Source organism: Euleptes europaea, chromosome 6 (assembly GCF_029931775.1).
Source record: "Euleptes europaea isolate rEulEur1 chromosome 6, rEulEur1.hap1, whole genome shotgun sequence".
NCBI classification, from domain to species: Eukaryota; Metazoa; Chordata; class Lepidosauria; order Squamata; family Sphaerodactylidae; genus Euleptes; species Euleptes europaea.
This window is the reverse complement of record NC_079317.1, coordinates 75,926,279-76,070,457: the sequence shown is the minus strand read 5'-3', so window position 1 is coordinate 76,070,457 and position 144,179 is coordinate 75,926,279. Positions and strand designations below refer to the sequence as shown.

The 144,179-nt window shown below is 44.2% G+C and overlaps 1 protein-coding gene and 1 non-coding gene across 2 annotated transcripts; one reads left to right on the top strand and one right to left on the bottom strand.

Moving 5' to 3' along the window:
• Positions 1–40,293: 40,293 nt before the first annotated feature.
• On the top strand, positions 40,294–119,359 carry BDNF (brain derived neurotrophic factor). Its single transcript, XM_056851666.1, has 2 exons — positions 40,294–40,448; positions 118,065–119,359. The coding sequence occupies exons 1-2, from the start codon at positions 40,446–40,448 to the stop codon at positions 118,824–118,826; spliced, it is 765 nt and encodes a 254-aa protein (XP_056707644.1). The 5' UTR covers positions 40,294–40,445; the 3' UTR covers positions 118,827–119,359.
• Positions 96,075–96,146, bottom strand: TRNAS-AGA (transfer RNA serine (anticodon AGA)). The gene has a single exon. It is a non-coding gene; the product is annotated as a tRNA-Ser (tRNA).
• Positions 119,360–144,179: the final 24,820 nt, after the last annotated feature.

Here is a 144,179-nt window from a genome sequence, read left to right as displayed (position 1 = left end):
AGTTTGGAGCGTAAGCTGAGGGTCTTCTCTTAATAGGAGCTTCTTTGCCGAAACGGACTCAACTGACTCTTCAGGGAATTTACCAAGTAGGGGGGAAATAAGCTTTGATCTAATTTCGAGGTAGAATGGGCAACATTTATCAGTGCTGAATATAACCCACAAAACATAATGGACAAAAGCTCAGTCTCCAATAAAAATACATTTGCCATTAACAGCATTTGATGCTTAAATATACTTGCAAGAAAGCTCCTAGCTATGTATGAACATAGTGAGATGAAACTCTTCACTGAATAAAACTGCTAAAATTACCTTATGCACAATAATGTGGAATTTCTTTGATTACAATACTAAAATTCCTAGATCTAATTCTAAAGAGTTATTTTCAAACTCTATTAGTTCTGTAAGACAGCGGCTAGATCTGGATACCTTTATACATGGTCTAAAATCATATAAACTGAACACGTGAAAGGAGAACAGAATTGTGTATACTCTCCCTGCTCTACATATTCCACATCTTCAGGTTCACAGACATCAGATGGAGATTGGGAGCAGGAACAAGGGATATGGGCCTGTTCCCCATTCACGCATTCAGCCTACACAATTTATAAATCTGGGGAAAGAGATAGATTTTTCTGTATGAAAACTTGCTCGTTTCTTCAGGGAGAAAAGGTTCAACTAACAGAGTTATCTTCTGATACACACTTCGTTTGAAATTGACAAAGATCCCCCACCCCCGGGCAGGTTGCCTGGTGACAGTGAATGCTTTTTTAAAAAAATATATAATTTTTATTCATTTTTATAAGGGGTACATTAAGGGAGAAAAAAATAAGGGAAAATGAGGGAAGGGGCAGATAGGGAAAAGTTGTACAATTTGTTTCGTGTCCATGCCCATCAAAACTCATCTATGTTTTTGCTTTTATTGTCATTGCCATTATTAGAGTTGGTCTTTTTGGGGACACAGGAGGGTGAAAGGGAGGGGTTGGGCATGGGGAGTAGGGGGATGGTACTTGTGGTGTGGCTCTTCTACCCCCGTCTAGTTGTCCACTTGGTAGTGCTTCATGTAAACCTACGCAACCCATCACTAAATTTTTGTTCTGGGGTGTCGTCTCTCAATAATAGATATTTGGTCCGTCTCATAGAGAGGGCCGCAGATTCTTCCTGCTGTGCCCTGGGTGAGATCCTGGGTGCCCTGTCCTTGCAGTCTGCTTGTGGCCTAGACCGGTTCTCATCCATATTTGTCGTAGAATGATCGCCATTTTTGTTGATGCTCCTCCAGTTGTGTGCTGTGGATTAAGTTTGTTAGTCTTGCCATTGTTATGCACTCCATCATTTTTATAATCCATTCAGATATTTTTGGGATTTCCTTGTTTTTCCAGCTCCTTGCGTACAGAACTCTCGTCGCAGTCACCGCATATTGGAAAACTACCTTTTGCTCGGTCTGTATCTGGGTCGGTGCTATTCCTAAAAGCATGGATTTCGGGTTTAATTCAAAGTCCACCAGGACAATTTCTCTTATCTCTTTGTGTATATGCTCCCAGAATCCCTGGGCCTGTTTACAGGTCCACCATAGGTGGTAAAAGGTTCCTTCTGCATCCGAGCACTTCCAGCAATTTGCTTGGTCAGATTTGTACATTATTTGTAGGTCTGTGGGTGCCAGATACCATCAGTAGAACATTTTGTACCAATTTTCTTGGATGTCTTGGGACTTAGAGAATTCGATTTCAGAGTTCCACAACTTCTCCCAGTCGTGCATTGGGATTGTTTCCCCAAAGTCCTGCATCCATTTTATCATACATGTTTTGACTTGCTCCTCTGCAGTTTCCATGGCCAACAGCATTTTGTAGATTTTGGAGAGCAGGTGATCTTGGGATTTGGTTATCAGAAATTCACTTGAAGCATGACTTTTTCCACAGGGGCTGTGTGCCCCAGGTTTGCTTTTGCTGGGAAGCAGGGTTTTTTCCCCCTGGTTCCCCACAGCATCGTGGTACATTCGTTCACCTCCAGGGGTTTCCCCAGCTCTTCTCCAATCTTTCCCCAGACTGTTTTGCTGAGAATTTTTCAGAAAGATTGCAGCAAAGCCTGGGTGACTGCCAAGTGGGTGGGAAAGTTCAAGTTTTCCTGGTCTCACCCACACTGCAGCCATTTCCCCTGCTTTCTTATGAGCCGTAAGGTCTCACAAACACCACTGGTGCTCTCTGCCCCATTCCAGGAATCTCTTTAGCACTAAAATATAACATAGCATAAAGTACAGTACCGGACTGACAATGCAACAAAAAAAGAGAGCAGCAGGTGGAAGTGAAGGGCAGCAAAAAGTAAACAACCCAGCAAAACCCACATTTAACTTTCATCAGGACAGTAAAAATCATTCTCATAGTAGTAATCACAATTTTTAAAGAAATATTAATACCAACAGACCTCCATAAGTAATGCAGACTAAATCATAAATGAAGAAGAAGAGCTGGTTTTTATATGCTGACATTCTCTACCACTTAAGAGCCAGCGTGGTGTAGTGGTTAAGAGCAGTGTAGTGGTTAAGAATGGTGGTTTGGAGAGGTGGACTCTGATCTGGAGAACTGGGTTTGATTCCCCACTCCTCCACATGAGTGGCGGAGGCTAATCTGGTGAACTGGATTTGTTTCCCCTCTCCTACACACGAAGTCAGCTGTGTGACCTTGGGCCAGTCACAGTTCTCTTAGAGCGCTCTCAGCCCCACCTACCTCACAGGGTGTCTGTTGTGGGGAGGGGAAGGGAAGGTGATTGTAAGCCGGTTTGAGTCTCCCTTAAGTGGTAGAGAAAGTTGGCATATAAAAACCAACTCTTCTTCTTCTTAAGGCAGAATCAAACCAGCTTATAATCACCTTCCATTCTCCTCCCCACAACAGACACCCTGTGAAGTAGGTGGGGCTGAGACAGCTCTAAGAGAACTGTGACTAGCCCAAGGTCACACAGCTGGCTTCATATGGAGGAGTGGGGAAACCAACCGGTTCACCAGATTAGCCTCCGCCGCTCATGTGGAGGAGTGGGGAATCAAACCCAGTTCTCCAGATCAGAGTCCACCATTCCAAACCACCACTCTTAACCACTACACCACGCTGAGAGAAAACAGACATCAGATTCCATCATCATTAAGTAAAATTAGATAAATACTGCCAATATCAACACAATTGATAAAAACTAAACTACTCAACACAAACTGAAACAAAGTGTCTTTGCCAGGCAAAGAAAAGACAGTAAAAATGGCTCCAGGTGAGCCCCTCAGCAGAACAGCTGGGTGCTGCTATAGAAAAGGCCCTGTCCGGCCACTTTATCAGTGGGAGCATCCGAAGAAAAGCCTGAATATGAAATATGAATATGAAATCTGAGCCAGGATAACATAGAAGCAGGCAATTATTTAAATTGTAAAGTGTTTTGACTTCTAAGTCCAAACCAGGATCTTGAATTATTAGGGTTGCCAACTTCCAGGTACTAGCTGGGGATCTGCTATTACAACTGATCTCCAGCCGATAGAGATCAGTTCCCCTGGAGAAAATGGCCACTTTTGCCATTGGACTCTATGGCATTGAAGTCCCTCCCCAAATCCCGCCCTCTTCAGACTCTGCCCCAAAAACCTCCTGCTGGTTGTGAAGAGGGAATTGGCAACCCTGTGGATTATGCTAATAAACATACTGGCAACCAAGGGAGAGATTTCAAAATAGGCATAATATGAGTGTGCATATCAACATCCTGTATGCCGCATCTGGAACAGATGAAGTTTCTGAGAGGTCTTCAACAGCAGCTTTGCCACGAGCATGTTACAGAAATCTAACTAAGTTATTCAAATCATGGATAACTGTAGCCAGATAATTTCTGTCCAGGAAAAGAGCAGCACTGGCATATAAACCAAACTTGGCAAGAAGCATTATATGTGATGGATGCCAGCTGAGTATCTAAAAACAAAGCTGGATCTAGGAGCACCCCTAAGCTGATCCTTCAAATGATATGAAACCTGTGCTGGATTGGCAAAGGTCCTACCCCTCTTCTATACACAACCCCCATTGTACCTGGATGGAGTAACAGATAACAGCCAAGCCGGGCCCGCGACACTTTGAAGGAACTATATAGGTGAGGGTATGACGGTAAAAATCTGTTAAATTGCCATTTTCAGTCAGACAGGGATTAACACTCAGAGGTGCTGGTTTAGGAAATCTGAAGTCTGAGAGACTGGCTTCTGAGGAGACAGGCTAATGAAGTGCGTCTGCTGGGACAGGTGTCATGCTGTGCAAACCAGCAAGGAACTCAGAAGGACCTCTATGCTATGGATCTATGGATGGTGAAAAACAAACAGAGGAGTCTTAGAGAAGCTAATCACAAAAGAAGAAGTGGTTGCTGGATCTAGAGACTAGCCCTGACAGGAAATTCTGCCACTTAAATTTATTTATTTACAAATATGTATCTCGGCTTTCTGCCCTTACAACGGCCACCAAGGAGGCTAACAATCTGAGACACACTTGATAAAATCACATTTATGGCTTTCATTATCCAGCGTCATAACCCAACAATCCCAAGGCAACAAGGCTCAAAAAGTAACCATGCCTATCGGAGTTAACCACCTAATTATTTGCTTGTAACCTACCTCACAGGGTTGCTGGGAGGATAAAAAAGAGGAGAGGAGAATGATATCAACCGCTTTGGGTCCTCATTGGGGAGAAAGGTGGGGTATAAATGAAACAAATAAAATAAAGTAGTTCATTCTCCTTAAAAAAGGTAAAGGTAAAGGTCCCCTGTGCAAGCACTGGGTCATTCCTGACCCATAGAGTGACGTCACATCCCGATGTTTACTAGGCAGACTTTGTCTGTGGGGTGGTTTGCCAGTGCCTTCCCCAGTCATCTCTCCTTTACCCCCAGCAAGCTGGGTACTCATTTTACTGACCTCGGAAGGATGGAAGGCTGAGTCAACCTTGAGTCGGCTACCTGAAACCGACTTCCTTTGGGATCGAACTCAGGTCGTGAGCAGAGCTTGGACTGCAGTACTGCAGCTTACCACTCTGCACCACTGGGCTCCTCCACAGTCCCTTACTCGTCTTTATTTCTTACCCTCGCCACCCTAAGTGCTCTTTGCAAAAAACAAACATTTGCAGAACTCCTGCTACTTAATTTGGATCATTTGGATCCAGAGCATGAACAAACCTAATTATTAGGATGCAATAGAAGGCAGTTCTGAAAATTAATGGAAAGATGAATGATTCAAAATCATTTTAATCCTCTACAGACATTGTCTGCAAAAGGCATCATTTTATTCTGAATGATACATCACCTTCCTTTAAAAAAAATCACATTTGCTTTGACAGGTGTAAGTGAAACCGAGTCATAGGCTGAAGAATGGAATCGTGTTTGAGGTAAGGATGCATAAGATGGAAACGAACGGAAAAAACACCCATGCTTCTGTGCCATCCTAGTATTTAACCTTGGAAAAACAAAAGCCCCAGTTCTATAATCTTTTTAAAAGAAACTGAAGTGAAGGAATTACTGATTCACTGATTGCTTCTCTATGGTGGATTTGGCTAATATGTACTTTTCTGACCTAATATTTACAGTCTATCTGGGAACACAAAGAGAGGGATGCTGGAAGAGCATGTGGGCAGGAATCTGAACAAAAACGGCCTTAAAAGCAAAAGGAGAATGAAAGGGACAGAGTTGGCACTGATGTTTGTACCAATTGACTTATATTTAGCAGCTGATGTTTCATGCAAATATAATCAAAGAAATCATAGATGTACCTGAAGCAAAATCCTCAGTACGAACAGATTTGAATATTAGGGATATAAGAAATCTGAGTCTGGTGCCAGCCTTCCAGCAGCTGTTTCAGTAGCAGTAGGGGGGAAAAGTTTATGACTGCTGGCTGGACGACAGTTGGTGTCCGGAGCTGCTTTTTCTGACCTCCTGGGTGTACGTTGAACCTGTCTACTTGCTCCTCCGTTCCCTTTTCCTTTGGTTGTATTAACCAAATTAAATTGGCACGTTAGTCTTTCCCTCTTCCCAGGGAACTCTAGGAACTGTAGTTTCATGAAAGCCTAGGGATCTCCAACAGGAAAACCTTGGTACTGTCACTAAACTAAAACTTTAGGAGTCTTGAGGAGAGGTGTTGGAAGCCATGACAGTTTAATGGGTATAAAACTAATATAAATGTGTTGTGCCTTACTCTGGCCTCTTTCTTTCCACTGAGTCCATTTTACCTAATACCTGGCTCATCTATTTGCTCTTTGCCCAGAGTTTTCTGGATATTTCTCAAATTTACTTTGTCCCACGTACACGCACGGATCTATCTCTGTCACTCATGGCCTTGTATACTTCATGATAGCATGCTTACTGGCTCCACCAGGTTCAGGGTTGTCAGTTCTGAGTTGGGAAATACCTGGAGATTTTGGGGGTGGAGCCTGACGAGGACAGGTTTGGAGAGAGGGAGGGACTTCAATGCCATAGAGTCCAATTTCCAAAGCAGCCATTTTCTCCAGGGGAACTGATCTCTGTCACCTGGAGATCAGTTGTAATAGCAGGAGATCTCCAGCCACCACCTGTGGGCTATATAGTAAACTTAAGTTAGCGTGCTGTAGAATAGTTAATAAATCAAAGACAGTCACAAAACTGCACAAACACTTAGTTTTTAAATAATAAAGCATAGAAAACGCCAAAGATACATCCAGTATCTATATGACCATAAACAATTTTTCAAAATGGCATAAATGTTAAACGAAAGTTTATACAATCCTGGCGTAGTCACTAGGAACTCATCCTTCTCATAAGGAGGTTCAACTTGACGACCATACAAGAGGTAAGATGAAATGCAACAGACTTCCGGTTGTTTTTCTGTTTCGGCTTAGATATAGCCTTCCTCAGGGGCCACTATATTGATAACATAAATAAAAAAATGCAGTACAACGGCATAAACATATGATATAGAATATAAAAAATATATATATATGCTATATACTGTAAAGACAATTACTTACACGCTTGCTGTTAATAACAAAGCTTCCGCGTTGGCAAAGTAGCCATGTCACCGCCCCAATTAAATACAAAATATCCACGTGATACACTGATTCAGTAATAGACATATTCTTAAAGGTACAATGACCCAATGTTACAAGGCATGAAAGAACATATGCAGAATTACAATTATAAATAGCAAGACAAATCTAATGTGGTATTTAAACCTTTAGGATGTACAGTGTCAAAGAGCTGGATGTATTTAGACTCTTGTCGCTTCAACAACAATTCCAGATCAACCCTGTCATGGTTGTGTGAGCTTTCAAAGCGCCATAATACAAAAAAAGATAAGTCTTCATCACTATGATTTTTATTAAGAAAGTGCGCCGTTAAAGGTGCCTCAGCTACCTGGTTCCTTATTCTAGATCTATGCTCGCTGATGCGATATTTGATGGGTCTAGACGTTTTGCCAATGTACCACTGCCGGCAGGAACAAATTACGCAATACACAAGATTGCGTGAGTCACAATTGTTAAAGCTGCATATCTTGAAGGTTTTCTTAGTAATGGGATGTGTAATTTCCTTCACAGTAAGCATGTACTTGCAACTTAAACAAGAGCCACATTTATAATTACCATGAGGAAGATTTGAAATGTTGCTCTTGTGTGTGTGCTGTGTAAGCATATCTTTAAGAGAACGTGTGCGTTTATATGCTACACGGGGTGGCAATAAACATCCTGGCAAGTGCTGCACTAAATGCCAATGGCGATAGAGAACTTGCCGGATAAGTGGAGACATGGATGTGTATTGCAATACACAGGTGAGACGATCTTCTTTTGTATTGCATGTGTCTGTAAGTAGTTCAGCCCTAGGTTTCTGTTGGGCTTTAAATCTAGCTCGTTCAATAACCCGTGATGGATAACCTCGCTGTCTCAAGTTTTGTGTGAACTGTTGCATAGACTCTTTGTAGTCAATTTCTTCTGTAGAGTTTCTTTTTAATCTTAAAAGCTGACTAAAGGGTAAATTATCTCTAAGGTGAAGCGGGTGAAAGGAATTGTAGTGTAGTAGGCTATTACGTGTCATGGGTTTGGTGTATGAGCGCACGCCCAATTTACCGTCAATCTTCTTATAGACGGTAACGTCTAAAAAAGGGATCTCTACACTATTGCATTCACCACTAAGGGTGATATGTGGATTTTGTAAATTAATCCAATCACTGAATGCGTGGAAGCTCTGCTCATCAGACATGACTAGGAACAGATCATCCACGTACCTAACATAGAGAACGATATTGTTCCTGAATGAATTGTTGTGTAGGATGTGTGCATGTTCAAAAGCTACCATATAAATGTTAGCAATCGATGGGGCGCATGCGCTGCCCATCGCTACCCCGTGTGTTTGCATATAAAATGTATCATCATGCACAAAGTAGTTTTTTTCGGTCACAATGTCAAATAAGTTCAACAAGAACTGGGTAGATGGTTGTAGATTGGAACGAGTGTTGAGAAGTCTCTCAATTATAGCTCGTACTTCATCAGTCGGTACATTAGTATAGAGGGCATTAACATCTAGAGTGCCCAATACTGAGCTTAAAGGAACCTTGACTTGTTCAATTATGCTAATAAAGTGCCTAGTGTCTTTAATATAAGCGCTGGTAGCTTTACTGAAAATATTCAAAAATGACTCAAGATATTTAGCTAATGGTTCTAATATGGAAGAAATGCCAGCCACTATTGGTCTACCTAAAGGTGGTCGTGTAGGTTTGTGAATTTTAGGAAGGATATAGAATCTAGGTATTTTGGGAAATTTATTGTAAAGAAACTCAGCTGTTTGTGTTGTAATCTGGTCATCTGCTAATGCCTCATTAATAACCGTGCGAATGATGAGTTGTATCTCATCCGTCGGGTCATGAGATAATTTGCAATAAAATCTACTGTTGTTAAGCTGTCTGTAAATCTCATTGTTATAATCTGCCTTAGACAAAATAACTATGGCCCCGCCCTTATCAGCAGGTTTCACTATGATGTTAGAGAGGCTGGCCAAATTATTAAGAATTTCCAAATCTTTTTTTGGTAAGTTGTGCCTCCTATGCATTTTGTGCTGTTCTAATTTGGTAATATCACGATTGACTACATCATAAAAGGTCGCAATATGAGGATCATAAGATGGGGGGATATATCTTGATTTAGGTCTAAATGTATTAGAAACTTCCGTGGTATCATTTCCAAATTTCTCTTTAAGTTTCAATAATCGTATGAATTTGAATATATCTATTTTAATCTGTAATGGTGAATAAGCTGGAGTAGGCACAAAGCCTAATCCATACTCTAAAACTCGAATTTCATCTGCAGAAAAATGTTGTTGAGATAAATTAACCACTATCTGTTGTTCCTCCCTCCTCTGCGCCTTTGAAAAGGACGTGAGTTGCCACGTCCTCTAACATAACGGGACCGTAAATTATATTCCCTGTCGGAACCACGACTGGACAGACTAGAGGATTCACTGTCATAATCATATAATCGGTTACGGTTGGTCCTATGTGTGGCAGATGTTACAACTGTAGTTTCATTATACCAGGGATATACAACATCTTGGCTGTAATCATTAGAATCCCTTTCGTATTTCTTGGTCTTATATGCTCTTATATTTTCTTTAAAATTATTCAAGTCTAGTTCTAATTGTTTCATCTTATTCGCAAAGCTAGTTGGAGTCATGGCTGGCTTCAATTCTTCCTTAAGTTTATCAATATCATCTTTAAGAGTCTCAATTTCCTCATTGGCTTGCCCAATAATCAAAGTCATCAAATCATAAGCGCACTTATTCAAAATAGCAATCCATTTGTTCTTAAAATTAACATTATCTTTGAATAAAGTTGGAGCCTTTTGCATGCGTAATCCTCGTGGTATCATTCTATTTTTGACATACTGTGCCAAAGAGGAGGCATGCATAGAATATTTAATCTGTTTCTTACATACATTCAACAATTTGCTAAAATCAGGGGTCGGTTCAGTATCTGACATAGAGAAAGGGAGAGCAATATCTAATATCTTATCTCTCTCTTCCGTAGAAAATGCAAAAGATTCTTTCCATTTTGCCATGCTAAGAGGAAGTATAGTAAACTTAAGTTAGCGTGCTGTAGAATAGTTAATAAATCAAAGACAGTCACAAAACTGCACAAACACTTAGTTTTTAAATAATAAAGCATAGAAAACGCCAAAGATACATCCAGTATCTATATGACCATAAACAATTTTTCAAAATGGCATAAATGTTAAACGAAAGTTTATACAATCCTGGCGTAGTCACTAGGAACTCATCCTTCTCATAAGGAGGTTCAACTTGACGACCATACAAGAGGTAAGATGAAATGCAACAGACTTCCGGTTGTTTTTCTGTTTCGGCTTAGATATAGCCTTCCTCAGGGGCCACTATATTGATAACATAAATAAAAAAATGCAGTACAACGGCATAAACATATGATATAGAATATAAAAAATATATATATATGCTATATACTGTAAAGACAATTACTTACACGCTTGCTGTTAATAACAAAGCTTCCGCGTTGGCAAAGTAGCCATGTCACCGCCCCAATTAAATACAAAATATCCACGTGATACACTGATTCAGTAATAGACATATTCTTAAAGGTACAATGACCCAATGTTACAAGGCATGAAAGAACATATGCAGAATTACAATTATAAATAGCAAGACAAATCTAATGTGGTATTTAAACCTTTAGGATGTACAGTGTCAAAGAGCTGGATGTATTTAGACTCTTGTCGCTTCAACAACAATTCCAGATCAACCCTGTCATGGTTGTGTGAGCTTTCAAAGCGCCATAATACAAAAAAAGATAAGTCTTCATCACTATGATTTTTATTAAGAAAGTGCGCCGTTAAAGGTGCCTCAGCTACCTGGTTCCTTATTCTAGATCTATGCTCGCTGATGCGATATTTGATGGGTCTAGACGTTTTGCCAATGTACCACTGCCGGCAGGAACAAATTACGCAATACACAAGATTGCGTGAGTCACAATTGTTAAAGCTGCATATCTTGAAGGTTTTCTTAGTAATGGGATGTGTAATTTCCTTCACAGTAAGCATGTACTTGCAACTTAAACAAGAGCCACATTTATAATTACCATGAGGAAGATTTGAAATGTTGCTCTTGTGTGTGTGCTGTGTAAGCATATCTTTAAGAGAACGTGTGCGTTTATATGCTACACGGGGTGGCAATAAACATCCTGGCAAGTGCTGCACTAAATGCCAATGGCGATAGAGAACTTGCCGGATAAGTGGAGACATGGATGTGTATTGCAATACACAGGTGAGACGATCTTCTTTTGTATTGCATGTGTCTGTAAGTAGTTCAGCCCTAGGTTTCTGTTGGGCTTTAATTTTAAGAACAAATGGATTGCTATTTTGAATAAGTGCGCTTATGATTTGATGACTTTGATTATTGGGCAAGCCAATGAGGAAATTGAGACTCTTAAAGATGATATTGATAAACTTAAGGAAGAATTGAAGCCAGCCATGACTCCAACTAGCTTTGCGAATAAGATGAAACAATTAGAACTAGACTTGAATAATTTTAAAGAAAATATAAGAGCATATAAGACCAAGAAATACGAAAGGGATTCTAATGATTACAGCCAAGATGTTGTATATCCCTGGTATAATGAAACTACAGTTGTAACATCTGCCACACATAGGACCAACCGTAACCGATTATATGATTATGACAGTGAATCCTCTAGTCTGTCCAGTCGTGGTTCCGACAGGGAATATAATTTACGGTCCCGTTATGTTAGAGGACGTGGCAACTCACGTCCTTTTCAAAGGCGCAGAGGAGGGAGGAACAACAGATAGTGGTTAATTTATCTCAACAACATTTTTCTGCAGATGAAATTCGAGTTTTAGAGTATGGATTAGGCTTTGTGCCTACTCCAGCTTATTCACCATTACAGATTAAAATAGATATATTCAAATTCATACGATTATTGAAACTTAAAGAGAAATTTGGAAATGATACCACGGAAGTTTCTAATACATTTAGACCTAAATCAAGATATATCCCCCCATCTTATGATCCTCATATTGCGACCTTTTATGATGTAGTCAATCGTGATATTACCAAATTAGAACAGCACAAAATGCATAGGAGGCACAACTTACCAAAAAAAGATTTGGAAATTCTTAATAATTTGGCCAGCCTCTCTAACATCATAGTGAAACCTGCTGATAAGGGCGGGGCCATAGTTATTTTGTCTAAGGCAGATTATAACAATGAGATTTACAGACAGCTTAACAACAGTAGATTTTATTGCAAATTATCTCATGACCCGACGGATGAGATACAACTCATCATTCGCACGGTTATTAATGAGGCATTAGCAGATGACCAGATTACAACACAAACAGCTGAGTTTCTTTACAATAAATTTCCCAAAATACCTAGATTCTATATCCTTCCTAAAATTCACAAACCTACACGACCACCTTTAGGTAGACCAATAGTGGCTGGCATTTCTTCCATATTAGAACCATTAGCTAAATATCTTGAGTCATTTTTGAATATTTTCAGTAAAGCTACCAGCGCTTATATTAAAGACACTAGGCACTTTATTAGCATAATTGAACAAGTCAAGGTTCCTTTAAGCTCAGTATTGGGCACTCTAGATGTTAATGCCCTCTATACTAATGTACCGACTGATGAAGTACGAGCTATAATTGAGAGACTTCTCAACACTCGTTCCAATCTACAACCATCTACCCAGTTCTTGTTGAACTTATTTGACATTGTGACCGAAAAAAACTACTTTGTGCATGATGATACATTTTATATGCAAACACACGGGGTAGCGATGGGCAGCGCATGCGCCCCATCGATTGCTAACATTTATATGGTAGCTTTTGAACATGCACACATCCTACACAACAATTCATTCAGGAACAATATCGTTCTCTATGTTAGGTACGTGGATGATCTGTTCCTAGTCATGTCTGATGAGCAGAGCTTCCACGCATTCAGTGATTGGATTAATTTACAAAATCCACATATCACCCTTAGTGGTGAATGCAATAGTGTAGAGATCCCTTTTTTAGACGTTACCGTCTATAAGAAGATTGACGGTAAATTGGGCGTGCGCTCATACACCAAACCCATGACACGTAATAGCCTACTACACTACAATTCCTTTCACCCGCTTCACCTTAGAGATAATTTACCCTTTAGTCAGCTTTTAAGATTAAAAAGAAACTCTACAGAAGAAATTGACTACAAAGAGTCTATGCAACAGTTCACACAAAACTTGAGACAGCGAGGTTATCCATCACGGGTTATTGAACGAGCTAGATTTAAAGCCCAACAGAAACCTAGGGCTGAACTACTTACAGACACATGCAATACAAAAGAAGATCGTCTCACCTGTGTATTGCAATACACATCCATGTCTCCACTTATCCGGCAAGTTCTCTATCGCCATTGGCATTTAGTGCAGCACTTGCCAGGATGTTTATTGCCACCCCGTGTAGCATATAAACGCACACGTTCTCTTAAAGATATGCTTACACAGCACACACACAAGAGCAACATTTCAAATCTTCCTCATGGTAATTATAAATGTGGCTCTTGTTTAAGTTGCAAGTACATGCTTACTGTGAAGGAAATTACACATCCCATTACTAAGAAAACCTTCAAGATATGCAGCTTTAACAATTGTGACTCACGCAATCTTGTGTATTGCGTAATTTGTTCCTGCCGGCAGTGGTACATTGGCAAAACGTCTAGACCCATCAAATATCGCATCAGCGAGCATAGATCTAGAATAAGGAACCAGGTAGCTGAGGCACCTTTAACGGCGCACTTTCTTAATAAAAATCATAGTGATGAAGACTTATCTTTTTTTGTATTATGGCGCTTTGAAAGCTCACACAACCATGACAGGGTTGATCTGGAATTGTTGTTGAAGCGACAAGAGTCTAAATACATCCAGCTCTTTGACACTGTACATCCTAAAGGTTTAAATACCACATTAGATTTGTCTTGCTATTTATAATTGTAATTCTGCATATGTTCTTTCATGCCTTGTAACATTGGGTCATTGTACCTTTAAGAATATGTCTATTACTGAATCAGTGTATCACGTGGATATTTTGTATTTAATTGGGGCGGTGACATGGCTACTTTGCCAACGCGGAAGCTTTGTTATTAACAGCAAGCGTGTAAGTAATTGTCTTTACAGTATATAGCATATATATATATATTTTATATTCTATATCATATGTTTATGCCGTTGTACTGCATTTTTTTATTTATGTTATCAATATAGTGGCCCCTGAGGAAGGCTATATCTAAGCCGAAACAGAAAAACAACCGGAAGTCTGTTGCATTTCATCTTACCTCTTGTATGGTCGTCAAGTTGAACCTCCTTATGAGAAGGATGAGTTCCTAGTGACTACGCCAGGATTGTATAAACTTTCGTTTAACATTTATGCCATTTTGAAAAATTGTTTATGGTCATATAGATACTGGATGTATCTTTGGCGTTTTCTATGCTTTATTATTTAAAAACTAAGTGTTTGTGCAGTTTTGTGACTGTCTTTGATTTATTAACCACCTGTGGGCTGGCAACCCTAACCGGGCTCCCAAACTCTATTACTGAACCTACAGTCTGCAACCCTGCCCTGCCTGTTTTGGGCATGTCCTGGCATGGCTGCTGCAGCTGCCAGTCATTAAAGGCTACTCTCGACCAAGGTAAGCTGACCTTGCAAGTCTGCGGCAAGTACCATCACTGGACAAAGACCCTGCTTCAGGTGCCCCAGCCTTCAGAGATTAGTGGGTGGCAACCTAGGAGAGGGCCTTCTTGGCATGTCACCAAAACTCTGGAACTCTCTCCCTGGGGAAGATTCATCTGTCCCCTTCTGTTGCTGCCTTCTGCCAGCAGGTGATATGCTTTTTGTTTCATTTGGCATTCCTTCAATGGTCCATCTTTCCTAACCAACATTTTAATTGGCGTTTTTATGATTTAGCTCTATTTTATGTTGTTAGCTCTATTTTAAATTATTTTAATGATGTGTGTTGGGTTGATTTTAATGGTTCTAAGATGTGATTTTAGCGTCTATGTTTCAAATTGTTAGCTACCTTGGTGGCCCTTGTAGGGCAGAAAGGTGGGAATACGGATTTTGTACATAAAGTACATAAAATTCCACATTCTATAAGAACATCAGAACCCCTGCATGTGCATCGGATGGGTTCTGAGCATTCCCTTCACAGCAGCTGCCCATTAAACATGCAATTGGCTTTGAAATTCCCAGGTTTGAAAAGCAGGTAGAAGGTTGCTGTAAGGGCAGCAGAAAAGAAATATCACAGAAAATCGCTTTCCACTTAAGTCGCTCACACCAACCGTCTCCTTTTAAAACTTGGGAGGGGGTTATTGAGGGAAACAATTCCAGTGTACGTGCTAGCTGCACCTCTCTGGACTGTAGTCATAGAGATGAATGATCTAAATTATCTGGCATATATAAGCACCAAGGGCTGCAAGCTTTAATGAGCTTAATAGGTAGATTAATCAACTAAGGCTTTAGCTGATTAATTGGTGGGTCCCAGTTTTAATCAGCGATGCTGGCAGTTAAGGGTTTTATTTGTTTTATTTTTTGAGGCTATTTTTGTTCTGGCGTGCTGCTATAATAGGAAACGAAAAAGGAAAGACTAAAGACGGTCTTTCGTTCTAACAGTGATGCTAGCTTTTTAAAAAATCAAATTATCAGCTATGACATACTTCCTTCAATAGATCAAAAAAGTGTCTCTGCTGATAGCATTACCAATGTCCAATTAATTAATTGGTTAAGAGGCAGAGGACTAATCAGTGAGTGAAAAAGTGAGACTCAGCCCTACTTTGCACTGAGTCATGCAAGTAACTTGGGGCAGATAGATTGTTCCATTAGGATTGTACTTTTACCTACCAAAATGGATCCAGGGAAAACTTCGGAGGAAGGGCGAAATGTTGCCTTCTTCTTCTTAGCTGCACAGGATTAAGCAGTGATGACTTGAGTGAAAGAACACAAACTGTGCAACTGGGTAAAAAAATAACGCTGCCGCATTCTGGTAGAACGTTTTATCCACATTCGTCACTGACCTTATGGCAGAACTACACTCTCAACTGGCTATGAATATGCTGCTGAAAGCAGCACTCCCATCTCATTTCAGATTCTTCTCTCTCCCCATGACGTACAGCATCCTTGTGAAGTCAGGGCATTGTGCATTTTTCTGGATCACAGAGTGACGATATGAGACCAGTGACATTCTCCTGGCTTTATTGAGAAGCTGGGGGTGAAGAAGTGGTCGGGGCAGATGGTTAAAGCACAAGCGGAGGAAAGCTCAAAGGGAATGTGACTGAACACAAGCAAGTGTGCGTTATCATGCCTACTCTGGGGCAGTTGGATTCTGTTGCAGCAATGTTGGCAAAGCATGCCACCATTTTGCCCGTGCTAAGCCATCCAGCGGAGCTTTTCCAGGCCGTGAGAGGGCTGTTATGCCAGGCTTCTGAAGAGATTGACCCAGAAAGCATGCAGGCCTGCTGGGATACTTTTGTGATACATTTTGTGTGTTCAATAGCTTGCATCCACTGCAACTTGGATGTCACAACTGGTTTAGTGAAATCTCACAATGCTATTGGAGAGTAATTTGGCCCTAGTTACATGGATGAATTTCAGTTGGTGAGGCCAAATGGAGGGGACAAGCTGCTTAAAAGGGTGCAATCCACCTCATATAGACTCAACCCTTGCCCTTCGGGGCTGTTGGTATTAGGGGCAAAGCCCTGGTGGTCCCTTCCAACTCTATGATTTTTTCAGGGTTGTTGTTTTTTTCTCACGAAAAAATGGCAGCAGTTTAAATGGACCCAGAAACTGGAACTGAAATCATGCCAATTTTTTGTGTGTGCATGATTTGGGCCATTGTGACCCCCTTGCCATTAAAAATAAATACTGGGGGGGGATCCCCTCTCCCACTCCCCTCACTTACCTGGTAGCCTGCCAGGCCGGCACAGAGCTCCATCGCCACTGCCTCTAGGCTCCCCACGGGACTCGGAAGTGTTGTTTGGCGCAGAGCTGCAAGTCGGGCTTAGGGTGCTGCCCTGCGCCAGCCACTGCCACCATCACCACCTCCCAGCTCCATGTGGGGCTTGGAGGCAGCCACTGCCACCACCACTGCATTCCTGGGCTTGAGGTAAGTGACGAGAGGGGGAGGGTGGAGGAGTGGTAACATTTGGATTTGGGTCTAATGGACCTGAATTTTTTTCAGGAATCCTGGATATTTCCAATATGGGGGTTTGATATCCAGGATTCCCCAAAAAATTCAGGTCCATTAAACCCAAATCTGAATTTTACCAGTTTGTTTGTTGTTGTTTTTGCACACCCCTAGTTGGTATTAAGCTGTTTGGTTGAGTGGACCTGAGAGGTAATAAACACAACCCTGCTAGAGGGTATAGTTCTGGCAGCCTTGAAAAAGGTCATTGTGAGATTTCTCTTAAGGAAGGCATCTCTGAAGACAATGACCTAAACAACTATTACCTGGTGATTGTCTTGCCAGACCCTTGCTGGAGGGTGGGGATCCCCCATTGTGGCACTTCCTCACCACCACTCGGCTGGCTGGGTGGGGGGGTGGCAGCATCCCAACGTGGTGATGCCACTCCTGTGTGCCTGGAAGTGATGTCTGTGCGTTGCCAGGTGATGCTGGGGACACTCTGGCATTTGGGGCAAAACTCTATAATTTAACCATAGAGTTTTGCCCAAATGCCAGAGTGCCCCCAGGGTCGCCTGGCAATGTGCTGACATCACTTCCAGGCACATGGAATTGATGTCAGCGCATCGCCAGTGATGTCATTACATTGCTGATGAGACCCCCTGCTACCAGTAAGTTCTGTCCCCCCGCAGTGGTCAGCATCCCTTTTTGGGAACAAGGTGCTTGAGTGGGTTGTGGCTACACAGCTCCAGACTGTCTTGGAGGAAATGCATTATCTAGACCCACTCCAATCCAGATGCAGGCATAGACTTGGGACAGAAACAGCCTTAGTCATCCTGACCGATGATATTCACCAGGAGAGTGACAGGAGGAGCACACCCCTGCTGATTCTCCTAGATCTGTCAGTGGCTTTCAATACCATTAACTGTGGTATCCTTCTGGACAGGATGACTCTGCTGAGAGTAAGGTGAGTCATGCTTCAGTGGTTTCACTCTCACTTGGCTCACCAATTCCAGAATATTGTGCCTGGGGTGGGGGTGCTTGGCCCTGTGGTACTTATGCTATGGGGTCCTGCAGGGATTTATCTTGTCCCTGTGCTATTTAACATCTACATGAAACCACTAGAACAGATTGGGAATTTTGAGTGTGGTGCCACCAATATGCAGATGACACCCAGCTCTACTTTTCTTGCCAGCTGAGCCAGATGGATTTGTGCAGGTCCTGAACACATACCCAGAGAAGATAGTGGGATGGAGTGGGGGCCAGTAAATTGAATCTTAATCCAAAGAAGAAGGAGGAGGAGGAGGAGGTTTTTATATGCCAACTTTCTCTACCACTTAAGGAAGAATCAAACCAGAATCAAACCATGCATTCTGCATGGGGTTGCCTTTGATAAGTGCTCAGAAACTCCAGGGGGTCCTGAATATGGCAGCGAAGTTATTGACAAGGGCTGCATAAGGGATAATGTAACTGCTCTGTTGAAATGTCCTCACTGGCTGCCAACTTGTTTCTGGGCACAATTCAAAATACTCGTTCTTATCTTTAAAGCCCTAAATGGCTTGGGACCAGGGCAAGTGAAGAACTGCCTCAACCCATATTGTCCAGCCCACTAATTAAGATTCTTTTCCCAAACCCTGCTCTCTGTGCCCCTATCTTCAGAGGTAAGACAGGTGGCAATCAGAGACAGGGTTTTTTCAACAGTGGCACTTCGCTTTTGGAATGCCCTCCTCCTTGAAGCTCACCTGACACCTTCTATTCTCTTCTTTAGATGTAAGGCTGAAACATTCTCCTTAGCCAGGTTTTTAACTGTTTAGATATTTTAAGGTTTGCTTCTAGCCTAAGGACTGTTTTATCAATTTCATTTTAGTTTGTTCTGTTTTAAATATGGTTATCCTATGGATTGCTTGGATTGGCTTTTTATTAGCATGGTTTTTATTGATTTAGATTAGGGTTGCCAGGTCCCTCTTCCCAATCGGCGGGAGGTTTTTGGGGCAGAGCTTGAGAAGGGTGGGGTTGGGGAGGGCATTTGACGTCAATGCCATAGAGTCCGTTGGCCAAAGCGGCCATTTTCTCCAGGTGAACTGATCTCTATCGGCTGGAGATCGGTTGTAATAGCAGGAGATCTCCTGCTAGTACCTGGAGGTTGGCAACCCTAATTTAGATTGATGTATTTGTGCTTTTGTTGGGATGGCTTGTTTTATTGTTTTTACTGTGCTTTGTTTTGTTTTATTGTTGTGAGCTATCTTAGAAAGTTCTGGAGAGGTGACATACAGATTTTCTAAATAAATAATATATAAACATGGAGAGAGAGGAAGAACTTGACACAGCCATATGAAGTTCTGAATTTCATGCCACGTGCCATTCTATCACCGATATTAAGACATTATGGACATTACAGAAAAGTATGCAGTCCACTTTCATTATTGGGGCAGATTGTGATAAAAGGTTTCCTTATTTTCATCTTGAAAGCTCATATAAGGAATGGCATCAAAATGGGTAAAAAAATCTGCAATTGGCAGACTTGCTCTATGGAGTTTTGACATAAACATCATAACAAACTTTTATCCCAGCAACACCCCCCCTTTCTTATGACTTTCTTATGACTTCCTGCATCTAGATTCTGGCACTTCCTATTTCTGCTCCTACTTCTGATGGGAAGACTTATACACCAGCTCTCTTACAACACTTGTATGTTCTTGACTGGTAAAGATGGATAACCTGGTTCTCGGATATATTACTTTGTTTACAAAATGCCTTCTGTAAGCCGTGGTAGATTTTATTCATACAAAACCTTTGGTCAGACCACAGCATGAAGAGTTCAAAAAGCTGTAATTAATCATGTGACTGGCTTCTTTTTATCTTTTAGTGAAAATTTGTTGGGGGGGGGCGGGGAAGGGAGCATAGCTAGAAACTGTCAGGGCAACAAGATTTCAAAGCACTTTCCCAGCGTAAGCTCTGTTTGCTTCAGCAATCAGGCAAAGTGACACTGATCAGGTGAGACCCAAGCAAAACTACCCGAGAGATTAAAAATACAAAAAGAAAGTGGGCTTGGACACACATGACAGCAGGTAGTTAAGAAAAACAAATTCTAATGTTTCCCATACAAAAATGAAGGGGGAGGCTACCAGTTGTATCCACAAATGCCATAAACCTGTTCTGTTCATTTCCACTGAACTCATTGACTCAGGTCAGACATCCCATGAAACCATGGTTTATTTTAACTATGGTTAGTTTGTGAAACTGAAATTTGATTTCAGACAAATTCTGGTTTTCCTTGACAAATGCTGGTTTCATTGGTCAGGGAGACAGTTCGCGAGAAGCAGAGAGAGGTGAGAGAACTTTCTATTTTGAATCAGTCTGGTCCGACAACTTTGGAACCTGGGTGGACTAAGCATTATACCCACTGGGAAATTTCCTAGTGGGCCAATGGCCTGTCCCCCCAACTCCACTTTCTACATTGGTTGGCCCTATAAGCCAATCCAGAAATTGCAACTGTTTTAGGACACAGCAGCCTGGTTATTGTCAGGAATTAGGCTTGTCAACTCCAGGTTGGGGGATTCCTCAGCAGAGCATAATGCCATAGAATCCACCTTCCAAAGCAGCCATTTTTTCCTGATCTCTGTAGCCAGGAGTTGTAATATTGGGAGTTCTTCAAGCCCCACCTGGGGGCTGGCAACCTTATCAGGAGCTAGTCAATGGGAACAGGTTGCTCCTTATTACCTTTAGAGCCCTGTAAAGCCTAGGATCATATATCTAAAGGACCATCTCTCCCCATCAGTCTTGGTGGGTCCTCTACAGTCCTCAAGTTACTATCTACTGGCTTCCTTTCTTAAGGTAGCCCACCTGGCACTGATGAGAGACCAGGTTTTTTTTTTTATCATACATCCCACTATATGGAATGGGTTCCCTAAGAAAATGAGAGAGGCACCATCACTAGACATTTTTAGGAGGTGCTGCAATGTCGTTTTATTTGCTAGGGATTTTAATGGGGTGTGAGCTGCAGGCATTGGGGGGTTAGCTGGAATTTTATTGTCCTTTGTATGTTTAAAATATGGACGTTTAAGTCACCTTGAGTCACAAAGGAAAGGCGGGATATATTTATTTTAATCAATAAAATATTTAGTTTGGGGGTGTGAGCCCTTCAGGAGGTAGAAACGCATTGTAAATTGAGCAGTCCATCTTGGTCTGAAGGCCTATGTAACTGTTTTATTCAAACTGAACTTTATAGCAACTCCACTCCAACCTCAACAGTGGGTTTTCCAGTACATCTCCAAGTCTTTTCCTATTATATGGCCCAGGCCAGGCTGCTCGGCAAGGTCGCCATTCATATCCTCTTCCTCCATTAGTTCCCTCTCTCCCATCTGCCTCTTTCTTATGCCATTCCATTATCTCTTTTCAGACTCTCTCCATTTTCCTTTGAGCCAGGACTATGTCACTTTCCCATCCCATACTCACTTAGGGTTGCCAGGTCCCTCTTCACCACCAGCAGGAGGTTTTGGGGACAAAAGCTGAGGAGGGTGGGGTTTGGGGAGGGGAGGGACTTCAATCCCATAGAGTCCAATTGCCAAAGCATCCATTTTCTCCAGGTGAACTGATCTCTATCAACTGGAGATCAGTTGTAATAGCAGGAGATCTCCAGCCACCACCTGGAGGTTGGCAACCCTGTATTCACTTCAGAAGAGCCAGTGGACAGTCTCTTCCCTCTCTATCCATTAATCAAAGCCCCTTCCTCCTTCTTTGCCACTGGCGCCCAGTAGTCCTGAACTAAAGAGTGAACCAAGGAGTTAACTTCCCAACTGGGCATGGGTCAAATGAGGTGGTAGCCCACAGCCAATGGGTCCCTCTCCTCACAGACAGAGCCTAAAAACTCATCTGAATACTAGCCTCCCCAGACTCAAATTTGCCACAGCCCATTTGCCATATCAGGGAACCTTCAGCAGAGAGGTAAGTAAGACTCTCACCCTGAGAGCCAGTACAAGGGCAGGCCAAGACCCAACTCATAGATTAAAAATAAATAATCTGAACTATAAAATAGGCAAATTTTGTTGGGATTTTTTTTTTTTGAAGCAGTCTATTAGAAATGTCCTATCTACTCTACAGAAAGGCTGTACTACTATCCAAAGAAACCAGTTGTCAAGTTGCAAATAGCAGAGGCAGATCTACTGTGAAACTAATGAAGTTTAAGCTTCAGGGCCCCTAATCCCAGAGGGGCCTCCTGAAGCAACTTTTTTTTAATGAGTGGATTTCTCAGCAAAATCGATGGAGATTTTTAGTGACAGAATCATAAGCCAATGGGTTGAAGTACTTAATATTGACTTTAGAATATGCTCTAATACCCATTTCATATGGCCTCAAAATGTCCCTGTAATTGGTCGAATTTCAAAATTTTCTTGGGGGCTTGCAGAGCCTGAACCCCCAGCTGTAAGAGCTCTCTGAGCTTGCCAGAATCTATTCGTAGCCTACATTTTGGCAGCTGGATCCTCAAATCCTTCGCTGGTGCAGGGCTTAATAGTTCTATAGTTTAATTTCATCACTGTATGGCCCATTTTCAAGGACTCCACCCCACCACCCTGTTCTCCACCATTTGGGCCTCAAGGTCCTTGCAAGGGCAGCAAGGTCCTTTGGACCTTGTTGGATGTTGCCCTATTGTTGCTGGTTGCGAAGGGCCCCCCATAACAGTTCAAGCTTCAGGGCCCCAAAAATGTAGGTCCGCCACTGGCAAATAATATCAAATTACTACAGTCATGTTTCCCTTTTCCTCAGGTTCTGATTTCTCTCCCTATCTCTAGTTTTGTTCTAGTAAGCTATTGCTGGGGTCACCTAGGAGAACTTTCACAGACAAATAGTTTCCATTACATTTTTCACATCTTCTCTCCATTCATTCATTCATTCATTCATTCATTCATTCATTCATTCATTCTATTTCTAACCCGCCCTTACATGACCAAGTCAGGCTCAGGGCTGCTTACAACAGATTCCAACAATTTAAACATAGCAAGTAGGATTAAAACTTATCACTGTCTATTAAAAAATTCTAATGGCACCCTTAAAACCATAAAATGCAATGCCCGGGGACAGGAAGTACTACCTGCAAACAGTCACATGGTTCTTCAGTCTGTGGCAAATTTGAGCTGGAATCTGGGAAGTCACTTCAGCCTCAGATTGATTTATTCTGTAAAGGTTACAACTCAAATAGTACGGTGTGTTTCATCAAAGGAAATAAAAATATATGGTTTAGGGATGTTTTCTTCCAAGCGGGACTTGAGTATCCTCCGGAATTAGAGCTGCCGACTACAGAGATCGGTTCCTCTGGAGAAAATGGATGCTTTAGAGGGTGGACTATATATATGTACCCCACTGAGATCCCTGTCCTCCCCAGGCTCCACCCCTCTCCCAAATCTCCAAGAGTTTCCCAACCTAAAGCTGGTGACCCTCCCACCCCCACCCCCTGCCAGTGGCCAGCAGGAGGGACCTGGCAATCCTAATACAGTTCCATCTAAGATAGGGATATACAACTGGAGACCAGGTGGACTAATTCAGCCTGCCAGAGCCTTTCCATCTGGTTCTCACCATAACCCCCAGTCACAACGACCTGCTTCTGGCCTAGCATGTGGGAGGTACAGAAGGTGGATCTAAAGCACAACATCCTCAGGCCAACAGAATTATCCCTTAGAAACTATTTCATCCTTTCTCAATAAGAGCAGCCCTAATCCTACTCTGGCCTGATGTATGGACTGGTGTGGCTTTTGTCCAAAGTGAGAACAGAGAGAGCTGGAGAATTATCTTTAAATTATCTTTATTCATTTCCTTCCTGTTACCTCAACTCCAATCCTCCTTTCTGCTTATGCAAGGTACTAACGTGATCTTGGCATCGCTAAGGAGTCAAACTGCAATTGCGTGATTCCATAAAACGCACCGCAATTACACGTACATCTTTGGTAGAACTTCCAATCTACCTCTGAGATCCTTGTTGTAACAAGCAAACTAAAATTGATGCCAAATCAGGTTCTCTTCTTGCATTGCTTTTATTACAATAATAACTCCCATTTATTGGAGGGGGGGAGTTTCTTTGGGGCTGGAACTTCATTTGAAGAAGAAGTACAAGAACAAGCACCAAAGTCTAGCATTTATGTTGTCTGTCTAGTAGCTGTACAGGTGAATTGTGTCTTTGAGTGGTAACAAGTAATATGAGAGAACCCACCTTTTCCTCCAATTCTCATTTAAATGTGATTCTGTAGAAAGTTGTTCCCTACGTGCCCCCAAGGTGTCAATGTAACAAGTGCAGTGCCTGAGGCTTGTTTAAATCAGAATATTTCCTGCTATCTCAAGAAAGAGGCTGAAAGAAAAGAGGAGTGGAGGGTTGGGGGAGAGATTCTGATGCTGTGCAGATGTACTAGGCAGTGGTGGGAGGGGTGTTTATTATCTGAGTGGCATTGTGACTCAGTGGTTTTCATCTGCATGCTACAGGATGGAAGGAATATACATAATTAGGAATGGCTTTTAGGCACAGAAAACTGATCCAGAAAGGGAAATGGCATCAGAGGGGGGAAAAAACCCAGCTCAGATTGCAAACTATTTATATGCTAGATAGGAAAAAGATTAACATTGTGGGTAGGGAGATTCTGTGGGAAAGATGTAGGCAGTTCAATTAATAACCCAGGCAAGTCAAAGTGTTTGCTTGTAGGATGGTTTAGCCTCCGCTTGCTTAGCTAAGGACAGCAATGGGTGCACTCTTCCTAGGGCTCCACATAAGGGCCCCCCAAACCAGTCTTATTGCAAGATAGGAAGCAATAGCCAGCTGTCTTTCCATCATGCTTCTAACAACACCAGTTGAGTTAGGGGTTCCCAACCTCCAGATAATAGAAGAAGATCTCCTGCTATTACAACTGATCTCCAGCTGATAGAGATCAGTTCCCCTGGTGAAAATGGCCACTTTGGCAATTGGACTCTATGACATTGAAGTCCCTCCCCTCCCCAAACCACACCCTCCTCAGGCTCCCCACACAAACCTCCTGCTGGTGGCAAAGAGGGACCTGGCAAACTTAAGTGAGGTGCCCTTTCATCTAACAAACTTCACTTCTGAAACTCTTGTGGTTTATTTCATTTCTTTGTTTACAATATTTTTGTCCCACTCTCTCAGTTTAAAGAACTCCCAAGGTTGCTTACAAAAGTTCAACATAGGAACAATAAAATATAGCCTTAAAACCCTTGGGGCGATATAACATTTGTAATAAAAGTAATAGCATGAGTCAGGGCAGTAAAGCCATCAGCAATTCAAAGGAGTATTAAAAAAGAAACATAAAGAGTTCCAATGAAACAGCACAGGGTAAGGCAACCGGTTCAAATATTTGCCTGCAATGCTGATGTTTCTTCAGTGCAGAGATCATGCTATGGTCTGTAATTTTTGGAAAGCATGGTACTGAGTACATCCAGGTAGAAGCTCTTAATTGCTGCTGGCAAAGCAAGTTAAGACTCTCCAAGGTCGTTCACACAAGAAGAAGAGTTGATTTTTTTATACCCCACTTTTCTCTTCTGTAAGGAGTCTCAATTCAAACCTTTATTGGCATAGCGAGTTATTCAGGACATTCCATGGTTAATCAGATAATAAAATATCAATAGACATAGATAAAATGAAGTATGCCAAAATAAGATGAATTTGGAATACATATAAAACAGGTATCTAAAATAGACAAATGATGATATCAGCTATTGTATTTTTGATTTGATCTTAATCATTGAGGCGTACTTCAAAAACATGGCTACTGTTTCTGTAATTTCTGAATCGTAACCATTCATTAGGAATCTAAAAAGGGAATGAGGAGAAGAGTTCCTGTTTACAATTAACGGCATTAAAAGTTTGCTGCATAAATCGACTAACATTTCACACTCCAATAAAATATGATGAATGGAATCTATCTGATTCATGCCGCAACAGCAAAATCTCCCGAATAAGACCTCCAACGGGAAAGCATTTAGTCTTGCTAGCGTAAAGGCCCTACGAAGGGAGGGATCACTTAAAGAGTAGAAATAACCCTGGAGCAAACCAAAATTGGAAGATAGCCCTAATTTGGATGGAGAACAAGATGGAGCTGTAAGGAGTCTCAATGCAGTTTACAATCACCTCCCCACCCACACAACAGGCACCTTGCGAGATAGGTGGGGCTGAGAGAGTTATGAGACAATGGTGACTAGCCCAAGGTCACCCAGCAAGCCTCATGTGGAGGAGTGGGAAATCAAACCTGGTTCTCCAGATTAGAGTCCACTGCTCTTAACCAATAGATCACACTGGCTCTTGAGCACGTTTGGAGATCTCAAGACGTAATGAAAAATTGCACGTGTGAAAAAACCATCACGGGACACATACCACAAAGCTTTCCAAACACCTTGAAGATAAGTTTTACCTGAGGTTTGTTGCTCGCTGGACCCACACTTTCCTGTTGGGAATCTCTGCACCAGCAGTCTCCAAACTCAAATCAAGCCCCCGCCCCTTAAAATGCTGCTTTGTAATTGGCTTACTTCGCAGTGCTTACTGTGAAAGAACCCCCCAAACCCAATTGCCGCATAAAAAAGCATTTTAAGAACAAAAAAAAAACAAAAAAACTGAACAATCTGAAAGGAGGGGGAAGAGAAATCCAAGCCTCAGATTTAAAAAGGCTTTCTTCTGCTCAGAAAGAGCTCTGATGAAGCAGGAAGGATTGGAATTCCTGCATCTTTACACGCTGCTTGGTAATTGGCTGTGAGAGAAACCAAGCCTGTGTGCTTCGTGCTTTGCCTTATGCACGGGGATTTCACATGGGCTGAGCTCAGGGGAGAGGGGAGAGTCAGGTTAACAGAGGAACCAACAGTTTACTGTTTATTAAAAATATTTTATGATGTCCTTCCACCCAATTTAAGGGAATGAATGATCAAAAACATCAAAATCTATCTATCTGTCTGTCGGTCGGTCTGTCTATATCTATCTACCTATCTACCTATCTACCTACCTACCTACCTACCTATCTATCTATCTATCTATCTATCTATCTATCTATCTATCTATCTATCTATCTATCTATCTATCTCTATAATCTTATATCTTTATCTCTGTCTGTCTATCTCTATAATATTTCTCTATCTCTGTCTATGTCTCTGTCTGTCTATCTGTCTATCTGTCTATCTGTCTATCTGTCTGTCTGTCTATCTATCTATCTATCTATCTATCTATCTATCTGATAAACAGAGATAAAGATATAGATAGATATCTCTATAATCTATCTATATCTTTATCTCTGTCTATCTGTCTATCTCTGTCTATCTGTCTATCGCTGTCTATCTGTCTATCTATCTATCTATCTATCTATCTATCTATCAATCATCTATCTGTCTATCTATCTATCTATCTATCTATCTATCTATCTATCTATCTAATATTTCTCTATCTCTATCTGTCTGTCTGTCTGTCTCTATCTCTCTATCTATCTCTCTATCTCTATCTCTCTATCTCTATCTCTTTCTATCTCTCTATCTATGTATATCTCGCTCTCAAAGCAAAAACACATAAACAGCAAGGAAGGTCAGTGAGGGAACACAAAATAAAATGGAAAAGTCTTCACCCAGTGGCGGAAGACAATATTAAAGGGGACATATGGATCTCTCTGGGAACAGAATCCCACAGTTTTGGCACCATGTCCAAGAAGCCCTTTCTTGAGTTGCCACCTGTCTTGCCTCAGAATACCTGTGATATCTGAAAACAGCCCTGGATCTACTAATGCTGGGAATACTGCATAAAAGAAGAAATTCTACTGCGCTGTCTAAAGGATACCGTGTTAGAATCAAGCAATGAAACAAAGTTTCAAATGAAGGTAGCATTGACATTGTGCATGTTTAATGGGTACTAGTTTGTTTGTCATGGCAAGACCCAAGACATACTAGGTTCTCTCAGATAGCCAAACCTCTGTAGAATAGAAATACTAGGTAATTTATTTATTTAGATTATTTAATTCCTGCCTCTCGGTATACATATTTACAAGGTGGCTTTCAATAATAACGATAAAATGTAAAATAATGTCTAATAAAAAGGTCTTCCAGAATAACATTAAACACTGGCCAGCAGCAAACCTAATGAAAGCAAAATTAAAAGCAAGGTAATGAACTGATGTGATGGGATCCATGCTGGACTAGTAGTGGAATCCTAAACAGAGTTATGCCTTTCTAAATCTATTGATGCTGATGGGCTTAGAAGGGTGTAACCCTGTTTAAGATGGCCCTGTAGGATTAGGTAATATTGTACATTCTCGCCTAAAAAGGTCCATCTCCTCTGACAAATGTTTAACATTGGTGGGAAAGGAAAGGAGCATGTCAGAACAATTTGCAAAAAAGAGATCCATGGTAGAATTAATTTGTAGTTAATTTTTCTGGTTGAGGTTGAAAAGGTAGGGAAATCCAGATCAGAAAGTTTCCGTCTGTTTGCAAAAACAAGATTTGTTGTATGAAGAACTGTAATCTTATGTACCATATTGTAAAGATCTAACAGCAATTTACTGAAGCCAGGATTATGTATGATGTAGTATTTATTGGTCATACCTATCAATAATATTTTTATTATTTAAAAAATTTGGTAAAGTTATGGGGGAAAGTTGAATATGGAACTATTTATTTAATTATGAATTATTGCTTCTGCTAATTCATCCTTGTACTGTGGCCAGTAATACACATGTAGTTGTAAGGAAATCTACACCATTCCCTAATCCATCAATTTGAATTGCCTCAATTACCAACAATGGTCTCTTGTCACTTTGATCATGTTTCCTTTCCTCTCCTCTTAAGTCTCTCTGTCTTTCTCTGTTTTTTTTGTTTTTTTTTAAATGAGTGCTTTTATCTCTGGCACTTTTCTACTCTGACCCAGCCACATTTCTTCCTTCGGTTTAAGCTATTATCCTCCTTTATCTCCTATACCCTCCTCAGATTTGTCTCTGTCTCCTCTTTGTCTCCTCTTGATTTTTAACACTTCCTTTTTCACGACCTTTTTTTCTACTGTCTTCTTATCCGTGGGAAAATCTGCCCCTTATTGTCCATCGGATCTCCACCCCTACAGTCTGCTTTTGAACAGATCAAGTGGGGAGAGAACAGCATTGATGGGATATTTATTTTTCTGCATTGATTGTGAATCAATGAGTTAAAGACCAGAGCCATGCACAACTATAAGATTAGTTACCACCAATAGGATAGAGTTCACAGCAATGAGAGTTACTGGTCATAAACACAATGTGAGGGGCTGCTCCATTATCCGCATGATACCATTACCACCTATGGAACCTGACTCTTCAATAGTCCACCAGATTGACATCAGTTACTCTGATGATTGATGAAGTTGTACGTTCCAGTGGGAGAACAACAGTGATGGTATGTTACTAGTAATATGATCTGTCATGGAAATAAATTTTTTTAGCATATGACTCCTAAAGCACCCTTCTAGACAACCAAAAATCATGAGTAGGATTAGTTGCTATTTTCAGCCCATTTCCAACCAGGTTTCCTGACATTTCTATTGGTTGGGGGTGTTTCATCTGCACTGCTTGGGCTTATGAAGAGGTTTCTCAGTTGCAGAATGCACTTTATACCACTTGTTAAACTAAAATATTGGTGGCTAAGGGATTAACTGCCCTGACCTGGATGGCCCAGGCTAGCCTGATCTTGTCAGATCTCAGAAGCTAAGCAGGGTCAGCCCTGGTTAGGAATACCAGGGTTGCTGTGCAGAAGAAGGCACTGGCAAACCACCTCTGTTAGTCTCTTGCCATGAAAACCCCAAAAAGGGGTCGCCATAAGTCAGCTGTGACTTGACGGCACTTTACACACACACAAGGGATTATTAATCATTACACTGTTGTCATTCCACAAACTATGGGAAGCAGAATTGTTCAGGAGGGCATTTTTACAAAGGGAATGGGGCTATAAAATGGAATGGGTCAGGTAGGTGCTTCTATAAAAGGAATCTGTCAGCTATAACACCCTTTGTGGTATGCATTATCTGTTAATTGTATGTATTATGTTATCTTACTGCATTGCTTTCTAATTCTGGAAATCCATTCCCTGCATTGTTTAACATATCATGTCTAAGAATTTTTGCATCGCTTGCAATTTTCGTGATCCTAGTCATATTGCACTGTATATTGGATGTCTCCTGCTATCCTGCTATTTGATTGCATCATTTTACAACATGTAATCCACCTTGGTTGTCAGTGAGAAAAGTGTGCTATAAGTAAAAATAAGCAAACAAACAAATGTATTCAACTCCTAATGATTGCTTTTAATGTGGAAAAGCAGTTAATCAAGGTTGTTGAGCAGAGAAGAAGGAGCGAAGAATCCTTTCCCTGACAGATGTTTTTCAGCTCTAAACTTCCTGTCCAATCCCTTTCTCCTCATTAAGAGGAAATCTCCCAGAGGGGAATGATTTAGACTTGAGAAATGGTGAGTTGGGCAATTCCTCCTCTCTATAAAACAAGATAACTTATAGCCTTCTGAAACTTTCCCCTGTTGAAAGCAACCATCAAGGTTGAAATGCATATATACGTAGGAAGCTTCTAACTAAGATGCGAGTGTGGGGACTAGGAAGCTCTGAATTCAGATTTCCGTGGACATGTGATACTTAGGTGTCCCCGCCCCCCATGCACACACATTTGTTGAGGGGTACAAATGCCAGTGAGCTCCTATGCAGAGCTGGAAACAAATGTAGCAATTAAATACATGTGAATAGAAGCTGGACCAAACATGCTAACCCATATGCATTTAATAAGTCTCCTTCTCCTGATCTCAATGGCCACTACCTACAATGGCAGAAACGGGACAGAGGCATTAGCCTGTAATGCTCACTGAACTGCCTCAGCTCCCAGTTACAGTTCTTAACATTCCCAGTCAGTCTCCCTGATTCCAATTTAGGTAAAAATGCAGAAGAAAAACGTTGTTGAGCAAAAGGTGATTATTCTTAGTACAAAGGGTTAGTTAACTAATATCCTGCTTTTGTGGTAAATCAGCTTTTTCTGCTGTTTTTTTCTGTTTCTATAGTAAGTCAGGGAATGTTCAGGCCATGTTCATTTTCAAAAGTAAAATACAAGGTCACTTGTTTATGTTTGTTTGTTTGTTTGTTTTTAAAGAATGAATGCCCTATCATCTTTCATGTTCGAAAGCTGTGCAGTGGAGTCTGATCTGGAGAACCGGGTTTGATTCCCCACTCCTCCACATGAGTGGCGGAGGCTAATCTGGTGAACCGGAATGGTTTCCCCACTCCTACACACGAAGCCAGCTGGGTGACCTTGGGCTAGACACAGTTCTCTCTCAGCCCCATCTACCTCACAGGGTGTCCGTTGTGGGGAGGGGAAGGGAAGGTGATTGTAAGCCGGTTTGAGTCCCCCTTAAGTGGTAGAGAAAGTCGGCATATAAAAACCAACTCTTCTTCTTCTGTATAAGCTAGCCAAATAGAATAGATTCTGGATCTGCATATATGTCAGTTGTGAAAACAGAACTAATTCAGGTGGCCATAACCAGAAACAGTTGGATTCAGTTATGAGGAACTACTGTTGAATGTAAAAATAACAGACTTGCAGCACTTAAAAGACTAATGGATTTATTGTGGCATGATCTTTCATGAGCCAGTCCACTACTTTCAGCTCCCCTTAATGGAGTCAAAGAGAAACTACCAAAAGTAGTTTTTATCTGATCACAGTTAAATAAATATAGTGCTGTATCCTTCCTGCCAGATGAGACCAGGACAACTACCAAACATAGTACTGGCTTGAGATCCCAACTAGAGAATTTGGCGCACAAATCTGTAGACTTAGGCAAATGTTCCCAGTTGGCCCTTGCATACCTGAACAACAACGTCAATGCAAATGCTTTTATTCAGCTGTAGAAATAGAATAATAAGGTTCAAACTGACTTGTTTTGTTAAGCACAGTGATATGATTTCTGTTAACTTCCCCTAGTTATTCAGGTAGAATTGTGTTGCTTTGATTTCTTCATCCTACTCACTATTTCTTGCAGGTGTACAGCTGGACAAAATACCCAGTGTCTTCTTTTCATTGCAGGGAGAGTAGTGCCTTTGGAGGTCAGAATAACAGTTTAGGGGTGTATGGATTTTTCCTCAGATATAAATTGGTGACCTGCAGGCTAGTCACCCCAGCAAGAACGGGGAAGGGCCATTGCTCAGTGGTAGAGCATCACTTGGCATGCAAAATGTCTTAGGTTCAGTTCCCAGCATTTCCAGTAGGAAATGCTATGAAAGACCTGAGACTGTGGACAGCTGCTGCCAGTCAGAGTAGTCAATACTGACCTTGATAGACCAAGGCCCTGACTCCATATAAGGCAGCTTCATGTATTAAGTGATTTCTGCAAGAACCAAACAAACGGGGACCCACACTGTATTTAGATAGCACGTCACTTCCTTGACAAGATTTCAACCCACACAACAAAGATGTCAGGTGTCTCATGAAGAAAACTCCTTCAGTTCTATATCTTCAGTAGCTTTATATCCAGTAGGCTGTTCAGAAGCCAACAGGGCTTGGTTATGTAAGCCTCTGAATAAAATAACCCTCAGTGCTCTCTTAACGTAATGGGAATTCCCAGTAATTATAACAACATCAAAGCTAGGGTGAGTAATGTCAGCACACTATGTCCTCACTGTCATCCTTTGACAGCTGAAACAAGAGTAATAGGGTTTCACCATATCTGTTCTTAGGCTATTAATCTACATCTTCAACTGATTTTGTAAATGACACCTGCTATGGAGAAAGCAAAAGTCAGATAATGATTTACTAATAGATCCATGGTAGATCTCTGAAAGCTCCTGACCCAGAAGCTGCAGTGAGTTCTCATTGTCTATTGCTAACTATGTTGAATGTATCTCTCAGGATAAGCCAAGTATTCTCCCCCACTTCCTAATTTCCAGGAAACTCTTACCTCCTCAAGGGTTCCCCCATCTTATTGCTAAGGCAAACAATCTAATATTCATATTCTCTCTCTCTCTCTCTCTCTCTCTCTCTCTCTCTTTCTCTCTCTCTCTCTCTCTCTCTCTCTCTCCTTGACTGCATTACAGCTGTTTTTGTCAATGCTGACATAGATAAAAATGATTTAAAAATTATCTCTTAGACTCTAAGTTCCCCATCTGTATTACTGCTGAATGCTACCAGATCTTTGTGTATGGTGTTATGTTAATCTCTGATCTGTAGTAATTCAGATGGGAATTTTCACTTGTACAGGTAGATTCTCCAATCTCTGTCTCAAGCAATATATATATATATATATATATATATATATATATATATATATATATATATATATATATATATATATATATATATATATATATATATATATATATATTGCCATCAAGTCAATCTGAGTTATGGGTTTTCAAGACAAGAGACATTCAGAGGTGGTTTGCCATTGCCTGCCTCCACGTCACAACCCCGGTATTCTTTGGAGGTGTCCCATCCAAATACTTGCCAGGATCGACCCTGCTTAGCTTCTGAGATCTGACAAGATCAGGCTAGCCTGGGCTATCCAGGTCAAGGCATCTCAAGCAATACTGTAGGGAATTGTGACAGCATTGGCCTCTTTGGGAGATGTTTTGCTGGTGGACCTCCAGAGAAGGTTCTGGCAAACAAAACCAGATCCATCAAGCCTGAATCTTGCCCACTCCTGAGGACCTTATGTTCAGCTAGGCAGGTATTTGTTTGCCTTATACTGCTAGACCACTGCTCCTTCTATCCCTTTCTTGTCTACTCTGACCAGCAGTGGCACTCCAAAGCACTCATCTTCCCTGACGAGAACAAACAAGTATTCTTACTCTTGGCACTCTGCACAAAACAACTGCACGAAAGCTCCCCTCAGGCATTCAGTGCCTTCAAAACCCATTGAGATGCACCAGAAGATGGAGAAATGATGGGCTTCCTCTTTCAAGAATGAACAACCCACCTTGCCTCAGGCTTCCACCCTCCGTGAACTACACAATGTCCAGTTATACTGCATCAAAAGATCAACTTGAAATACGCACAGTTGCTGCTTATCAGACCAGGCTTGGATGTAGGAAACTGAAGTTCAAATCTCCACTGATCTATTAGTTCATTGGGAAGTCTTGCTCTTGGGCAAGTTTATATCTCTTCACCTGGCCATACAGCACTGTTGTGAGAATAAAGCTCTTCATTGAGTTTCTTTGATGAAGAGGAAGATGTAAATAAGTAGTCGTCTAAAATGTATGTAGCCTGTGACAATCAAAGCCACAGCAGTGCACAGTAGAGTTGATCTTTGGCCTTCATTGAAGGATACAGATATAACTAAAGAAATAAGCAAAAAAAAATGTTTGGGAGAAAATCTTGACCTTTCTTCTTCAGTAGTCACCAGGAGGGTGACCTGAATGGGAAAAGTTTCTATGTTTTTTTAAATCAGAAAAAAAGTAAAGGCTGTGATCAACTATGGGGCAAGATGGGTGTGTTGCTGGACTTCTAATGTGCATTCTTCTTTGACAGAAGAAAGGCCACCTAAGCTAGACATCCATTCTGACCAAGAGATTTTACCAATCAATAAGCTTCTAGATATGATTGGGATATATATGGCTCAGGGAGAGAAGGTTGCTGGTATAGCCTGATCTCATCAGATTTTGGAAGCTTAGCAGGGTTGGTACTTGGAAGGGAGACCACCAAGGAAAACTCTGCAGAAGAAGGCAATGGTAAACCACTTCACTTGCCCTGAAAGCCCCTTACCCGGGTCGCCATAAGTCAGCTGCAACTTGATGGCCCTTTACAGACCCACATAAATGGCTCAACATGCATTAATTAAAGAAGAAGAAGAAGAGTTGGTTTTTATATGCCGACTTTCTCTACCACTTAAGGCAGAATCAAACTGGCTTACAATCGCCTTCCCTTCCCCTCCCCACAACAGACACCCTGTGAGGTAGGTGAGGCAGAGAGAGCATGACTTGCCCAAGGTCACCCAGCTGGCTTCGTGTGTAGGAGTGGGGAAACAAATCAATTTCACCAGATTAGCCTCCTCCACTCATGTGGAGGAGTGGGGAATCAAACCCAGTTCTCCAGATCAGACTCCACTGCTCCAAACCACTGCTTGCTCTTAACCACTATGCCATGCTGGCCCTATGCACAGATAGCTGTGCCTTAATTAAGATCCTCATCCAAGGGGACTGAATGCAGAGACACCATCTCTAGTGCCCAGTGTATCATCTAGAGGAAACATTTCTCACTCACTGGAATGGATTTTTGCCTCTGCACCAGCATTATTAGCCAACTAGTCAGAGAGAGTAACTGACCGTCAAAGTTATAACTGTCGCAGAAGCAGTTGTGTAGTACTAACAAAAAAGGGTTCCATTGGCTGTAATGAAGACCGATTCCAGTTTGTGCTACTGGAACAACCTACCTTAAGTAAAGTCATGACCTGTTACTGGTCTCAGTCCATTAGTTGAAGCCCCATTCATTCATAGATTAGTCTTTCCAGTTTTAAGAAACAAAATCTTAACCCCTACTAGCACTATTGATTTCTGAAATATAGTTTGTATTTTTTCTGTAAAGTGAACATTGGGGGGAAATTTCCAAGCCACTTTTTAAACAAGTTTACGAGTTATTTATTTTCAGCTCCAGAATCTTTGAAGAGTACCACCGTCTAGTTCAATGGTGATGCAAACATGCCATTTAATAAGGTGATTTGGGGAACCAAAGAATAAGCAGCTTTACTGGTGAGTTACCAGCTTGTTTCTGAGGGAGCATTTTTACACAGTACTTTCCAGTGCAAGAAGACTATGCCATCCACAAGGTACCAGTCTTAGGGCAACATCTACTGGTGGTTTCTCCATGGCTTTATACAAGCATTTTTTTCTTGGAAATGTGTCATGTTTGCTTTGTCTTCCAAATAAAGATCTTTCTTGCATCAGCTGCTCCAGAGATTTGTGTGGGGTCAGCACACTCACAATGTGAACCAATGCAGACCTACACTGGTCTATATCAATTGACTTCAGTGGACTGGAGTAACTCTCCTTGGATTGCACTGTAAAACTTGTACGCACAGGTGCAGGGACCTACATATGCTTTTAAATGCATGGGATTATCCCTAAAAAGTGTGTGTTTGATCCTTAAAGGAACACCTTTGGGTAGCTTGATGCCAAGTTTTTCAAAAGCAGTTTTACTGGACTGTAGGCCTAGATAGGTCTTGTCTCTTGATTAGGAATTTTCAGTTTGACCACAATGAATTTATTCCTACCTTCAATCTTGTTTTTTTTTTCTAATACTACTAAATCCCTTTAAAATAAAATGATATTTGATCAAGTTTCCTTTTCCTCAGCAAGTTTTTGAGATCTACTATGAAAACACTAAATAAGGAAATGAGCTGCTATTGCAATTAAACTTTAAAACTAGTGAGTCTTCCCTATAAATTATAGTGGGATTGGCAATTCATTCTCTCTCTCAGTCTAGGCCTCTTGGTGAGAAACGGCAGTTTGATCAAGCTGCTAGGGAATGATTCATAGCTTGATATTTTGTTATGATCAAATACGTAACAAGGTTTTCTGTGCCTAATATAAATAAATATTTGTGCTATCTTCATTGAAAGGGTTTAATGCAACAGGTTTAATATTTGGTTTGTGCCTCTCTGTCCACTGATGTGAATGTATGACCAAGTAAAGAATAATCAGATTTTTTTTTCCACCAAACTGGAGGGATGACAACTGGCATGAACAGTGGGCACTGATGTGACATACCAAACACCCAGTCCTTCTCGACAGAAGCAGCAGCTGTGAGAATCAAAATGACCAAGAGCATCAAGGCAGATGTTTCAGTAGGAGCCAAAAAATAATGCTGCTATCAAACAGAATAAATAGTAGAGGAGGAGAGCTAGACCAGAGAAACTGTCTTTAAGGCATGGGTTGACTGCAACTGTCTTCTAAGCTCTGTGACCCTAGAAACCGCCATGTCATGTCAACCTGGAATCATCCAGAAGACAACCTCCCCATCATCTCAACCCATGCTTCCTGCTTTGACATGATACTCCATGGCAACTTTGTCAAAGTTGTCTTGACTGACTGACATGATGCAAAATAATAACAGGAAGGGACTGATAGTCCACCCCCCTCCCCATCCCCATTGAGATCTCCATGCCAATCAGTCACTCCAGATATGTTGGTTCTGCAATTGTTTTCTGTTGCCTTGGATCCAAATGTGAATGTGAGGGTGTTCCCACCCAAATCCCTGCTGTTCTCTCTCCCACCCAAATCCTACTTCACATGAACTCAGGGGCTGCAACCCAGAACATTTCTGAAAGAGCTAAAGTATCATTGCTTTCAATGAGACTTAAAAGTGCTTAATTAGGATGCACCGGATTGAGTCCTTGGTCCCTTGTCACAGATCAGGCTCCCACAGCTCAGTTGTTAAGACCCCCTGAGTATGGAGAGCTCCCCCCCCCCAGGGAACCCTGTGCTGAGCAACTCACTGGGGCTCAGTCATCTGCCGATTCAAATCATCTTCATAATTGGATCTCATAACTGGATTAACTCAATTGCTGCTAATCAATTTACTGGAAGAGAAGAGACTGGGAGTGATGGAAAAACGCTCCTCTGGGTAATTCGACAGAGCTAGCACAGGCACTCCCTTCCTGCAGCCCCAGACGCCAAGCTGGCTACACCAAGCGCCGTTACTCACGGCTAAGAGGCAGCGAAGCCATTAGAGCATCCTGGAGGCAACTTCATGCAAACTTCAGACTGAGCCTCCCAATGGCTCTCTTGGTTTTAATTGCATTGCACCCAGAGTGTCTCTTGGGATTAAGAGGAATGCCAAAGGAAAGGCAGTAGTTCCTGTCTCATCAGTGGGGTGGGGACCATTCCCATCAACTCTTTTTTGCGATAAGGGGTTTCCAATCTTGGTCCCACCACAGCATAGCCCAAGTGGTTGGGAAATTGCAACCAGTTTCCTTCTAGAAATGCCACTGTATAATGCATGAAGAGAAGGAGAACTGAAAACCAAACGGTAATCGTTGGCTGCCTGGATTGCTAGCCAGACAGAGGAAAGATAATATTCCAAATGTCCATAACTTTCCAAGGTGTATACTACTTTGCAGTGACCTGCCTGGTCGGTCATTGAAATATCCATTCACAGGATGGGCAGTTGAGGCCAGTTGAGACTTTCCCAGGGCCACCCACGGATTGCAAAGCACAGCCAGGACCACAATCCAGGGCTTTCATAACCAGATCCAGCACTATCCACCTTCAGGTGGAAAACGAACTCATAAAAGGAAGGGTGGGTGGTTGGTCATGACAGGTAGATCAATATAAACAGATAATGGATACACACGGGGGAAAGATGGATAGGGAAGAATAATATGTAATACAGAAATGAATGACTGGAGTCGGACAATGGGTTCAGTCATATGCATGCTTCCTAGGGAGTCCCATTAAACTCATGAGGATTTACTTCCAAGTAAACATGCCTAGCTTGCTGGGGGTAAAGGGAAGATGACTGGGGAAGGCACTGGCAAACCACCCTGTAAATAAAGTCTGCCTAGGAAACGTTGGGATGTGACATCACCCCATGGGTCAGCCAGTGCTTGCACAGGGGACCTTTACCTTTACTTAAACATGCCTAGATTCGGACTGAAAGACTGAAATGGCAAGAACACTCACTTGGGGGGAAAGTCTTTTGGGGGGAGGGAGCGAGACTTGCTTCCAGGTTAAAGACCCATGGGATCGAGGGTGCCAGGTCCCGATCCTATGAACTTCTACTTGGAAGCAGACTCCCTTGAAGTCATGAGCATCCAGGTCTAGAGCGGAAGCCTGCGGACAGGTAAGGCGCACACGTGTTTGTTCGCCCACCCAATTGCCCTGTGTCAATAGCCATTTATGCACGAGAGGTTTGCCTTGGATTTGCCACTCTTGAGATGCATATTTTCCCTAGCCATATTCTCAATACCCAACAATAAACCCCCAGGCAGAGTTTTGAGAATTCGGATGGGGAAAATCTCTCCAGGATCAGAGGAGCATGCCTATTATCTTAGGTGCTGTGGAACACAGGCAGGATGGTGCTGCTACACTCGTCTTGTTTGGGGGCTTCCTAGAGGCACCTGGTTAGCCACTGGGTGAACAGACTGCTGGACTTGATGGGCCTGGGTCTGTTCCAGTAGGGCTTTTCTTATGTTCTAAAATGTGCATCCAGAGAGCGGCAAACCCAAGGCAAAACCTCCCGTGCGTAAATGGCCCATGAAATCCTGCGCCCGGATTCCCTGTCAATGAAATCCTGCGCCCAGATCCTAAACTCAGGTGTGGTGTAAGGAAGAAGGCGGTTTTCTTTTCTCTGGGTACCCCCGGGCGATCCTTTCCGGGACAGTCACGGAAACGCGTGTGCAGGTGCATCCAAACACGCCGCCCATTGTGTGTGTGTGCGCGCGCGTGTGCGCGCACATAAGGCATCTGTCTCTCTGTCTCCGTCCACCATCTGCCTGTCTCTCTCCCTCCCCATCTCCCTCCTTGCGCCCTGTTACCTGCCCAGCTCCGCCTGCTCGCCTCGGATGCAACAGGTCCCCGGAGCGCCGCCGGCGCGTTCAGCCAAGTGAAAGTGGCATGGGGGGGGGGGGGAGGGAAGCCGGCTGCCTCCTTACCTGCAGCCGCCCCCCAGCCGAGGCCCCCGACGGCTCGGCTCGCTCGCAAGCAGCCCCCCAAGAGGCTTAGGGAGAGGCAGATCGTGCTAAGAGAGGGTGCGCGGAGAGGGCTGTCCTGAAAAGACTTTGGCGGAGAACTTTTCCTAGCCCACTCCCAACGTGCCGGGAGGGAGGCGGGGAGCCAGAGAGAGAGAGAGAGAGGCACGTTTTCCCTCCTGGATCGGGCTCCACGGGTCTGGTTGCCAACCTCCCCCCCCTCCCCGTTCATTAAGATCACGTAAGAAGAAGAACCCAAAGGGGGTGAAAAAAACCCACAACGTGTCCGTGTGAGCTAAGAGCGTGTGCGTAAATCTAGAGAAGGGCTTTAAAGAACTCCCCGCCAGCCCCGCTCGCTTTCCGCCCGCCCGCCGCCGACCAAGGTGGTTGGAGAGTCGGGAGGCTTTGCGGATATTGCACGGGGTGGTTATTAGATTCATAAGTCACACCGAAAGTGGTGGGCGATCCACTGAGCCGAGCCGAACTTCTCACATGATGACTTCAAACGAGACACATTACCTCCCGGCATCTGTTGGAGAGACCGGATTTTAAGGCGCTTCGGTCTCCAGGACAGCGGAGAAACAATGGTGAGTACCCGGAGCAGGTATCTTGGGGCGGCGAGGGGGGGGGGCTTTTCCTCCCGGCGCTTTAAAAGAAGGTATTTCTTCCCCCCCCCTTTAAAAAATACCACTTAAAGCTTGGAGAAAAGCTTGAGGCTGTTGCCTGACAACAGTAGTTCAGAGCTCGGGTTTTCCCTTTTCCCCTGCCTCTCTTCTTCTCCCCCCCCCACTCCCCCCACCTCCTTTTCCCGGTAGCACTTTAATTTCCCCCAGCATAATACGAGCCTCGGGGGCCGGATGAAATGCGTGTACGGGCGATTAAAAAAGAAGAAGAAGGAGACAGAAAGAAAGAAAGAAGATTCTCCAACTTTAATTGCGAGGCGCGTTTGATTTATGGCTGCTCGTCGGAAACTTGGAGCGGGGCTGCTGCTCCTATCCAGGGAAGCTCTCCGGATGAGGTGTCGCTTTAGACTTCCACCTTGCGGGGTGATGAAGATTGATGACGGTCCTTGGTGATGGATGATGGTCCTTCTGGTCGTTGCTGATGTTGGAGACGGACCTTTCCCTAACACCTGGTTTGGGGGGGGGGGGTTGGATCGGGATGCTTGGGGGCAGAAAGGGGGAGGAGAGAGTTAGGGGGAGGAGGGGGAGGGTGGGGAGAGGGAGAGACTTGAAAGTCCATCAGCCCTCCTCAAGGCAACGGGCGATCCCCCTGGCTGAGGGAAGGGGTCCCCTCGACATGTGACCGTCGATTTCCAGGGCCCTTTTGGCCAAGCCGTCCTCACGTGACGGCAGCCCGGGGCCAAGAGCGGGATAGGCGCGACCCGTATCGCGTGTCACTTCATTAAAGTCTCAATGCCCCCCTCCCCACCTTTCCTGGAGCGCTGAGAAGGGGAGGGCGAAGGAGGGCTGGGTAGCGAGGGGGGGGCAGTCGATCAGTACCTTGGATAGAGGCAATGGGTCTTGGCTGAGGTGGAGGCGCCCCAGGTCTCCGTCTCCCCTCCGGAGTGATTCCCGCAGCCCTTAAAAGGCAGCTCGCTCAGCCCTGGCCTCAGACGGATAACCATCGGGCTGGGCAGAGGCGGGAGGGAAGGACCGACAGACCCCCCCCCCCCCGACGGACAGACGGGCTCTCCCCTGGCCGTTGTAACTGCGTCCCGGTGGCGGTGGAGAGCCGGGCCGGAGCGACACTGAACCCCTGCAAGCGGGCAGGAGGCGGCCAAGAGCGCCGCCGCGGTCCGGGCATCGACGGGGCGGGCGAACTTCGGGCGATGCGAGCACCCCTCGGCCGGATCTAGCCGCCGCTCGCGGGCCAGCCGGGGCGGAGGTAAGGCGAGAGGGAGGCCCGGCTCGCCCCCTTCTCCTCCCCGGGGTGCGTGTCGTCGGTGCGCGCGTTGCCTTCGCCGTCTTTAGGGAAGGAGGGAGGGGGACTCCGTCGGCTGCCCTTCGCCGAGTTTGGGTGATCTCGGCGGCGGATCAGCGCGCTCCCGGGAGTCGAGGAAAAGGTAGGATGGAGAGGCGCGGAGTTGGGCGAACTCTGGGGTCGGGTCTCCCCCCCCCCTCCAACTGCCTCCTGTTTGTGGGTGCCCTGGGGGAAACACGGGGATCGGTTTGGGGCGCGTGCCTGTCGCGTCCACACGAAAGAGTTAAGTCTCCTGCGGTTGCGAATGACAGGGAGATGGAAGTGATACGTAGGTAGCCCCGGCTCCAGTCACCGCGATGGAGCGAGTAAGGCTCCCGCCGAGCATTAATTTCTTCAATGGTCTCCTCTTTCGGTGTTTACGTGGCTCGTATTCGGGGGCTGCGTTCACGTGTCGCGCTTTGTTCAAACGAATGATCTCCCTTGCTTCCGAGGTGTTTTCGGTTTTTTGTGTGTGTGTGTGTTTAATTGCGGGGTGTTTTTAATCCCCCAAACCTCCAAGCCCCTTGGAAACTCCATCCTTTCCGCTCCAGTCTCCCTGCTTCTGCTCCCCCCCCCTCCTCCCCTTTCCTCTTTCGATCCTTCCTACGTAGAAATGTAGCTAATAATATTTAGTCTCCGGGCTAAAAATAAGCTCTGGAAAGTCAGCAGTTTGGAGCAGCGGGAGCCGCTGCTCGCAGGTAGAGAGGCGCTGTTTTTTGTTGTTGTTTTCTATTATATTTTTGGTGCGGGGTCCCCCCTCCAGGTCCTCCTCGATTCCTACCTTCCCCATCTCATCTCCCATCCCCTCGGAGCACCCTGGCAAGGATCCGGTCCAGTCCCAAAGCCTTGATCCCGGAGCCAATGTGCCTTCCCGCGGGCGCGGAAACCGAGGAGGGGGACCCGCGGAGCCCCCACCACCACCACCACCACCACCGGCGGAGGAGGGAGGCTGGCTGGCGGGCTGGAGGCCACCCCGGCGCGGCTCCCCCCTCCTCGCCCACCCCCGGCTTGGCCGGGCTGAGCGAGCAGGGGAGGCAGGAGGCGTTGCGAAGCGAGGAGGCGGGTAACGGCCGGGGAGGGGGGAGCGCCTGGGGGCCTGCGGGCGGAGCCCGGAGCGGCTCTGCTTCCTCCCCACACGCCGCAGCTGCCGGGATCGGCAAGTAGCCCCCTGCCCTGCCGTGCCCGCTGCCTGGGCCGGTCCCTTCCCCTCCCAGCCACGCTCCTGGAGAGAGGGAGGAGAGGCCACTGATGCACGGGAGGTTTTGCCTTGGATGTGGACGCCCCCTTTCCCCATCTGAATTTTCAAAACACTCTGCATGGGGGGGGGGGCTTCTTTCTTTGCCATTTATACCTGGGAGGTTTTGCCTCGGGTTTGCCCCTGGGGCGCGGGTTCGCCCCCCCCAGGCGCAGCAGCCTTGGGTTCGCCGCTCTGTGGGAGCCCATTCCCCCCCCCACCCGAATCCCCCCAACGCGACAGAGAGCCCCCACCCCCCATGCGGAGTTTTGAGAATTCGGGATGGGGGGAAAGGGGGCGTCTAGAGAGCGGCGCCCCCAAGGCGAAACCTCCCGGCCGTAAATGGCCTTTTGGAGGGGGCGAAATGGGCCTCTAGAGAGGGGCACATCCAAGGCGCAACCTCCCGTGCGTAAAGAGAGGAGGGGGGGGAGGCCTCCTCCTCGCCGGCCCCGCTCTTTGTTCCCGGCTCAACTCCGGCTCTGCAAGGCGAGATCCCTCTCCCCTTCCTCCTCCTCCTCCTCTCTTTCCTGCTTTCCTTCCTTCCTTCCCTCTCTCTCCCCCCCTTCCCCCTCCCGCCCCGTTACCGCCGCCGCTCCTCGGGCCGTGGGAAGCGCCTCCCACGGAGATCGCGATCACGTCGCTCAGGGAAGCGGGGAGACTCCCGAGCAGGCCGGCTCGCCGGGGGAAGGCGGGGGGGGGGAGAGAGAGAGAGGTTTCGCAGCAGGGTGTGGCCGGGCAGGCGAAAGCGAGCGCCTACGCACCGGGCGGGAGGCGGCGGGGGATGGGGCGGGATGCCGGAGGGGAGGCTTGGGCAGCGGCTGCGGGGAGCCGGGAGGACCGGCGCGCCTGCTCAGGATGGGGGGGGGAAGGAGGAGGGAGGAGAAGGAGCCGGAGGGGGGGATTTCTGCTGGGTCTGATGCAATCCCCAACGTGCTGCGAAGGAACTCCGTGGCGGCGGCGGCGGCGGCGGCATCACCAGCGCCTCCCACCTGCCCAGATGGCGCGCCTGGGAAGACGGGGCCGCTGCAAGCTTGAAGCGGAAGGTTCGCGGCGCGCCGGGAGACAGCCAGGGGCGGAGGGGCGGGGAGCGATTAAAGGCGCCGCGCGCGACTTCTCTCTCCCCCCCCCACCACCTTTTACCCTCTTTGACCATTTACGCACGGGAGTTTTTTTTTTAAAAAATATTTTTTATTATTTTTCCAAAATTATTCATCACATAGTTCAACAATGGCATAAACAATAAACGATAAAAAAACAACAACCAATAGGTCACATTGTTAACAAATTTCTATATCCTAAAGAACTGTTGACTTCCCCTACTCCTCCCTTCGTCTTGCGACGAATTAGTAACCTCCTTTGCACAATCTAATCCTCATACTATTGTTAATATTTATTGATCTCTTTGACGTTGATATTTTTTCAAGAGGAAAAAAAAGATTAATAGTTGATAATATCAGATAAAGGAAAGGAAAGGAAGGTTTTGCCTCGGGTTTGCCGCTCTCCGGATGCACCTCCCCCCCCCCCAATCCGAATTCTCCAAACTATGCATTGTTGAGTTTGGAGAATTCGGATGGGGAAAAGGTGCAGCTAGAGAGTGGCAATTCCTACTAATTCGTAGGTTAAATTTAATATTTAGTGCAGACTGTTGAGTTGTGTAAGAGGGAGGTGGGTGGCATGGGACACACACACAAAGATTTTTCCTTAATACCCCTTTTCCCTTCCGTATCCCAAAAAATTAATAAAAAATATTTTTTTAAAAAAAATAGAGAGCGGCAATTCCAAGGCTTTAAAACCTCCTGTGCGTAAATGGCCTTTCTTCTTCTTCTCCCCCTCCGGTTTATAATTCGCGGCTGTAGGAAAAGTAAATATTGTGACGTTGGCGGCTGGCTTGACTGATGGGGCGCGGGAGGCGGGGAGGCGGGGGTGCAGGGGGGGGGAGAAACCCCTCCTCCAGCCTTCCTTGCTGAATCCGCTGCGCTTCCGCTCCTGGGATGCGAACCCGCGCCTCGGTGGCTAAGCTGCCGGTAGTTAGAGCGGTTCCTCAGTGGAACAGGCTTCCTCGGGAGGTGGTAAGCACTGCTTCCCTGGAGGTTTTTAAGCAGAGGCTAGATGGCCATCTGTCAGCAATGCTGATTCTGTGACCTTAGGCAGATGATGAGAGGGAGGGCATCTGGGCCATCTTCTGGTCTCTGGGTGTGTGTGTGGGAAGGGGAAGTTGTTGTGAAATTCCTGCATTGTGCAGGGGGTTGGACTAGATGATCCTGGTGATCCCTTCCAACTCTATGATTCTGTGACTGCGCCAGGGAGGGAGATCTCATCGTTTTCGTGGAGTTCCCCGTTTAGCTGACAGCTGAACCGGGACCATTGCAGGGCTGTGGAGCTCTGAAAAAGGATTCCCCTCCTTCCTCTAACAGGAAACACAAGTTCAGGCGGGGGCGATCTCACTACAGGCCAGGCACGGGGTCTCTAGCGGAGGGCCCTCCCATTCAGCAGGTCCTTTTGGTCTGGAAAGAAATGGGCTTTGTAAACAAGTGGTCCAGAAAAGCAGCTCTGTCGAAAAACAGGGGCCGGGTGAAACTTGGAGAGGGTTATGGCTAGAAGCCATTCAGAGCCGCAGAGCAAAAACCTGGCTCATGAATCGTTGTATTCTCTTTCACTATCATACCCATTGTACAGATGGGAAAGTGAGGCTGCAAGAAAGTGACTTGTCCAAAGCCCCAATCAGCCCTCCTTTTCTAAAAGGGGTGTGTGTAGAATGAGGGGTGCTGATATTTAAACATTCGGGGAGGACTCCTCTGGAAATCTTTAATGCTAATTCAAAACGTATGGAGATTGGAAGTAATGACAGAGATCATTCTGCACATGCTCAGAGGCGTGTTGTCGTCGTTGCTTCACATGTTGCATGGTAGAAATTATCCCGTGTATGTTACGTGGCTTAACTGTCCTAAGCCCCAATATGCTGTGGCCAACCGAAGTGTATCATTGGTTGAGAACATGGTTGTGCATAGATGAGAACAGAGGTTTCTTAGTTACTCTAGTCAAATGCGCTCATTTGTTACTGTGCCATATATGAGAACTTCAAGAAAAATGTGTTGCCTATCTGCTATTAATGACTCTTGTATGCACATTCTGTATTCTGTTGATTTTCTATAGATACAGCATTCACATTCAGCATTATTTTTGTTGCTTTCTGTTAATATCATCAGCCCGTTCTACTCAGCATGAGTGCCAACAGTGAGAAGTAAATTTAAGGCCCGCCTGAGCCTTTTGTCACTTAGGACAAATTCTTGCATTGGGAGCTGAAGGTGCTACAAGGCCTCTCTTCCCTGTCTGAACAATCCCACCACCTGGTTCCTTGGGTCTGTCCGTTCACAGCTCCCCTCAACTTGTCCCACCCCAGTTGCGCCAATGAAAACTCCTCCTCTCAATCAACAATGGAAACTCCAAGCTCAAAGGCAGTATGTCCCTGAATACTAGATACTGGGAAGAAACAACTATGGAAGACACTCAAGCCGTGTATGTAAGCTTCCCAAAGGGATGGGGTGAGTCACCGTTAGAAGCTGAATGCTGGAATCAATGTGAATGAGAGACACTCCCAACTAAAAAGAAAGTAGATGGGATCTGAGCCCCAAACTCCACAAATAATATCCCCCTTCCAGTCATTTGACCAAGTATTTACTGTCATAACATTTGAATCCACCTTTTTCACCAAAGAGCTTTAGGAGAATCTCCCATCCAGACATTGACTAGACCCAGATTTGCTTAGCTTCAAGGGGATCATACCATACCAGCCTATGGTTTGCTTGCATTCATTTCCCCTTCTCCCCCCTCCCTTTGCCTCAACTTCCCATATATGCAAAGTCAAAGGGGGAAGCGAAACCAGGCAGCCTTGCCAAGCAATGTCCAAACAAAACCTCATTAATGTCAAGGATTCACTACCAGTGCCTTAGATGGATTTTTAAAAAGAATTAGGCAAAGTCAAGGAACATCAATTTGTTGACAGTTATTAGCCATGACAACCAAATAAAACTTCCATGTTCAGAGGCATACTGGATGGTTTGGGAGATAAACAATGGGGGGAAGGTAAATCTAGTGCCATGCTCTATTGGTGTAAGCTTCTGTTGGTGTGTACTGAACTAGGCAGGCCTTTGGTTTGACTGTCCCAGCGCACTTAAGTTCTCTTCTTTCTCCAAGGAGCTCAGCCGATATAATTCTCTCCTTCTCTGTGTTGCCCTCTTAACAACCCTGTGAGGTAGGTTAGGCTAAGAGACAATAACTGGCCAAAGGTTACTCACTGAGTGGGTGTGACCTTCATAGGTGTGGGTGGATTTGAACCCATGTTTCCTAGATCCCACACTGTGTCCGCTACACCACTTTCTTCTATTCCAGTACAACAGCTAAGCACTGTGTGATTAAAATATTGTCGAAGGCTTTCACGGTCAGAGTTCATTGGTTCTTGTAGGTTATCCGGGCTGTGTAACCGTGGTCTTGGTCTGTGTGATTACTTCAGTGCTCTCAGATGTACTGGTAACATTTCTTCCACTTCGCACATTCATTTTTCACCTGGACCCCATGCCAATTAATTTCCTGCCTCCACCCCCAATTTATTTTCCCTTCAATTAATTTTCTCAAGAAAGTGAATGTCTAGTCCCCATACATTAGAAAGTTGGCATGCTTTCCCCCGTGAAGAAAGAATAAAGCTACCCAACTTGGGGACACACAAATGGGCAGAGGTTGTCTTACTCATGGGCTTCCCAGAGACATTTGGCTGGAAAGAGTGAGAAGCAGGATGCTGGACTAAATGAGTTCTTGGTCAATTCCGGCAATTCTAATGTTCTTAATAGAAGTCTGTGGGAGATTTACAGTTGTATTTGCTTCGGTGATGATTTCAGTCTAAATCTGTTTGTGAATGAATGCATGAAAAATTCAGTGACTGTAACCTGAAGCAAATATGTGTACAATCCCATTGGACTGAGTGGCACATACACACATTTCTGTACTTTTTGTGGTATCCTGGGGTACATTGGATTAACAACCAGGTTTGATTAGGTTCATAGGTGTGATAATTGGTACCTGCATATTACTTAAGGGCACCTGCAAAAGATCATTCATACTATCTACTGTATATGACTCTTCTCTTCAAATTATAATCCAAATAGTACATTATTACTAAGAGCAACCATGGTGAAAAAAAATTAAAGATTTGTGAAGTGTTAGGTTCTTTTACTCTACATTTAAATTGTACTAACTTTATTTCCCCTGAATTCTAAATTATTCCTTTATTTCTATGTTATCCTTTAATGGAATAGTACCCTTCACAGTTGGGCATAGAATCTGCACAGTATTGTATAATAATCTTCTTCCTGACATTGTTGCTTTTTTTTTTTAGTGCCTTTTACAGAAGAGATGCTCATGTATACAATTTGAATTTACAACAAAGATACTTGAATTGGCCACATATCAATGAGTGAGGCAAGGCTTTCCATGTTTGACTTAAAACTAAGTTGAAGTCATGAAGGTGGCACATTTTATAGCCAAAATGATATCAGATATTTGCATGTACTTGTCCCATCGGCTCCCTTTGAACAGGGATGTCCAGCTTACCATTCTTGGGAGCCACTCTGTTTTCAAGAGCAGTAGCTCTTCTATTTCCTATTTTGTCTACTGAGTAATTGTTCTGGGACCCCTGTGAAGACTGTCCCATTGCTTGGGATGTTGGCTACATGTGTTAGATATAACTATTGCCAGGCATAAACCTGTTCTTTAGCTTGGGCACTAGAAGTAGAATCATAGAATTGGAAGGGACCACCAAAGTCATCTAGTCCAATCCCCTGTACAATGCAGGAAATTCACAACTACCTCCCCCCACACCCCCAGTGACCCCTATTCCATGCCCCGAAGATGGCCATGATGCCCTCCCTCTCATGATCTGCCTAAGGTCACAGAATCAGCATTGCTGACAGATGGCCATCTAGCCTCTGCTTAAAAACCTCCAGGGAAGGAGAGCTTACCACCTCCCGAGGAAGCCTGTTCCACTGAGCAACTGCTCTAATTGTTAGAAAATTGTTCCTAATATCTATGGAAACCTTTTTCATTTAATTGCAACCCGTTGGTTCTGGTCTGACCTTCTGGGGCAACAGAAAACAACTCGGCGCCCTCCTCTATATGACAGCCCTTCAAGTACTTAAAGATGGTTATCATATCCCCTCTCAGTCTTCTCCTCTTCAGGCTAAACAGACCCAGCTCCTTCAACCTTTCCTCATAGGACTTGGTCTCCAGACCCCTCACCATCTTTGTTGCCCTCCTCTGGACGCGTTCCAGCTTGTCTACATCCTCCATAAATTGCAGTGCCCAAAACTGTACACAATATTTTTTTTTGTCATTCACAAACTGACCCCCTCGTCAGTGGTCAGGTTCCATCTAGTATTAAGTACTTCATAGCTATGGTTTAGGCATAGTATTGCATATGTATACTGCACACATGTTATATACAGACTCCAAAAGATAGATACAATTAAAGTATTTCCCTACGTGTGAAACTCCAGGCAACCTTTCTTTCTATAGCTTGATTAAGAATTAGTAGTGTTGCCAGGGAACAGATAAAAGTAGCATCATGGAGCAGATCCTTCTTGAGGGCTTCCAAATGACCATCTGTGTCTTGAAATAAGATATTCAGGATATGACGCTAGTAAAAATGGACTAAACTTGTCTTTGGTATGGAAATATGCTTGCTACAACTAAATATTATCAACAATATAATAATGGAGCTGTATCTTTTATTCTCTTTTTATGTCCCATGGGAAAATATGCTGCTATCCTTCGCAACACTTGACTTATGCCTTCTATGAAAGTTACTTTTTAATAACCATGATCATGTGTAAAGCTTTGGATTGTCATCCTGAAACAATTTATGTTCATGTCATCCTATGGACCTCTCCATAGATCTCCAGACTACAGAGATCTGGTCCCCTGGAGGAAATGGCTGTTTTAGAGGTGGATTCTATGGCATTATACCCCAGCCTTCAGGCTCCAGGAATTTCCTGTCCCAGAGTTAGCAATCCTAAATTTGAGCAGTACAGGAACATTGCTTCAATGCTGTAGGCAGAAATGCAGACAAAATTGTTTAGGTTTGGGCTTCAGTGACAACAGTTTATGAGAAGATCCATTTACCAAATGGTAATTTACCACATTATGCCCTTGAGCAGCCAGTCATTCCCAATATCTTGCCAACTATTGGGAATTTTCACCACACTTCCACATAGGGTTGCCAGGTCTCTCTTCACCACCAGCAGGAGGTTTTTGGGGCAGAGCCCGAGGAGGGCAGAGTTTGGGGAGGGGAGGGACTTCAATGCCATAGAGTCCAATTGCCAAAGCAGCCATTTTCTCCAGGTGAACTGATCTCTATCGGCTGGAGATCAGTTGTAATAGCAGGAGATCGCCAGCTAGTACCTGGAGGTTGGCAACCCTACTTCCACACCCCAAAATCTAGAATTCTGAGAAAGTCAAAGAGTAGAAAAACTTTCCATTACTTTATTGAATATACAACTAGTTTACTGAGTGGTTATGTACGCACCATACTAAATGAAACGCTCCTGGGCACAGGGCCCAGCAGTTCCCACCCACATACTGTAAAATGAAGATTGGATGGATCACATCACTTGATTTCTCAATAGTTGTGTACAGAAATTATTATAAACAGGAGACACTGTGGTTTCCTCCTGGCTGCAAATTGAACTTGGATCCTTTCTAGTTTAACTCTTTAAATGGTACATGTACTTGCTCCAAATCTAAGGCTGATTACTTCTTTCCTTCTACAGCTCATCTCCTTCATGCAGGCTACCTTTTTTCAAGTGCTTGTTATGCTTTTCTGCCTGAATATTTGTTTGTAACTTAAAAAAAATTGTAATCTTTTTGGTTACACATAAGGAGAATATGTTTCACTTTAGCTCACTCTGTGAGAAGATTATACATTTGGGTGAATGTGAGTATGAACATAAGAAAATAAGAAAAGCCATGCTGGATCAGACCAAGGTCCATCAAGTCCAGCAGTCTGTTCACACAGTGGCCAACCAGGGGCCTCCAGGCAGCCCACAAACAAAGACAACTGCAGCAGCATTATCCTGCCTGTGTTCATTTACAGCATGATTCCACAGCTCACCAAATTTTGATCATTTGGATACCCCCTTGATTACTGCCACATAAGCCTGATTCACATAAGTCTGCTCATTACAAGGTCTGCAACATCAGTTGATGATCTGAATGTGTGCACAGGCCTTCCCAGATGGACCATACATTTTGATGCCTTAAACACAATGCTTTTCGACAAAGTTAATACATTCATCATTCTATCCTCAAAGCCCTTTTGGACAATCAAAAAAACTGGACATGAATGTTTGGGGGAAAGGGAATGGAATCACAGTAGTAGGTCCTTCTTGTGACTGATGCTTGGTTAGCAGACTCCAGCCATGTTCACATTTTACAGTAAATGCACATACAATCCCTGTATGGTGACCACTTGAGTTTTTTTAATACACGTGCTGAGTAATTCTCATGTTATGTTCAACACATGTACAGCTGAATGTGTGATACAAATAGGGTTACCAGGTTCCTCTTCGCCACTGGTGGGGCGAAGCCTGAGGAGGGCGGGGTTTGGGGAGGGGAGGGACTTTAATGCCATAGCAGCTATTTTCTCCAAGGGAACTGCTCTCTATCAGCTGGAGATCAGTTGTAATAGCAGGAGATCTCCAGCTAGTACCTGGAGGTTGGCAACTCTAGATACAAAGCCCACATTTATCCAGGTACTGGTCCCTGGTTTCAATTGAAAAGTGAAAGTTTGCTTGGTTCTTTTTTGCAAGCAGATGTACACCCATACATACAGGATGTATGTACATTTGCTATAATATGGGAGCAGGGCTAGTATGAGCAACTGAACATACATGCAAACGGTGTACATTTCTGGTGACCCTGCTTTATGTAGGAACTCTGTGCATATAGAACTAGGTTCATAGAGTTAACATGTGCTTAGGATCTGTTTGCTGTCTATTCAGCACAACTGCTATTGCAATCTTCCTGCCTTCCCCTCTGTAACTATGTTCAGTAACCATACATTTATTGTCTGAAAAGGACCTAAGTGTACATTAGTCAAACGATGAGCATGCAAGCATGAACTAACCCTTAATTAATTGCCGCTGGTTAAATTGGCTCCCCGTTGGGGAGAAAGCCAGATGATAAACGAAGTAAATAAAACTGATCCTACTGAAAAGCTTAAGCGTGGATCAACAAAAAACTGCTTGGATCCATCAAAAGCCCCCACAGTTTTCCGACATTTTTTTTTTGAACAGCTGAACTTCATGCCATATTAGCTCCCACTTCTGAAAGTTTGAAACTCCTCTCTGTTTCAAAGACAGTTTGCCATGTGGTTAGGAGGAATCCCGTTGAAAGCACAAATCTAAAGCCTTCAGTTCGGGGTGAGGGACTGTGGCTGGGGGTGAGGGACTGTGGCTCAGTTTGTAGAGCCTCTGCTTGGCATGCAGAAGGTCCCAGGTTCAATCCCTGGCATCTCCAGTTAAAGGGACTAGGCAAGTAGGTGATGTGAATAGACCTCTGCCTGAGACCCTGGAGAGCTGCTGCTGGTCTGAGTAGGCAATACTGACTTTGATGGACCAAGGCAGCTTCATGTGTTCCATGTGAATCTTGGCCGTTGCAGTGCTGGGTGACAAATGGCCCTGCCTGTGTGAGCGCCTATGCAAATCATCACTTTGTGTTGAAGTCACCATTGAATAATATGCCTGTGTCAATCAGCCCTGCAGCAATCTGATAAATGGGGGGAAAAAGTATACATGCAACAATCCAGTCCACAAACTATTAAGATTAAATCTGTTGATTGGCTTTAATTTATTTCCCACTGTGGGTCATGGCCTTGATATGCAAAAGCAACATCCACGCTACTCTTACTACTGACCCCCAAGGAAACAAACTTAAACCCATGTGGCTCTGTCCATACCACGCACGAGAAACTCCTTCTTAACGTGACAGCATTCCCAGTATTGGACGGTTTCCATTGGATATATCTCTGTATATAAAATATGAGAACGTCTGTCCTCCACCCACAAGCCAGAAAGAAACCTTACTCTGGCTGCTCTGCATAGCTGAAAATATCTCAGAGAAGAAACAAGCATGTTCCCCCTCAGTTCTCTAGCAGATTCTGGAGTCAGAAAAACACAACGGGCAGCATGGAGTTAGCATAACAACTACCCACCCATTTTCATTATTTCACAAATGTGTGATGCATGCTCGTGAGCTGTCATCGTTGGCAGCGCTAGCATTTCCATCTGCTTACATATTGTTTCTATTCTTGGGCTGCAGTCCTTCTAGCTGCTTACTCCAGAGTAGTCCCATTGACGTCATATAGCTGCAATCCACACCCCATTTATTCCAGGACAGCTGAAAGTGGGATATTTGGGAGTAGATGCTTTGTATATCGTCATCCTTAATACGTGCTTAATTAGCACCTTTAAATACTCCTAAGAATGTGTGCGAGGGTGCATGATCCTATTATATCATTAAAGCTGGTCAGTGTCTGGTTGGGTTACCATCTGGAAACCCATGGAAACCTGTGAGCTTCCTGAAGTAACAGTAACATATAAGGTTAAAGGTAAAGGTCCCCTGTGCAAGCACCGGGTCATTCCTAACCCATGGGGTGACGTCACATCCCAATATTTACTAGGCAGACTTTATTTACGGGGTGGTTTGCCAGTGCCTTCCCCAGTCATCTTCCCTTTACCCCCAGCAAGCTGGGTACTCATTTTACCGACCTCAGAAGGATGGAAGGCTGAGTCAACCTTGAGTCGGTACCTGAAACCAATTTCCCTTGGGATCGAACTCAGGTAGTGAGCAGAGCTTGGACTGCAGTACTGCAGCTTACCACTCTGCGCCACAGGGCTCATATAAGGAGCATCTCATTATTATCGTACACCCAACCTGAGCTGGCCACCACCTGTACCTTCAACAAGGAACTGCACACTACCCCAGCTCTCTGACAAATGTATCTGTTTTCAATCACCTGTTTGTCATATACTCACATTACTTGTAAGATATAGCATGAGAAGCAGCCCTACCTATAATAAATAGATACGTATGAGCAATAGGTGCAGGTTATTGAAACACTGAGGATCTCGCAAACACTTATGGTTGAAAATAATGAGACCCTGCTCTATCTTTTCCAACTCAGGGCACATCCCAGTAAAGAATGAGAAGAAAGTTGAGTGCCAAAAGAAATTTGTAGGGTTGCCAGCTCCAGGTTGGGAAATACCTGGAGATTTTTTAGGTGGAGTCTGAGGAGGGGAGGAACTTCAATGCCATAGAGTCCAATTACCAAAGCAGCCATTTTATCCAGGTGAACTGATCCCTGTCTCTTGGAGATCTCCAGCTACTTCCTGGAGGTTGGCAACGCTAGCCATGTTGTATATAAAGGAATGTGTACAAATCTGTGGAATAAAGTGGGGCCTGTGATGGGATTAGGCAAATATCTCAGAGAGTAGGCCTTCAGATACAGCTCAAGAGTTGCCAGTTGCCATTTAGTAATACAAAGAGTTCTTGGAAGTACCATGTCTGTCATCACCACAACAGAGCAATCTTGTCAGTACTGTTTGGGGCTTCTTCTTGATTTATACTTCCAGGCTTTGGCCTATTCACATTCTCAAGGGTCAACACTAGGGTTGCCAAACTCCAGGTGGGGGCTGGAGATCTTCTGCTATTATAACTGATCTCCGGGCGATAGAAATCAGTCCCCCTGTCGAAAATGGCCTCTTTGGCAACTGGATTCTATGGCATTGAAGTCTCTCCCCTCTCTAAACCTTGCCCTTCTCAGTCTCCACCCCCAAAATCTCCAGGTATTTCCCAACCTGGAGCTGGCAACCCTATTCAACACAGATTGGCAGGGGACTTTCTCCACTAAAAGTCCTCTTTGTTGATAACAGGCAAAAGAATTGCTGTAGCTAGTAGAGGGGGATGCTATGATACATATTGTATCATAAATGTGTTGACAAGTACAAACAGCATGTGGCAAATTTTAGCTTTGTACTGCTTCCAGGCTAAGTAGTTTCCTAGTGTGCTGCCCGCATGTTTCAGCTCCTTGCTTAAGAAAATAATCTGGATTCTTTCCTGCTTCTGTTCCCCTAGCCACTTTGAAAACTAGAGAGTGAGTCCGTATAATTTTGCAAACCATTGGTGTGTGGTTGTTCTAGGATACCATTTCTGACCCAAAGCTCGAACTATCGGGGCTTGTCACAGGATCAGCCACTTTGGCCTTCTAAGTGTAGAAATGCTGGCCCTCCTGGTACTAGGTCAATTTTCGTGGCCATTTTTAGGCACTGAGATATTCATGAAATTAATTCGCATTGACTTGTGGTGAACCAATGAGTCATGTGACAATTTACCATATGCTTGGATCTGATTTCCTATGCCAGTGTATAGCTTTGAAATGTGACACAAGCATGGACAATAGCACAAGCAAGACAACATGTGCTTGTGGAATGAAATCCTGGGTGCCAGGAACCACTATATGAACCCTTAGGATGCTTTCTCTCTAGATTTAATTTGTTGTTGTTGTTTTGACAATTATTTTCAACAACTGTATACAGCTTTCAATATCATACAAAAAAGTTAAGAACATGAAGCCTATTAAGCACTATGGAAGGGACTTGATGGCACCTAACATGCACATATCCAGCCCCACTGATTTCAATAGGAGGGTTAAGCTGCCATGATGGTTCAGGGAGAGAGTGGCAGGGGATATCAGAGGCAGGGGATATCAGAGACTCTGCTTCCCCAGCATCTCTGAAGTCATTTGGCTATTGCTTGCCCTGACACAATAGCCCCACACTATCAACAGATAACTGCCACCATGCCTGCCGTTTAAAGATCTTAGGCAGAGTTTAACAGGTCCAACCACTGCTCATTCAGCTAAACAAGTGGCTTGGCTCAACTGAGAGCTGACATATACATAACCCAGTTCTTTTGTGGTGTTTGGGAAGGATGTGATGTCACTTCTGGGTGATGCTCTAGGCTGCTGCTGCTGCCAGTTTCTATGGTCTTTACAACAGAGACTAAGGAAAATTCCTAGAGCATCACTGTGCTGCACTTTAATTCCTCTAGGGTAGAAAATTTGGGTTTGGGGCTGGTAATTCTCTGCCCCAGGTGGGTAAATGGGAAGCCTATGGAAATTGCATATAGCTGCTTGCATGGACAAAGTGTAGAGTAGAAATTTCAGACACACAGGAGAAGGCTAAAGAGTTGAAATATCACAGTAAGCACACACAACCTGACTAAACAGTTTCCTTAGCTAAATAGCTTACATTTCTTCAGAGTTCCTGAGCCATGTCAAGCTGACGAGCCTAAACTGCAAGGGACTCCTCTTCCCTTGCTTGCTCCTGGAAAAGGCAAGCATAAATCTACCTTCAGAGTTTTATCAGTCTTGCTAAAATCACACCTTCTTGCATGGACAGGTACTCTTTTCCCATTCTGGCTGGTGCTAAGCCTATCAGGTGATTCCTTTCTTGGAGAAACCCTATGCTTCTCTCGGAGGCCTTACAATTTTCTGTCCTGTTCCTGCTCTGACTAGAGACATTTCCTGCAGGCCTAGCCTGATACTAGAGCTTAATTAGAAGCCAGCAACCATGGGGACTAAGATGGGACTCGTGACATAAGCCTTTGCTTAAATCTTTCCAGTTGAAATCAATAAATTGCTCATCTTTGCTTGGACTTCGCCCTAACAAATTAATAGTAAAAATAGCCAATGGCAATAGCCAACGACAATAATGCAAAAGCAGAAAAATGCAAATAAGAAAGCCACATCCTGTGGGGGAAAAGTATCCTGTACATGTGTGACCTTTCCAGCACCCAAAGTATTTCCTGTTCAAAATACAAAGTCCAAAAGCACATGCACCTTTTCCCTTCTTGTACAGTCATGGGCAGTTGGAGAGTTTGACTCTCGTTCTGCATTGCACTCAGGACTCAGTTACTCCAGCTGAGTGCTTAACCTATATCCTATGGTGTCCAATTTATTCTGACATTCAAGCAGAATGATTAAGTAACATGGTCATTAAGTTCCAACTTTTTTTGCTAGCATGTCTTCTCAGGTCTTTCCCTCATCATGTAACATGTGGAAAGAATGAATTTTTTACCCTCTCTCTGCCTCAGAACAGGAACAAGAGATTATAAACCACTGGAGCGTGTAAATTGGTCTAGAATCCAGTGGAGACTTTTAAAGACTTAAGTATCATTATAAACAGTAATTGATCATTTCTCAATCATCATTCAAAAAAGCTGATGTGCTTCTTTCTTTCTTTCTTTTCTGCTTGCAATGGAAAGAGAAGACAAGCATGCCATGGCAATTAGACATGTTGCTTGCCTTTTAAATCAGAAGCTATTTACACCTTGAAATTCATGAATAATGCAAGATATACAGGCATGATAACAGATAATTAGATGGACCAGCTAAGAGGAATGTGAAAGAGGGCCTGGAACCCAAGGATTGCATAAGGTGTGTGGGCATTTTGACATCTAAGAAGTGCTATAGATCTGGCACTAACTACCTCAGCCTCATGAAGATAATTAAAAAGAAATGTGGGTGTAAAAAAAAAAAAACCTAGCAAATTATTCCCAGAGATTGGTTCGCTTCTTGCAGCAGTTCAAAACACAATTGGCAGCCGCCAACGTTGGACATGATTGCCCTTTGATGTGGCTGTTATTGACTTTATAAAGGATGCCTGAGTTAAAATGTTGTCTTAAGCTCATTGAATGACAAGTTCCTGTCTAGGATTCTTTCACTGTAATAAATGTCAGCCTGCCTGGTGAAGTTCTGATATTCCGTTGTGTCCGGGAAGATTCAAATAGCAAATTACTCATATATTCCGTTTTATTTGAAGATGTACTTTTTGTTAGTAGACTTGCGTTGAGTTAGAAAATGTACAATGACAGGCAGGTCCTCAGTTTTCTTTTAATTCTATTTCACCTTCTTTCTCTCTCTTTTTTGGGGTGGGAGGGTGGATGGAGATCAGGGTAAAGGAAGGTGGGCTGAAGTGTTACTGAGCAATCCTAAATGGAACTACACCCTTCCAAGTCCACTGAAGTCAATGGATTTAGAATGGCGGAACTCTGTTTAGGATGGCACTTCTAAAGTACTAGATGGGGAATGAAAGGCTTGTGCTTCACTTCACTTATCTGCACTTGATCACATTTGGAGACTGGCAGCTACATGTATGAACTGATTCCACTGAGAAGCATTGCATGTGAGGAGAACAGAGCAAGATGTGAAAGCTTTATATCTGTGATAGATCAGTGACCCATGCTAATCATTATGTGATGATACAGCAATCAACTGAGGAACATTCATGTATGAACCATTCTCTATTGTAAAGTAATCCATTGTTGAGAAATCAATAGGTTTCCAGGTCCCTCTTCACCACGAGTGGGAGGTTTTTGGGGTGGAGCTTGAGGAGGGCGGGGTTTGGGGAGGAACCTCAATGGAGTCCAATTGCCAGAGTGGCCATTTTCTCCAGGGGAATTGATCTCTATCGGCTAGAGATCAGTTGTAATAGCAGGAGATCTCCAGCTAGTACCTGGATGTTATTGCTGTGTCCATATGGAAAAATACCGAAATAATGAACAAATTTAGGGACATGTTAGGTCCGGCACTTTTCAATTGTGACCCGCAGGGGAAGGCTGTTGCCTCCAATTCAGTAAGTATGGTAAAGGTAAAAGGAATTAATCTATGATGTTTGCATTTGATTATAAATGTTTTCATTATTATTTTTTAGGTTGATGCCTTGATAAAGATTATTGAAACTTTACCCAATCCCAGGAAATAAAGTTGGCATGGCATGGCATATGGCACAGCATAGATTGTAAGGGCAAATAATGCTCATGGAAAAATTGGCAGTTACACCAGATTTGGAAAAATTGCAAGGGCATATTATGCCTGTGTATTCAGATATGTAAATCTGTATGTATATGTATGAGATAAGCCATATGGCTGTAAGTTTGTATGAAGTATATAAAATATCCAGTAAAAGCAAACAAGGTTTAGTTTTACATTTTGTTCATTATTTCGGCATTTTTCCATACGGAACACAGCAATAACTATATACCAATTAGCACTGGTTACCAATACTCAGTACCTGGAGGTTGGCAATCCTAGAAATCAAGTAATGTGTATGAATTTGCGAATGGGAACGTAGCCTATGAGGACAAACTTGAGTCACGAAAATAGATTATGTAACGAGTTAATTATTTGTGGGTTGCAGCTTGTGCCTCTTCCTTACTACCAGTGTATGGAATTCTTGTGAAACAAGATTAGTTCTGTCCAGAGTTAAACGACATCTGGTCTTTTTTTGCTACCAAATAATTATCTTCTGCTGAATACTGTTAGCAATTTCTCCATGGGAGGCTTCTTTAACTTATTTAAACATTTCCAATTATTTATTAATCAGTTTGAGGAAAAGGTTACAGTTGCCTACCAAACTCAACCAGATTGGGTACTTCACAGTAATTTGTTCTACTACTAAACAGTGCGCTGAAAAATCTCCTTATCTCCGTGAAGTTGGTTGCCTAGACTATAATGGAGTCAGAATGGACTGAAAGACCGTTTATTCCAATCCCCAGCCCAAAGGCAAGATTTTCTACCTTTCAGAACCATCCACAATCAAATGTTCCACAAGTAGAGAGCAGATGCATTCATTGCAAAAGGTGCCTAGAGAGCAATAGCTTTGGATGGCTCATACCATCCATACACAATACATGATCCATACACAACAGGGAGAAAGCAAAGGAAACATATGAATTACTAACCAGTATAATATGGGGGGAAATCCTTCCCTAGCCCCATCACTGTAATTAGACAGATTTTCAGTCGTTCACTCATCCCAAGGAAATGTTAATGTATGCAACGGTATACTACTAAACATCTTTGTCTAGTTAATAGTTTAAGTTTTTTGCCGTTTTCACTATATTTGCTATTATACATGGGTGGTTTTTTTCCATTTGTGTCATTTGGTTGTAACTTCTTTGTTTTCCATTCACTTTCACAGAAATGTTTAGAGATTGTAATCCTCACCCTAATGTCAACAAAATAAAAATTGCTTTCCAGCAATTAAAGGAAAAACACAGGAAAACCAAACAAATTGCATTAGTTCATTGTTATTACCATTCATTTTTGTAATAATAACAAACAGTGAATGGCGCTTTTACCATTCATTTTGCTATTTGTTACTAGTAAACAGGAGGACCTAAGATCTCTTGCATAGTGACTATTCAGTAGATTTTTGGCGGGATATGTTCAAGGTGGAGTCCAACATGGATATGCTTCTTTATCTGAAGTAAAATATGGAACTCTGCACAGTCTATACAATACAGCTTACTGTGTTCCTGGCTGATGATGAGTATTGATCATTGTAAATGACTATATGCATTGTGTGGTAAAAAATGGTTTTTAAAGCCCCTTTTCCATTGCAGTGTGTTTTCCCCTCTCTCAGAACTCAAAAGATTTCATATCCCATGAGTCACTGTTAACTTTCTAAAAGAAGTTGTAGAAACCATTATTTTGAAGAAAAACCATAGGCACATAGATGGTTAGATAGTAGGGTGGCCAGCCTCCAGGTGGTGGCTGGAGTGTTACGCCAAGCACATTGGTCTCCTTTATTGGGGGAAATTAGCTGGAGACTAGATAGAGCTATGCAAGAGGCTGGCATGGGGGTCTTTTAACCAATTCCGCCCCAGGTAAGTGAACCAAATGGAGAGAAACCCAATAACAAAGAGGCTTTTATGAATTTTAAGGAATTTATTAAAAAATAATCAAATATGTTGAACACTCTCACACACATAAACAATTTACAACACACAAAGGGCTAAGAGAGTAAAAATTTAAGAGTCCCAAGTGGGTTATAATTACCTTCTTGCAGAATGAGGTTCAGAATGGCAGCAGCAGAGAAAGCTTAGCAATGACCAGCACTACTAGCTAGGAAAACGAAACACAAGCAAAGTATTGTGGCTTCACACTTTGGATCCAGGAAGTGTTAGCAACTTGACAGTGGCAAATAGGGCTATAGCTATACCCCTTACTGTAGCTGGAGGCTATGACTGGCAATGTCTGCACAAAAGGCCTGATTGCCCATGATAGGATTAATCGGGTGCAGAAAATAAGATAATAAAATGATGGCTGGATACTAGACATTAAGTGTCTCAGCATTGAGTGATAGACTTGGAGATTAAGGTGGGGTCCAGAAAGTGAGTCATAGAGGGGCTTGGGTGGAGCCTAGATGGGATTAAGGGAACATTTGAATGGACAGACAGGATTTGGCAGGGCGTGAGCATCCTACTGCAGGAAGACGTATAGAAATGCAAATAGCTTATCTCGGTCTTCTTTGTCTTTGCAGCTGCAAACATTCCTTTTCTGGGAGGGTATGGCTCACCTTTTGCTGTTCAGACCCTGTCATTTCACCTCAGCCTTGCACAACCAAGATGGATGCCAGGTGACCCATATCACCCCTGGCTACATGGCACTGTGCCATCCCTGCGCACCAGCTTTGGCCCTGTATACCATGTGGGGGGTATCCCAGGATTGCCATGGTCTGGTCGGAGCCCATAACAGGAGATCTCCTGCTATTACAATTGATCTCCAGCCGACAGAGATCAGTTCACCTGGAGAAAAGGGCCGCTTTGGCAATTGGACTGTATGGCATTGACGTTCCTCCCCTCTCCAAACCCTGCCCTCCTCAGGCTCCACCCCCAAAATCTCCAGGTATTTCCCAACCTGGAGCTGGCAACCCTACTAGATAGTCTCATACAGTTAGGAATCAGAACTCTATGGCCAAAAGATACTAAAAGCCTGTTCCTGAAGAGCATAGTGCAAACCTTCTAATTGCCACAGGCAACAAGATTACATGAATGCATGGGATTCTTGAGATAGTTTCCTGAGGTAACAAGAATTCAACACACTGAATGCATGTGGTGATATTTCTAAATGAGCAAATTATCACGTGAAAACAGAAAACTCCCTGTGGTGTAAGTGTCTTGTAGAACAGACTTCAAACAAGGTATCTGAAGAATCATAGAGCTGGAAGTGGGGTTGCCAACCTCCAGGAATTGGCTGGAGATCTGCCACTTTTTCACCTGATCTCCAGGCGACAGAGATCCGTTCCCCTGGAGAAAATGGCCACTTTGGCAATTGGGCTGTATGGTCCCTCCCCTCTCCAAACCCCACGCTCTTCAGGTTCCACCCCCCAAATCTCCAGGTATTTCTCAACCCAGAGCTGGCAACCCTAGTTGGAAGGGAACACCAGGGTCATCTAGTCCAATCCCTTGCATGCTGAAATTCACAACTACCTTCCTCCCACAATCCCCAGTGACCCCGACTCCATGCCCAGAAGATGCCCCCCCCCAAAAAAAACCTCCAGGTAGTACAGCTTAAGTATATTAGGTATTTTTTTTCTTGGACTTCAAAACTGGCAGTTTTGCCAGGCCAGCGGCTGACAATATGAAATCAACAAGCAAGGGTGACAGACAGCAGATACAGCAAGGCTGAGGATTCATGCTGACATGGCTTCCACAAAAAACCTTCTCAAGCATCCATTTCCCTGGGCCCAGCTGCTATGTGATAAACACAGAACATTTAAAAGCTACTTCCAGACTTTTGCCTTCCTCTGTAAACAGTACTCTCAGGAAACTACTGGGAAGCCCCAGTATCTTGTTATCATTCCTTCTCTGACTGTTAATAATTACAAAAGAGAGCATATCCACTCTACAGGGAACTCTGGGAGTTGTAGCTGTGAGGTGAGAGCTAAATTTTAAAAAGAGTTTCCTTGCCACAACAAAAAATTCCAGGGTTTAAACTGTGGAAAAGGAAATAGCTATTACAAAAAAAACAGGAGAAAGTTCTGGGTGTAGAGAGAAGCAGGGATAGTTGGTCATTTGGTATGAGATAGCCATCTTGTGCAGTATTAACTGAAAATTATTACAAGGTTATATTCTCAATGGTACCTTATGCCATGGAGAATTAGCAATATTAAAATATGTCTCCTATCTTTTGGTTTTGTGGGCATCCTTATTTGTTGGACATGTGCCTTGTTTCAGGATTTTAGAAATTTGTAAATCAGAAGATTAAGCTACTAACAGGAGTTGTTTTGGTGGGTCCTGCAGTTATTCTTCTAGAATACCTTACAACTCTTAGGATCAAAACAGCAGATTGAGAGCACTTATTTACTTATGACAGCTAGAACTTTAAACATTTCCACACTGGGGAGAAAGCAAACTTCAAACTGTCTATCAGGGCAGTTTAAACAGTTGGGTGTATTTAAGTTCTTAGACTTACATATAAAGATTTCATGAAGGAAAGGCAAAGACCTTCGTGTTTGTTATATCTAAAGCATTTTCGCAATACTGAAAAAGAGGAAATGGTATGAGGTTAGTTATGGTATTAATTACTGAACTGTTATGAGCTGAAATTCTTTAATGAGAAGAATTCCTGTTTTCCCTTATACACTGTAAAGAAGTAGTACTGTATAGATTTTAATGGATTTTTTCCCTTCAGATATTGAACTAAATAATATATTTTAAAGTTCCAAGCTGCTATGGGGGCAGCAATGACAGGTGAAGTGATATAAAACTAATACAACATTTGACTGCAGACAGCTTTTTCTATTGTGATTAGCTTGTGTTGGTCATACAATATTAGGTGTCCCATCTCAGATATCCCCTCTCCCTGCACTTCTGGGCTGAGTTTTGCAACCTACTATTACCCTTGAAAGATGTATCTAGGGTGGCATAGCATAAGGTAGCCAGTGCTTTAACTCTTGGCTCCTCCCTCAGTTCTTCCCCAGGCAGCTTCTGTCTGCTAACGTCCTGGGCGTACGGCTGGTTAGCTATGTGGCTGGTTTGTCAAAAGTGAGAGGTGGAAGGAAGAAGGAAATATGCTTATGCTATATATGACTTCCATTTGTCCCATAGTGTGTCCTACATAGGATTGCAGCTAACGCTTCTACTTGCACGCACGTGGGGGCACTGGCTTCAATTTTGCCTGCTTGCGTCAGTCTCCTCACTATGCTTCATCGTCGCTGTGACAAAACCTTCATGTGAGACTTTTTGTGGGGTGCAGGGAAGGAACTACAGAAAGTGGGAGGAAGGCAACAAAGACCTTTTCAAGAAATGTAGAAGCATTTGTTGTTATTTGGATTCAAGTCATGGTGTTTCTCCCATTACCTTTTACATCCTCAGCGTATTGAACTGGACATTTGTGGGGGGGAGTGCTTCTTCCCAGATATCGAGAAAAAAAAGAATAAAAACAATACCCCCCCAAAAAAATTTCATGGTACAAATGAGGATTGTGCAACCCTACATAGCCAGGATTGGCATGAACAAAACAAGGTATTGGCGAAAACAAGAACTTGGCATATGATTGTGGAAACATATCTGGAAGGGGTTTTCACACAAAACACCTCCCCAAAGAAAACACCTCTTACATGCTATTTGTGACATACATGGATGTGATATGAGAAAGGAATTGAATGGAGGGTCTTATAAAAGTTTCATATTTGCTTTTTCTACCAATGTAATGAAAAAACCAATTTAAGTGTCATGTACTGAAAAATCCTTAAGGTTGATTCTCACAACCATTTGGTAAGCTGGTGCGTGTTCTTAGTTTTTCTTTCCTTTTTCAAACACTGTATAATGTATCCTTGAAAGCATTCAAAATGTATGATCAGCCAGGATGTAATGAGGAGCTGCAATCATTAACAGGTAACCTGTTAACAATCCATCCCATCTCATGGGGACTTTCTTCTGCTCTCAAGAGATGAAAAAAGTATCTCACTGTGAGTCACCATGTAACGTAAGATGAACTGGCTATGATGTGATCACTATCGTGGGGTAGTTGCTCCTTGTGCAGATTGTCAGTACATGTGCATCAGAGAGAGTGCTTGCGTGAACACCGGAGCCCCTACACTGCCAGTGTATAAGATGAAATCCACTTACCTTCTCTTGGAAATACGGGGTCCTGTAATCCTTTAATGAATCTATGTGTACTAAGAACTTTGTGGCAAGGATGAACACAAAACGAACATACGTTGTTTGGCTACCATGACCTGCTAACAAGTAAAATCTTGGATCAGTTCCTCTTCCCCTCACTGATTGCTTCCCAACTAGAGCACTGAACCAAGCAGCTTTATAGCCGACTAGTAGCTGTGGTGGATAAGAAGAGTTGGTTTTTATATGCCGGTTTTCTCTACTGATTTTAAGGAGAATCAAACAGGCTTACAATCCCCTTCCCTTCCTCTCCCCACAACAGACACCTTATGAGGTAGGTGGGGCTGAGAGAGCTCTAAGAGATCTGTGACTAGCCCAAGGTCACACCACTGGCTTCATGTGTAGGAGTGGGGAAACCAACCCGGTTCACTGGATTAGAGTCCGTCGCACTTAACTACTACACCACACTGACATAAAGTTTTGTGTCTTTATACCTTGTGGTTGCTTTTGCACCTTTGTAGGTGAAATCCATCTCTGACCAGCGCATGGTTGGTTCAGGACATTAAAGTCCATAAATTACTCAGTTTGTCCCCTGTTAGCTCCTGTGCTGTAGGAAGTCTGATTGTATAGTTAAAATGTAAAACCCAATTATTTCAGTGACACAGGGTAGAATAAGCTGCAACTTCCCATGTGTGTTCATGGGAGGGGCTGTGGCTCAGTGGAAGAGCATCAGCTTGGCATTCAGAAGGTCCTAGGTTCAACCCCCGACATCTCCAGTTAAAGGGACTAGGCAAGTAGGTGATGTGAAAGACCTCTGCCTGAGACCCTGGAGAGCCGCTGCCAGTCTGAGTAGACAATACTGACTTTGATGGACCAAGGGTCTGATTCAGTATAAGGCAGCTTCATGCATGTTTATGTGTGTATCATTTAAACACTTGTTGGCAGGTTACACCGGTGACAACGTGGAAAGTTAATGGCACATCTGTTCATGTGCAGCATTGGCATTTCTATGGTGGACATGTTTGAGCTGTTTCCATTGAACATTCAGTTCCAGTGGCAGTGACATACAGTCCTGACACATGATGAGCCAGAGTGTGCCTGAGCACAGCTCACTGATTGCCAAATGCATTCTATGGCAATCAAAGACCTTTTTGGAAGTTAAACCAGAGGAAATTATACAACAAACCTGATTTTCATTATTCCCCCAAAACCAAACTCCAGATACTTACCAACCTACTCATAAAAAGGTGTTCCCAAAACTCAAAACATTAGAACTGCTCAAAATGAATTGAAACAAGCTGAAAGAAGTAAAATGTTTACAAGCTGTTTTATGTGAATAGTTTACATTTTAATTCTATGTATTAATTTTATGGTTTAACTTGTATTATATTGCATTGTGCATGTTGACTGTTGGAAGCCGCCCTGAGCCCGACTTGGTTGGGAAGGGGAGGGTTGTAAATTGAAATAAATAAATAAATATATCCCCCTGCATGTCATCAGAAAATACTTCAGTATTTTAAAAATAAGAGCTTAATTAAATACTCCTGGTTCTTTTTGCAACCTCTGTGGAGCAATTTTTTTTTTCAGATTAAAGCCACAAACTTTAAAATAATTGCAAGATGACACTTCCCTCATTTATTTATTTTTGTTGTCAAGTCACGTCTGACTCACGGTGACCCCTGGTAGGGTTTTCAAGGCAAGAGACTTCAAGGGTGGTTTGCCATTGTCTGTCTCCGCGTCACGACCCTGGTCTTCCTTGGAGGTCTCCCATCCAAATACATGCCAGGGTTGACCCTGCTCAGCTTCTGAGTTCTGTTGAGATCAGGCTAGCCTAGGCTATCTAGCTCCTAATATGTCTCATTAAAGTAACAACAAGCATATGATATGCTTGTCATGTCCATGCAAATGCATGCTTTGTTCATGACTACTTTAACTGTGTAGTTATGTAAAAGAACTGTAACAGATCATAACAATGGGCTACTGGCAACGTTTAAACAATGGCCAACATCCAAAGCTCTATGGGGCTGTACAGTCAGAAGAAGCCCCATCTTTGTCAGGGGAACCTTTTATATAAGCAGAGCTATTCTTGACATTAAAACATACGAAGCTGTCTCACACCAGCGGACCATCCAGTTCAGTACTGTACAATAGTCTGACTGGCAATGGCTTCCCAGGGTCTCAGACATAGACGGGTCTTTCCCAGCAGTGCTATCTCTGAACTGGAGATACCCAGGATTGAACCTGGAACCTTCTGTATGCAAAGTATGTGCCCTACTTGTGAGCTTCCCAAAGAACACATGTAACTACCTTATAATAAATCCGATCATTGGTGTATCTAACCCAGCACTATCGGACTCTGACTGGCTGCAGCTCTAGAAGGTCTCAGGCAAGGGGATTTCTTAGCACTCCTTACTGAGAGCCTTTAAACTGGAAATACCAAGGACTGGATCTAAACCTTCTGTGTGAGACATGTAGACTCTCTCACTGAGTTATGGCTACCCCTCGAAGCAAACAGAGAAGGCTGAGCTTGTGCAATAGAAACACCCATCAGAAACACTGAGTACCCATCAGATCCTGTGGAGTGGATGTCCCTGAATACAAGCAACCTAGAATACAAATAATAATCTTATAATTCAACGTTGGTTTCAGGTATATGAATAACTCAACCCTCAAAGCAGAGAACGTGCAAGATATTTCTGCCTGAAGCCAAGAATCTAAATGGTAGCCTAATGATCAACCAAATAACTCAATATTTGCTGCCCTTTTAGGGACCTCCTCAAAAAATCTCTCCCTGAGAAAAATTCACCCTGCCTGATCCATAGGCCAGCCCTGCCTCCAAGATAATTTTAATAAGAATTGCTTACTAGCAGAGGTGAGGCCACAGTTTAGTGGTACTGTGTGCTTTTTATGCAGAAAATCTCCAAAATCACTAGCTTAAAGGATGCTGGACTGCAAGTGAAAATAGAAGACCCTGTTCTGCCAGGGATGCTGGAAAGCTGCTGCCAGTCAGTGTCGACAATAATGAGGCAACGTTCAGACTTCGTATAAAATAACTTCATATACTTGCAAAAAGGAAATTTAAAAAGACAGCATTTTTGGCAATCTGATCTTTGATGATTGATGCGTTTTCAGGTTTCTGAATATCAAACGACTCGATAAGAGTGGCTGTCGGCATTTTTATGAGTCAGAACTGCTCACTGGCTGTCAATAAATACCAGCAGTTATCCAACAACCAATTGGCTGGATTCAGATAACAGTGCCGCTGGTGAGGTGGATGTTTTAACCACATTCTCATAAGGGAAAGTTACAACTGTTATAGCTTTTGCTCTGCCTGTGATTTAACTACACGCTTCATTACGTACTAATTTTGACTCCAATAAGTTCATTTTTGTCAAAAAATAATTGACAACTAAACAGCATTTGGCAAAAAAAAATTGCAGCAGGGCAGCTACCTGTGATGACAGATCAACCATGTACCCTCATATTTCTGGCCTTTGGGGTATTTAACACCCTAGCCATGTACGTGTTGGTACAACGTGGCTTAAGTGAGTATAAGTTGAAGAACTCAGTGAAAATAAGACACATTTTCATTTGTTTCCCCTTTTACCTGCTGATGTGGCTAATGCCATAGTTAATATATTTCCACAGTATACATTCTATAGCCTATGTAAGGCAAGGCAATCATAACCAACGCTGATTTTCTATGTTTAGAATAAAAAGGAGGGATGCTGAATATTTTAATTTGTATATCTTTTGATGTTCATTCCTATCATAGAAACCTTCTTTAGACTTCACCGATGGTCTGTTGGGGTGTTAGTCACCTAATGAGAGCTGAGATCTAACTTAAATTAATAAACCTAAGGAGGAAAAAAATAAGTTTTGCGAGCCTTGAAGATTTGGGAATGTACCAGAAATTATTATGCAGATTGCTAAATGGAAGCATCAAAGAATCATGGAGGATGTTGTTTCTTTAAATAGTATCTCTTTATGAGAAACGTATAGGCTGAGATCAACATTCAGAAAGCCCATGAGGGAAGTATATGTCTACATTTTGTACCCAGTTGAAGTTCCTTTGCTCTCTCAACTTTTCCATTTTGTAGGTGTCAGGTGACCACTGTTCTGACCACTGACAGTGCTTGCCCCATCCTATGCAAGACGTGCAGCAGGGAACTGGAACGGAGGGGGCCACAAATGAAACAGCTGTCTGTCAACAGACAGGCAAGCAAATGGTAGGCAGGGAAGCACCCTAAAGAGATAACCTGGGGACCACAGTCTGTGACAGGCTGCCAGCATCGTTGCCAAGTCCCACTTTGCCACTGGCGGGAGGTTTTTGGGGTGGAGCCTGTGGAGGGCGGGGTTTGGAGAGGGGAGGGACTTCAATGCCGTACAGTCCAATTGCCAAAGCAGCCATTTTCTCCAGGGGAACTGATCTCTATTGTCTGGAGATCAGTTGTAATAGCAGGAGATCTCCAGCCAGTACCTGAAGGTTGGCAACCCTAGCTGCCAGTGTGATATAGTGGTTAGAGTGCTGGACAAGGAGACTAAGGTTTGAATCCCCACTCTGTTAAGGAAGCTCCCTCGGTGACCTTGGGCCAATCACAAAGCCTAATCTACCCCTCGGGATTGCATTGAGGATAAAATGGAGGAGAGGTGAACAATATAAGCCACTTGGGGTCCCTATTGGGGAGAAGGGCAAAGTATAAATGAAGTAAATAAATACATACTGGGGGATCCAGCAGATTTTGGAGCTATTTAGAAAGAATAGGTCCGGTTCTCTGGGATCACCTGAATGCCTGGACCAGGAGAATATTTGTTTGTCATCACAAAGACCTGGCTTGCACTGTCAATAATTGCCTCCTCCAGCCAATGGTATTAACAGCACAGACAGTATTCATATCTGACAGACAGGCAGAAAGTTCATGGTTGGTTGGCTGCCTGCCTGCAACAATGGGTGTTTTTTGGGGGAGAGGGGGTTATAAAGCATCTATCCCATGTCCATCATCTGTGCCCTATATGTCCTGTAATGGGGCCTGGAGTCCACAGTATTCCTTAGCTGAGCAATAGCCTGACAAAAGTATCGTAATGCACTGAATAAATAAAAGACTTGAGGAAGCCCTGAATAGAACGATAGAACTATTTTGGTACTCGGAGTGTGTCAATGCATTACTAAAAGTGAAATACCCTACTGGAAACGAATCCAAACCACACTGCTCTATTCAGTCACTTCATATGGCTTTGTGGTCAGAGACTAGACGTATATTGAATTACATATGTATCTGGCCAAGGGGTTCCTTTTTAAAATGTCTCGTTTGTGTGCTGTCATTCATTTCACTGAATGCCTGAGATAGTGAATCTAACATTAATTGCCAATCCTGACTCTGCTTGTCACCCTGCACCCATTAGAAGATTGCCAAATGCCAGCTGTCTTCGCCCCTGCCTCTGGAATCTATGCTAAATCCTGTGTGGCCCATTGATCTGTAAAATGACAGATGCATTGGTGGGCAAATCCACTGTTTGTCGCCATCAGTGAAGCAGCTTCCCCTTAGGTCATCCACGTTGCTTGATCATTTAACTCTGGTGTCTCTCATGAAAAGTACTTCCTGCGTGAAAAACAGGCTTAAAAGGTCAGGGCACATTCCACGAAGGAATATTGTTATCTACGCTCTACTTAAATGAAGGTAAAAGGTAAAAGTCCCCTGTGCAAGCACCGGGTCATTCCTGACCCACGGGGTGACGTCACATCTCGACGTTTACGGGGTGGTTTGCCAGTGCCTTTCCCAGTCATCTTCCCTTTACCCCCAGCAAGCTGGGTACTCATTTTACCGACCTTGGAAGGATGGAAGGCTGAGTCACCCTTGAGCCGGCTACCTGAAACCGACTTCCGTCGGGATCGTACTCAGGTTGTGAGCAGAGCTTGGACTGCAGTACTGCAGCTTACCGCTCTGTGCCACGAAAGGGAGCTGCAAAAGAATGTGACTACAACCCCATTCATTTCAATGGAGCTTGCTCAGGAGCACTTTGGACATACGTCTCTGCAGTGTGGAAAATTACTAGGGTTGCCAGGTCCCTCTTCACCACCGGTGGGAGGTTTTTGGAGCAGAGCCTGAGGAGGGCAGGGTTTGGGGAAGGACTTCAATGCCATAGAGTCCTATTGCCATAGCGGCCATTTTCTACAGGTGAACTGATCTCTGTCGGATGGAGATCAGTTCTAATAGTGGGAAATCTCCAGCTATTACCTGGAGGTTGGCAACCCTAAAAATAATGGGTTATAAGGGAAGCATACTACTGTGAGCCAAAGGGGCACAATGAATAGGAAACTATGGCATAATACTAGAGGTAAAGGGCATCCCCTGGCTTTGAATCTGAATGGATAGCAGTGAAGACTGGATCCACAGGAGAGGACAAAGGAGTGGGAATGGCAAGATGTTGGACCCCTATATAGAGTAGAGGCCACTGTGGACATTTTGCCCAAGGAACCCCCAAAATTCAGTCTGGTCAGATTAAAGTTGACTTGGAAAGTTGGTTAGTATGGGGAGGAGGGGTCTGAAGGAAAAGATGGAGGCGGCCTCCATGCACGTGTGAGATGGTGGAAGGGAATCCCAAGTATAGCAAGCAGCCTGGAATAAATATCAAGAATAGTTCCTCTGTAAGCTTAGTCAATGCTTGTAAGGCAAAGGCTGCTCATTCCCAGCTCCTTTTGCTTCACAATGCAGGGAGAGTTTCCTGATCTCACTCAATCATAGAGATCCAGGATTAATCTCAGAAGTATGTCTGGCCAGACTATCTGGTTGCGGCTTACATTCACAAAGAAACTTTCTCCATCTGCGGCTGCATCTTCAGTTGTGTTTCGATCTTCCCTCCTGTCATTGTGCCGGTCCTTCTCCTTTGCTGCCATCATGAAGATATGCACTTGAGGTCTCCCGTGTTGTTAGCTGAGAAAATCAAGAAGAGAGTGGTAGAAATATACTCAAGTTCTGGACACTGGACACCAGATACCCAGATACTTTGCTCTCTGCTCAGACACTAACTTTTTAATGCCCGCCAGAGCACATGAGAGTAATCCAGTAACACCAGTGAAATTAATTCCCAGTTCCTCGGAGCTCCGAGTCAAGAGTGCAGAGACACAGGGTATAACTCTGCCATTACTGAAGAAGCTGAGAGGATCTCTAACATCATTGCAGCCAGAGTTCCACCAACAAGCTAAACTTGCCCTACTCTTATTCTCAGGGCTTTCTATGTTGGGCAGTTTGTATGCACTGCTGTTCTGTTGAATTTTAGGCCGTTGGTCTTGAAGTTTGGGGTTATGGAGTTGCGTCCTCTCTTACCATGCGTTTTTGTGATGCTGGAATCTTGAATGGTTGCCCTATTGTACAGTCAGAAGGGAGCAATTCCATGCGGAGGCAGGAAAAGGCACAAACGTGATATCAAGTGCAAAATCCTGATTATTGCAACTTCAAAGCCAAGTTTCTAGCCAATAAGACTGCAAATATATGCTGATAGTATGTGGGCATTGCCTGCTGATCTGTCAGAAACCTGCAGGGTAGCAGATTTCTAGCATTAAGAGAAGGAGGTCATTGCAAAAGCACGAGATGGTTCAACTTGGTATGTTTTCAGTATCTTTTCTCGCTGCTATGCAATGAACATTGTGTTGGGTATTCAGCTACGCTTTGGCCAGATAGGTTACATGGCATGGCTCCCAATTTCCTAATTACATCAAATGTTTGACCTTATTTGATATGCACACTCTAATACACACATTTAGAATTCTATTTCTGTGAAAAACGGGAAGATGAAATGGGTAGCAACTTCCTGGAAACAAAATAAGAAGCATGAGTGCAGAAAGACAGCAGAAAAGAGGCTTCAGAGAAGCAATTAATCCGGTGATTATGCCCATCAGAGTGCGTGCGGCGTGTTTTTTTCTCTTCTTCAAAAAGCAGTGGTTCAAATAACAAGAAGAATATTGTGAGCAATGGTTGGTGTCTGCGTAAACTAGCACTTAGATACTCAAATGGGAGTCGCTGTAGGAATGCACCTTGTGACTGTGTATTTTATGTGGGGAAAGTAATCTGATAGTAGAAAGAAATAATGGGGAAAACTGCTCATGTTGATAACTGGGAAACATTGTTTAAATGAAAGCCCTGAAATAATACTTCTGTCTCCTTCTCAGTGATTGTTGTAAAATGTGGTAGTAGAACACATATCTGTTGAAAACCCTTAATGGGAAATGTGGCCTGTTGGGTCCAGCATAATGGCTGTGTGTGTTTTGCTGAATGACCTCGGTAAGAGGTGGTTTTGCATCATGAAACCCTGTAGCCACTGTCATCAAGAACAAGCCCATTTGTTGGGCCAGTACAAATTTTTGCTAAGTTGGCCCTAGAAAATACATCTACATAAACCAATGCTTGGGATGGCCCCAGCTAGGTCAATTTCCCTTCTGGGATTTCAGGTTTTGCTTTATGGAGACAAATAGGCAGAATGAAGATGACTATTTGTCCGCCTGCCAGGAAGGGGCAAGATAGATTGCTTTCTGGTTATCCTGAGTTAGGGCCATTATGGTTGAGGAGCTGAGTCTTGCTATGATTAGCTAAAGGTGCAGGGCAGCACATGTGAAAACCCAAACCCAATTCTAGGATAGGTCAGGAGAAAATCTCCCACTTGGGACAGAAAGATTTAAAAGGTTTAACGCTTTATCTGAAAGGTATGCAGCCAAGGGCCAGAGAAAGGGGAGAAATGAAGTGGAATCTTTGTCAACCAGCCTCTACTTCCAGCTTGGCTTATGTCCATTCCTCAGAAAGGAATGTTGAGGTAAACCCAGGGAATTGTACAACTTAGTTAGCCCTTGGTTTTGTTTCTTGTATATTACCTTCTGTTACTTTTATGCTAGTGTTGTGAGACTAGGTTCCTTTGCTCTTGGCTTCTAGAAAATGCAGTTGTATGGTAGTAAATAAAGATCTTTTTTTCCCTTTTAAGATCTTAGGCTGTGACCAAAAAGTTCTTACCCAAGCACCTGACCCTTCAACTACACCTAGATCAAACACTTGTCTAGGCTAGAGGGCTAGTAGAGCAGGAGAAGGGCAGTGTGCAGCAGCGAGTACGCACACACCTAGGATGCTGCTGCCAGCATCTCCAACCTCCGATAGCAAGGGAAAGGCAGATACGTTTCGGTTGTGGCAGAGACTTACCCCATACGATTGGAGGGAAGGGAGAAAGTAAGTAGCTCCCTCCCTCACACACAGATCCTCCACCACCTCTTGGATACTTGTGGACAAGACCAGTGGTGTGTATATGGACTGTTACACCCAGCTCATTCCAGTGCTGTCCTTTGTGCAACAGCTGTCAATATATACCATCAACAGGAATGATTTGCAATGAAGCATGCCAGTCTCCTGTGTAGGGTTACCCGCTCTGGGTTGGGAAATGCCTGGAGCTTTTGCAGTGGAGCCTGAGGAGGGTGGGGTTTGGAGAGGGGAGGGACTTTGTTGCCATAGAGTCCAATTGTCAAAGTGCCCATTTTCTCCAGGGGAGCTGACCTTTATTGGCTGGAGAACAGCTGTAATAGCAGGAGATGTCCAACCACTACCTGGAGATTGGCAACCCTACTGCTGTGTCAAGATCAAATGGGGGCAATTAGATATATCTGCTTAGCTGTAGAAGGTTCTAGACTTGATCCAAGTGCCTCAAGTACTTTTTTTTTGTCTGTTGTTGAGCGGGTGTGTCAGCTTGCCAGTTGATACAGCAGGCCGGAGACACTAACAGATGGGAAGATCTACTCATTGGGTATATGCTCCAGCATGAAGTACCTTTGAAGGGACTCTGTTCTTTGCAGGGTCTGGGTGCAGATTGCATGGAAATCCCCAGAAACCAAGGTCTTCTAATTTGTTTCAGCAGCTGGAATGGTTCTACTTGGACTAAGCAGATGTGTATGCAGGTAGCCCTAACAAAGGAGCAAATTAGGAAGACCTGCTCATGCGGAGCCCTATGCCTGCATCAGAACCTCACAGCTAGATCCCAGGGATGGCCTTTATTGTTTCTGAAGTCTATGCTCAGGCTGTTGTACTGTTTGATCCAATGCTATTTTCACCGGCAGTGTTGTGAATGACACCTCTGAGAGACACCAAATAGGTGAATTATATGTTTTATTGAGCCACCATAGAGTTATTTTTGAAGGCCAGATGCCCAGGTGCTGCTTCACAAATATGAAAAACCTGTTGCATGCCCTCGATATTAGCTCACTAACACACTGTCATTCAAGAAAGTTGAAATGCCAAAAATTCTGCGCCAGGCCTGCAAACTCCATTGTGTGCTGAAAAATCCACTTTTGCTTCTTTCCTTCTCACATGGCTTGAGCTCACTGATTTCAAGCAACTTTCTGTTTCAAAGAAGTGGATGTGGGTAACTAGGAGACATGCACAAACATAATTATACATGAAATGCTTGTAGTGATATTAGAACTGACCTCGGCTCATTAAAACATTAATAGATAAATACTCCTGTGTCGAAAACCTAAGTTCGTTTACATCAACTGGTTCATATAACCAGGATTAATTTATATTTCCTGACAAGGAAAAGAAATCCAAGCTCCTTTCCCTCCTCCTTGACCTTTTCTTCTTGGAAAATCAGTCTGGGAGCAGATAACATTAATCAAACAGAGGGTATAAAAATAGTGAGAAAAAGCGTTACCCGTTTGTTTGTCTGTTTCTTTTAAAAAAGAGAGAGATTCTGATAGTAGATTCTGATATGTAGGTTAAATGTGGCTCTTTTAAGGGGGAAAGTGTTTAATGAATGAAGTCTTGGCTTTCTCATAGATTGCTAGACAAATAAAGAGATTTCTTGCATCGCATAATGATAAGAAAAGGCCCAGTTCTTGACAGCAGATCTCCTGCTGTGCCTGCATAAGGCCCTTATTCAGTCCGTGATATCTCCTCCATTCAGTCCTCCACATGGCCACATCCAGTCCCCAAACTGCGGCTAACAAGCTAAGAAAGTTTCCCGCTTCGTACCCCGGAGAGGAGCTGCCAGTCAGACTAGATGGTCCTGGACTAAATTGACCATTTGGTCTTGCTCGTTATGAAGCTCTTATTAGAGTCTGATAATGCCATTACCGTAATCTGTAATCCCAGCTTCCACTTCTTTTTCATATCAACTCTTATTAGGCTTCTCATTATATCTCCGATGTAATTCATCCAGAAAGCAAAACGCACACACATCCCACAAGCCCTTTTTGGATTTGGTGGGAATCGGCCTCCATGGTGTTGAATAATGAGAACCCAGCTTTGTGTCATTGGGCGAAAATGCATGGTCGCTTTAGCCTCCTTTATTCCCGGTTTCAGCCAGGATTTAGCCAGGATCGAACGCACGTTCGGCGAAAATGCATGTGTTTGATCCTGGCTGAATCCTGGCTGAAACAGGAAATAAAGGAGGCTAAAGCGACCATGCGTTTTCTCCCATTGTTTCTGCCCCTTGCTTTGGCCTTCCCTCAAAAATTTATTTTATTTGCCATAGAGTCCAATTGCCAAAGCGGCCATTTTCTCCGGGTGAACTGATCTCTATTAGTTGGAGATCAGTTGTAATAGCAGGAGATCTCCAGCTAGTACCTGGAGGTTGACAACCCTAGTATTCTTCCCTCATCTGTTCAAGAGCCCTCCCATTGACCTTGCTCACAGCAACCTGACGCCCTGTCCTCAGTGGCATCAGGCAGTGCATGCAACAGGAAGCATGGGTAATGGAGTGCTAGCAAGTGAGCGTGCAAGGGGTATCAGCAGCAGAGGGCCCTGCTTGAAACCTATGGCCTCAGCAACTGCCCAACCTCAGAGTATGCAGCTGCCAGCTCTCCCAACCCCCTCTTCATTAGGGTTGCCAGCCTCCAGGTACTAGCTGGAGACCTCCTGCTATCACAGCTGATCTCCAGCCGACAGAGATCAGTTCACCTGGAGAAAATGGCCACTTTGGCAATTGGCCCCTATGGCATTGAAGTCCCTCCCCTCCCCAACCCCGCCCTCCCCAGGCTCCGCCCCCAAAACCTCCCACCAGTGGCTAAGAGGGACCTGGCAACCCTGCTCGTCATACAATGGGTAAAGTGGATTGAAGAGGGGAGCTTAGCAGGCATTTGTAACAGAAAAACAGCACGTCAGAGGGGTTCTCTCTGTGCCTGCCAATCCTCCCCCTGCATGTACTCCCCCCAGCTATTTTTTTTCTTCCACCATGTTCCAAGAAAGGCTTCAGAGGCCAGGGGGAATTTGCATGAGAGAATCAGGTGTGGGAAGGATTAAGCACCTGCCTTTTTGTGTGCTCATTACAAATAGTTCTTTCTTTGTAATTTTTAAAAATATATATTTTATTTTAAGTATATGGGATACAAAAAGGAGAGGAGGGGCAAGGGTAGTTTGTCTGCAATAGACATAAAGTATAGTCTTATCAGTTTGATAAATTCATAAAAACATTTAAAAATCATAATATAGTAAATGAACATCTGCAACAATAAACATTCATTATGGTAGATATGCATTACTATTAAAATACACTTTCATATAGTTAATTCTATAAACTAAATATATGTTTTCTTACACTATGTTGTATTTAACTATTGATTTAATGATATATAATCATAAAACGGTTGCCTTTCTTTGTAATTTTAACTGATGAACACTGTACTTGCAAAAGGCATTTTTCAATATAATGTGCAGTTCAGCCCTTGGGGCATGTTCTGTCCCCCCCACCCCCGTTCAGGGAATGTTGCACACCACTGGAAATATATCCCCTGATGATCATTCAGCAACTGAGAACCTGCATAGTACTACTGACCCAGAGAGCTCTGTGTCCATCACCTCCGGATAAGGTTGTGAGATCCTTGTCTTCCATTGTAGGTCACTAGTAGCCACTAACCCCTGGTGGTGGTGGAAAGTGCCATTAAGTCACTATGGCGACTCCGCAAGGTTTTCAAGGCAAGAGATGTTCTGAGGTGGTTTGCCACTGCCTGCCTCTGTGTAGCAACCCTGGGTTTCCTTGGTGGTCTCCCATCCAAGTACTAACCAGCTCTGACCGTGACTTTGGAAATTCCTGGAGATATGGGGGCAGTCCCTGGGGATGGCAGTTTGGGGAGGGGAGAAAGAGAGCTCATAAGGAATGTGATGCCATAGAGTCCACCCTCCAAAAGCTGCCATTTGCTCCAGGGGAACTGATCTCTATAGCCTGGAGATCACTCATAACTCCAGATCTCCAGGCTCCACCTGGAGGTTTGTGACCCTAATAAATGGCCCGGTTCAGATACTGAGTGCCCACGCAGCATGTGTGTGATCTGGCCTTAGGAGCTTGCATGCCCTCCACTACGTGTGAGCAGTAACATCTGAGGGAACACCACATACTAATGTACCCATTGCCCATGATTTCTAGCCTCCCTAAAAGTAAAAAGAACGAGATATATGGGGATGTGTGTGCCTTCCCAGGGCCTTGTGTCATGTAAACATGCTCAGATGCCCACAAGTTTGGCTCATGCACTGTTTGCTAGTAGCATTCAGGCTACCAGTTTTTCAGTGGACAGTTTGTCTGTTGACTGGTTCATGACTGCTCAGCAGATGGCTTCACTGTATTCCTTCTGAAGATTAGAATACACTACAGTCTGTTTTTTCTACATGCACGTTCTCACACAGCCTGATATAGTTCTGCTCCTCCACTCCAATTCTTGCTGTGTGACAGGCAATTGTTTAACAGACAATTAAATCGGGCACAATCACATAATTCAATCATAAAATAAATGATGTTTAAAAAAAACCCCTACAATGCAGTGTTTGTCCAAGCAACCATTAGCAACATTAATGGCTGCCAGTCAGTTTGGATCAGCGTCATTTTCATGCATGCGCAATTTTGTAAAACTCCGATTCAAGCCTGCTTGGCAAACATTTGAGTCGTTTTGTGCTGAAAACGAACCAGTGATCAGCACACGTCTGATCGACAAGGCTGAACACCGTATTTGCAAATGCTGAATGCATTTGCCATGCAATTTGTAACACCCCTAGTGTCATGCCCTGCTACACCTGGGCTTTTACTGGCCTGTTGGCGTTTGAAGCAGCCTTCCATCATGTAATGGCTCATAAGTCATCGTTGTGAATATGGACATGCCATTCTACACTCAATCAGTCCCTATTAGTTATTTATTTGTTACATCTATAACCCATCTTTCTTCTACCATGGAACTCAAGGCTGTGCTCGTAGACTTCTTAGGAGACCTCCCATCCAGGCAGGCACAGATTGGACCCCTATGCCTGCTTAACTTCAGCAAGGTTGGTGCCTTCAGACCAGACTCTTCTGAGGCTGTAATGATGTATTAATGAGCCCTGTGGCACAGAGTGACAAGCTACAGTACTGCAGTCCAAGCTCTGCTCACAACCTGAGTTCGATCCCGACGGAAGTTAGTTTCAGGAGGCGGCTCAAGGTTGACTCAGCCTTCCATCCTTCCGAGGTTGGTAAAATGAGCCCCCAGCTTGCTGGGGGCAAAGGGAAGATGACTGGGGAAGGCACTGACAAACCACCCTGTAAACAAAGTCTGCTTAGTAAATGTCGGAATGTGACGTCACCCATGGGTCAGGAATGACCCGGTGCTTGCACAGGGGAACTTTAACTTTACCTTTAATGATGTATTGATCCCAGCTCTGCTCTTTCAAGCAGAAAGTTCAGAGGTGCCCAGATGTCAAGATGTAACTTGGAAGACCCTTGTACTGACGTCTCACTGGGGCCGTAACTAGGGGAAGTGGGGCGAGGAGGGCAGCCGCCGCCCCTGTGGCATGTAAAGAGGGCAGCAGAACTGCTTCTCCTACCTGGCCCGCTCCTCCTGTAGGAAAGGCAGTTCTTCCACTCTCTCTGTGTGCTACAGGGGCAGTAGCGCCCCCCCAACTATAGCCCTACATCTCACTTTAATTGGTGCTGTTGGCATTTCCCACACTGGCACTGTTAGGCAGATCTGTAGAGTGGGGAAAGTGACAAATGATGAGGTTTCAAGGATGCTTGAGCTGAGCTGGGCTCCAGCCCAAAAACATGTATAGTAAAATAAATAATGGAGGTCTTTCAGCAAGTGCAGAGTACCATTTCCTACTGAGTGAGTGGTCAAAACCACCTATCTGAGAAGAATGGCTACTAGCGCAGATGGATAGGGTTGCCAACCTCCAGGTACTAGCTGGAGATCTCCTGCTGTTATGACTGATCTCCAGCCGACAGAGATCAGTTCACCTGGAGAAAATGGCCGCTTTGGCAAATGGACTCTATGGCATTGAAGTCCCTCCCCTCCCCAAACCCCACCTTCCTCAAGCTCTGCCCCCAAAACCTCCCGCAGGTGGCGAAGAGGGACCTGACAACCCTACAGATGGAACATCTGGGTGCAAACTTCAACAAGATTTCAAACTCTCCTTCACCCTTTGGCACAGTGCCTGTGCCTTTAACCAGCTACACAACAGGCAAAGCATTCTTCATAATTGCACCTCCATGCCAGACAAGACTGCACCTGTTGAATTTTTTTCCTGCCGTGCAGCTGATAAAAACAAGCCTTAAATAAATCCCCAATGTCCCACCTCTTAAAACTGGCTCCCCTTCTCAAACAGCCATACCCACACTTTTGACAAATTAAGCACTTCCTTGGTGCAACTTGGAGCACAGTATTCTTGAGCATTTGTGTCCTTGGTTTGACTGCAAATACGATTCCTTTAAACGAATTGGCTAAAAAAGAGGGGGAACTGAAAACTTTTGCTCTTGTTCCCCTTAAATCTAAGAATTAGACGATTTGATGAGGGCTAGGGAGACGAATGAATGGGACCTGCCTCCTTTTGCGTCCAAGGGACCGTAGAATCCCCCCCCCCCGATTGTGTTCTGCCAGGATTTTCACTCCTTTCCTTGGCCCAAATGGAAGCAGGCATTTGAAACGATCGCAAGGCCACAAATGACTCGAGCACGTTTCCAGTTTGCTAAACCCAAAGCAGAAGCTAAAAGCAGGTCAAGTGGAAAAGCCCAGAAATCAATTTCAGGCCTCGATGGTAGGAAAGACCTCCGTCCCTCCCCTCCCTCGTCCCTCCCAAATCTCAACATTTCCACAGCTTCCAAACGCCTCTGGGAAAAGAGGGAAACCCTCAGCCGGATGTTTAGGGAGAAACCGAAAGAAACTGCAGCCAGAACATGGCAAACACGTGCAAGGGGCGGCAACCTCCGGCTGCCAGCTAATAAGAAAGAAGGGGGGGGGCATCTTTCGTGCATGGGGTTGTGATTCCTCGTAATCCCGGCAGCGGTGCCTCTACTAAGAGGCAGGCGGGGGGTATCATATGACAGACCCGTCGGAGAGCGCGGAGCGTCGGCACTCGTGTGGATTCCCGTCCGCGCTCCATCCCCGGCGCCGGAGAGCTTGCGAGCGAGCCCAGCCCCAGCGGCGCTAGCATGCGACCTCTCCGTGCCGAGCGAGCCCGCATGGAGCGCCTCGATCAGGGGATGCCACCCGTCCCCGCGCCCTGCGATTCCCACTATCAATAATTTAATCGATCCGCGACGTCAATAAGAGGGGGCGATTTTTTTATTATTATTTTTATTTTTCGCACGGCCGTTGAAGGGCGAGACGGTGGCGGGGAAGGCGCCCCGGTCGGAAACCTCCCTCCCCAGGAACGAGGAGGGCTCCGGGGGACGCCGGGGTGGGCGATCCGTCCGGGACCCTCTCCCATGCGACGCCCCCGGGGCTGACGGCGGCCAGGCAGGAGCAGCAGGCGGCTTCCCAAGGCGCCCGGGTGAGTTTGGGGTCCCGGGCGGGCTTGTGATGTCTGCTGCCGGCGCTCGCCCGCCTCCCCCCCCCGCCAGTCGACTCGTTGCAACGCGAGCCGGGCCTCTTCATGAATAAACCATGCCCGTTATTATCTTGATTGCATTCTTAATAGGCAGACCTCGGAGAGGTCAGCGAGGGAGCTATATTTAAATGGATCTGGTTTGTTTAATGCACGGACAAGTAAACTAATATTGCCGGGCTTTTAAGAGATTCCTAGCGTTTCAGGGGGGCCGGCTGCCGACGCTCGTTCCCAGCCCGCCCCCCCTCCTTTGCAAAAAGAAACTTTTCGTGCGGAGCGCTTTCCTGCTCCTGGTTCCGGTTTCATCCTCTTCTCCCCTTCCCACCCCCAATCCTTTCTCTGAAAGCAATCCTTTTCCGTCTGCGAAACGGGGAGCTGCAATCCCGGACCGCTTACTCCGGAGTAGTCGCGTGGAATGCGCTTTCTTTTCGCTGCCTCCTGAGCTAGTTTGAGCGTTACCTCTTCTCCTCGATTGTAAAGCAAGCTGGGGGGGGGGGGGTTGGAATTGAGGCAAAGCCCCCCTGAGTAGCAAGAACTTAGGGTGCGAGTTTAAACGGCTTGCAGTTTTCACTTGGTTTATTTCTTCGCGGGGGGGGGGGAAGGGGAAAGCAAAACTGATCCAAGTCACAGGCAGATGAATATATATATATATGAATATATATAATATATATATATATATATATATATATATATATATATATATATATATATATATATATATATATATATATCTGCCTGTGGTCATTTTTGCCTTGGACTTGCCACTCTTTAGATGCACTTTTCCCCAGCCCAATTCTCAAAACTCAACAATAAGCCCCCATGCAGAGTTGGGAGAATTCGGATGGGGAAAAATGCGCATCTAGAGAGCAGCAAATCAAAGGCCGAACCTCCCGTGCCTAAATGGCCTGTGAGTTCCCCTGGGAGGGTCTAAAGATGTTTGGTAGCCTCTCCGGGGTTGGATCGCGCGCAACAAAAAGTTTGCAGGAGGAGAAAGGAACAAACAACACGGGGCGGGGGGAGGGGCAGACTGGCCTTGGGTCGCGGCCGGGGAGGGGGTTTAAACCGGCCGACCCAGCGCTGGTGTTCCCGCTTGGAAGCCCGTGTGACCAGTCGAAGCCCAAACGGAGCTCTAAATAATTCCCGAGCGAGAAGCCAAGCGGGGGGGGGGGGGTGTTGCGCGCGCGATGGGGCAGGGTGGGGGCGCATCCCGGCTGGTGCGAGAGGCTCCTACGCCAGCCCAGGGGGGGGGGGGAGAGAAGGAGATCAGAGGCTCCCAACAACTCTCTGCCCTCCCACCCTTCATGAAGCTTTGATGAGACACTTGAGCCGCCCGCCTCCTCCGGTGTTTCTGGGGCTGCGGGAGGCGGCTGGAGGGGCTGGGCGGCCGGGAGGCGACGATGTGACTCTCCGGAGCGGATCCCAGCAGGCTTGGTGCGCGCTGCGAGGTAGGGCGGGGAGCGGCCGCCGAAAAGTTGGCTCCGGCGGCGGGGCTGCGCGGAGGGAGCCAAGCCGGCCTCCCTCCCCCGGCGGCATCGCCGGACGAGCCTTCAGGGAGTGGGACTGGGGCGGAGGGCAGGGCTGGCGGGAGATGGCCCGCTGGGGGGATCGGCTCCGGCCGAGGCGTTAGACCCCTTTCCTCGGGAGGAAGTCCCGCGGGAGGCAGTGGGGCGCCTGGGAGCGCAGCCCCGAGGGGGAGAGCAGCCGGGGAACCCGCTGGGCGAAAACGCGCCGGAGGTCGTGCCTTGGACCGGCCGCTCTCTAAACGCACTTTGCCCCCGGCCGGATTCTCCAAACTCAACCATCAGCCCCCATGCAGAGGTCTGAGAATTCAGATGGGGGGAGGGTGCATCTAGAGAGCGGCAACAAACAAACAAACCCATGCGTAAATGGCCTCGGATTTGCAGCTCTTCCAATGCACTTTGCCCCCAGCCAAATTCTCAAAACTCAAAAATAAGCCCCCCCCCCCCCATGCAGAGTTGGGAGAATTCAGATGGGGGGAAATGTGCGTCTTGAGAGCGGCGCATCCAAGGCAAAACCTCCCGTGCTCTTTCTCTCCGCGTCCTGAATCTGGAGCCGCCGCCAGGCACCTGCTCGGCTTTGGGGGTCTCGCCCGCTGGCGCCAAGGCCAGGACTGTCCGCCTCCCGTCGGGTCCGCCCCCTCTGCCCCGCCCGTCGCTCTCCCCGCCGATCCCGTCCAAAACAGCTGTCCCGGTCATGGTGGGGGGGGGGGGGGCTCGTCGACCGTGCTCCCCGGCGGGAAAAGTCGCGGGCTGCTGGCTAGGGCGGGCAGGGCTTCCCCCGGCGCGTCGGCCCAGCGGCTGCTTTGAGGGCTAAGAGTGAGTTGAATCTAAGCCGTTTGGCGGGGGGCTCTTTAGGGAGGGGGCTTTCCCCCCCTTGCGCTTGGAAGGGGGGGCGCCCCTAGGGCTCGCGCAAGCGGCGACACCTGTGCTCTCGCAGCGCGTGCTGATCGTTACCTGAAAGCGTGGGCTTTTTGCGTGGGGAAGGGGGCCCTCTGCAGGCCGACGCCGGACGCGCAACGGCTAAAGGCCAAACGGAGAGGCAGGGTTAGGGCCGGCTGGTCGCCCCCTCGCTTTCCCCCCTCCCAGTGCCGGATTTACGGATAAGCTAAACAAGCTATAGCTTAGGGCCCCGCTCTCTTGGGGGCCCGCAAAAAAATTTAAAGGGAAAAAAAAAACTGGACGTGCATTTCCAAAATCAACACTTACTTTGACAAAATGCATATTTTGTTATGTGCAAATGGCCTTAGATACCTATTAGGTCCCTAAATGACCATATAGCATATATTCAGCACAAGAAAACAGCGACAATTTGTTGTTGACAAAGGACAGCTGGACATTTAAAGGGCCCCATTACCTTCAATAGGGCCTCATCAAACCTCAATCCGGCCCTGCCCCCTCCCTTACCCGGATGGGTAGGGAGGGCTTTCGCACTCAAGTTATTCTCCACTTCAGGCCCGACACGCCTTGCTCGCACGTTCAGATTGACCCGTTCCGCTCAAAAGGGGCTTCGTTGACCAAGTCGTCCGTGTTTTTAATCAGGTTGCCAACCTCCAGGTACTAGCTGGAGATCTCCCGCTATTACAACTGATCTTCAGACGATGGAGATCAGTTCACCTGCAGAAAACGGCCACTTTGGCAACTGGACTGCATTGAAGTCCCTCCCCTGCCCAAACCCCGCCCTCCCCAGGCTCCACCCCCAAAACCTCCTGCCAGTGGCAATGAGGGACCTGGCAACCCTAGTTTTTAAGCTTACTTCAGTGGGCTTGTGGGTTCTTCTTCCACACTAGATATCAGTGGGGGTCCAGTAAAAACTTTCACATCACAGCAGAGGCATGATAGAAATGGGGGGGGGGAACCAACAACACCCATCCATGACGCTATAGTTACAAATCCTCTGAATGAGGTACAAAGTGGGTGTAGCAGCAGTCAAATCGGCCCCTGTTTATAAACACCTCTTGGAATATTACCAGATAGTGCCATTTTTCATCCCTGTTTATCTAACCGATTGCTGCGTCAAAGGGAAGTTTCAAAATATTTGCATGCTGAAAAGTCCAGATAAGCAAAGTGTACTATTTACAGAATGACTGGAGGTGGGGAGAGGTAGGTGGGGATATGGACGAATACACAGAATCAGGAAATTATCTCATCACACAACTCACTGTGAACTTATGAAACTCTTGACCACAAGATGTTCACTACTTAGAAGATTTGTTTTTAAAAAAGAAAACATTGGGATGCTATTGACACATATTAGCCATAAGCTTAATAGAACATCCATGCTCTATACCTCTGAGGGCACTAAACAAATACTGTGGGCAAACAGCAGATGCTTTTGCCTTCACCCTTCTTCTGGACTTCTAGAGGTATGGGGGGGGCACTGTTGGAAACAAAATGGACTAGATAGGCTTTGGTCCACAGCAGGGAGATAATTCTTAAGTTCAAAATAATGGGGATTTGGCTACGTCATTGTTCACAAAAAGCAACTGCATAGGTTCATCTGAGGTTGGTAGCTACACAGTCCTACGTTTTCGGACTAGATTACTTTTAGTTGCTCCTAACATTGTGATTTAAACTTTAGAATCTACTAAGGTTCACAAAACCAAAAAGTTGTCCTTCTGATGCAATAGGGTTTTCTGACCTGGGCAAATTTCAAAGTTTTCCTAGCGATAGAGAGAATGGGGGTGGTGGAGTAGCCACATACAGAACCGTGTAGGTATGGACACCCTGCCAGGGGTTATAAATGGAATGTTTGAGTGAGTGAAATGGGAAGCAAGTCCTTGGCTGCAGCTCAGGATTCTGCATCTTTGCTCGCCAGCAAGGCTCAGGAAGTGAAAGGAAAGATACACTTGTTGAAACGTAACCTTTACTGGAATTTAAAACACGCCGGTTACCATAACTGGAATTCCTGGGCCATAAAGTTATTTATCCATTTTGTCTGCTTTATTAGACTGTATATATGTGGACATCTACGGCAAGTAATTAAACTGCTTATACGTGTGTTCAATCTGTGGAGGAAAAGAAAAACGTAATAAACAATATTTTTACCTTGTGTATTCCTTTCACTCATTACAATGACAGAAAGCCCTGTTTTTATTTTCATTGTGTTACTATTGCTTTATTATTCCCTAGAAACAGACTGGCATCTCAATTCTTAACAAGATCCATGCACATGCATAGATTGTTTTTGAGTGATTACCAGGAGTTTAAAACTTTTCACACTCCGATGCGGTCCCTTGCGTGGCATTTGGTGCTATTCCCGATGGTCCCCTGACTTTCGGGTACAGGTTCTGTGTATTTGGGGCACATATACACCAGGAAGATGTGTGTCAGTGATTGCTGTGGGAACACAGAGCTGCAAATGCCCAGTGCACGGGCAGCCTTTGGATCCCACCTGTTATCTGGAAGTGAATCCTATTCATTTAGCTGGAACTGATTATATATAAAGCCAATGTGGTGTAGTGGCTACTGTCAGACCAGAACCCTCAAACTTTTCCTCCGTCATATAACCTTGGGCCAATCACTGTCTTTCAGCCTAGCCTACCTCAGTGTTTTTGTGAAAATGAAATGGAGTAGGGGGAACCATAGTGGTCCTCCAAGATACTTGAAAGAAGGGCTGGATAAAAATATAATGATCTACAGATACAAATGGGTAATTCCAAATACTAGACTTGTTTGCTAGTGCAGTAGCATACAGGCTTGGATACACTGTCTCTTTGGATGCTGAAGCTAGTAGGTAGGTTTGATTAACCCCACTGGACTAATGCTGGGACTTAGGCTGACAGAGTGGTTCGCCTGAGGTAGTTTGGTTCCAAACTACATGTTACATCTACCTCAAGATTGCCACAGGGTCTTGCAGCAGAACACCAGCTGCGAGTTCTTCATGGGAACGCTGGCAAAATAATGCCCCCAGGACCGTTTTGGGTCCCTTCACCCCCCAACCATGGTCCCAATCTGAATCGGGCCCCTGTGACTAACAGCAGTTCCTCAGTGGAACAGGCTTCCTCGGGAGGTGGTAAGCTCTCCTTCCCTGGAGGTTTTTAAGAAGAGGTTAAATGGCCATCTGTCAGCAATGCTGATTCTATAACCTTAAGCAGATGATGAGAGGGAACACATCTTGGTCATCTTCTGGGCATGTAGTGGGGGTCACTGGGGGTGTGGGGGGAGGGTAGTGCAAACTTCCTGCATTGTGCAGGGGGTTGGACTAGATGACCCTGGTGGTCCCTTCCAGCTCTATGATTCTATGACTCTTCAAAATTCAGTTCCTACAGGGAACTCGCAACTAGTGTCCTGCTGCAAGTCCCTGTGGTGATCACATGGTAGATGTATCATGTAGATAAGCCCTGAATGACTTCATGGCTGAGGTGAGATTTGATATGGGGACCCCAATTCTAAGCACATTTACTCAGAAGTAGATCTGTGTTTAAAGAGAGTTGTTCCATGAAATGATGCTTTTGAAAATGTTACCCAGTAATTATTACTGGATGTCCAAACTCTGAATGAAGTATTGGGCAGCTTTGTTCTGCGTTATTGATTGCTCTGTTTCTTCCATTTGTTATAAGATTAAAAGAGGAACGTGTTACAACCATGTACATTCTTTTTCCCAGAATAGCCATTAGCATCTTGCCTTGGACATTAATATATTTTTTTCAAAAGTGCATTTTTTTACTTTGTTGTATTTTTTTTAGATTACCATTTTGAGATCAATAATCATTACTTATTTATGCTTCTAGTAACTGAGTTTTAATGTATGCAAAGAAGCTATCCTTATAGTATACATCAAGTACCTGTGTTATCTTTAATTCATGGATTGATAAAAATACTTAGGAATTAAACTGATGTGGTATTTATAAATGTACACATACACAGAGGCAATGCTGTGTGATGTGAGTAAAAAAAAGTAATGATTGCTCTCTTATATTGTCTAAATGAATGAATTTCATTGTGACTTCCTGCCAGCATGAATGAAATTTGCAATCTGACCGTGCATGTTTATGTGTCATCTGTCCCTAGTCTCGAAGCAATAATTTATATTACAAGAACCTTGTTAATAATTGTAAATGTCACAGGAATTGCTTTGCCTGGGTGCTCAAAGATAAGATGATAGGAATTTGAAATGTTGAATTAAAATAATCAAACATTTCCATTTTTAAAGCCTACAAAACTGAAGAAAGCTTTCAAAAACTCAGAGTATTTTTCCATCCCCCAACTCTGTCCATCTTTAGCATAAACTACATTTAATCCAGCAGTCTTGGTGTTGATTCTCCAACCGCTCCTTATGGATGCTTGCCTGGAAACACAAATGGTATGGTACCAGATGTGTTGCAGATGATGATTTGTTCCTAGAGAGTAAGAAAATTGTACCCTGCAGATCCGAGTAGACCACCATCTTTGATTCTGTAGATCTTGAGATACTTTAGCATGTCCTGGCAATCTCCATCAAATTCCTGTTCATTTCATTCTTGGCAAAGAGGTCTCAGAGACTGGTAGATCATTGCTCATCATCAGGTTACTTAATGTGGAAGCTCCCTTGAGTCACCATGGCTAGTAGCCACAATGGACCTATCCTTCATGAATGATTGCACTGAAAAGGATCACTGATGAATTTCCATTAGTAGAGTGAGGCTTCCTCACTTTCCTGCTCCTACTGCAGCTCAAAATGCCCTCTGTAATGCTCATGGGGAATGGGGGGGGGTACCCACAAGAATGAAGAAGGAATTGGAAGGCTGCCACAGGAAGGGGATTCAGCAACCACCCCCTTCTATCAATGGAAATTTTTGGAGATCCAACCTATCTTGGGCTGAGAGAAAATATTTAAAACTTCTGAATTTGTATAGCTCCAATCTATAGATAATATACTAAATAGCTAGTTTGTTTAATATTTTTATATTTGTGTGTTGTAAGATGTTGGTGATGAACAAAAGAGACAATATTTAGGGTGGCCTATACAACCGTCTAGACTAGTCCAGTAGAGTGGGGGAAATCATGTTTGGGTGGCTGGCAATGAGTTTTTTCCTCACACCAGCATGCTAAGCATCACTGGCATGGATAGCCGTCATGTCATTGGTCTCTCCCACATGATCTGTATTGTTCTTATGATATTGAATGGTATAGGATGAAGCCACAAAGGAGCAGCAGCAACACAGTTCCTGTGATGTAAGAACAGGTCCTAAGTTGCTTTTCTTCTGTCATACATCAGCTACTACTGCTTTTGATTCATCTATCAAGAATAGGTTTGCCAGCTCCGGGTTGGGAAATACCTGAAGATATTGAGGGTGGAGCCTGAGGAGGGCGGAGTTTGGAGGAGGAACTTCAGTGGGGTATAATGACATACAGTCCACCTTCCAATGTGGCCATTTTTTCCAAGTGAACCAATCTTTGTAAGCCAGAGATCTGTTGTAATCCCAGGAGATCTCCAGCCACCACCTGGAGGTTGGCAACCCTAGTCAAGAAACAATGTATGGTCTGTGCTGCCACTGATATTTTCAGATGTGGAAGGGATGTAGACTTGGGCAGGAGGATTTTGGGACAGAGCATGAGGAGAGTGGGGTTTGGAGAAGGGAGGGGCTTCAGTGCCATAGAGTCCAATTGTCAAAGCAGGCATTTTCTCCAGGGGAACTGATCTCTATCGGCTGGAGATTAGTTGTAATAGCAGGAGATCTCCAGCTAGTATCTGGAGGTTGGCAACTCTAAAGGGATGGCTATTAGTACCTCTTTCCCAGTAACCAGTTCCTCTGATGCTGCTGGAAACAACCCGTATTACTTTGAAGAACACTTGACGGTTGGATGCTTGAGATCTTGTCCACTCAGCCTCTCAATGAGCTCAAATTATAAAATGTAGGACTGCTCATCCACCCTATGCAGAGCAGAGCTCATGTGATTCAGCTTTTTTGCTATGAGGACATGTTGGTATGTACAACTTCTCATGTAGCGTTTGAAAAACTGCTCCTGGTGAAATTTCGTCCTCTGAGTAAACTATTGAGGGTCCAGGACCTCAGTCATCTACCCATTCATTGCTCACCTCTGCCCTAGGCCTGGCTGTGCCTGGCTAGCGTTGTTTCTGCCTTTGATAAGAATGAGAGGCCTACTTAGAAGGAACAGGGAAAATATGCCTGTCTGTGTTCAAGCCAGTTTATCTTACTCAACGCTCATGATAAAACCACTACTTAACTCCCAATCTGAGGCAATTTAAAAAGAGCTGTTCACAATTGTTTATTTAATGAAAAGAGATAAAAGAAGGGCCTTTCTTTGAGACTCAACGACACAGAACAATTTCCCTCTGTAGTACTGCCACTTAGTGTTCAACCTCACTGAATCACAGCTGGAAAACCCATTTTAAAAAATTGCACTCTCCGTGAGCGCCCCATTTTTCTTGTTGCAGGGAGAATGTCATCATTCAAAAGCTGTAAATTGTGGTTGGCACAACAAGCCAAAAGACTCAAACATTTTATTTGTAGCCAAATTACTAGAAGGAGAAAGGGTAGGATGCAGAAGGCAGCAAAACCCTGTACTCATCTGAATGTGTGTGTAATAATTGACTTATATGGCTTGTATACAAAAATCAATGGTGTGTGTGTGTGTCAGAGAGAGCGCAAAGAGAGCATTTATGGTACTTGAACAAACACACAAATCAGCATCTCCAAGTCTGAAATGGGCCGGGGGCCTCTGATTAAGACAGTGGTTCTCAACCTTTTTTGCTCCATTCCCCCCTTTCACCATTGTTCAGAATATAATTCCCCCCTTCCCAAGAAAGTCTACCTAAATATATATATATATATATATTAAATATTGTATATAATCTACAGGACAACACACTTTGCTGAATACTGGTCCCAATTCCCCCTCTGGAACCCTAAAATTCCCCCCTGGGGGAGAATTCCCCCCTTGTTGAGAACCCCTGGATTAAGCAATCTGCCAATGGGGTTGCCAGGTCCCTCTTTGCTACCAGTGGGAGGTTTTGGGGGCAGAGCCTGAGGAGGGGAGGGTTTGGGGAGGGAGGGACTTCAATGCCGTAGAGTCCAATTGCCAAAGTGGCCATTTTCTCCAGGTAAACTGATCTCTATGGGCTGGAGATGATTGTAATAGCAGGAGCTCTCCAGCTGTTACCTGGAGGTTGTCAACCCTGTGTTAACAGTAAAAATCCCACGCCTTGTCACAACATCCTGTTGTCTCCCCCCCCCCACTCACCGACACACTCCTGAGCAAGAGAACGGTGACAAACACTTAAAATCTTCCACTAAAGAGATTAAAAGAATAAAATCTGATGATGCGCTCTTCTCATAATTGTCTATCTATTGACCTCAGAGCTCAAATCGTACCAGTTGACCTCAAGTTAGAGCAGGAAACTAAAACTGTACCTCAAGTGGCAAAAATAAGGTCAAGCTATTTTCTTGGAAAAAAGAGGTCAACAAGATGCTAGTGGAGCTGTGAGCAAAGGCTATCTTTAGCTCCGGCTGTAATGCTTCTTCTCGTTTTAAGTGGCTGTCTCTTTAATATCTACAGATGCTGTTTCCAGCCTTTGATTTACAACTACATTGAAAATATTGCTCCATGTACTGTGGAGCGTGACAGAGGCTCCTGCGTGATAGCCCTTTTAATAGGTTAATTACTAACCTGCATTGACTTGTTTTTGCATAATTGTCATAAGCACTTCGTCCCATCCCCCACTGCAAAATCCTGGATTAATGGAACAGCCCTCAGTCATCTCTCAGAGAAGTTTAGACGTTGGTCTGCTCCATCATACCAAGATCTGAACTGTATCTTGGAATGATTTGTTTTTGAATATGAACTGAAACTGAGCTCTGGCTTTTTCTTTTTTGAAGAAAAGCACTCTTTTTGTATATTAGTGGTGCAAAGGATACTGAAATAGGATGCCCTTTACTTTTCACCCTTAGGGAAAACTGCATGGTACTCACAAATGTAGGCCCTTGTGAGGTTGCACGTTTTAGTGGAATCCGCTACCTAGGGAGGTGGTGAGCTCCCCCTCACTGGCAGTCTTTAAGCAGAGGCTGGACAAGGACTTATCAGGGATGCTCTAGGCTGATACTGCATTAAGCAGGGGGTTGGACTAGATGGCCTGTATGGACCCTTCCAACTCCTTGATTCTATGATTCTACAGTGTGTAACAATGTAGTTTGTCCCTTAGTAGTGGCTCTGCTCCCAACCCAAATCCACTAGAACTGTTTGTTTAAGAGCATTCTTATTGTAATAGCTTAGGTAAATGGAAACACTTTCATTTAAGGCAGATCAGCTGAAGTCCACAAGTCTCTATAAATTCAGTTTATCAGCCTGGTCCTTCCTGCTGTGCTATGGTAATGCAACAGGGAGTAATTTGACTAACAGCTGGCTCTCAGGTTTTCAAAGGGAGAGTGGACTCCCCCCACTTCTCTAATCCTCTGATGCATGTTGAAATCTGTCCTGGTCCCTGCGCCATCCAATCTAATTCAATTTGCAGCACCTTCTCAACTTCATTTGAAAAAGCTGTACACCAGGGGTGTCAAATTCAATTGGTACAAGGGCCGGATATGACATAATGTCACTTGGTCAGGCTGGGCCATGCCTCACCGGCCCAGATTGAGGGGGGGCGCGTTGGCTGGCTTGTGGGGCGAATAAGTGCTCTCAAGGGGCCGGATTCGGCCTGCAGGTCTTACGTTTGACACCCCTGCTGTAGATCTTACGATTTCTATCATGCCTTGCCTGATGATAAATTCTGGGGAACTTGAAAGCTCGCTCATAACTTTGAAACCGTTTGAGTAGTCCTAATAAAAAGGTATGAGAGTTGCTGAGTTCTCAAAATGGGTTCAGAGACCACCTCATTTATCAGGGGATTCTGATAATCCATGTGGAACTCATTCCTGATGCGCAACTGGTTCCACAAGTGGTGCTCTCCAACATTCATTGGGGCTGATTTCCACATTATGGATCGTGACTGTAGCTCATATGGAGAAAGCTCTTTCAGCCTTCTCTACAATATTTTCCTGTTTTCCTAAAATGGTCCTGGGGCACCATCTGGCCCATTGGTGAAACCCACATGAAAATTCATTCACAGTCTGAATCAGACACTGTGGCTGGCTGTTATACCCCAGACCCAATCTGTATACTCCATATTGTAGAAATCACTCTATCCACATTATGGCTTAAATCATGGGGATGATCCTGGGAGTAACTCTCACAGCTAAAAATATAAAATGAGAAGATTTCATAAGCCTCTTTTGCTCATCAGAAAGACATGGACATGGAGAGCTGCTCCCAGATCCATCTATTAGCAGATCGCAATTGCAAAAATCTCTTCTTGATCATTGCTCTATTCCTTCTCCATTATCAAGAGGTTTTTAAAAATAATCACAGTTATTTGTACCATTGCACCTGTATACCTATTTATCACAGAATATTATCAATTTCTTCCAGTATCTTGATACTGAAGTTAAACATGGCTATTTTATCACCATAGGACACAGTTATTTCACAACTCCCCTTCTTAATTTCAGCAAACAGCATACCTCTTCTAGAATAGGCACGACTACTTTGTCGTAAATTGTGTCGCTTTCCCCCCAAATAAGCAAAAAATCCTGCAATTATAAATATGGGAGGAAGCATGCACAGCATTGGGACAGTAAGGGTTGAAACAAAAAAATGCTACAAATGTGCTCATCTGGACACATCCTTGGTATAATTCTGATGTAGACATCTTAATAGACTCACTACATCCATTTGGAAGCTGTGTATGTTTCCATATTTGACTTCATTTTAGTGGGGTGGGGTTCCTCTCTAAATCATAAAACGGATCAAGTTTTACATTTCACCTTCTAAAGCTGGGACCCAAAGGAGGGGTATGCAGGTGTGTGAAAATCAGGCACACTGCCAGAGGTTTCTGGGGTTTTTTTTTTCCTGCAGCTGTTCCCACTACTGAACTCAGTGCAGATTTAAAAGTAGCTTGCCTCTTCAGCAAGAGGGACTACTCTGGTAAAACGCTCAGCAAAGCTCTGGTTGCGCACAATTGTTTCCCACACGAGTACATGCCTTCTTTAGAACCAAGCCTCAATGCAAATGTCCCAAATAGATCTTATCATAAAAGCTGCCACGGAAATATTGAAGAGAATCTAAATTTTTCATATGTTCATTTCCATCTTCTTTCTTCTCAAATGTGCACACCATTAGTCAATTTTGTTATTGCTGGCACATAATCTGCACATACCCCACAGTTAATGTTGACAATTCCGTTCCCCACCAGTTTTAATTACTTCCATGTTTGCTGTCAATAATAAATGTAAAACTAGAGCCTGATTACATCTTTAAACTTGCGTCATAAAGAAGTGGTTTAGGCAAGGGTGTACTGCATCATGTGTCAGAACAAGGACATCACACCCCATGATGTTACTAATATGTTCCTTTAAGTCAGCCAATAAAGCAAGCTTTGGTTCCTCTCTGCGCATTTGATGGAGTCCATTGTTAAATGTCAAGGATCAGGAGCTGCAACAATATGCTTGTTTGCCTGTTTTCCCCAAGCTATTTGCAAATTAAATTTCTGGGTCTTGTTACAGGTGTCACAAGGGCTTGGTTCCATGCTGAAAACATGCCCGATCAATGCAGGATGCAAAACCTCTTAAAGGATTTGTTTTCAGTTTAAATTCTGAAAAAATCCAGTAGAAAGGAAACTGTTTAGCAGGAAGGCTGATGAGGATGTTGAAGACTGATTGCTTCCACTGTGTTTACAGTTGCTTACATGTGCCTTGTTTCTATGTAGCACACTTTCTCCCTAATGTTTTCATTCCCCTGTGGAAAGTGTACTGTTTGTGTTCTGTGTGACCCAAATACTATGAATTGGACTTGCCTGGTTTTGAACGCTTTACGTCCTAGAACTGCACCCTATCAGAGCCTTATTACAGCAAGTTATAGCCAGTATATAGGGGTGCCAACCTCCAGGTACTAGCTGGAGATCTCCTGCTATTACAACCGATCTACAGCTGATAGACATCATTTAATCTGGAGAAAATGGCCACTTTGGCAATTGGATTCTATGCCATTGAAGTCCCTCCCCAAACCCCTCCCTCCTCAGGCTCCGCCCAAAAAACCTATTGCCAGTGGCGAAGAGGGACCTGGCAACCCTACCAATATAATACATGCTTACTCAAAAGTAAGTCCACTGTGCTCAGTGGGCCTTATTCCCATGTACATGTGCATGAGATTGCCACCTTGCTAAGTAGAGGAGTGACTGAAGAAAAATGATGGCCCCACCACTGAAATAAGAAGATAGAGTCTGTTCAGTGTCTTGGTTTTGAATTTTTCTTGAGTAACCGGGGTCTATTTTTGAAAATTAAATTTTTGACTATGTTTCATGTATGCATGGAGCTGCCTTATACTGAATCAGACCTTGGTCCATCAAGGTCAGTATTATCTACTCAGACTGGCAGCGGCTCTCCAGCATCTCAAATTGGGGTCCTTCACCTGCTACTAGGGTTGCCAACCTTCAGCTGGCGGTGGAAGATCTCCCTCTATTAAAACTCATCACCAGGCGACAGAGATCAGTTCACCTGGAGAAAATGGCTACTTTGGCAATTGGACTTTATGGCATTGAAGTCCCTCCCCTCTTCAAACCCCGCCCTCCTCAGGCTCCATCCCCAAAATCTCGAGGTATTTTCCAACCCACAGCTGGCAACCCTACCAGCTGCCTAGTCCTTTTAACGGAGATGCCAGGGATTGAACCTGGAACTTTCTGCACTCTAAGCAGATGTTCTACCGCTGAGCCACACCCCCTCATACAATAACCATTAATCCAGTCAAATAAAGGCTCCAGTTTCTGGGTCTTTTAATATATATGATTTTAATATGATCAGAAGTGTGCGTATACACACACACACTTCTCATCAGCTACATTTTGGTATATACAGTTTTAAATCCAAATATGTTCTTCCCCTCCTTTCTTCCTCCCCAGATTTTCTATTAGGCCAATTTTGAGCGCGCATCATGAGCAAATATGTACTTACGATGTGACATTAAAAAGTCTCCTGATGAGGTCACAAACAATGACACGGCATTGTTATTTCAGGGCAGTTGTTCAGGTCAGCATCCCGCAGAAGGATAACGGGGTGTGTGTTTTTACTGTTTATATATGTAAAGGGTGATGTAAAGAGACAGCCAACTACAGGGCTTTCAAACTGGGCATTTTTTCAGTATTGGATTTCTCAAGGAACATATAAAAGTAATTCATTATAATATTTTTTTTCTTCATCCAAGGGCAAGATTAATATAAATGCCTTTTTTAAAGCCAGTATATTTACAACAGGGGTGGGGAACCTTGTTTCCACCAAGGGCCATCTGGATATTTATAACATCGTTCGTGGGCCATACTAAATTATCAACTTAAAAATTTGCCGACCGAGCCCCAAGCAGGCAGATGCCCAAGATGACACGCACACACACACCGGCGCGGGCAACCAGGCAGGCATCCAACCGGTGGCGCGCTTGCCCACCTGGTGGCAGAGGATGGTCGCCAGTCTTAGATCCTTCTGAGCGATAGATCTGCCAGGACCCACAAAGGGCCAGACCAAATGGTTTCGCGGGCCTGATTTACAAGTTAGAGCCAGCAAGATGTGATCCCCTTGCCTTTCCTCTTCTTCATCTCTAGCACCTCCTTCCCTGTATCTACCTCCTCTGATATTCTAGGACACAAAGGAAACTGAGTGGGAAGAGCACTGATGTACACATGTGCTCTCTGGAGAGGAACCAAGGGGCTAGGTAGACACACCTCTGGGGCTGACATAAGCACATCAACATGAGAAGTGAGGCCCACACAAAGAGCTTGCATTTCCTGCCAAATCCAGGCTGGTCTCTTGCAGCTGATACACACTCCCAGTGACCCAGCAGTTCATCTAAGATGCACATCTAACTTTAAGCTGTGAATCATGGGCCCCTCCATCCATTAATGTACAGTTATTTTACTGCCCTGGGGATATGACTATTTAATTACCTTGCTAAGTATAATTGTGTCAGAGGGTACAAATGGCAGCACAGCATCGCCACGCCTTTGGGTGAAGCCCTTCAAAAAGAAAGAGGGGGGCGGGGAAATCCATGTATACTTTTTATTAAAACTGGCCAAAATAAAATAGCACATTGTTAGGGTTGCCAACCTCCAGATACTAGTTGGAGATCTGCTATTACAACTGATTTGTCCCTGACTTACTAGGAAGAAGAAAAAAAACTGGCCACCATCCAGTTGTTACAAATATAACAACCAGGAGTTATGTCTCAGATACCATATGGAACTCACAGCTCCCTTAAAAAGCTGAGAACAAAGTAGTCCTTAGGTTAACAATACTGAAGAATAATTTTAGTTGCTGCACTAAGTAATGAGTCAGTATAAGCAGATTGTGGTAATATTACCTAATGAGATTTCCCAGATTCTTTTCCCTCCAGTTGATTTGTCCTTTCGTTTGGCTTCATCCTGATTTCCATCTTTTTCTGGCAAGGAACTGTGTCTCGTACAGTTTGTATAGCAGAAAGCATTCCATTAGGGAAAGAAAAGCTGCACCCACTGAAATTCTGTCCTCTACATGAACTACCCTAGTTGCATCCAGTTACCTTAACCACTCCCTCTTCACTTCTGCCTTGGGCAGAGTAAGATGGTGACTTTATGATTTGTCAGTACCTGATCGATGAGTCTATGATTTCATTATATGGTTGCCAACCTCCAGGCGGTGGCTGGAGATCTCCCGCCATTACAACTGATCTCCAGCCAACAGAGATCAGTTCACCTGGAGAAAATGGCCGCTTTGGACATTATATCCCATTCAAGTCCCTCCCCTCAACAAACACCACCCTCCTCAGGCTCCACCCCCCCCCCAAAAAAAAATCTCCAGATATTTCCCAGCTTAGAGCTGGCAACCCTTATTTCATTATCCAGTATTGACTGAACAGCTGATTACCTGCTTGGAGCTTTAAAAAAAAAGCATTAAAATCTTGCCTATAATACCTGGGTTTTGTTTTGTTTTTGTTTTGGTGATGAGTTAATAACTGAAATGGTACATAACAGATGAATCTTGCGATAAAGCGTTATTAGCAAGAGGCCATCATGCTCTGGGCTAAATTCTGAGAGTTTTTCATGCCAAGTAATCAGATGTTAATAGGGAATTGCAGGAATTTGGCAAAACTCCTTTGTTCAATTCAGGATTCCAAGTTCAGGGCCTTCTCAAAGAATCTGACCCATGAACTGTACAATATAATCCCCACCTGTTTTTATATTTAATAAACTTTTGAGGACTTGGCTAAGAACAAAACCAACATTTATTCTGGGGTTTCCCCTGCCTCTCCCCCCCGCCCCAGTGCAACATCATGCATTCATTCCCTTTCTTGTCCGTATGTTTGTGTTACCAGTGAGAATAACTCAGTTGTTCTCCAGTTTAAGTTAACTGAGGGTGACCCTCAAGTATCTTGTCAAGCTGCCAGTGCAGCTGTCAAAGAGGATTTTTCGGGACTCTTAGAAACACCTATTTGTATGGTAGTTTCTCCCTGTGCAGATAGTTATTTCCTGCCCTTCATAATGATTTTGCTCTGCATGATGAGATGGGGGTGGGTGGGCGGGGAAGAGAGAGAGAGGCTGTGTCTTAAATTGTTACTGCTGGGGGTGGAATCTGCTTTTACAAAGAGCATGTTTGCACTTAGCATTGCAAATGAACTTGTACAAACACACGCACGCACACACCCCTTTATTTTCTTTACGTGCCCACGAATCAGAAGCATGGACGGAAACAGAAGAGTTAAAAATCAGCCATATGGCAATAGCAGGAGGTCTGGCCACCCCACCTTAGGCTCCTGACAGCATGCCCTACATTTAACCTACAGTCAGGAACTAATTAACAACACAGATGGGAGTGAGCGAGCATATGTATTAAGGGGGGGGGGAATTAATACCCCAAAGGTTTTAATGAGAAGCCTTGCCTCTTTCTGGGTTACAAGCCCAAGTGTTACCATGGAGAACTCTGCAAAATGTATAGATGATGCCTCTGGGAAGGCTGTGTGTTGCAATGGTTAGGAGGTGGTGGGGGGAAGCCTCGTGAGCGGCACTGGTGTGCTGCATGGTCGTAGGTAAGTCACGAACAACTTCCTACCTGCTTCAGGAAAAATATGGGAATATGTAAAGAATACAGGTGTTACCTTAGGTCAGTACTGTGGGTTTTGAAGTCTGAAAAAATACAGGAGGTTTCAAGTGTTTTAAGGCCAGTAAAAATGGTTTCAGAGGGTCACTAGTGTATTGTTCCAGAGAATCTACCCCTCCTTTTATCTTAGTTTTAGGCGATCCTGCCCAGCATGAGTGAAATAATTTTTATTGCAATAGGTGGAGCTTTCCTCCCTGTTTCTGATAGGTGGTTGGATGCTGGGTTATCCACAGTTCCTTTGTGCGTGCAGCTTTTGATTCTGAACAGGGAACCCTGGTGTTCCCCCAACTTTTCATGTTTTGCTAACTCCTTCCTTTCAGCTTTCTGAAAGATGCCTTTCTTCTTCAGCATGTTTTCAGAATCTGCACTGTAGCTGCTTTTGTAGATAATTGCTTTCGTGATGCGTAAGTCTTTCCTCCCTTTGGAGTCTTAAATGGTCTATGAAAGAAAGCTGTCTCTTGCCTTCCCCCTCTGAATGTGAATGAAACGTTCGTGGAAATGAAAATGCTTCTAAATTGGCAGTGAGCTGAGGAATGATAGCTTGAGGGAGGTGAGTCTCGGGCCTCGCTTCTTGCAATGATACTGGCGCATCATGGACCAGTATTCTCATCTCTTTAAGAACTGCACAAGGGAAATTTTTCTGTGAATACAGCTTCTCCAGTCATAAAGTTGCTGTGACCCATTTGCAAAATTCCACCTGTCCACCACTAAAGCCACAAAATACCTATCCATATTTGAATCTGGCAATTTTATTGATAACAAAAATCTCATGGAGGGTGATGGTTCTTTAGGATGTCTCCAAAGTCAAAAAACACCTGAAGCTGAGTCAGACCATTGGCCTACCAAGGCTGATACTGTCTACTCCAACTGGCAATGGCTCTCCAGAATGTCAGGTAGAAGTCTTTCTCACCATCTACTACCTGATCCTAGAGATGCTAGAGTTTCTGGGAACTTGTGCATGCAAAGCAGATGCTCTTCCACTGAGCCACAGCCCACAGTTGATTTAATGAGGTGACAAGACTCTGAGGAAGTATATTAGGTGGAATTCTTCCAAGGAAGATGCCATTTAGAAGAGGGTGGTTAGAGAAATATAGGGAGCCTTTGGAAGGAAAGTTTTAAGCAATATTTGAAGTTGTGTAAGTTAAAAGAAGGGAAGGCAGCATGGTATAGCCCAATCTCATCAGATCTCAGAAGCTAAGCAGGGTCAGCCCTGGTTAGTATTTGGATGGGAGACCACCAAGGAATACCAGGGTTGCTATGCAGAGGAAGGCAAGGCAAACCACCTCTGTTAGTCGCTTGCCTTGAAAATCCCATAAGGGTCGCCATAAGACATTTTACAAGTAAGAAGAATTCTGTAGAATATAATGATTTTTTTCCCCATCTGACAGTAGTTTTGTTGGGAAACAAGGGATGGTTAAGGAAAATTAGCTGATCTAGGTGCATTCTGTGAGCATATTCTGCTAAAAAATGAAATTCCTATTGGGCTCTATAAATTTTATCTTTCATGTGGGAGCTGCTTTTTTGTAATTGGCTCCTGCACATCTAGAGTAGCCTTCCATTGATCCAACTCGTTGCATGGTTCCTGAGTGTAGAATCAGCATGGTGCCATGAGAAAAAAAAATGTATTGGCCCATATAGTTGGGTCATTAAAACTTTATCCCAGACACATGGGCATATCTCATAGAAAAGCTGCTCTGAAGAATCTGTATGTTTTAAAGGACATGGGGATATAAGGCTCATGTTTTTCCTTAGTATATTACAGTTTCATTATAAATAACTAATTATAAGGATTTTAATAGAATCATAGAGTTGGAAGGGACCACCAGGGTCCAACCTCCTACACAATGCAGGAAATTTACAACTACCTCCTCTCCACGCCCCCAGTGACCCCTACATCATGTCCAGAAGATGACAAAAAAAAATCCTCCAGGATCTCTGGCCAATCTGGCTTGGAGGAAAATTGCTTCCTGACCCCAACGTGGCGATCGGCATTTCTCTGGGCATGTAAGAGAGGGCCATGAGAGCCAAACACTGACACAACCCTTCCTACCCTCCCTCTCATGATCTGCCTAAGTTTACAGAATCAGCACTGCTAACAGATGGCCATCTAGCCTCCACTTAAAAACCTCCAAAGAAGGAGAGCCTACCAGCTCCCAAGGAAGCATGTTCCACTGAGGAACTGTTTTAACTTTCACAAAGTTCTTCCTAATGTTTAGCTGAAAACTCTTTTGATTTAATTTCAACCCGTTGGTTCTGGTCCGACATTCTGGAGCAACAGAAAATAACCCAGCACCATAAAATACTGGTTACTATTCCTGGAAGTAACATTGTCTCAGGGCATGCATATAGGGGAATTTGTCCTGCAAAGAGGAGAGACAGTATGACATAGAAGCTGTACACTCATGTAATTTGTGCTCCTCTGTAAACTGCACGGTGAATGGGCAGCTTTCAGCCCTCCCATTTTCCCCGTGAGTAGCCTTCATCAGTGTCTTGCAAGGATCCAGCCCTTCTCAAGCACACGGCACAGTTTTTAGTTGTTAGTACACATCTCTTACACTGGACAAAATCACAGGCCCAGAGTCCCCACCCTATGCCCTGTGAAACAGTCAGATGTAAGTTGTGGGCTCTCCTCAGTTCCCACGTGTGTGGTGCCTGATTCAGATGCTGAATATGACATATATGGAAAAGGGGCTCCAGCCTTCCACTCCACCATTTTGCTGATCTGAAATGGTCCAGAGGCTCTATTTCACCCATTAGGGAAACCCATGAGGTTACACTTGTGGATTTCCCCAAGAAGTCAAATAGTGCCCCTTAGACCATTTCAACACACATCTGCCCGTTACTCAACCTGGACTGAACCATGTGTAAATCGGTCCCTTATGTCATGAGATTGTAACAACATGGCTAGTATACAAAGAGAGAGTTTCTTTAGCATAAGGCATTTTTGACCAAACTAGCCAACTTCTTGTTGCCAAGGGTGCATTGAAAATGCAATTGTTTTCAAATTTATTTTTCCGTGATGTTGAGAAATTACCTCTCTGGATCCTTCACAAGATCTATCACTTGAAAAACCACGTGGCAACTTTCCCCACCTAATTTGTATCAACTGTGTTGCTGCCACACACAACCTTTCGGGGATTTACCACAGTAACACAATATTACTTTTGATGGAAAGAATGTCAGGAGGCACCAAAAACTTGGTCCTAAATCTAAGACAAGCCTGAAATAAACCAGGTTTTCCCTTTTGCTGAATGGTTTAAAATGGAAAGTTGGAAATACATAAATTAGGAGTGAAAGGTTCCAACACTCTCTCCAGCAAAGGGGGCAAAACCCTTCCCTATCTGCCGAGAAGCAAATTCTGTCTGAAGCCCCATTTAGCCTTGTATAAATAATTTATATAAATGCATATGTGTGTATACAGTTACAAATCTGATAAATGTATGAATCAATTTATATTATTTTTGCAGGGGTTTTATTTATATACGTTCGGGGGCACGGAAAGGTTGCAGCAAATTCCTTAGTGGGGTTCTTGTACAGTGATTATACACACCCAGTACACGGAGTTCTTTAATTAATTACAGTATTTGATAACAGGCTGCTATTTGTTATTAACGTGACAGCATGGCACACATATTCATAATTGTAGAATAAATCTTTTCATTTAAAGGGCTAGAGGTTTCCAGTGCAATGCTGTTAACGCAGCAGTAAAGCATGAAAACTGCAGTTGTTGTAGTAGTCAATGATCCAAAGGGACTAGTCAGGCAGGAAACAAGCAGTGACTAGCCACTTTTATTGCACTGACACAATACACTAGTTCCGCAATAAAATATGCTGCAACTGTTTCCTGGCTGCCGTGGGATCTAGTAAGGTGGACTGGAGAGGCTTTCCTAGCATCTGTTAACTAACCAGATCTTTAATGCAAGTCAGTACATATTGTCCTTTTAGGTAGTGGAGAAATTTCAGGATTCTGCTTCTGACTTCCTTCCTGAGGCTGCTTGCCATGCAAGGCTGCCCATATAAGGAAAGCATCTCAATGCACATACATACATAACACGTGCTGAGATAAATCGGCACATAGTTCATAGATAGCTGGAAGATGACTGACAACATTGCTGACAAATGCAAGCATCTCAGAGGAAACTTGTCTTTCATGAAAGCCCGTCACAGCTCTGGCAACAGGCATTTCCAGTTCAGCTCGGCATACTCTCACTCCTCTCAGTTCAGATGGCCAATAGCAAAATGGTTTTTGCAACACTTTGCCACCTTTACCAATACTTTGTACAGCCAGGATATCAGCAGAGGTAAGTCTCATCCTTAGAACATGTAGCTGGATGTCTGAGATCCCTCTTTATTTCTTCCTCTATCAGAAGTGGCTTGAATGTTCATAACCATGTCTTTTCACTGGTATCCTGCCATGACTACTCTTTGCTACAAAGGCCTTGAGGGTCATTTATTTATAGTCTCAGCATGCTTCTGGGGCTGCCTAGAAAGGACTTGCCAGGTGTTCCAAAGTTAGTATATAGCAGAGGAGGCCAGAGAATGCGCCATACGCAATTCACAGGGAAAACGAGATGAAAATCAGCAGTCCCTAACATGCTCAAGCTCTGTGTGTGTTAAGTGCTGTCATTCACTTCCAAAGTATGGTGGCCCTATGAATTAATGTCCTCTCAAACATCCTATTGTTAACACCCTTGCTCAGGTCTTGCAAACTGTGAGCCACGGCTTGCTTTATTGAGTCAATCCATCTCATCTTGGGTCTTCCTCTTTTCCTGATGTCTTCGACTTTTCCTAGCATTATTGTCTTTTCCAATCTTCTCATAATGTGACCAAAGTACAATAACTTCGGTTTTGTCATTTTAGCTTCTAGGTAGAAGGCTTGATTTGATCTAGAACCCACTTATTTGTCTTTTTGGCAGTCCATGGCAGCCCAAAACCTCTCCTCCAGCACCACATAATAATTTTGACTTTCTTCTCTGCCTCCCGCCGAAGCAACGAACTGACACCAGGAAAACCAAGAGATGGCAGCAGCAATGCAATGTGTGCAGGACTCAAGCTAGAGAGTCTCTACAGGTAGTTGGGCAGGGAAAGGGTGGAAAGCATGGTGACGGAAGATTAATAGTAGATGTTAGGAAAGGAGAAGCAGTGAGGCTTATGGAAATCACTGTGGCTGTGGCTGTTGGCGGGGGCGTGGGGGGGAGAGACCTTGGCAATGTAAGCTTCAGGTCTTGTAGTTCAGGTCTAATCTTAGTAACTTTATTTACATTGGTCTTGGTGGCTGAAGTAAAACTAGTGGAGGACAAAACATAGAGATGGTAGGCCAGAGGACATGCTGCTCTCCCTCTTTCCTGTGTATGAATCCATATATCAAATTCTCAACGTAGCTCCATCTGTGAATGCTTAAATCCAGAGTCTGGAGCCATGGAAGACGACAGATCTTTCCACAAAACCAAGAAAGGCCCTAGGTTTGCAGAAAATTTAAAATTTTAAAAATATATATTAGGGGGTGTATAAACCACCAAAATGATAGAAGCAGTACCGATAGCTTTAAAAAAGAATGCTCTCAGTGACTGTTGCTAGGTAACTACAACAGTATTGCCAGCCTTCAATAATGAGTTTCTGCCAGTTAAGGCAAGAGAAGGGTTCAGGGTCCTTTCCGAGTCTGTTTTGGACTTCAAGGGAAGAGGCGTGGCTCAGTGGTAGAGCATCTGCTTGGCATGCAGAAGGTCCCAGGTTCAATCCCCGGCATCTCCAGTTAAAGGGACTAGGCAAGTAGGTGATGTGAAAGACCTCTACCTGAGACCCTGGAGAGCCGCTGCCAGTCTGAGTAGACAATACTGACTTGGATGGACCAAGGGTCTGATTCAGTATAAGGCAGCTTCATATGTTCATGTGGCCCATCAGAGCCAGGCCTGCCAGCAGCCACTGGGCAACTTGATACCATGAGACTTGCATGGCTTACTTGTGCCCAGTTGCTTTGTACTGTTCAACAGCAGCCATCCCACGAAAGCCAGAGTGGTGTAGCTGTTATAGTTACACAACAGGATCTGAGAGACCCAAGTTCAAAACATCACTTTTTCTCTGGAAGCTCACTGGGTGATTTTGGGCCAGTTGTACATTCTCAACCTAGCCTACATCGCAAGGCTGTTGTGAGGATGAAGGAGAGGAGAATGATGTAAGCTCTGCTGGGACCCCCATTGTAGATAAAGGTAGACATGAACAAAGTAAATAAATATCAATATAAGGAAAGATGGAGGGGAAATAAAAGGTTGGTTGGTTGGTGGGTAAGAAGGAGAGAAAGAAGCAAGGAAAGATGAGGGCTGCAGGAGGAGGGAAAGAAAATAGTGTAGGCAGGAGGGTACAGGAGAAATTGAGGTGTGGGCTCCTGTCTCACAAATGGACCTGGTGGCCACCACTGCACAACCGAGCCATAGTTTTCCTGGGCAGAGGCTGCAAGGGGAAGGAAGGAGGGAAAGTCAGGGCACTAGATAAAGGTAGGTTGGCTGGTGGGTAGGAATGAGAGAAAGAAGCAGGAGAAGGGGAGATGCTATGGGGGTGGCCAGGAAAGGGAAAGAGGAAACAGAGGATTAAATAAGACCTTGTGGGTTCCCAGCTTGTATGTATAGAAATTTGGTCAGCTTGAGTGTGTACCTCTGGCAGCAGAACTAGTTTAATCAGAAGGTTCATTTTGTTAATGACGTTTTGATCACTCATAGAAGGAATCCATGTTTGACAGCAAGAGATTAATTGGCATTGAAGGTATCAGCTGGCTTGACTTTGTCCAATCTTATTTAAGAACTGAAGCTGAGAAATGTATGCTTATTGCATAGATGATGGCACAGATCTATGTGAAAAGGGTGAGGAGGGAACTGGTGGTGGATGGAATTTTGTTGAGTGCCCCCTAACATTGGTCCTGTATTAGCTAGTATTTCGGAAAGCAATCAACAATAATGAGAAATCTGTCAGAAAAAGTAGTGAGTATTAGAAACCAGTTGCTTTAGTTGAAATGTTGCATGTAGGTTTATCAAAGTGCTGAGATTAAAAGGAATATTCCTTGCTCATAATTAAACATCATTCCATAATATATAAAAGACTTCTGCTATGGTCTATCTTTATTGCCTAGTAAGAATTCTCCTATATTTAGTGCAATGTAATTATTATGCATTAACACTTGGAGACAATTTAGTCAAGCAGCCAAGAAAAGTAAAATTGTTGTTAACACCATAGTAGTGTTATCTCTGTTTGTTGTCAACTGCGCATTCCCTAATCCACACAAGGTCCCAATAAACCAATTCATTTAAAGAGGTGTGATTCATTTAACTCAGGGGTGGGGAACCTTTTTCCTGCCAAGGGCCATTTGCATATTTATAACATCATTCGGGGGCCATACCAGGCGTAGATCTCCCGGCGGCGGGGGGGGGGGGGTGATGCTAGGGTTGCCAGGTCTCCAGCCACCACCTAGAGGTTGGCAACCCAAGGAAAGGAAGGAAGGGGAGGGGGAGGGAAAGAAAGGAAGGAAGGAAGAGGGGGGAGGGAGAAAGGAAGGAAGGAAGAGGAAGGAAGGAACTGGGAAAGGAAAGAGCAGGAAGGAACTGGGGAAGGAAGGATGAAAGGAAGGAAGGAAGGAAGGGTGGGGGGAGGGACGGAGAGAGAAAGAAAGAGAAAGAAAGGAAGTGGGAAAGGAAAGAGGAAGAGAAGGAAGAAACTGGGGAAGAAAGGAAGGAAGGAAGAAATGGAGGGGAGAGAGGGGGAGAGAGAAAGGACGGAGGGAAACGGCAGGCCCTTCTCTGGTGGACGAGCGGCTGCTGAGGGGCCGCCTGGCCCTCCGCGAGCGCCCTGAAGAGGAGGAGGAGAGGAGTGTGAAAACAGCCGGGGAGAGGCGCCTGAGGAGGAGAGGAGGGCAAAAACGGCCGGGGAGAGGCACCTGAGGAGGAGAGGAGGGCGAAAACGGCTGGGGAGAGGCGCCTGAGGACGAGGACGATGGCGGCAGCGGTGACCTGGAGCTGGACTTTTGGGAGCCCCCTGAGGGGGACGAGGAGGAGGAAGGCGGCGAGGAGGAACTGCTGCTGGAGCCTGGAGAAGGAGGCCTGGCTTCATTGCTGCTGGCCTCTTCGCCACCTGTCAGCTGTTGCGAAGCGAGAGGAAGGAGAGGAAGAAGCCAGTCGCATGTGTGCGGGCGAGGAAGGAAGCCTTCAGCCCTGCTGGCCCACACGCACGCGGGGGGAAAGGCGGTGTGTTTGCACTCTTCCCTGCACCCCCCTTGAAGGCCTGCACCGAGCCCAGCCCGAGGGACGACAGTGGCGGGGCTGGGAGGCCAGCAGCAGTGAGGCCAGGCCTCCTCCTCCAGGATCCAGCAGCAGCTCCTCCTTTTCGCCTTCCTCCTCCTCAGCCCCCTCAGGCGGCTCCCAAAAGTCCAGCTCCAGGTCACTGCCGCCGTCCCCCGGGCTGGGCTCAGTGCTGCTGCCGCTGGCGGAGGCCTTCAAGGGAAGAGCGCAAACACACCGCCTCCCCCCTCCCCCATGCGCCTGCCCGGCCATGCGAGCCAGCAGGGCTGAAGGCTTCCTATCTCGCACGCAAGCACGCTGCTGGTTTCTTCCTCTTCCCCCCTCCCTCTGCCCGCCCAACAGCTGACAGGCGGCGAGAGGAGGTTTAAAGAGCACCACAGCATTCCTGCACACTGCCACTTCCCGAACAGTTTCAGGGAGGGTCGTGCTGGGCCACGTTTCAATGGCAGGGCACTGGAGCTCCCGGGGGCCACTGAAAATGTCCTTGCGGGCCGTTTATAGCCCGGGGGCCTGAGGTTCCCCATCCCTGATTTAACTGATTGCAAACACTTCAGATAGCTACCAATGTGAAGGGATAAAGGATCAAAATAATTAGGATGCTCTCACACACAAACAGGAGCTAGAATTATCCATATTTAAATCTAACACCAGTACAGTATGTTTGGTATATTCAGAGAGGACGGTTCTCTTAGTATGCCATTATAAGGTATAGATAGAGAGATAGAGATATTAAATTATTTACACTATTTATAGTCCACTTTTCTCACTGGGACTCAAGGTAGATTACACAGAGTGAGTAAATACAATCAATAAAATGGGACATTCAACAAACAATTAATTAGGATTTGGGTTGTAGAACCAACCAAAAGTCTTGCAAATAAATTTCATTCAGCAAAGGTTCTGCTTCTCCTTGTATCTATCTCTTTAACTTTTGCTTCTTTGCTTTACAGTCAGTTCAGTAATGGAGGCTGCAGTGTTTCTAAACCAGTTTTTGATCATCAGTTGTTGTTTCAAAAATGGTGGAGATTAAATTACTGCTTTTCTCTTTGCATCAAAAGTGGTTGTTCATTAATTTCTTTTTTATTATAGTTTCATGAGCACACAATTACAATAAGAAAGAAAATAAAAGAAAAAATGACTATGGCTTAAGCTGCAAAGAGAAAAATAGTAATTAAAACCATTCCCTCTCCCTAAACAAGGACTGATAACTAAGGGTTGATTGAGTAATGCCACAGTCCCCATAAGTTATTGAAAAGCAATTAGTAAGGGGAAAATCACTACAAAACAGGTCTGAAAGCACATAAGAAGGCAAAAGGAAAAACACTGGAATGCAGCACACTAATCATCATATCAAATGGTTTCGCCCCAAAGAGTGAATGAATGATGTTCATTCTAGACTAAATAGCTAGTGTGCGAACAATTTATATATTCCTGAATGCCCAAAGAATCATAGACAAAACCTGTGGTGTTTACATATGGGTAAGGGCTTCTCCGCCCTGACCTGGATGGCCCAGGCTAGCCTGAACTCGTCAGATCTCAGAAGCTAAGCAGGGTCAGCCCTGGTTAGTATTTGGATGGGAGACCACCAAGGAATACCAGGGTTGCTGTGCAGAGGAAGGCTCTGGCAAACCACCTGTTAGTCTCTTGCCATGAAAACCCCAAAAGGGGTCGCCATAAGTCGGCTGCGACTTGACAGCACTTTACACACATGCAAGGGCTTCTCCATTCAATTAATCTGAGTACTGGAAGGGAATCACTTTTTGCATGTGTATATATAGGGTTTGCATGTGTGTATATCAGGTATATATAGGGTTGCCAACCTCCAGGTGGTGGCTGGAGGTCTCCTGCTATTACAGCTCCAGGAGACAGAGATCAGTCCACCTGGAGAAAACGGCCACTGTGGAAGGTGGGTTCTATGGCATTATACCCCACTGAAGTCCCTCCCTTCCCCAAACCCCTCTCTCCTCAGGCTCCACTCCCAAAATTTCCAGGTATTTTCCAATTTGGAGCCGGCTGTATATAACTCTGCTCTTTTTAGACCTCACCTAGAGTACTGTGTTCAGTTTTGGGCACCACAATTTCAGAATGATGTAGACAAGCTGGAACGTGTCCAGAGTAGGGCAACAAAGATGGTGAGGGGTCTGGAGACCAAGTCCTATGAGGAAAAGTTGAAGGAGCTGGGTATGTTTAGCCTGAAGAGGAGAAGACTGAGAGGGGATATGATAACCATCTTCAAGTACTTGAAGGGCTGTCATATAGAGGATGGTGCCGAGTTTTTCCTGTTGCCCAAAAGAGTTTCCGTCTAGACATTAGGAAGAATTTTCTAACAGAGCAGTTCCTCAGTGGAACATGCTTCCTTGGGAGGTTGTAAGCTCTCATTCCATGGAGGTTTTTAAGAAGAGGTTAGACGGCCATCTGTCAACAATGCTGATTCTTTGACCTTAGGCAGATGATGAGAGGGAGGGCATCTTGGCCATCTTCTGGTCACTGGGTGTGTGGGGGGGAGGTAGTTGTGAATTTCCTGCATTGTGCAGGGGGTTGGACTAGATGACCCTGGTGATCCCTTCCAACTCTATGATTCTATGATTCTATAACTGAAACATATATTGTGAATGCACATGTGGGGGGACAGTTTCCAATTGCACGAACAAACCAATACATATAATGTTTGTGCATACACCTATGGAACGTGCAAGCAATGTAGTGACTGTGCATTCAGTGGGGTCAGGACAATTTATTGTGGAGCAATTGCCCACCCTCTTTCACTGCATTCACTGGATGCGTGTTGGCCATGTGAAGAGTACTGTAGGGTCTGCTTTTCTGTAGCCTGTTGAGCATGAAAGTTTCTGAATGAATATCTGATGTGTAAATAACTTGATGTTGGGAACAAGACAGATGCATTCCCAAACAAGATAATGTATTTCTCATTTTTAACGTTGAACGCTTGTTTTCCAATTCATCTCTCCCTTGTTCGCTTTATGATGAAATCTCCTAAAGGCTTGTTTTCACACTGCTGACAAAACTGTTGCAATAGTGCCGGCTGGTTGGTTATATTATTTCAGCAAAACTATAAACCACTGGATGAAAGAACAAGACAGTTATTTCTTCCAGCGGCAGTGTAGGACACTCAGATCCATTAGTTATGGGTCTGCACGTGTGATTTGTGTGTGTGTTTTGTTTTCAACAATTAAAAATTGCAAACTTTGGATGAATAAATACCCTGAAGGATACCTTGTATGTGTTCAGCTGCCAGTGGCGTATGCATATGACTGCTAATCCAACTTGCTCCCAGTATTTTTAGCCTTTGCAAATCAAGTACTGACATGTACTACCTTTTGGTTTAGGTGTTCACACACCTTTAAAAATACATTAAGCAAGGATCTTTTGTAAACACCAGTCCGTAAAACTGAGCAAACGGCAACCTTAAATGTATTAATTCAGAGGGAAAAGTGCTGATGCTCTCATTTTGTTACCCCTACTTGGGATGAAATCGTATCCACATTAGTTCTGCCTCTTAATCTCATGAATGTTTACTCAAAAGCAATCCCCACTGCGTTAAACAGGACTTAGTCCCAGGTAAGTGTGCACAGGAGTGTCACTACCTAATGTAAAATGAAACTTGATTTGTTTATTTCAAACGTTTATTCTCTTTTTACTTTAAAAATGTTAGTGTTAATTTAGTGATCTAACTTTTGATTTAGGAAAGACGATCCGTGACTTCTAGTCTTCTGTATACTATAATCCTTCACCTCCCAGTGAGGTCAATGGCAACGTGCCCAGTGACTGAAACAAAGCTGGATTGCATCCAGAACAATCTAGGTGTGCACAACATTCCACATTTCATTGGAAGCCACATTCAATGTAAATATTTTATTTTACTGGAAAGGTAACATAGATATGCAATTAACTTCACGTGGCATTTCTGTAGCATTTCCTGAAAGAGCCTAGTAATCGATACGGTACTCTTTTGATATAGTTTTAGGGCATCACTCTGGTCATATCAGCATGTGTGCAGTTCATAGTGTAGACTTTATCACTTTGTTTATATCCTGATAGGTTTGCACTAAATGTGGAAGGGTAACATATCTTGGCTTGTGTCTTAGAGAAAGACAGGTACTTCTTTCTCTTGAGTATATAATAAAAGCCCCGTTCAGATGCTAGTTCAATACACAATGTGTTTGGGGAGAGATATCATGCGTGCTTTCCCTGATTGGGATCTCCACATAGTAATTTGAAAGTGGGAAGAAACTCTACATGAAGTCAGTTACATCCATAGCGGATACACACACACACAAGTGGAGACCCACAAGAAACTTGCGGGAACAGCTATCCCATTCCCCCCACCTTTGCTTCCTTCCCTCTCCCCCTTTCTCCTTCCTGCCATCCCTTTTCTTACTCTCTGTCTCTTCCATGCCTGTCACTTTCTATCTTTCTGCCATCAGATGTATACTGTGGCTCAGGTCTATTGGATTTGTAAGTTCTGCCCATTCACTCTCAGACATGCGGATCGTGGCAGTTATTGTAATGGAAAGGCACTCTGTACATGCTCGCTCTTCTTAACACTGTGAAGTGTGTCACACTTTTCCAAGTGGTGAGATGTATGGCCCCCTGGCTGGCGCCGTAACACCCCGGGAACGCCTCCCAGGTTGCCACCGCCGCCTTTGCTGGCATTTGGATGCTGGCGGCAGGCAGCGGCAGCGGCCAGGCTCGGTGCTGCCATGGCAGCAGCCAGAGACCAGCGGTCGGCCCTGCACGCCGGCGCTGGGGCCACAAACGCTGGCATGCGCCTCCTGGACACCGGCGCTGTGGGCCCTTGCACTGCCGTGGGCCTTTGCCAGCCACCAAAGGCCTTTGGGCGCGACCGCCAGCGCAAGTCAGGAATGCTCTGTAAATTCCGGAGATCCTTTAAGACAGTGGGATCCTGCAGTTCTTGCTCTGTTCTTGCCGTTCAGCTGCCTTTTGAAACTAGCGTTTGCTTTAAATATATATATATATTTGTAATTACTTAAAGAGTGTACAGTATCAACCCATGAGAACAGTGCAGCAGATCCTTCCGTGATGAACTACTGCATAGTTTATTTTGTTAAATAAATATCTGCACGATCCAAGCAAACTTAGAATGTGTTAAGAAAACAAGCACTTACCTATGTTTTGATTCTGGGCCTGGCTCCTCCTGCCTCCGAGTCCCCCAGATGAAGTGTATTAAAAAAGAAAGTAATCTGTCTGCTGTCACAGTTGTGCGAGCGTTGAAATTACAGCAGAGAAACACATGCAGCCTCTCCACGTGGCATGAAGCCGAGTCTTGAATTAGTTGAACTTGCAGAGCAGTTCTGTGCATGCCTGCTCAGAAGTAAGTCCCACTTCATTCACTGGGGCTTACTCCCAAGTAAATGTACAGAGGATTGCGACCACAGTCTGCCAATGCTAATCCTCTCTGATATATAAATTTAGTAAACAAAGGGCAGGCTGATAATCCAGGTGGTATGTGGGTGGTGAAGATAGTCTGGGGGGGGGGGGAATTGGAGTGAACTTTACCGCCCTTCTTTTGCTCAATTGCCATCTTGCCATGTATTTGTTGAATTCACATGCCAAAAGCTGGGTTTAGAGGCCACCATATTGAATCAATTCTCGTAAAGGTTAATCAAAAGTTAAAATGACCCTTTCAGAGTGAAATAACAAATATAGAATGAAAGCTTGGAATCACTGCAGAAACAAGGAAGTCAGTCATTTATGACCTGTAGGAGCGGAGGAAACGACTAATATTTACATACTTGTGGCAACACGACATATATGAATAGGAAGAATGACTAGTATCTGAGAGACCAGTTCAAATTATTGTACACAGAATTCCTCACAGCATCATATTTCCTCTTATAAATGCCAGGGCCTTAAAACTTGGGCAATTCCTGCCTTAGTACGTAAAGCTACTTTGTTATGCTTATCCTTTGACAAGTGTTAGGATTCCTGGTTTCCCACAGAATATTAGTAGGATATGAAGTAAGCTTTTTACATAGCACTGTGTTGGCAAACAGAAACAGTGTTTACTCCACTACATGCTGCCAAGTATGAGGTACTTCCGACTGAACTTCAAAAGCACTGAAATGAACATTAGCTGCTGCTTCAGAAATGTGAACAATGCCACGGCTTTCGAGCAAGCAGAGCTTGGTCAGGGCACCAGCAAGTTTTGTTGCAGGGACACTGCCAAAGCTATTTTATCTGTCTCACTAAAGTGTTGGTTTTTCCTCCAGTAAGGCTACAGAAGAGCCCCATGGCACAGAGTGGTAAGCTGCAGTCCTGCAGTCCAAGCTCTGCTCACGACCTGAGTTCGATCCCGAAGGAAGTTGGTTTCAGGTAGCCGGCTCAAGGTTGACTCAGCCTTCCATCCTTCCGAGGTCGGTCAAATGAGGACCCAGCTTGCTGGGGGTAAAGGGAAGATGACTGGGGAAGGCACTGGCAAGCCACCCCGTAAACAAAGTCTGCCTAGGAAACGTCGGGATGTGACGTCACCCCATGGGTCAGGAGTGACCCGGTGCTTGCACAGGGGACTTATACCTTAAAGGCTACAACACTAAGAACTCTTTCCTGGGAATAAGCGCCACTAAATAAACTTAGACTTGCTTCTGAGTAGACCTACTTGGGACTGCAGTGCTACTGTGAATCGGGTCCTTTTCAAATATATAGTCACAACAAGGTGGCAGCTTTTGCTCTATGGGCATGGTCTTGCACCACCAGACAGTGTGTGAATGAAGCAACTCTATGTGCAGGGCCAATATCACAAGTCTTTCCTACATCACCGTTGCCCTCCATCCAAAGTCACATGTGAACGGATGTGTCTATTTAGTTCTCTCATTTACATACATCCCCATTTATGATAGTTTCAGAGTGCAGCTATGTTGGTCGGCAATAAAACAGATAGACTTGAGTCCAGTAAAAGTAGCTAATAACGTGTACCTCATAATCCAGAGATTGCAATCTACATAAAGAAAGGGATTCAGCATGGAGTTATTCTGCCAGCTTAAAAGGGGGCTATGCATATGAGATGTTCCTGCACAATGTGCAACCAGTCAAGGTGATCCATTTGAATCCATTCTTCCAGGACCTACCAATGCTGGTCATCTGTTAGGTGTGAGGGGGAGAGAATGCTTGGTCTCAGAAATTCCTTTCTCTCTTCCCTTGCTGCCCCTAAAGAGAGGATTGACATGCTCATATCCTAGGGGTTTTTGCCGCAATTGGCAATGCCTTCTGATGTACTGGTGGATCTGGTACACCGTTCTCTAAATAATGCTCGAAACCATCAATTGTGTGGTTTGTTTAGCTGAACCACATTTATCTTCACTGAATATGCTTCAGATGAGTGGCTCCGCTATTGCAATATGTTTTTAATCTGTTGACAATTAGGTTAATCAGCTACAAAGAAACAATCTGAAAACCAAATTTTAATAGGCTGACATCTCCACTCCCCCCCATTCTTGCTTAGCATTGTTGCCATCTATATTGTAGACAGTGGTGATGAGCATTTACATGGTTTAGACCAGGGGTCCTCAAACTTTTTAAACAGGGGGCCAGTTCACTGTCCCTCAAACACTGTTGGGGGCCGGACTGTTGCGGGGGAAGAGGCGGCGGCACGAGGGGGCTCTCCGGAAAAGCATGCTCCTTACAAGCCCGGTCCTTCCCCCTGTAGTGGTTAAGAGTGGCTGTTTGGAGCGGGGACTCTAGAGAACCGGGTTTGATTCCCCACTCCTCCACGTGAGAAGTGGAGGCTAATCTGGTGAACCTGGTTGGTTTCCCCACCCCTACTCACGAAGCCAGCTGGCTGACCTTGGGCAAGTTACAGCTCCGTTAGCGCTCTCTCAGCCCCACCTGCCTCACAGGGAGTCTGTTGTGGGAGGGTATGGGAAGGGGATTGTAAGGCAATTTGAGTCTCCCTTTAGTGGTAGAGAAAGTTGGCATGTAAAAACCAAGGCCATTTATTCATGGAAGGGTTTGCCTTGGATTTGCCGCTCTCCAGATGCACATTTTCCCCATCCGAATTCTCCAAACTCTCCCCTGGGGTGGGGGGGGATTTACTTTTGAGTTCTGAGAATTCGGATGGGGAAAATGTGCATCTGGAGAGCGGCAAATCCAAGGCAAAACCTCCTGTGCATAAATGGCCACAAGTCTTTTTCTTCTCCCTGGAGATATGCCCAGCCCTCCCAAGGGGCCCCTACAATTATCTCCAGGCCACAAGGATACCCCCAGGAGGAGAGAGAGGCCCGAGCCGTGAGAACGCTGCCAACTGTGGCCAAAACAGGAACGCCAGGACAGGAAGGGGGCAACTGGGCGGCGTGCGAGGCAGCAAGACGCCTCGAGCACCCAGGAAAGGAGGTTTTGGGCCTGGGAGGGAGAGGGGGAAGGGGGCGACCGGGCGGCACGCGAAGCAGCAAGATGCCTTGTGTGCCCAGGAAAGGGGTTTTGGGCTGGAGAGGGAGCAGGGAAGGGGGCGACTGGGGCGGGAGGGAGGCTTCCACTTGTGCGTACACAGCCAGGAAGCCCAGAAAAGCTCTGGGGAGGGGGGCAAGGGGGGACTGGCTTCCTTGGTCCCCGGGCCGGACAAAAGCCCTCCGGGGGCCGGATCCGGCCCTCGGGCCTTAGTTTGAGGACCCCTGGTTTAGACTATGCATTTATATATATATATATATATATATATATATATATAAATAAATAATAGTTGAACAGCATATCTGAAGATTCCAGATAAAACTACAATGCATGGTTAAGAGCCGTGGACTCTAATCTAGAGAATTTGTTTCCCCACTCCTCTATATGAGTGGCGGACTCTAATCTGGTGAACCAGGTTGGTTCCCCAATGCCTGCTGGGTGACCTTGGACTAGTCATAGTTCTCTCCGAACTCTCTCAGCCCCACCTCCCTCACGAGGTGTCTGTTGTGGGGAGAGGAAGGGCAGGTGATTGTCAGCCACTTTGAGACTCCTTAAAAGGTAGAGAAAAACAGGGTATAAAAACCAACTCTTCTACTACTTCTACATTATTGTTCCTCATTCAAAACATGGTGGTTCTGTCAAACAGTAGACCAGTTACTATAGCTTCATAGGCTTTCCTTAGCTACAGCTACAATGAGACAAGAGGTTTTTTTAATGTGTGCGATTATAGTGAATACAGTTCCAACTTTCACACTGTGATCTCTTTCTGTAAAAGACAATAAACTTTCTGATTTTTTTCCAATTACTCCAGGCATACCACAGATGCTTAGTAACCTTTCCAAACATGCTGTTACACTTGTCATGCAAATGGAAGATAATTAATTCTGATGCTGAAAGTGTGACATTTGCTGCACAAGGGCCTTGAGACTGCCAGGCCCATATTTTTTTAACCTGTTCCTAGCAGGGGAGTCTAACCAATGGCTTCTGCTGCAGCTAACGTTCTAAATAAATGCCTTGGCGGCCTCAAAGATAGAACAATGGATGACCGCATGAATGTTGGTATGCTTGTGATTTCTGCTGCGCAAGGGTGTGCACAGGGTGATACACCGCTCTACTCGCATTATCCCATGGCTAGATGTCATCTTTCCTCTGTGCGACAGCCTGCCACAAACTATCTGATGTATGTGTGGAAATGTGTTTGGGTATGGATTTCTTGCTCACTAAGGCAACTGAATGAAGTGTTCTGGATGTTAACTTTATGAGACCAATGTTCTAGCCCAGTGGTGTCAAACTCAATCGTTATGTGGGTCAGATATGACATAAATGTCACTTGGTCGGGCTGAACTGGGCCATGCCTCGCCAGCTCAGATTGAGGGGGGGTGGTTGCCTTGGTTGGCTTGCTGGCTGGGTAAGAGCTCTCAAAGGGCTGGAACCTGCCCTCGGGCCTTGTTTAACACCCCTTGTTTAACACTTTGGTCCTAGACCAAAGCTTCTTAAACTGTGGGTCACGACCCCATGTGGGGGTCGCAAAAAATTTGGCAACAGTAAAAGGTTTCTAAATTTCTTTATGACTTATTATCAGTAAATGTTTGATTTGTATACCTATTTTATATACCTATATACCTGGGGTCGCGTAAAAATTTCTCGGGCAAAAAGGGGTCACGAGTGGAAAAAATTTAAGAAGCCCTGGTCTAGATGATTAATGTATACACTTTTCAGTTGCAATCAAATACAAAAGGCTGTATGTTTTGAGCCTTCAGCGTTTTTTAAAAAATCTATATGACTGAATAAGTTTTTTTTGTCTTTTTTTTATTTAACAGTTCCACCAAGTGAAAAGAGTGATGACCATCCTTTTCCTTACTATGGTTATTTCATACTTCAGTTGCATGAAAGCTGCCCCAATGAAAGAAGTTAGCATCAGAGGGCAAGGCAGCTTGGCTTATCCTGGTCTTCGGACACAGGGGACTCTGGAGAACCTAGGTGGGCCCAATGATGCCTCAAGAGGATTGACGTCTTTGGCGGACACTTTTGAACATGTCATAGAGGAGCTCTTGGACGAGCAGCACGACATCCAGCCCAGCAAAGAGAATAAAGATGCAGACTTGTACTCATCCCGGGTTATGCTTAGCAGTCAAGTGCCTTTGGAGCCTCCACTGCTGTTTCTGCTTGAGGAGTACAAAAACTACTTGGATGCTGCAAACATGTCCATGAGGGTTCGGCGTCACTCTGATCCTGCTCGCCGCGGGGAGCTGAGTGTGTGTGACAGTACTAGCGAGTGGGTAACAGCAGCTGAAAAAAAGACTGCCGTGGACATGTCCGGGGCAACGGTTACAGTTCTGGAAAAAGTCCCGGTTCCCAAAGGCCAACTGAAGCAATATTTTTATGAGACCAAATGCAACTCCAAGGGTTATACGAAAGAAGGCTGCAGGGGCATAGACAAGAGGTACTGGAATTCCCAGTGCCGAACTACCCAGTCTTACGTGCGAGCTCTCACAATGGATAACAAAAAGAGAGTTGGTTGGCGTTTTATAAGAATAGACACTTCCTGTGTTTGTACATTGACCATAAAAAGGGGAAGATAGTGGGTTCATGTTGTATAGATTATATTGAGACAAATTTATCTATTTGTATATATACATAACAGGGTAAATTATTCAGTAAGAAAGAAAATAATTTTATGGACTGCATGTATAAATGAAGTTTATACAGTACAGTGGTTCCACAATCTATTTATTGAACATATCCATGACCTAACAGGGAGCAAAAGAGAGAAAAAGATATTCATTTGCGCACAACTTTGAGAGAGAGAAAATTGCATTACATTCCTCTAACATTGTGGTTTGTTGCCGTTGCCAAGAATTGAAAACGTTAAAAAAAAGTTTTTAAAAAATAAAATTGCATGCTGCTTCAATTGTGAATTGATGATGATAAACTGTCCTCTTTCAGAAAACAAAAATTGAACCAAAACATTCCGTTTACATTTTAGACAGTAAGTATCTTTATTCCTGTTAGTATTATATCTGTTTACTGCTTTTAAATTCTTCTGATAGCGTTGGAATTAAAACAATGTCAAGGTGCTGTTGTCATAGTTTTACTGTTGATTTTTTAAATTATTATCATTTTAAAAAATCCCCACATGATTTTAAAAAGGAGGAAAAGCTCCCTGTCATCACCATATATGTTCTGGATAAAACTAATTTGGGTTTTTTTTTTTTTTTTTGTATGTTGTGAAGGTGTTTGCAATATCAAGTCAGACTACTGAAAAAAATAATAAAAAAGAGGCAACTGAAAAAGACAATGTTGATGGTCCTCCCAGTGCTCTTTTCTAGTCTTCAAGCAGCACTTCCATATTGGTCTAGGTATATGCTATTCTATGATGGTTGCTGAAGAGACCACCATTTTGCTTGTATTACATATGGTTGTGTACGGGTTCTGCCACTTCATCCTTCCTCTCTTTTAGGAAGGAAACAAACCGCAATCACTTTCAGTATATTTTTCTTACTCTTCTAAGGTGTTGAGATCAAAGACTGAAAGTCAATCATCCTATCTAGCAAGGCTTCGTCACATGCACAGCTGATACGCCTCAATCATACTGATCTGAGCTTGATGGGCACATTTGTTGATGAGGGTCGGAAATGTCCACGCTTATCTAGGGCCAGTCATTGTGGAAGCAGAGCAGGATCAGGGACAAACTAGATTTGTTTCTAGATTAAACATCTCGTTAAAAGTACAACTCTCAGCGAGAAAATACGATCAGATGAATATTGGACTGCACTTTAGAAAATATATTTCAAATGGTACAATATTAAACATTAAGGATCCTCCCTATTCATGGATGGTCCATAACTAATTGGCTCACAGCAATGGAAGGAGTAGCAAAAGCTACCCAACTTGGCTCTATGGTGAAAGAGCAATTGCTTTCCCTGTGAATAAATATATGCAGTACTGCCTGATTCTCTTGATGCAAGTCTATTATGCCCAGTTCTCAAATGCCTGCTACTTGAGACGGTATGAAAGAATCCAGGCCTGACGGAGTGGCTCTGGAATCAGGTAGGCAGAGCCTTCTACCTCAAACCCAACTACCTGTTGTATCTAAATATGCCTGCAAGGGTCTTCTGCTTTGTAAGGGGTAGCACATAAAAGCCTTAACTCCTACTGGAATATAACCCTGTACAACCACAGCTCCAGTTTTAAAATTGAATCCTAAAATGCAATCCTGGCATCAGTTGCATGCACTTTAATTACAGTTGACTTCAATGTGATGAATATATAAGTAACTGAGCACAGGATTCAAGCCTTAGGCCTTGGATAAATATCCATAAATCCAGCACGACCTGCAACATGAACTGCACTATGTTAGAAATTCCACAGTAAGAAGTTAGCTTGAAGTTCTGTTTTGTTTTTTTGACTAAGGCATTGTAAGTCATTTCACTTATGGCACACACAATATATTTTAGCTTGCAGAATCCATATACACATTTCACAGCAAAGATACATGCTCTCCTAGGCAAGTTCTAGAGTTCTGCTAAACACAAGTCTTTACTGTCTAAGCCTAGTTCTCACCAACGTCTTTAGTGTGATGTGAGACTAATTCTTACAGGTTAAGCCTGTGGTTGAGCTGTAAACCATTCTAGAATGTAGATACAATGCTTCCCCCCTCTCCCTGCCAAGAAAAAAGAACCCTACACATCCCAAACTAGTGTGTTAGGGAGAAAGCCAGCCTAGAACCCTGAATCTTGACATCTGATTTCAATTAATTTATGTATGGCATGGATAAGCTTTCAGTCATATGAGCCCCACTGGCTGACTGAAGGAGTACTGACTAGATCTAACACTTCCATTGGCGGTTTGTGTGAACCAAGCTAGAACACAAATACAGCACTTCCTAGGCAACATCTGCACACTTCCAAAGGTCCCAAGATATGTCTCTTCAAACATTGGCATTCTAGATACAAAATAATTTCAACCATTGGAGTTAATTTAACAAAGGGACGGAGGCCCTCTACTATCATCAACACGATTATAAATCTGAAATTTGGATGTAAAAAATAATGATGTAAATAGCCATCACAGCTTTTTCCCTGCTTCTAAAGCGAGATTGGTTCTGGTTTATTACTGAATGTACTCACTATCCTTGGACATGTGTTCATTATTAAAAAGCACCAACTTAATTGATCATGCAGGTAGATAGCGTTCCATAAATCAACTTTGTCTAACTAAGGTTGGGCAAATAAACGGTTGTTCACATAAATGAAAACAGATGCTGCCAAGGTCCATTTTTAGTGAGAGACCCAAATGGGGCTGAACCACCCTTTCAGGCTGATGTCAATTCTTTCCTTTTTAACTTTAGCCTATGTCCCGTGGTATCTTCACCAGAATATCCGTGCAGACATTTATTATTGTCACAATTTAAAGGAAGAAAAATATCTGGGTTACATTAATCCACACATTTTGAATTGAAAAATGTCACAAGACTGTGTTTCAAGCTAGAAAGTACATATTAGAAAGAGAAAAAGGGGGCAGAAGCATTGTAATCCATCAGAGATATGTTCTTGTCCAGTGACAAAATATAATCCTGATTTCCTTCAAATCAGTACACCTAGTCCAATTTGGTGGCTGATATTACAAAATCCTAACTTTATGTAGCAAAGCAACAGAGGATATGTTCTCAAACCACTTTCGTCAATATAAATGGATCTAATCTCACCTGATATATAACTAGGTTAACATGCTTTCACCAAGGGATAACTAAAGTCAGCTACCTTAATTCCCACTAATAAATCTGTAGTAGGCCATTTTCTAGAATCATGGAAGTCTGTAGTCCAGATGAAGGAAAAATGTGAAAGTAAAACAACCATTTCCTATTAAATATGCTTAACTAATTTGGCCTGTATGGAAGATTCCTGAAACATGGTTGTGATCTTATCTGGATTGAACCCATTGCTACTTGATTTTAATTCTGACTAACAATGGAAGTTATTTTTGCAGAAACACAATCCATAATCATCAGAACAGGAAGCAACCTTCTATACATAATATTTAAAGGCTTTTAAAAAAAGTTTTGCCTGATGGACATAATATATCATAAATATATTTTTAAAAGTAATTAAAACCAGATTTAGCCAGACCTCTTCTTCATAATATGACAGTCCACTGCATGGTTGCATTACATTGGAGGAATCCTTCACTGAATGGCCGATAGACCCCTATAACTTGTTAACCTTTGAGTAGTACAACTCAAGGCTTGCGTACACCAACCAGTATATTTCCAAGTAGCACCATTTAATTTAATGGAATTACTGTGAAAAAGCTGTGTTGAGGCTTAAAGCGGAGAGCTGTGTAATGAGGATGCTATTAATATCTAGCAGTATTAAAGTTGTGATAACAGTTGTATATCGCAAGAATGCAAATGGTTAAAAACAATTCCATATCGGTGTCCCAAACTGCAAATAAATATGCTATGCAACAAATCAGTGTACTTTGAATGAATCCCTGACGTATTGCTATTTAGCATTTTTGTAGGCTGAAAGACGCGCTATTCTTTAAACCCACGGCTGTTACATGCCTGACCTACTATTACAAAATACATGATCACAGGCTTGGCAGTTTTAGTTGAACTGAGGTTTCAAAAAATGTTATTCAATTGAAGTTTTTGCTGTGATCTGTTTGTGGCAAAGCTATTCCATGCATGATGTTGGCCCTATTGTTTTGTTAACAACTATTGAAATTGTAAGTTAATGTCTGTGGCCTTGTTCTCTCTTATTCACCATGTGTAACAAATATTTATTGTATATTTATATAGTTTTATGGGATTTTTGGAAAAAAATGAAATCTGGCATTAAATCTTACGTCACATTGTAAATATAATTAAGCTATATTTAAGTGTACTAATTAACATATAATATATGTTTAAATATAGATTTTTATGTTTTTAAAATATATTTTCAAAAAAGAAATCTATCTATCTATATCTATATATATATATATCTATATATATATATATATATACAAAAAAAACCTCGGGGCTTTTTGGGACCATGTGACTTTTCTCTAATTGTAAACCAAACATGAGTTTTACAATGAAGATGTGTGTTCTTTTTTCCCCCCAAAACAAATTCTACTTTTATTTTAACAATAAAATCTTCTTGGTAAGGCAGCTAGGCAGCTGTTTCATACTTGGATAGTTAGCAGGGGGGAGTTTCAAGAGGACCTTGTCCACAAAAAAACTTAGTAAGGGTAGTTTCCAGAATGATGCCTTTTCATTTAATTCAAGATTCTGGCCGCATTCAAACATGGACAAACTCCAGTCTGAATGTGATGAGAATAAGTTAGGAAATCCTCCAGCTCCCCCACTTCCTCCCATCATGTTTAAAACCAAAACTGAGCACTTCCTGACTTGAGAAACCAAATTTTCATATCAGGAGACCAGGGTCAAAAACGCATGGTCGCTGTAGCCTCCTTTATTTCTTGTTTCAGCCAGGATCAAATTTTTGCGAACGGGCTTATTGATTGTCAGCTCAGCCCTGCTTCGACACAAAATGAACCCAGCTTTTCCCATTCCTCTTCTGGCCCGAGTCAAATTGTTCTTCCTGGCTTGTCATTGGTCAATTTGAAACAACCAATCACCGGGGGCGTGGGGCATGGCAAACTAAACAGGAACTCCACGTCTCCCGCATTTTCTGTTTTCATGGATCGATTTGCACACAGTTTCGTCCCTGCTCATTCAAGGTAATGCGTCCAGTGTCCCCTCCCCCAGCCCGGGTTACTTTGATCCTGGCTGAAACAGGGAATAAAGAAGGTTCAGCGACAATGCGTTTTAGACAGAGGTCTTGCTGGCTGAAATCATCAAGGGAAAAATGTTCAAAGAAGGGGCACTGTATCAATGGTGTGACAACACTTCCAGAAAATACCCGGAAATGATGTCACATCACTGGTGTGATGCTGACATGATGTTCTAAGGTCATTATGCAGGGATGTTTCCCCGCAATCACCCCTGCTGATTGCTTCAGGACCTCCTTTGATTTTGCATGCCTTTTCTGCCCATCAGAGGTCGCCTCACTCTCCTTGTGCATTTTGCCTGTGTTTTCCAGATCCTATTTTAGCCAGGATCTGGAAAATGCGGGCAAACTTGTGGGGAGAGTGAGGCGACCTCTGACACATGGATAAGGCATGCATAATCAAAAGGAAGCACCGAAACAGTCAGTGGGGGTGACCGCAGAGAAACATCCCTGCATAAAAGGCCTAAGATTCTGACGAAACTATGGTTTTGTCAGACTGCTAGAGCGTCACATCAGCCTCATGCCAGCAATATGACATCACTTCTAGCTATTCACCAGAAGTCATGCTGTGCCATTGGTGTGACATCATTCCTCCCCATCCCCTCCCTCTCCCACTGCTTACCAGCTGATGGCTGGCAACCCTAGTTTTGTGTGATGTCTGATTTAGGCATGTGAACAAATTGTAATTTATTTTAAGCCCAAACAACAAGATTAAACCACAATTCTAAACCCCAATTTTTAGGCAAGAATCAATTTGTTAAAGCAACGCAGTTCAGACATCACAACAAACTACTTTCTTTCAAACTAGGAAATCTTCCATCTTGGCTCTAAGCACAAGAGAATGTGAGATGGGGAGAGAAATCAGCTTGGGGGTTTTCCTGACTATATTTTCTTCATGACAAAACCAGACTTCTGTTTCATGCTATCTGAATGCAGCTAATGAAGTCCAAGCAACACTTGTGTCCATGAATGAGGCATAATGATTTGTACTTAACTACAAAATAAGGCCAAAACAGAGGTCATATCTTATATACTGAATCAGTACAAAATATACTGAACCAGTACAAAAGCCCTGGCATCAATGTTTGGACCACATGCAGGAGCTCTAGTGTACCTGTTGATCTGTGAAATGAGAGGACCTCCATTTGTTTCATTCTTAGAGCCTGTTCTGCACCAAATAAAGTAGTCCCTGCTTGCACACCTATCTTCATTTGCACACTTCAGAAATGTGGACCAGACAAGTCATGGACTGAAATTTTTGGAAACTGAACATTGATCTTCCATATTCATTTTGTAATATCAAAGAATCAAATTGTATTTCCAAAAAATATGGAACAGTATAGTCCCCCTGAGACTGTAACACTTAGGAATATGGGGCACCTCATGATTAAATATCCCCACACCATCAAAATTTCCTGCTCATAGAAAGCTAGCATGACAGAGGAAAAAGACTCCAGCCTACCCTTCTCCCATATGTGCTATTCTATGTACAGGTAGTTGTGTAGGGACTCACAATACACCAGAAGCCTACAATGCTATGGTTCCAGAAAAATGGTACAATATCATGCAGTATTTCTGAATTTGTAGGAGAGCCAGAAGATCCATTCATGACACATTCACATGATGATATGCTAACAGCATGCATCACGATGAGATCCAATGCAATGCCGAACATTTCAGCACCGTTATCACAGGATCATTATTGTTGTTCTGTGAAAAACATTATTATGTATATCAATTCTGAGATTGGATTTCACTTTACCTAATATTCTCTTAAGTAGGATGTACCTCTACTATAACTGCCAAGCCTTTGTACACTTCATACCATGGCCCTATAATGATCAATAAATCTTGATAAAAGCAACTGAAACTAAATAAAGGAAATTCTGAACCACAACTTTCTCCCCAAAGAGATAAGTAGCAATAACTCCTCAGAAGACTCGGAGGGGGGGGGGGAAGATAAAAGAAATAAAAAGACTACACAAACCTAGTATGCAGTATAATATATGAAAAGACATAATTCCTAAACTTTTACCGGAAAAGACATTCTATGAGGGAAACTTGGTTTTAGAATGAAATATTCCTGTCCATTCCAGCAGGTTCTATCATATATACTCTTTGAGAAACTTCCAGTTATAGCACAAAACTTTCCAATGTCTCCTTTCAAGGTACATAACCAATAATTTCACTGAGCAGCATACACCCCAAAATAGTTTTATGTGTACTTTGCAATCGTAATTCAAGGGACAAGCATTAGAGACCTACCTCACAGGTAACCAGAGTCAAATTCTACCTTAGATTCTCTGTACAAGAAGGGGGAAAGGGAAGGAGTTCAAGGAACCCACAGAAGTCTGGCAACAAGGTGGGTTTTTGCACATCCCCGTTTACTGTTGGCTTGATGCAATATCTGACTGTAGCCTAAGTGCTAAGGTTTAGATACTGAGATCCAATTCAAAATTATGTTCATAGAGTTGCCAGGTCCCTCTTTGCTACTGGCAGGAGGTTTTTGGAGTGGAGCCTGAGGAGGGCAGGGTTTGGGGAGGGGAGGGACTTCAATGCCATAGAGTCCAATTGCCAAAGCAGCCATTTTCTCCAGCTGAACTACCAGCTGGAGATCAGTTGTAATAGCAGGAGATCTCCAGCTACTACCTGGAGGTTGGCAACCCTATATGTTCATGATGTGGCTGTTATCAAGGCAAGTGGGGTGATGCCAAGCTGAATAGTTTTCTGCGTGTGTGAAACAGCACCAATGTAATGTGTCCTGTTTTAGAAACATACTAGAGGAAAACAGTGGTTTACCTGAGGGGTTTAGAATCAGCCGAAACCAAAACCCTGTCTCACTTAAGTAGCAAACTACAGTTTCTCATCCACACCATTTGCCAGCAAATAGGAAACCGAACAGATGTCAAAAATACATTATTCACCACAGCCTGTTGCTGCCTGGGTGGTCTGAGCCATTTTGAACACTGCAAGGAGAGCTCCCCCACCCCCATGAGAGATTTCCTACATATGCATCAAACCACCAGATTTATTGTGCATATTGTCTTTCTCGTTGGCCACCACACCATGAATGTTACTTTTTGCCTGGCAGAGATACTCAGGAGCAGCATGGCTGCCCCCAGATGGGTGCTCAGCTTTTTTTTTCTCCACTAAGGGACTTACTTACTTCTCCACATAAGGGACTTACTTCTCTAACCCACTTGCCAAGATTAGAATTTTGCTGTAGTTGGTGTAATGCAAAGCGCTGCTCATGCCAAAACCAGCCTACACAACTTGTGTTGCACCAAACCAAACACAACAGCTCTACAAAATAAAGGTAAAGGTCCCTTGTGCAAGCACCGGGTCATTCCTGACCCATGGGGTGACATCACATCCCAACATTTACTAGGCAGACTTTGTTTACGGGGTGGTTTGCCAGTGCCTTCCCCAGTCATCTTCCCTTTACCCCCAGCAAGCTGGGAACTCATTTGACCGACCTCGGAAGGATGGAAGGCTGAGTCAACCTTGAGCCGGCTACCTGAAACCAACTTCCGTTGGGATCAAACTCAGGTCGTGAGCAGAGCTTGGACTGCAGTACTGCAGCTTACCACTCTGCGCCACGGGGCTCTTCACAACAGCTCTAGTCACATTAAAATTAGTTGTGATCGTCCCATCGAAAGCAACCATCTGCATGCTAGGCTGTGGAAGTGTAGCCTTAGCCAGATCTTCAGCAGCACAAGGACAGAAACATGCAGTGGTTACATGCCCGTTCTATTATTCTTTATACAGATGATTTTTTTTTTTTGCCATCAAGTCACAGCTGACATGGCAACCCCCTAGAGTTACAATATAAAGAGGAAGTCCAGCATGGGAAGAAGACTATTCCCTGGATCATTTCCTGCTAAAATGGCCACTCCTAAGCTGCTTTTACTTACAGAAACTTACGGAAATACTCATGCCAAATAATCCCACACTCTTATACCCTTGTTGGGCTGGAGTATGTTAACATATGAGGTTCGAATACTTCAGCCTTAGACATACGTCCATGTAAACAGTCCCACTTGCAAGTTTGGTCCTAACTTCACATTAGGTAAAAGTTGGTTAAGAGTAGCATGAATGAGGCATCATTGCTCTTAGAGCACTTATTTTACTTTTGGTCAAATATGTTTTGCAGGGTCTACAAGCACTATGGAAACCAACCTGCAACACCTGTTTACTAAAGGCAATAATGGATGAGTTTATGCCCCACAGGAAACAATACCTCTTGTATATTTGATATATGTATAAGCCATGATGCAATGGAAACTGGGACATTCCAGCATATGTAACCCAATACATGTGATGGGGTATACATTGCATTTAGACCTATGTAGGTATCATTTCCATATAAAGCTTTTGTATAACTGGGGGAAAATGCCTTCTTGATTATTCTATCTCTATACCAGTTTTGAACAACAAGAAATTCAAGTGAGTGGGATGAGTTCACAGTGGCTGCCCCACAGTTTCAGGATTCCCTTCTCACCAAAGACTAAGGGGGAAAACGCCTGGTCGCTTTAGCCTCCTTTATTCCCTGTTTCAGCCAGGATTCAGCCAGGATCGAACTCATGTTCAGCGAAACACATGTGTTTGATCCAGGCTCAATCCTGGCTGAAACAGAATAAAGGAGGCTAAAGCAACCATGCGTTTTCGCCCTATGTGTGAGCTTCCAGAGCCAGACTAGCCCAACAGATTGTGATGATGTAAGCCAGCTGCTAGTGGCATTCCCCACACACACACACACACTGCAACCCAGATGCACATGGAACAACTGTGGCCCTGAGCTGCTGCATAGCCAGAACACTCACTTGGAGTTGGCTACATGGTACGTTGTCTCTGAGTAGCCACAGGGCAACTATAGGCAGGAGTCTAAACACACGAGGAAAGAACGTAATGTCTTCCGAAGGAGTCCTCTAACCACCTGAGTCTCTTGAATAGACTAATGCTGAGTATGTGTCCTAAAATGTGCCAGTGCCTTTTGCAGTCATCTCAGTGGCTCCTTGGCAGACTGGTTGCAAAGATAGAAAGTCTGAAGAACGCTGCATTTAGGGTTGCCAACCTCCAGGTACTAGCTGGAGATCTGCTATTACAACTGATCTCCAGCCGACAGAGTTCAGTTCACCTGGAGAAAATGGCTGCTTTGGCAATTGGACTCTATGGCATTGAAGTCCCTCCCCTCCCCAAACCCCTCCCTCCTCAGCCTCCACCCCTCCCTCTGGTGGTGAAGAGAGACCTGGCAACCCTAGCTGCATTAGAAGAAACCCCATTTTTACCAGATTCATCACGTTAAAGGCTGATAAAACTGTCCAACAATAAAATTAATGCCACAGTTGTTTTACAAACAAATGTATTGCCAGAAGTATGTTACCGCTGATCCTCTTTTGTGAAACACAATAAGCTCCTAACAATATTAGACTGGATGCTAACTATGTAAAACTTTTCCTGTGTAATTGGGCTTGGAGCACTGAAATATTCCCTTTGCCGTTAGTCTCGTGCCAAAACTCTGTCACCTTTGTGCTTGAGTTGTGATCCAGGCACCAGACGTGTCTGCTTTATATGGCTCTTGAATGCAGGGCAAATGGATGAGGTCAGATGCTTGTCAATCTGCAGCCCGAACAGCTGAGCAGTGAGATTAGCACATTAGTGTCTTCCGACATGGGAGGCCTACCAAGCTAGGTTAAAGCTTTGATTAGGAGTAGCCGCTACATCCTGTAACCTGATGTCCTGTTACATTGTTAGAAAGTAGAATGGCAGTAAACGGCTTTGGGTACAGAAGAGCTACTATAAAGAGCTTGAAAATGGGTATAAGAGATACTTAAAAAAAAAAGTATTTCTATACAACCAGAGCAGAAACCATGCATTCATAAAAGACAGTGCTTTTAAGAACATAAGAAAAGCCATGCTGGATCAGACCAAGGTCCATCAAGTCCAGCAGTCTGTTCACACAGTGACCAACCAGGTGCCTCTAGGAAGCCCACAAACAAGATGACTGCAGCAGCATTATCCTGCCTGTGTTCCACAGCACCTAATATAACAGGCCTGCTCCTCTGAAAACAGAGCAACCAAGTTGAGATTTTGGCTTGAAATATGGTTTTTTTTTAATTAGAATTCATCATCAGCTGGCAGAAGGGCCCAACAGTTGATGCTGTTGCTGCCCTCAGGGTGCCTGGTACCGAGAGACCATATGGCTAAGTGGCTTTGTGACAGCAGCAGTACACCAGTGCTTCAGGTAGCTTTCCCCATCAGTGGATATCCTGGACATCCTGTTTCTCATTGCCACCAGGCTGCTCATATCCATGAGATTCCAGAGCTGATTAGCATTGTGATTTACCTTTCTGACATCCTCCTGCAAACATGCTCCTACAAAGACATCCTCTTACAAACATGCTTCTCAGCTTGCATGCGTATATTAATCTATGGTTCCAGGAAAATCCTGATGGTTTGAAGTGGCTTGCAAGTAGCTGGATATTTATGGGATGGATTGGAGGCAGAAGAAGACTGTGCACTTCCTACCTTTTGGCAAGGATAGGGAATCTCTGCTAAATATTCACAAATCTTTTTCTGTGCTTCCCAAAGAGTCTCCTAAGCAGTACACTTGCTTGGCCAACGTCACTAATAACATAGATGTAGACATAACCCAAAATGCAAATAGTCTAATTGGCTAAATTGGAACTTGGAAGTCAAACACTCCCGCATTGCTGTTTTAGGGAAAATATGTGCAATGTAATATCTGACTTGCCCTGACCTGGATGGCCCAGGCTAGCCTAATCTTGTTAGATCTCAGAAGCTAAGCAGGGTCAGCCCTGGTTAGTATTTGGATGGGAGACCATCAAGGAAGTCCAGGGTTGCTGTGCAGAGGAAGGCACTGGCAAACCACCTCTGTTAGTCTCTTGCCTTGAAAACCCCATAAAGGGTCGCCATAAGTCGGCTGTGACTTGACAGCACTTTACACACACACAATATCTGACTCAGTTTCTTATAGCTTTTTGGTTAACAAAAATTAAATTAAGAAATGTTTATTTTTAATAGGTTGAGAGAGCATTTGGCTCTGAACTACAGTGCCAGGCAGCTGTTTTGCAGATGCTGGGCTCTACAAAAGAGCTTTAGTTTGCTTGAAGGCAAATGGACTGGATAGATGGAACAACACAACATTTTTAGTAAACAAAGCTCATACTGTGTACAATGATACTTTCATAATATGTAGCTCTGGTAATGATGTGTATTACCAATTCTTAATTTTTTCTAAAGTCCTGGCATAGTCTAAAAACCTACTCCCATTGGATGAAGGAAGTTAAATAGCCCACCCATCCTTGGCCCATTCAGCCATCAGTAAAATCCAGCACACAAAAAAAGGAACAGTTATACGTTTCAACTCTTAAAATTTACAACATTCCACTTTGGTAACCAGATCATACCTCCAGGCTTCTGGGCCAATTGGAGCTTAGCTAGTCTAGAATAATATCATGAATATGAGTGGAGTAACCACACCTCAACTACTTGTGATCTAACTAATTAACATTTAAAGCAACAATCTGAGGAAGAACAAGAGGTAGGGTTGCCAGCTCCGGGTTGGAAAATAATTGGAGAATGTTGGGGGCGGAGTCTGAGGAGGGTGGGGTTTGGAGAGGGGAGGGACTTCAATGCCATAGAATCCAATGGCCAAAGTGTCCATTTTCTCCAGGTGAACTGATCTCTATCGCCTGGAAATCAGTTGTAAAAGCAGGAGATCTCCAGCTAGTAACTGGAGGTTGGTAACCCTATCCCTGCTGGAATATATCAAGTTCTACAATAACATGCAGTAAAAATAACATTAAGATTTTACTGTCTCTGGCCCCATTGTAGCTGTGATGTACTTCTTGTCTTCTCCATCAACGCCATTGCGGCCTGCAAGATTTAAAGAGGCAATGTTTTCTCAAATCGCTTGCAACGTTCTCCTGAATGAACTGCTGTGTGCAGCCAAAATTGGCTAGTGAGAGATGTGATCCTTGATAATAGAAATGCAAAATAGGGAGGGATCCAGTATACCTATTTCAGATAATCACCTCTTCAGTCACGTTTTTTATCATATTCTAATTTGCATAGCTTTGATCACACCATATATTTGTGGTTGATTAATATCCAGTCCCAGCTAATTCCACAGATTATGGTGTCTTATCTTTATGTCTCCTTCCTGCAGAGGCTAGACCTGGAGGATGGCAACCCTAACAAGAGGACTAGATAGAATCTACACAGTTACTGTGTATGACAGTGAGAGAAAATTACACATAAGGAAGTGAATATACACCTACCAATGAGGAAGGGATACTTTAATTCTCACAACAGAATTTGGGCATTGTCAAATGGTAGTAGTGATGTCAAGCAAATTCAAGCTTATCACTTCTATATTTTTTAATGCTCTGTGAAGGAATGGTTCCCTTTGCCTTCTGTCCCACCTCCTGGGATAGATAAAGGAAGTGACAGAGCAACATGACAGGAGAGGCAGTGACTTTCTGTGCTGTAAAATGCATGAAGAAAGTACACAGCGACTGGATAAGGGCCTAGCAACCCTACTGGCTATCTACTGCATGGATCATGCCAAGCTCCTTCTCTTGAACGTGCTCTCATCCCTATGCCCACTCACAATTGCAAGACATGGGGAGAGGCTGCATAGGATAGTGGCACAGCTACAACTGTAATAGAGGGACTTAAAATGTAAGTGCTGGAGACCTGCCAAAATCACAAAAATCGTGCGCACCATGACTACTCTCATCCTAAAATCACTGTAAAATGATTTATACATCAGAGGAAAGGAATGGGCAACATAGCTATAGAGGTGAATATGTGTGTCTGGAATAGGGTTGCCAGCCTCCAGGTGATGGCTAAATCCAAACAAAACCCTATGCTGTGATGAGAACTACTCATGAGAAATAACAGCACGTAGCCCAAACATATCTCTATATTTAACGAACTGAACAAGCAATGTCATTGAAGCTTCAAATTCACTGAGAGAACCCTCGGTGGTCTATATAAGGTTTTAGGCTGAAGAAGCCTTATGGTGAAATGTGATCAAATACCTGGGATACACGTTCCTTTGCATTTATCATCTTGTGCCTATCATTTTATTACCCTGGCAAGAGAAGTCCGGATAGGTCAAACTGCATGTCCATTTTATAAATTCTTGGGACTGTGCAACAGTTAGAAGCCAGAAGCATACTTCGCCAGCTGGTTTTCCCATGCAGCAAAGAGAACACAGAGTCTTCTCACTTGTCACGAAGGACTGTGCTCCTCAACAACAGCCATCATTGGCGTCTTGCTTGCCTTGGATCCTAAAAGGTGTGTGACTCACATTGCACATTGTGTTGTTGTGTTTGTACGTTCCGTTTTTGTATCGTGTATTTAGATAGTTATAGTGAGGTTCCTTTCTACATTTTGTATATATTGCTTGTTCAGTTCGTTAAATATAAAGATAAGTTTGGCTACGTGCTGTTATTTCTCATGAGTAGCCTCCAGGTGATGGCTGGAGATTTCCTGCTATTACAACTGATCTCCAGGCAACAGAGATCAGTTCCCCTGCAGAAAATGGCCACTTTGGCAATTGGACTCGATGGCATTGAAGTCCCTCCCCTCTCCAAACCCCCCTCCTCAGGCTCCGCCCCCAAAATCTGCAGGTATTTCCCAACCCAGAGCTGGCAACCCTAGTCTGGAATGCATGTTGTTATAAACACTCACATAGATGTTAAGACTCCCTAGGTTCAGATTCAAAAAATGCTGGAATGAATAGGACCTTTTAGTCACAGCTACCTTATCTCCAATTGATTTCAATAGGATTAAAGCATGTCAATAGGATTAAAGTATGACTTTCTCTGCATCAGGTTTGAGAATTGCCACTTTCCCCTGGTCTACTCCTTTGCCTTTAAAAAAACCTTGATGTGCAGAAATTAAGCTTTCCCTGGTTAAAGTGCTAAGCACTTTTATTTTTATTCACCATTTGTTCCCCCAAAGAAGAAAGTTGGGGCAGTTTGATAAGTCTGAGCCCAATTCCAACATTTCAATACCTTATTTTGAGATTTTAAAATTTCAAAACTTTTCATAATTTCCATTTAGGTAGATTATTTTTAGTTAGGAGGATAAATATGGTAAAACGGTCTTCAAAATTATATATATATTTTAAATTGCATACTATCAAATTAAAGCTTTCAGTGTTTGTTCCAAGTTCCACTGTAAGTCTATTTCAGTTTAAAAAAACAAACCCTCTGCTTCCCTATTATGAGTCCAAAAACCATTGGTCCCTATATATTATCTAGCTACAGAAATTCTTCTCATTTTCAAGAAGACAAACAATAACAAATGCCAATCAAGAATAACTAGAATGAAGTTAAATTCACACACACCTTTCATCTCTCAAAGTAATGTGTGTTAAGTCGCAAAAGTTATTCATTGCAACGGCCTGCACTCCTCAGTCATCAGCTGAACATTTTTAGTCTTCCACCCAACTGTCTGAGCTGCTCCCCCCATGCTTGTCATTGTAGAAGGGCCTAGTAGGTCATTCTTTGTTTATGTCTGTCTAAATTAGCAAAGCACACCCACTCACTGTGGAATGATCAGCCTCTCAGGCCTGGGAAAGCTGGCTCTTCTCCACCAAATTTCAGACAATGTGCAAAAAATAGGGGAGTGGCCAGCCTTTGGGGGCTTCTAGGGGGTTGATGGGAGGACCTCAGCCCTTCTCAGTTTACTGTCCTTGGCCCAGGCAGAAAGGTGTCTGTACTGCTCCTCATTCATTGAATTGCAGAATCATAGAGTTGGAAGGGACCACCAGGGTACCCTAGTCCAATCCCCTGTACAATGCAGGAAATTCACAACTACTTACCCCCCACCTCCCCAGTGACCCCCCTACTCCATGCCCAGAAGATGGCTAAGATGCCCTCCCTCTTATCATCTGCTTAATGTCATAGAATCAGCATTGCTGACAGATGATCTCTTCTTCAAAACCTCCAACGTAGGAGAACTTACCACCTCCCGAGGAAGCCTGCTCCACTGAGGAACCACTCTAACTGTTAGAAAATTCTTCCTAATGTCTAGACGGAAACTCTTTTGATTTAATTTTAACCCATTGGTTGGTTTCTATTGCAGAAAAAAAAGAACATTTCCACATTGCAGGTTCGGTAATTTGACTTTAGTATCACTTCTAGCTTCTGCTAATGTCACCCAGGCCATATCCTTTAAAAGCGGCTTGTTCTCATTTTTTTTTCTTATGTGTTTCCTGGAGGCATATTACATCAGTCTTTTGGTCTCTTGCCAGTTTAGATATCCTGTATCTTTTGAGATCCGAAGTTAGTCCATTGACATTCAGTGTAAGTAATCTTATTAACCTATCCATATTCCTTATTACTTTGGGTCTTGAGGCTCCATGGCTGAGGGTATTTTATATAGTTTGCTAACCCACCCCTTCCCTTTCCTGTCCTGCCCTGTGGTAGAGAAGCCATTTGGGGATAAAAAAAACATCCCCTTTCTCCACCTCACGGAGTGCACACATCCCCTCCCTCTCCTAAACTCTCTTAAATATTATACATTAGTTCAATTAACATTTGTATACTTCCCTTTTAGGTAGTTCCACTTTGTGAGTCTGTCCTAGGACATTTTTCAGCTCTTCCTGACCCTCCTTCCTCAGGGTCCTCTTCAAATTCTGCTTCTTCATCCATTTCTTGCTCTCTCATATCTTCTGTATCAATTCCCAACTGTTTTAGTAGTTCTTTTGCTTCAGAGGTATTGCGTGCCATAAGCCTCTTTCCATCTTCGAAAATAATTATTGAGGATGGGTAACCCCATGTAAATTTTACATTATTAACATGCAGCTTTTGGGCATAGGGACACATTAAATTCTTTTTCTTGAGAGTCTCTTGGCAAAAGTCTTGTCTCACCCATACTCTTCTTCCTCTGAAGCACAGGTCCTTCTTCTTTTTCAGTTCTTTATATACTTGTTGTTGAAGTTTTTCTCTTGTGAATTTGATTCTAACATCACGGGGGGCTCCACCCCTCCCTCTTCTTTGCAAGCGGTGTGCTCATTCTGTTTCGTCTGGTCGAAGCTTGACTCCATTATCTGCAAGCCACTCCTTAAGAGTCCCTTCTAAACTCTTGGCAGAAACTTCTTCAGAAATCCCTGCCAAAATTAAATTAGCCCTTCTGTTATGGTCAGAGAGTTCATTAATTTGCCGAGTTAAGTGAGCAATCTTCTGCATGTTTTCTGTTGCAAGTTCTTTTGCAGAAGAAGCTACTATTTGCTTAATCCCTACTAACTCTTTTCCCACCTTGGCTACATCATCCCTTATAGACTTAATTTCGTCACTCATTTTATTTTGAAATGCTATCACTGTGTTATGAAGAGCAGATATTTGTTCTGACAGTTCCTTGATATTCTTTGCCGTCTTTAGAAGCTGATTAGGGGAGTTAATGAGTAAGCTGTTTGTGGCCTCAAGGCGTTCCCACACAGAAGGGCTATAAATAAAGCAGTCTTACCGGTGTTGAAATTCCAAAATTTATCTCCTCTGCTTCTCTTAGTTCTCTTATCTCGTTATATATGCTAGGACTCTCTTATTTACATTCTTTTTGAGCTATAAATTCTTTAGTTCAAAGGAGAGCTCGGAGTACAGCGTCCGTCTTGGCTTAGCGCATGCGTACGCTCCCTATTGTGTTTCTCTATTAGGGATACTCAAATATCCACCAGTTCATCTCACAACCCGTTTGTCAGCCACAATCAGGCAGCCAGTTTTTCTGTAGATTGTTTGTCTCTTCAACACATGAGTGGCTGTTCAGGTTGCTTTACTGTATTCTTCCCTTACAGTGTAGTATAGCACAATTCAAGTTTTTAGGGTTGCCATCCTCCAGGTGACTTTTGGGACAGTACCTATTATTGGACTTTATGAAGAAATAAGAGAAATATACACCTTAAAGAACATAGCATTTGACACATAGAGACTGCACTTGAAATGCAATTGTACATACTGTATATATCTCTGATAGTCCTTATGTATATTTGTCACTCTGTTCTGTTATTGTCATTTTTGTGTAAGCACCAATAAGATAATTTTGCTACTTTTGTATTTGGAGACTGCAGTTTTTTCTATCCTCCAGGTGGCGGCTGGAGATCTCCCACTATTACAACTGTTCTCCAGGAGACAGAGATCAGTTCCCCTGGAGAAAATGGCTGCTTTGGCAATTGGACTCTATGGCATTGAAGTCCCTCCCCTCTCCAAACCCTGTCCTCTTCAGGCTCCACCCCCAAAATCTCCAGGTATTTCCTAACCTGGAGCTGGCAACCCTACGAGTTTTGTGCTTGTGTCTTCTCATACAGCACAATTGAGTTCTACTCCCCCAACTTTGCTGCCCCAGTGCTCCATTCAACAGGTAATTGTTTTAAATGGCAGTAAAATCAGTCATCAATCATGGAAATCTACCATGAATAAATGTTCTGTTTTAAAGCTAACCATTCAGTAGTCCTTCACAACTTTAAAATGTTATGTGCGGTTAGGCCCTCATACTCTTAGAACACAGAAAGAGAACAATCATGCGTTTAGAGATGAGCAGCACAACTTGAAACCTACCAAACCGAAAGCAGCCTTCAGCCATTTTATTGTGGCCTGTCAAATATACAACAATGCTCTTGGTTTCACAATCTCAGGCCTAATTTACAAAGTCCCCATTGTGGATACATAGCTTCAAGTAGGATTTTGGATCAGATCTGTGCCTGAGTTCCATGGTGGGGCCCAAATCAGAACAGGACCCATAGTTTGTACAGCAAAAGGCTTTTAGTATTTCTAGGTTTGCTAAGTCCCCCCGGCCACTGGTGGGGGATGGGGAGGTAGGGTTGCCAGATCCAGGTTGGGAAACTCCTGGAGATTTGGGGATGGAGCCTGGGGAGGGCAGGGACCTCAGTGGGGTACAATGCCATAGAGTTAGCCCTCCAAAGCATCTATTTTCTCCAGGGGAACTGATCTCTGTAGTCTGGAGCTGAGCTGTAATTCCAGGGGATCCACGTGCCCCACTTGGAGCCTGGCATTCCTTAAGTATTGCCAGTTCCAGGTTTGTAACTTCCTGGAGATGTTGGGGTGTGTGCCTGGGAGGGCAGGGTTGGGTAGGGGAGAGACCTAATCAGGGTATAATGCCATAGACTCCACCCTCCAAAGCAGCCATTTCCTCTAGGGGAACTGATCTCTGTTTTCTGGAGATCAGTTGTAATTCTAGGAGATCTCCAGGTACCACCTGGAGGTTGGCAACCCTAGACTTCAGCCTGCTCACGCTTGCTCGCTCTCTCCCCCCCCCACACACACACACATTGTTTTCCTTTCCTGAAATGGCTCCCAGGAGCTGCTGTTTGCTGGGGGAACTTTCATGTACTGATGGGTACATGTACAGGCAAATAGCAGCTCACTGGGGCTATTTAAGGTCAAGAAAATGGAGCATGGAGAAGGCTGAAGAACCCTCTCCCCTGGTTCCCAGTTCAAACCAGGTCCTGCATACCTGATAAATGAGTTCCCAGCCCAGAACTCCAAGTGCATGTCTGCTGACAGTTCACGTGTCTTCCACGCTAATTTTATAACGTGTCAATCAGCCTTCAGGCAAGCAGCAACGTTTATCCAGCCCTTAGTGGACTACCATACATGGCTGGTGGACTGTCTTTGGCTGTATGGGTCACAAGAAGTCATACAGGCCTAATGCAGACTCTGTTTCATGCCATGCAAGTGATAGCGGATCCAGCTAATAACAGTCCTCTAAAGGGCAACTGACATTTGGCTGTTGCGCCTCTGTTAGTTCTTGCACATGCTGCAGCTGTCAGATTTCAAGGGAGACAAATGGTGGCACAGGATCCGCATTGTGGAATGCTTTTGTTTGATATCTCCTTTTTGGTGCAAGGCCGGATCTAGGGGGGTGAGGGGGACAGGTGCCCTGGGCGGTGGATAGAGAGAGGGCGGCGGCAGGAGGGGGGAGGCTCAATTGCCCGGAAGAGATGGCTTGTTGTGCAGCACACGCCCCATTCCTTCAATTAGGCTGCTGCTAGGAGGTGGGGGAGGCTCAATTGCACAGAGGAGATGGTTTGTTCTGCAGCAAGTGCCCCCCATTCCCCCAATTAGGCTGCTGCTAGGAGGTGAGGGAGGCTCAACTGCCCAGAATCGATGGCTCATTCTGCAGCGTGTGCTCTGCTGCTAGCAGGTGGGGGAATGGAGAGGGAGTCCCCAGGTCTCTGAGGGGAGTCGCAGCCTTTGCTAAGGCAGAAGCTGCGGCTGTTAGTCAGGCGAGACTATGGCGAGCCAAGAGGACAGGGAGCTAAAGGTTCCTGAGGAGATGTTCAAAGATGTAAAGTTCTATGCAGTAGGAGACACAGACTCCCAGGTAACCTTCCTTGGCCTCACTAATCTCCCTCCTTCCCCCCAGTCAAGGCACCCTCCACTCTTTCACCTGTAGGACCTTCCAGTTCCTTGTCTTCCCACCCCCCTTAAAGGAACACGCGTCAACAGTGGCCATGGTAGGCTTCGGGCATGCAAGACCTCTCCGGGGGGGGGGGGGGCTTAGGGCACGTTCTAAACACTGACAGGGGAAATAGAGTTTCAGAGGCTGGTGACTGTTAATGGCTTAGAATGCCTGATGCGCCCCTCTTTCCCACCCCCCTGCCTTGTGTTCTGCTGAGGCACTGCAAGCCCTGGAGCAGCCGTGAGACAAATGGGGCAGAGGGGGAAAGGATGGGCTCTTCTCTCGCCCCTTCCCCCGCTGCTTTAAAACTGGGAACTGTGTTACACTTGGCTTTGCCAAAGGCCATGAGTAGACCTGCCCCCTCATCTGTTAAGCTTGGCCTTCCCCAAAGAACCTGGTTTTACATAGGGTTGTCAGGTCCCTCTTTGCAACTGGCAGGAGGTTTTGGGGATGCAGTCTGAGGAGGGCGGGGTTTGGGGAGGGGAGGGACTTCAATGCCATGGAGTCCAATCGCCAAAGCAGCCATTTTCTCCAGGTGAACTGATCTCTGTCGGCTGGAGATCAGTTGTAATAGCAGGAGATCTCCAGCTAGTACCTGGAGGTTGGCAACCCTAATTTAACACCTTGGGAAAGGGGTGGGGGAACAAGAATGGAGGGCCTGTTCACGTGCATTATGTGCCATCAAGTTGCTTCTGACTTTTTCATCAATGACCCCCAAAACTTCCTATTGTTAACAGCCTTGCTCAGGTCATGCAAACTGAGGGCCATGGCTTCCTTTATTGAGTCAATCCATCTCATGGTGGGTCTTCCCCTTTTCCTACTGTCTTCAACATTTCAAAGCATTATTGTCTTTTCCAGTGACTAAAGTACAATAGCTTCAGTTGAGTCATTTTAGCTTCTAGCAGCATAATTACCAGACAAAGCTTTTTGGGGCTATACTTTATTAGGCTGCAAAGGAGCATGAGGTGCATTTGGTGTCAAAAGTATGTGTGCTGTATTTTAAAAAAAATGTCTGGGATAAGGCCAGGCTGAAAAACTTTCTCCTTGGGTTGGGTTTTTATGTGTGCAAAGGGATTGAAGGAATGTTCAAACATTATAGATAGATAAACAGTGCAATCCTAAGCGGGGGCAAAGGGACTTTGGACGCAGCATGACCCCAGCGCTGACATAAATACCACTTGCGCCATCAAAATGGGCACTTACGCTGGCACCAGGCCACTGACACTGGTGACAGGGAGTGGCACAGCAGTGCCATGCATGGGTGTCAGTGCAGCCATGGCGGCAGCACACCTTCAGTTCAGGGGCTTGCACCGGCGTCAAAGGGAGAGTTCCCAGGGTGGGGCTGTCATTAGTCAGTAACCTGAACCCTTTCACCCTGGGAATGCCCCCTTTTGCCAGTGCGAACTTATGCCAGCAAAAATGGTGGCGCAGCCCATGGAACTGCATGGAACTACAGCAGTTTCACAGGCTGAACACATGAAGCTGCCTTATATTTAGGGTTGCCAGGTCCCTCTTCACCACCGGCGGGAGGTTTTTGCAGTGGAGCCTGAGGAGGGTGGAGTTTGGGGAGGGGAAGGGAAGGGCTTCAATGCCATAGGGTCCAGTTGCCAAAGCGGCCATTTTCTCCAGGTGAACTCATCTCAATTGGCTGGAGATCAGTTGTAATAGCAGGAGATGTCCAGCTAGTACCTGAAGGTTGGCAACCCCGCTTATACTGAATCAGACCCTTGGTCCATCAAAGTCAGTATTGTCTACTCAGACAGGCAGTGGCTCTCCAGGGTCTCAGGCAGAGGTCTTTCACATCACCTACTTGCTTAGTCCCTTTAACTGGAGATGCTGGGGATTGAACCTGGGACCGTCTGCATGCCAAGCAGAGGCTCTACCACTGAGCCACAGCTCCCTCACATCTCCTTTGAGGGAGAGTTCCTGTTCAGCTTCCTGGCTGCAGCACAGTGAGCAGCTCAGGCAGTGGTGTGGCTGCACCATGGCTACATCATCCTCAGCTGAAGTGCAACTCTCTCCCCCTTAGGATTGTGCTTAAAAGAATGTAAAAGTGTAATCATTAACAGTTCATAGAGGTCAATATTATCTATGCTATCATTTCAAAGAGTTGTTGATTGCATAAGTTGATATATAAGTTATATATAAGGGCATCATTTTGTACTTTTGCCCTAGGGTTGCCAACCTCCATGTACTAGTTGGTGATCTCCTGTTATTACAACTGATCTCCAGCCGATAGAGAGCAGTTCACCTGGAGAAAATGGCTGCTTTGGCAATTGGACTCTATGGCATTGAAGTCCCTCCCCTCCCCAAACTCTGCCCTCCTCAGGCTCCACCCCAAAAAACCTCCTGTCGGTGGTGAAGAGGGACCTGGTAACCCTAATTTGCCCCCCTTCAAAAAAAATGTAGATCCGGCCCTGCATCAAGGTTCCCACGCAGAATGTTCAGCAGAGATGATATTTTATGCAAAGCATAAAGCAAAGCTTGTTTCTGCCCTGATTGCTTTTGACATTATCTTGCAGGCAACTAAAGTTCAAATGAGAAACAAATTGGCTTGGGAATCAGGAGAGGGGGGAGTGCAGTTTAGAGAGACAGCCATAAACAAATGTTGATTAGCAAGAGGATGGGATAGAGCTTGCACATCACAACGAGGTTACGGCCTTGCTCAAAATGTTTGGATTAAAAGGCTATCAACTGCATAAGCAAAATGATTGCCGTGAGACTAAGCCTTGTTCGGGAGCAGTTGACAGCTTATATTACTCGACCTACTGCTCCTATTTTTACCACCTATTTTGCGCTAACAAGCAGAGTCAACACTTTGCAATTTCAGTACTTTAATGAGAGAAAGCATGGGTCAGAGGCTCTCCAAAGAAGGGAAGCAAGGTGGCAAGTGCCCATTCTCAAAATTGCCAGCCCACCTATCCCCCTGAATCACAGGTAGGATGAGAGGTGCCTTAGGGTTGCCAATGCCAGCTTGGGAAATTCCTAGAGATTTGAGGGTAGAGCCGGGGGAAGCAGGGTTTGGGGAGGGGAGGGACCTCAGACAGATATAACACCACGGTGTCTACTCCTCAAAGCAGCCATTTGATCCAAGAGAACTGATCTCTTATAATATGGCGTTTAGTTACAATTCCGGGAGGTCTCCAGGTCCCACCTGGAGGTTGCAGCCTTAGTGCTGCAGTGGTCCAAAGTGTTGGAGGTTCTTAAAAATTTGTTTTGGGCCCATTTTCTGTTTTACTTGACCTTTAAAAACCATCTGTTTCTGTCCTCTTTGAAAATTTCTTGCAAAATACGGGCAGACTATTCATGGAGACTCTGGCTGTTAACGCATAGCTAGGATGTCATTGGTTTGTCCCTGTCATGTCTCACGTTTTTCTATCCCGCAATCCAAAAACCAAACGCATGGTGAACTCCGTCCTGCATCTATCCCGCAAAGATCAGGGAGGAATGTTCCCATGCACAGCGCAGCGGGACAGTATGGGAGTGGTCATCATTTTCGTCAGCGCTTTGTGATTGGCTGATGCCAGTTAAGGGCTGACCTAACGCTAAGGGGTTTTTCTAAATTATTTTTTTTAAATGGCATATTGGTATACCATCGTTTCAGCAGTAAACCGTCTTCTTTTTTTTAACAAGCATGGTTTTAGACCTGCTCCCCTTTGCAAAATAAAAACTGCCTGGTGTCATGACGTTTGGGTGCAGCGAGGCGGGCGGGCAGGCACTGGTGACCCTGGGCAGTGAACAAGCTCTGATGGTGGCGGGGGGAGGCTTGGAGGAGCCCCTTCATTTTTTTTGGGGGGGGGAGAGCCCTACTCTCATTCCTTCATTGTGTGCCCCTTCGCTGAGACCCAGCCTCTGCTGCAGCAGCAGAGGAGTGTATGTGTGTGAGTGTATAGGGGAGCGATGGCAAAGCTCCCAGCCATAATGCTCATCTTCCATGATTCTGGTTACAGCTGTGTTTTCTCAAAAGCTGAAGCACCACCCACCCGCCAATCCATTTCGTTGGTATTCTGATATACCGTTCAAAAACTTTTATTTTTTAAAAAAATAAGGACGAAGGAGCACTCTGGAGATGTACAGCCATTTTGGGCAATGGCAGACAGGTTCCAGAGTTCCCTCCCCCAGACAGAAATGGAGGAGTGGAAGGAGGAAAGTGGAATGGGGGAGTGTCAGAAGGAAGGGGAGCTGACCCCCGCACTGAAACACACCAGCAAGCAGTTGTAATGGCAGCAATTCTTTATTTATAATCGGGACAAAACTGGGGTTGGAAAACCAGGGGAAGTTTCGCAACGGATGTGGGTTGGTCCCACAGGCGGGAGACGACCATACGTTTAGACGACGGAGATTCGCTACATTCACGGGAGAATCGCAAGACAAAACAGCCATGCGTTTTCGACCACAGCGAATGAATACCAAAAGCACCTCTTATTCTCGCTGTCAGGTAAGCAGATGTATGCCTAACTAAAATAAACAGGGCTTTCTTCCAAGTTAAATGTTTATGATCAGGCCATTAATGTGAAATATAATTTGTTTCAGTGAGGGAAGACTGAAGGATGCAAGACAGAGCTTGTTGCCCACCCCTCACCCTGAGTCTCCCTTGCCCATTCTTAGCCAATCCTGTTTCTCTGGTAAAACTCAGTCATGTTTGCAATCCTTCTCCTCCCATTCCGTGCACCTGTGTACTTGTGATTTACCTGCTTATTT